At 39.0% G+C, this 109870-nt stretch overlaps 2 protein-coding genes across 2 annotated transcripts; both read left to right on the top strand.

Annotated features, from left to right (window-relative positions):
* The first annotated feature begins 1501 nt into the window (after positions 1 to 1501).
* faf1 (Fas (TNFRSF6) associated factor 1) lies at positions 1502 to 70979 on the top strand. Its single transcript, XM_008407878.3, has 19 exons — positions 1502 to 1817; positions 4724 to 4792; positions 7714 to 7760; positions 9793 to 10088; positions 10558 to 10649; positions 10904 to 10995; positions 18789 to 18894; positions 26468 to 26554; positions 37800 to 37895; positions 37989 to 38112; positions 38204 to 38267; positions 38365 to 38446; positions 44779 to 44933; positions 50330 to 50466; positions 50544 to 50632; positions 54415 to 54495; positions 55599 to 55676; positions 60011 to 60226; positions 70389 to 70979. Exons 1-19 carry the CDS (start codon positions 1758 to 1760, stop codon positions 70470 to 70472), a joined length of 2055 nt encoding a protein of 684 aa, XP_008406100.2. The 5' UTR covers positions 1502 to 1757; the 3' UTR covers positions 70473 to 70979.
* Positions 70980 to 80902: 9923 nt separating this feature from the next.
* On the top strand, positions 80903 to 88701 carry dmrta2 (DMRT-like family A2). Its single transcript, XM_008407876.3, has 2 exons — positions 80903 to 86406; positions 87206 to 88701. Exons 1-2 carry the CDS (start codon positions 85935 to 85937, stop codon positions 88093 to 88095), a joined length of 1362 nt encoding a protein of 453 aa, XP_008406098.2. The 5' UTR covers positions 80903 to 85934; the 3' UTR covers positions 88096 to 88701.
* The last annotated feature ends 21169 nt before the right edge of the window (positions 88702 to 109870 follow it).

The following is a 109870-nucleotide window of genomic DNA, read 5'->3' on the forward strand; positions in this document are numbered from 1 at the left end:
TTTATGTGTATTCTTCTGTGACTTCTCTGTGGAAACTTACATCTGCTTTTTGTTCTACGGTATGGTATGGGTTGGTTTAGGTAAATCTAATCCAACAAATTCAACCTTCTACTGAAAACGGATTTTTATTATGTTTTGCTGATATTAAAATGTGCTTTTTGATTTGAAACAAGTGAGACAAAGCAAAAAGAAAAGAAAAGCAGGTGGAATGTGTTTGTCTCTGACTTGTGCATACTGTTGATACTTTTCCAAACTGAAGTATACACTCTGACTTATGAGAATGTCACAAAGAGTAGGAAATTAAACTGGTCTAAAATTGACTTGAACTGTTTCACTTCCCTTTGTATGAGGCTTTGCAGATAAGGAAAGAAAAGGGAAGGATGATGAAGTAATATGAAGCAACTTACTGTTTAATCAGTTCAGAAAAAACAAGCACATGTAAACTTTATGTGTTAAAAGTTGTTAAAACTTATTGCTTATCCTGCTTTCACATGCAAGTTGAAATTGTATATTTTCATGCCATACAAGATTATGTTAACTTACACAGTTCAGCGCATATTTTCTGTACATATTCAGCCCTTTTTGTGGTCTCATTTCAAATGTGTTTAAATTCAGGATTGTCCAATCAGGATTAGACAATCCTGAATGCCCAATCAGCAGTTTTGTCCTGTATATTGCTCCTCATCATACTTTTAAAGAATTAAGGCTATTAAATGCAGCTTGTTTTCTTATACTAGAACTGCCTTGAGCTTTTACGATTTGTACAGCTCATACCGCAATAAAACAGACACCAATTATGGTTGATTTAATTGAGGGGGAAAGGACATGTTGAAGAAAAAGTCTATTCATACCATTTGTCCTGCATTTCTTTGAACCTACAGGCAGCAGGGTCATCATTTTAGGGGTATTTCAAGATTTTTTATAGGCGTTGGCTTTCATAAATATTTAGTGAGTCATAGACATATTAATCTAATTAATGGTGGTCATGATTTAGTAAGGCAGGACAGAAGGCTATAACAGCCAGCTTTTTGCTTTAGGGTGAAATATAAAGGACTCTTCTTTATCGTGTGAAAAATACAATATTCACTGTAAGCATTAGTTTCATAGGTTTTATATGGTAAAAATAAATTGAAATGTGTTATTTTTTAAATTATGTTATCTATTTGTATCAACTTTTGGTCATTTGTATTGCCCATAAATTATACTTTTTTCACTCTTGAGTAATTTCTTTTACTTGAGTGAAACATGTTTAAGTTCCTCTATTCATCCCAGGTTGGTGTGATGAACAACCAGGACCATATCATCAGTCGTATTAGTATTTTATATGCACACGTATACTTATGTTTACATATGAAGATTATTTAAGGAATGGTATTGAATAAACAGTAGTTTGGGAGGCGAAAAATCCGTGTATGGTTTATCTTTGGTTTGAGCAACATAATTCGAATCATGGAAAAGACCCGAAATTCCCATGATTTATTTCAAGCAGTCGCTCGAACGTTTTACGACAGTCGACATCACTTTACGCCAGCGGTAAAGCAATGGGCTAGCTGACAATAATGATTTGAGATAACCGGGCACAGTAACGTAACTTTACTGAACTTTGTCTGTTTTGAGGCTGTTAACTCCACGTTCACTTTAATATCTACAAATAACTAACATCACCCTGACAGCCGCCTCTAAGTATCTATTTTTATCTGTACTCAGCGTCTGTCTGTGAGCCAGTGGAGAGGTATTGCTTTTAGCCAGTCATTGCTATGGCCTCCGACAGCGGCGAAAGCAACATGGATCGAGAAATGATCCTGGCCGACTTTCAGGTGGGTCCCTGTTTGTTTGTTTGTGGCATTGTTTACAGCTGGAAGCGTTTTGTCTTCCGTGTGCTAAAATACATTAAATGTCTGGCATGAGAAACAGCAACCCTGCTCGTCGGAAGCAGCAAGGATCTCCGAGTTAGCACACAGAGCTAACTTACTGACAGCTCGGAAACGGACTCTGAACACACTTGCTAACCAAAAACTCGGTGTTTACATTGCAGTCTACCGAAACTGTCGGGCCAAGAATGGGACAATACTGGTATTCAGCACCAGTTTAGCTGAAAATGGAGCTGCTGCACCCAATAAAACTATCAACTTGTTTACATATCGTCCCCTGTTGTTTCTGCAGTTTAACACTTGACGCTAAATGTCGACACATTCAGGATTTCAATCTCCAATCAACTCCAATCTGGATTCCTATTGTCTTCTTTTGAGTCAACTAGTCTTCTCAGCAACTCTAATCTGTGATCTTCTACCTATAAGTGCTAGCTAGACAAAGGATTAATGTCTCCTCTACTGTCTGTATTCTGTCATGCAAACATATTTGGTTAAAAAATGGTTTAAAAAAAAATTAGGACAGCAACATTTATAACAGTAGTATTCACTTTAGGATTATTGCTTCCTGATAGCATAAAGAGCTACCTCATTTAGTCATAGAAGATCAAAAGCAGAACCACTGTCAATTCTAGGGTTTTAATACAGAAAGGAATTGGTCAGAAATTGTCAACAGTTCTCCCATGATCAGCAAGTCAGCTACCAAAAAAATCATATTTTCTATTCTTTTACTTTTAAAAATGCATCTAAACCAAAAATTCCTGCAATAATTTACAATAAATCCCTCAACTAGCAGATGGTAAATTTAATGCAATCTTTGAGTTTAATAAAATCAGATAGACTTTGATGTGTAAAATTGGAACTCTTGTGGCGAATTTACATCCACTTTAGCAGAGAATATCTCTTCTCTTTTTGGTGTTAAAGTCCTTATTAAGCAGTGTGGGGGAAGGTGAAAGTCTGAATCATCACCGAGGACATCAAAGAAAGCCATAAATCAGAATCTGCGTGGAGAAAACCCCAGAGTCTCCCAGTAATCTGTAGTTTTAGGATGAAGTCATAGTCTATTGGTTTGTAGACTTTGAAACACTGTTTATCTTAACCCTTTCTCTTAGTCTATAAACACAAAGAAAAGTAAGACTCAAAATTTGGATAGCCAGTCCACAATACTGACTCCATTATTACAGGTTCCTCTCAATAAATCAGAATATTTTTTGAAAAGTTAATTTATAAGTGAAACACTTTATAAAGACAAATTACTCTGAGATTGATTTTTTCAAGGCTTTGTTTCTGTTATGATGATTTACCCATTTTATTTTTACACAAGATTAGAATATTACACCAGGCCAGTAAGAAAAAAAATGGTTTAAGGAAAGTATGTTAAAATTACTAGAATCTAATATCAAGATTATTAAAATGCCTACTGAGCAGATGTCACCATGTCATAGACAAAAGTGAGATGAAAGTGGGAATGTTTGAAAAATTAAGCACACCTCAAAACCCTAGACATCAAATACAAAAATATAAGAATGATAAAGTGCATTATTTTATTTTTTTTACAATGTAATGTAACAAAGGATCACTTGGAATAACTACATTCAAAACCAGTGTAACCAGATTATCTACCGATAAGCCACCATTATAATCACATAAACCCCTTAAAAATACACACATTTATACAGCAGTTTGACAACGCCCAATAGTTAGTGTGTTGGCACTGAGGTGAATATACTCAAACTTCTGACATCATCGTCAGAGCAAAGATTGTAATTACCAAACATCAAACATATCGGCACAAGTGATCAATCACACCTGTGATGAGCAATAATAATAAAAAAATGTTGCAATGGAAAGCATGTCACAATATTCAAAAAGACAACATTATGGAACTAGTCATGGAGTGGTTATTGGTTTTGAAGCTTACGATCCTTATAGTTATAATGTCAAAAGATAAAATCAGTTAAGGCACATAAGAGCGAAATTATTTAATATTTTTCAAAGTTGGCGCTAATTTGTCTGTTTATATTTCCTACTATTTCAGGTTAGAGTTAAAAAAAAAACTTATGTGTTTGACTAATATGCTTTCGAAAAGATGAAAAGTAGAAATTTTCAACTTATCAGTGCTTCTTCTTTCGCACACGACATTCTTTAAATGTTGAGTCGGAAATGTTTGACATCAACAGTCAATGCTTAACATGTTCGGCTTTTCTGCATCTGGATCCTTTTTCCACTCATACTTTATAGATTTCAAAACCTCTCTAAGTTGGTTTGAAGTGGATACATAATTGTTTCACGCGAAAATGACCTCAGTATTACAATGTAATATTTTGCATCGACATACTTCTAATGACCTGCGAAACCAGTTCGCAGAGCTGAAACAGGTTTTATTGCCGGCAACCTGATAGTTATGTCTGATTGAATCCGAGAAGGACTTTGCAGTCAAAAGGGTCATTGCAGAAAATGAAACCTGCTGTTGAAGTTACAAGCAAAGGATGTTATGAAAAGATCCTGCTGCAATCAGCGCGTCTTATCCTAATGTGGTAAGGTTTTTAACATTACTTCAGTAAGTATAGGTGTTTAGTCCGAGTTACAAAAATCCAAAATAGATGCTTGATTGAAGGAAAAAAAAAATCAGCAACTGAAAACTGATTCTTGCAAATTCCCACATCTCTGACAGGATCACCAAAGACTAGATTGGACAGATGTTGTGAACTGTTTTTAAATAAACACATCCTCAGGGGTAAAAATAAAAAAAAAAGAGAGCGCTACATTGCAGGGGACCTTCATTTTTCACGTTTCATGTTCCAGCAGCTGAATCTAATGCAACTTGTGTTTTCCATCTTTCTGCCCTCTCGCAGGCTTGCACTGGAATCGACAACATCGCGGAGGCAATCACTCTGTTAGAGCTTAATAACTGGGATTTAGTGGTAAGTTCGTTAGCTTCTGGCTCTGGGCTTCACTCTTGGACATTTAGTCCTTCAGTTCATGTAAAGTGCAAGTTTCCAGAGAGGTATTTATTTATTTTTTATTTTTTTATCATCGAGGGACACACAGTTTGCAACATTCCCCTGTTTAGGGAATGCTTCTCGCAAGCAGCCTTCATCTCAGCAGGAAGGTTGTTGTGAGACAAATGTGTAAGTCCTGTATTGTGTGAAGGAGAGACTGCAGTGGCCAGAAAGATCAGGTCCAGTCGGGTTTAGATCAATTCACGATGAGCCCCTTGCAGTGACGTCCCGTTTGGAAAGGGTCAGTCTATAATTAGATGCATGCTGGCAGCAGCAGCGCAGACAGTGGGGACTGGACTTTCTGCTGCTGTGGATCCGATGACTTGCATTTCCTCTGCAGTGGGTGTTGGTTTATATAAAACAAACACGAGGAAACAATAAATGTAGCAAATTACTGAATTATTTTGTTTCCAATCTTTTAGGTCTTTAGTTGAACCTATGTCAGCTCCATGGTTATTGAACGACGATGTCATCGTCCAAAGTCCTCAGCTGCACCCCAAGACTATGTTATTGTTAGGAATAGTGAATGCCTCACTTTCTGAAACTAGAACAGCTGCTGCCGCATGATAAAGTCTTGTCTGCTTTATCTCTTTTGACATAAAAGTGCACGTGTCCCTGTGAACTTTTACTCTTTAAGACTGAAACTAAAATAAATGTGGCTACTTGTCTTAGTTAGGTTGTAACATAAACTCTGCTGTTTTGCAGCATTGTAAAACCTGCGACAACAACACGTGACATTTTAGTTCTCCTGCTATTAAGTCTGCGTAGTTCTTATTGTTATACACTCAGCTGCTGCTCTCAGTGTCCCAGTAGGTGAGGATTATTGCGCTCAGGTATCAAACGTGCTTAAATAAAGCTTAAACTTAATAAATTGGGTTTATTGCGGGTTATATTTGATAGTTTTTTCTTCATCTATTTACTTTAAAGATAACAGAGCCTGATTAGGCAAACAATAGGTTTAAAAACCTCTTTTACTTCTAAAGTACTAAATATTTTTAGAAAACTGTGTCAGAGCTTAGGATATCTCAGGAGGATGCCTGTTTATTTCTGGACTGTATGATTAATTACTGCTGTTGCACGGAGAAGTTAATAGGCCTACCGCAAGATCATGACTAGCTTGTCAGGAGATTTAAGCAGGCGGTGTTGTGGGTTTCTCTCATGCCTCGCTACACCCAGGAAAAGAGGGCTTCCTGATTTAAAGGTTTTTTTTTTTTTATAGAGTAATAATTTTTGTCTTCCAAAAACACACTGTGGAGTTTTGCCAAAGTCTTCAGCCTTGTTTACACAAGGGAGAGACCTTGAGCTCCAAAGCAAATGCTCTCCTAGTTGGGTTTGTTTAAACCTTAAAATTATTACAAATAACTTTCTCTTGCTCACTATTTGGAAACTGCATCACTAAGCACGTGCTTGTGCAGTCTTATGTGAAAGGGGCATTAACTTGGCCTGAAGAAAAGAGGACAAAACAAATATGAGAGATGGAATTTTGAGACAAATACCTGCAAGTCTAGCTTACAGAAAAATAAACACATTTAAAAAAAAAAAAGTCATGTCAGCACTAGATAAAGACAGCACCAACCCCCCACTTCCCTCAGGAGCAGCTCCTCCTCTCCAGTGTTTGACTTGTGTCACCTTTGCTCATTGTTACATTCTGATGCAATAGAGAGCAGAAAGAGGGGAAAAAACACCTGCATCTGCTGTAGATTTAAAAAAGTTCATCCCAAGCTAACAAAATAAACACAAGATGCTAACAGGGTTTCTATGTAGTTTGGAGAAGTCTGGAATTTTATTTCACTATTTTTAAGGTCTGGGTAAACATGGAGGGGAATAAAGTCCTTTTTTTTTTTGCATTTTCAGACTTTTCTTCCTTGTTCTTCATTCCCTCATTTTGGTCTCCTTTGTTTATCTTTCTTTTCATCCTTCGTTTTTTTCTACCTTCTTCCATTTTGGTCTCCTTTTTTCCTCGTCTCCAGCTTCCTTTGTGTCTTTACTTCTTTACCTGATTTTTTGTCCTCCCATTTTCGTTTCCTTATTCTTTCTTCATTTCCGTCCCACCTGCCTTGTGTTCTTCATTCTCTCCGTCCTTGTTTTGTTTCTCTTTTACTTCCTGCTTGTCCTGTTTGTGTCCTTCTTTTAAAGTTTCCTTGTGTCCTACCTGTCTACATTCCTTCCTTCTTGCATTCTTCCCTTTCCTTTTTCTCTCATGTCCTCCCTTGTTCCCTTCTTGTTCTTCTCTTTATTTTATTACATGTACCCCCTTTTTCTCTTTTCTTCCCTTAAAAAACAGACATTGGACTCTGAAAATGCATGAACATTTTACATGAAAACCATCACCTGTGTTGAACAACACAACAGTGAGAACAGTCATCTTGGCACTGATTAAAAACATCTTTCATTTTAATTTAAAACATTTTTTCGCCTCGCCTGATGCTTTCAAGCAACACAGCTTGCTGCTGACGTTACATAACGTCTCCCTGTTGTTTTGTGTACAACAGTGATGGTTGGAGCGAATCAATTGTCCATTGAAACAAACGTTCACCTGCAAAGCTGACAGAGTTTGTATTTGTCTTTTCAGTGCTTCTTGTTCAGGCCAGCCTCTCTGAATATTCCAGCTCACACATTTTGACACAGTTGACATTTCTGAAAACACTGAGCCAGTGATGTCACAGTGTCCTGACGACACCACTGCCTCTCATCTCTGTGAAATAAGCTCCTTTAATAGTTGCTCTATTGTTTTAGATTACACAGATTGAATGTTGTGTGTTGCATTTGGTGATTTGGACAATACGTAAACACATGGATGCAATTGCATTTTGTTGTAAAATGTAGTTTTGCTTTGTTTACAGGCAGCCATCAATGGAGTGATACCACAGGAGAACGGGATCTTACAAAGGTAACGACTGCTGACTGTTAGAGGAAGTCCTAAGAGTCATTGGTATAAACTAAAATGATCTGCTTCAACAAGGCAATAAGGGAAATATACAATTTAAAAATTCAGAATTAATTTCAAATCAATTGTTAAACTCAGAATCTCAGATATCTCAGATATAATATAGATTCATTAGGTAGTACACTTTCAGCAATTACTGATGTTCATTTTTATGGTTATGTCTCTTGAAAACCTAAATTTATTTATTTATTTTTTCAAGATTATACGAGACCAAGGATTGTCAAAATAGTCAATATTCCAGTACGATCGACACTAGAATCTTTTACAAAGATGCTCACTTGAGTCCAAGTTGATATAAACTAGCCCCTGTCCTCATTTGCCCAAATTGTGGCAATTCTTCCATCAGCAGCACAGCAATAGCAGAGACGGCCCTCCCTCTCCCTGCAGCCGCTCACCTGACCAAAACAAGGAAGAGATTTAGGGTTGGATGAAAAACGCATCATGATATAAAAGTTTCATATCAGTCAATGTTGATAGTTATTGAGAATTTGTTTTATATTATATATGCCTCAGTAGTTACATTGATTTGTATGAACATGAATTTGGCAGGCAAATGGAAAGCGCACAATTAACGTAAGCAAATATTATTAAAATAGTTGTACGATTAAATCAGACATGCACACCTCCATAAAGAACATTAACATTTATGCTTAATTTTGTCTACTAGTTTGCAAAATGGGGAAGTGACACTTTCAAATTCTGCATTTTTCTAAGTGAGGGCTGAATTCCCCCTCACTTAATGGTGTTGCTCTAATGAAGGAAGTTAAAATATTGTCACATTGAATGATTGCATAATGTTTTAGTTGGAAACAGACCTTGTGCTTGCAAATGATACTTTAACCATATCAAGTATCTTTTTAAACATCAAATTTGACATTTTAATATCCTGACAACACAACTAAGACCAACGCATTTCAGTCTAATGCGTTGGAACAAATCTGTGTTTTGTGATGAGCTGATGGCATTTTACAGAAGGTAAACGTAAACCACAGTAGGTTCTTCTTTGGCTCTCTCGGATGCATTGAAGAGATATTAATAAAAAGACATGAAGGGCTTGAGGCCATGAGAATACTGCAGCTCTCTGTCGAGGACACAGATTGCTTTGAACGGAGGCTGGTTGGCAGTGTGACTGGTGGGCTACACGTTTACTAAATGGCTGGCTTTGTTATGAGAAGACCGCCGTTGACCAGTAAACAGCGATGATGTCAACAGAGGCCAGTCAGAAGGTACACCAGCACTAAAATAATTTCCCTTTCTGCTTGTGACCTCTTTTCCAGGCATTAGCAGAATTAGAAAAATGTCCCTGTTTGTACAAAGCACTGAAATAGATGTCTCTTCTGCATAGATGCAGAAGGTTTGGTTTGCTTTGGGATGGTGGCATTTTGAACTGTGAAATTGTACTGGTTACAGATATTTCCATGGCCTCAAGTTTTATTGTGGCAAGTTAGGGTAGAGGTACAGACTGGATACTTTTTTTTTTTCTACGCATCTATAAAGATTCATTTATAGATGTTTGTAGTTTATAGATTTCTTACTGAATCAAATTTCCGCATTAACTCAAAAACATTCAACTAATCTGCAGAATTAAAGCACATAATGCAGCTCATGACAATGAAAAGAAAAGTGTAGGTTAATAAATGTGTAGCTGTGCTATCACGTGGTTGGGTTTCTTTGTTGGCGGGTCTGTAAGTGGTCCTGGTCCACCTCCAGGCAGAAACAGTCACTGAACTAAATAAAATGGAGCCTTTATGTAAAAATCTGTGTGTGCCTTCTTGAACCATTGATCATCTGAGAAAGCAGCACCAACAAATAAACGTATATTATAAAAGAAAATACAGGAAAAAAAAGACGTTTTGCCTTTTTTATCACCTCTTCATAATGTTTTTGAACTGAGACCCTTTTTTTTCTTCGTCTTTCTAGTATTATATAAATTTGACACTATAAATTACATCAGTCAACTGTGATCTCTGTGCAGCGACTTTACCAGCGAGGCGAGCCAGGCCACCATGTTCGGACCCCCCAGCCACTCAGAAGGGGCCGACGCAGAAGCAGCAGCAGCAACAGCAGCAGCAGCAGCAGCAAGAAGCGCGGGTCCGCCCCCTTCCTCATCATCTTCCTCCTCCTCTCCTCCATCGTCCTCCGCTTCAGCGTTTTGTCCCATCAGCCCTTCTACCCGACACATTGTAGAGCGCCAGCCTCGCATGATAAACTTCAGGGTGGAGTACAGGCAAAGATCAGTGGAGCTCGTCCTCGAGGAGAGCCGCACAGTCGGTGAGCACCGGAAGCATAACCTCACACTCTTGAGAGAAAAGATTGTGTTTGATAAAGATATGTCAAATACATAATCAGAGCAAGTTCAATAATTTCCAATTGCATGTTTTATCGTTTTTCTCTTTTCTTTCTCTTTCTACCAAAAACTGGTCTTCAGTCTGGTGCTTTGGTCTCAACCGGCCCGTTTGTGTTACCAGAACTGAAGGATATTTTGGATATTTAAAATGTCTTCCATTTCCAATGTCAATACATGTTCTTTATCATTTAAAGTTTGAAAAGCATTTCAAAACAACATTGAAATAATTTCTGGGACAATTTATCAAGTGCATCTTATTCTATCAAATGCTGTTTTTTTTCTGTTTTTTTTTTGTAGAGGTAATAGTTTTGACTTCAGCAAAAGAAAAACTTACAAGATTGTCCTCATTTTTACATCCCTGACCGTCCCCTTTAATTCTTATTAAATCCACAGGAGAAATTAAAGGGATCCTCCAGACAGAACTCGGCATTCCAGCATCCAAAATGCATCTGAAGGGATGGAAGAGTGGAGACGTGTCAGATACTGTGAGTTCATGATCTGGTTTTTAAAATTTGTTTTACTAGGAATTAAAACGACTCACAGTGGCAAGAATGAACTAAAAATGTAGCTGAAATGCTTCAAATCTGCTCCTCCTGTCTGTCTTTTTTGTGCATAGATTAGATTTTTTTTGTAACATTCATGTTTTTATCAACGTTAATGAAAACACAGTGAGGAAGAAAAAAGGTGTAATTAGTCTACTTCAGTTAAGAGAAGCATTTTTGTCATTGTGTGTACTCAGACGGTGCTGAGAAGTTTACACCTTCCCAAGAACAACAGCCTGTACGTCCTGACCCCAGACATCGCCCCTACTGCCAGCACCAGCAAAAACAGGTAATGTTCACTACCGCTGCTCAACATCTCTGCTTTTTCACGCTCCTTCATTAGAACTCATATTCGTTCCTCCATCCTGCCTCACAAGCAAAATACTTTGATTATAATACATGCAGTACCTGCTAGTGAACACCAGGTGGCAATATTTGCCCACTTATAGAGCAGAATGGAGCCAACAAATATCCTTGTCATTGATTTATCAGGATACGTTTGACCCGGCGTTGCACATTCATTTTCTCCCATCCGCTGTGACATTTTGAAAGGAGCATCAGCTGCCACAGTCCTTGTTATGTAAATAATCATTTCATCCCCTCCTTATGTACTAGTATTTTCTTTCAGAACATTGTTTCTTGTTTCTTGCCTTATATCTTGCGTTTCAGACATTTTGTGCAATGTCCATACAAATCACTCGTTTTTGCAGTTTCTTCTTTAAAGTACTTTGAAGCTATCAGGTAAATTCAATCGTAGAAATGTGTCTCTTTATCTTAGCCTCTTATTGTAAATTGATCAGGATGTGTTTGAAGTGAGAGTGGGCAAATAAAAGTGGACTAGAAGATTACGCAGACCTCACTGACTGGAGGATCATTTTGCTTGTTGTTATGACAGTTTATTTATTTTTTTGCAATTATTACATAGTTTATGGCAATTTTTTTATGCATTGAAATTCTTGTGGTGTTAGTCACGGTTTCTGGATCAGTAGACATATTTGGTGAAATAAGAAAGATGTCAAATAAAAAAGATTAGTTCCCAGGGACGTGGTCAGAACAATAATAATACACTTTCACATCACCATATGATGATTGTAAAAAAAAAAAAGGAAATAATAATCAATTCTGTATATTAAAATATAGTTATTTTTAAAGTGGGTTAAATCACTATATTTACTCAGCTCTTCTTTTCTTTCTTCCTTTGTTTAATAATAAAGTTATTTTTCTGAGTTACTACTTGGATAGGCTGTCGTCTGAAGCCATCCTCTTTTTTTGGCACAATATGTACAGTTGTAAGACAGTGTTCATAGTTTAACAGTGAATAAAAAACAAATGCTCCTTAGTTCTCACCCAAACAAGCATCCTCATGTCAGCAGAACCCTTGTGTAGTAAGTCATTTGGCAGTTTGCCTCTTTGCTCGCTAGTTAGGCTAAGTGGTAGTTATATTGTGTTGTCAGCTAATGGCCCTCATCTCCCCGGTTTTCCCTCCCCTGCGCTCTCCTCATCTTCTCACTCCCCCTCCGACTGCTGCGTCTTTTTTAGCAGCGCCGTTGCCATTCCTCCAAGTGTTATCGATATCATTTTGGGTGACAGGAGCTCATTATTTTGCAGCAGCTATTTCAGCTGCGGACAGTTGGGGCTGAAAGGCCCGGGTGGGCTCTCATTGCGTATGTTCATACGTTTGTGTATGTATATGTGTGTGTGTGTGTGTGTGTGTGTGTCTGATGACCCTGCTGTCAAACAGGGAGAGGATGGGTGACAGATCACAGAAAATGAGGGGAGCGGCCCCCCTGGTGGGAGAGCAAACAAGCTGTTAGCTTGGAATAAAAATAAACTGTTCTCACACCATATACCCACAGTGCGCTGACAATTAGTTTGCAGTGTCTGCAAATTTGTTGCAGTAAATACAGGCAGTCGGCTAAGCTCTCCAGGTAAGCTGGGGCACATTATTAGCATAACAGTATAGAATAGAATAAACATTTTTTGGACTTTGCTAATGGTTTATCCCAGATACTATTACAGCCGTGATTAGTAAGCTCAGTTCAGTGCTAGATGTGGGACAAGAAAGCAGTGAAAATATCTTATTTACACAAAAAGGAGCTAATTTAACTTTCCAGCTGCTTGTAAATCATGTAACACTAATTACTAAAGTTTTAATAATGTTTTAATGACATCAAAATGCAGATATTTTGATGTTTGTGCAAAGACTTAATCTATAGAATGAACACAAGCTAAATAGTTCAGAATGCTGTGACTTTTCTTGTTCTGCTCTTTGTACAGTGTTGCTAGGAGTCTACCAGGCTGGGTTAGCTGTTTAATTAGTCAGGCTATCTGCTCAGGTAGCCAGCCTGCACTCTGTTTGACTGCTGCTTAGGAGTTTCTGAAATGTGTGAGTTTTTCATGTCTGGAAGTATTTCTGTGTTTCTTGTAAGTGCTGGAAAGTAGCTATAGCAGCTGGCTTTCATCCAACTGACTGGCAGTGTGCAGAAACAGGTGTGGGAGGGGCAACTCCGTGTTATTCTGTGGTCTCAGCACTTTCTTTGGTTTCTCATTAAGCTGACTTTACTCTGCGGGAATGTTATGACGGAAAACTTTTACTGGTTTTCAACGTTTTATAACCTCTGTACCTAAAATCCAGTAACTAATTTATTCACTTGTTTCTTAATGTTTTGCTAAACAATATCATTAATGACACCTTTTTTTTTGTTTTTAATAAACGACTTCATGGCGTTCACTCGGCCAAGTAAAAAGCTTGCTCTTTAAAGCTAAAGTTGTAGTAACTGGTTTCTAAGACATCAAAACACCACAGCACAATTTGTAGCAATGTCAGCAATAAGACTGACAGGAACTCTGATTGTTAATGTTTTTTAAATATGTCTGTATCCCTTTGATATCTTATATTAGGCCATTTTTTTATGTATTGTGTGATAGTTTTGCTATTTTAAATAAACTTTCAGCTTAAACCTAAAAAAAAGTGGGAAATAAACGAGGATGTGTTGGCCTCTTGTGAAAAAGTAAAACTGGGCCAATAGCACACTAAAATTTAGCAAAGATGAGTTTAAAACAATCGATGCAGTATCCCTCAAATTAGAATATGGTCACTTGTGGGATTATTTTAGGAAAGGTTGACTTTATTGTATCTCAAACATAATGCCAGTTTTCTTCAAATTTATTATTATTATTGTACAAGATTTATTTTACTCAGTGCATAAATACAAAGCTTTTCATGAAATAACTAGATGGTGTAAAAACTCAGTTTCAGTATGAATTCCTCAGTCATTGTTAATCATATCAAGTGAGCAGGTCCACTTTTTTGAAGTAAAACGGTTACTTCCCAGAGTTGCACATCTGCATTAGTAATATCAATAAAATCACTCAAATTTAGTTTCATGGGTTTCATTTGCTTCAAATTGCAGCCGAGTGACAACGAAAATGTCCCATGATCGGCGTCTCCGGCGATCACTTTGTAGTGCCTGGTTCTCGCCGCACACACCTTCGCCGAACGGAGCTATTGTACGGAGCCGCACTGTCATTACGGTCGCGCTGAGCAAACTTTCCTTGTTCGTCTTGTTTGATTAGAAATAAATCTAGAGGCTTTTGGAGATTTTTCTCTGAGCACCAATCCTCCTCAGGTAGTTATTTAGTTAGCGATGTGATGTGCAGTTAGCAGTGCAGCGAGAAAGCCGGGGGTCTGAGGACGGCCATGTCAATGACTCTCTGTGAATACAAGAGAGTGTTGAGGAGGAGCTAATCTCCTGCATTAATGATGAAGGCCTGATGAATATTTCAATGGAGCCTGTTTCCTTTCTTGTTTATTCTTCGCTCCAGCTCCCGGCAGGCGTGTTTGCCAATGAAAGGTTATTTTAATTTGAACTCTCGACGAAGTTTAAAATCGCAGAAGGACTCATTAGGTTTTATGTGTTTGTGTTTTGTTTTCTTTGTTTCTTTTTTAAAAATTTGTCTTAGCTTCAGGTTCAGTCAGCTCTGTGAGAGCGATCTAGCTGCAGAAGCATAGAGCTGTCGAGGGAGAGCACTTATGAAGCTCGATGGAAAGGATTCGGCAATTAGCATCTTATGTAATTTTCGGACAAAATGGCAGACCAAAACAGAGCAGAGCCTGAGTGGTTTCACATTTTTCTGCTTTGTTGTGGATGTAAAATGTGGCGGAGGTAAGAAAGACATCATGTGTGCTTCTTGGTGCCCTCTGTGAAGGTATGACAGGTTAGCCCGCGTTCTCCTCAGTGTGTTTTTAAGCAATCTGAGAGGTAAAAGCACATGTTGCCAGCATATTTATGAAAATATAAGAGAGGTCATGTATAGTACAATCTCTGAGTGCATAGTGTGTCCTAGTGTTTTTGCAGGCACATGTCACATTGTGTGCATGCATGTGCATCTCTGTGTCTGGCAATACTTCTTTAATAAGGTCTGGAGTCTGCTCTGTGCCAGTGGGAGCCGCAGCTGAGACGACGGGCTTACCTCAGAATGAAACCAATCTGTTTAGCCTGCTCTTCTCCCCTGCACAACGCTGCCTTTTTGCTGTCCATAAAGTTAAATGACATTTCCCTCCCTCACCCTAATGCCCACGTCAAGAGCCTCCAGAGATGTTGCGGGCTGACCTAGATGTCACAGACTGTGTGTGTTGAGTGAGAAAAAGACCTCTGTTGGCGGAGGCAAACACAAAGACATCCGTATTTCAACCCCAGACAGCTTCGGGGGCCTGCTTCGGCGCATCGATGGGAGAAAACTCCCCAAACCGCAGATGCAGCCACCACAATTTATTTGTGCCAGGTTTACGACTTTCGTAGAACGTTAACCTGCTGATGCTGACTGTAGATCATTCTGATTCATTGATTTTTGAGGACATAAGAAGAGCATTCAAAATATTTACTTATAGCGTTTCTGTCGTGAGTGGCTGTCGGTTGCATTGGACAAAAGGAGATGTCACACTGTGTGTGAGAGAGAACAGTCACTGTAAAACAAAACTATTCATTTAAAATATAAAAGGATTAGAGTTGAATTTTTAAACAATCTTTAGGACTTTATATTAGAGGGCAGCTCTACTAACACTGTCCTGGTGTATACTCTAGTGTAGATCATTTGGACCCTTATCTTAACTCTAACATTTCCCAAAGTCCGCCAGTATTTCCAAATCTTGCGTTTTTATTGACAGACTGAGGTTGAAACATTTGAGCAAAAAAATAAAAATAAAAATAAAAATCTAAATCTTTGCTGTAAAATGTTCTGTCATCCTGTTATCTGCCGAGTTTTGCTCTCCACTGCAGCCTGAAAGAATCATAAACCCGTTTTGACATGTCATAAGAAGTGCTGTTCAAGCTAGCTTTAATTTTTTAGCCACCCCTCTAATACTTAAAATAGCAAACTGTCGAATAATCTTCTCTCAGAACAACTTCTGAACTCCTTTGGGTTGAAGTTGTTAAGAGTCAAGTCAGTGAGATCTGGCAGCATTTAAGAATGCTGCGTTTTTAAAACGCTTAAAACTGGACACCGGTCAGGGCTGACCAACGTGGAAATCAGTCGATTGTGGTGAACATCTTAGCCCATCTCTACTTAAAGCACGCTTGTCTGGTTTATATGTATAAATATATTTATTTATGCAGCAGACTTCTTTAAACAGATGGCAAATTATAAAAAAAATGACTCATTATGTATGACAGATTTTTTTTTTTTTTATATTTCCTGCAGAATGCATTTGATGTTTGAAGTGACTATATTTGTTGTATAGAACATTACAAAAAAAGTAAATCTTGAACAGAACTCTACCCACAAATGCACCAAATGTTTTGTCAGCCTGCCACAAATGACTGATAAGATGTTCCTTCTTTGCTTGGAAGGACAGAGTAACACTTCCTCTCAGTTTACCCTCTATCTCTGCCTATTTAGGAGTTTAGCTGCCTGCCAGCAGCAGCTCGGGACCGTGTCCAAACATAATCATGATATTAGCTAGATCCTTATTTATGTGTCCCTACCCCTTCTATTTCTCCTCATTCTCTCTCTCTCTCTCGCTCCCTCTTTTGCAAACACACATACACAGCCGTCCTTCATCCTTCTGCTCAGGCCCATTACATATGCATCCATCCTTCCCACTTCCCACTTTTCCAATCTTCTCCAGTTAGCTACAACAAACATTACATTTACATATTGATTTCGTAGTTTTAGTCAATGTAAATATGCTGTCATTACAGTAAATTTGAGCTTCTGTTAACATAAGCTCGTCCAGATCTGCACAGATTAAGGGTGTGATTGCATAATTAATGTGTGCGCAACATATTAATTCCCTCATCCTTCTCTTTCTCTAAAGTCTTCCTCCTCTCCTTGGTTTCTGAGCCCTGATTAAGTGCCTGTTTCGGCCTTTAAGCCTCCCATTGCTATTCACCCTCACAGACCCAGCGTTTGCTCAAAACGCTACTTAACCTCGCAGCTTATTGTAAATGAAGCCTCCAAAAGTTGAATCCCCTCCATCTTCGCTTTTTTTTTTTTTGCTCCATTTCTCAGACATTGCCGTAAGTTACTTTGCGAGTTATTGGTGCCGGTCCAGAAACGACACGTCACGACAGAGATTACCTGTAAACACTCTCTGCTGGCTATATTCAGTGTTTCTATTGGTCGAAATAAAAGCTGCAATATTTTGCCGTTGCATTTTATTAGTAGAAGATCAAATTTTTTCACTTATTGTAAGCAACTTCAAAATGTTTGATGTTTTGCAGATGTTATTTTGAAGTTTTTTGTATTTTATCTATCAAGTATGTTAAAATTTTTCTACCACAGACTTCAATGCCTTTTGTTGAGATTTTATGTGATAGACCAACACAAAGGAGAGTGTAGATGTCACTTGAAAGGATAAGGAGGTGTTTTTTTTTTTTTTGAGAAAGTTATTTAAAAAAAAATCAATTAAAAAAATAAATTTTTTGCGGTTTTCCACAAAACATTTTGGTGGCACAGGAGAGAAGATGCTCTGGCCAGATGAGGCCAAAATTGAGCTATTTGGACTACGTGCAAAACTAACATTACGCATCACTTTGAACACAACATTTCCACTTTAATTCACATCATGCTTTTCTTCGTTAGGCACACGGTAGCTGCTTGGAGGTGAAGGTAACATAAATGGAGCTAAATAAAGAACAATTATGGACAAAAACCTGTTGTGGTCAAACATACAATCAAAACTACAGTGATCAAATACTACTTTAGATCAAATGTATTTGTGTGTTTAAAAGTCCAGATTCAACTGATTTTCTGTGGAAAAACATGAGAAGAGATGTTCACAGACGCCTTCTGTCCAATATAAGTGAACTTGAGCAGCTTCTATTAGAAGTGTAAAGGTGGTAGAGGCCAATATACCGCTCAGTAAGGATTGAAAACATTATGCCAAAAAATCAAAAGAAGAAAAAAAGAAAAACCACGTATTATTTTCTGTATATTTTACAAGTATTGACTAATTTGTGTTCACTGATCACAAAAAAATTCAATGAGATTTGAGATCGCACGTGAAGATGTTAAAGGGGTGAGAACGCTTTTGTATGGCTGGGTAAGCAGATTTAGCATAGGTAGGAAGAAAGCATCAAATGAGCAATAATGCATACAGTTCAATAATTTTACTTGCCATAATAGTTGTTGGTGCCCCACCTAAGCACATCATTAAAAAGTGGTCAGCTACTGTAGTTTGTGCTACATTCAAGTCTGCTTCAGAGGGATCATGGGGTTTTGGAGATGTACGGCTGAAGGCTCTCCTGGGTTTGTTGGCAGTAATACAGGTTGATGGGCTCCATGCTGTTACTGTGCAGGTGGTCATGTTGCGAGAAGCCTGCTGTGCTGAGCGGCGCTCTGGCCAGACTTGTTAAGACACGACCAGTAAAATGGCCGACGGGCCCCTGGAGGAGGCACCCACTTTGCTGGGGGCCAGCAGGTCACTCTTGCTCGACAAGTTTCAGCTTGCCTAATCTTTGTCTCAGAGATAATGTTTGTTTTTACTTGCATCTGTCTTTTTTTTTTTTTTTTTTGTCATGTGTCATTATTACGTGTTGCCTCCTTTGGTTTAATTAGCTTTTTGTTTTTCTTGTCATTTAGTGCACTTCAAGATTCGCTAAATCAGAACTTCCTGCTGGTCATCAGCCACCGTGAGGCTCAGAGGGACTACAGCCTCAATTTTCCCGGCTCCAAAACTATACAAGAGGTAAGACGCCACAACAGCATGCGAGCACCGACCCTCACAGACTCGTACAGAAGTTCTCTGTAACGCACCCACAGGCTCTCACCTCCATAATATTATTGCACCTGATTCTCATTTCCCCATAACATGGCTTTCCTTCTATTTGCCAAACATTGCTAGTCTATCTCTGCCATCGATTCATTATTCATCACAAATGATCACATTTCGGAGCACATAATTACTCTCACAGCTGTGGTCTGGTACAACCCCCTCTTTCCTCCTGCTCCCAGTACACACTGCGTCTTTTTCCCTTCTTCCTCCAACCCTGCAGACTGGAGAGGCAGTTTAAATGACTGAACATTGTTTGATCAAGGCAAGCGGGAGCGTTCAAAAAGTCCTTTCGTTCTCTTCGTCTGAAACTAAACAGTAGATTTGGCTGCGTATGAAATATTAATCCCGGACCCCGTGTGAAGGCACAGGTTGTTCTATCTGCATTGAAAGCAGTTTAAAGGTTATGAAACATGTGGGTCCATGTGCCTATGCAGATGAGTGTGTGTTTGTGCGTCAGTGTTTGTGAGCTGGAACCGTCTTGTCTGCACGTACATACATCCACTGCCCCGGTCTCACCTCATCTGCAAAAGGGAGACCTGAGTAGACGTTATTCATAATTAATGACACGTACTCTGCCGTCTCGATTTTGGAAATGCACTTCACAAAGTGAAATCAGGTGGAATCATCACTCTGCAACAGTAAATTAAGAAATTCATCTTTTTTTTTCTTCTAAGAGATGCACCAGTCAGAGTTCGAAGATTTTCTGTTATATGGAAAGAGCTGACCTGCTGATGCAGATTTTTACAAAACAAAGTTTAAGTTTCAAAGTGTCTCCAGCGTCTTATACTAGCAAGTTGTATAGCAAGCATTATTAAAGCTTCTGTCTCTGCATGCATACGCTGAAATATGTTGGTGTGTACGATGAGAGGGTGAAACTCAAAAGCCGAACCTTTGCTGCTTTCTGTTTGGTGTTTTTGTTATTTTCTGTATAAAATATTTTCGAATAAATATGTTTGATTATTTTTTGTTTCGGATTAAGTTGATTGATCGACCTGTGAAAAATATCAAGCGGTGTGACTGCTGCTCTAGCATATACCTGATTATTATCCGCTTTTTCTAAAGGATTGACAGCCTGTTACTTTGCTTCCCTCTCGTTGAGATTCTGTCTCTGATGTGAGTCTGCTTCAGCAACAAATCGCACATCGGACATCTCATGTTGCACACTGGGACGTTAAACTCCCCAGATCATTGAAATAACCCCCTTAGAAAATGATGTTTCCTTTAATATGTCTTCTTGCATCTTTTTTGTTTCCGACTCCATTCTGAAAAAACCTAACCTGAATATCGATAACTTCAATCTCTTCTTCACTTAGTTATAACTTCCACTCTGAGGGATGTTGTATGATCACCTCAGAACGGTGAAGCTGGAAATCAGCTAATTCCCATCGCCTGATATTGTTCTCTCTCTGGTTAGTATCAGCTGCTTCTGTGTCTTTAGTAATATCATCAGGAATCCGGTGTTCTCTCTGGTTGTCATGTTTTACATCCAAACTAATTATTAAATCTCAAAGCAAAAGTCGGCCATTCATCTGCATTGGTCTGTGCAGCCACTGTGGTTAATTCATGGACCCTCCGTAGAGCGGAAGAACACATGATTAATAATCAGGCTTCTAGCGGAGCCTGTAATGGTGCTAATTGATTAAATTAGTTTGACTAGCTTCTTAACCGGAGGCCGCCTGCCCTCCCTGGACGTCCTTCGCGCTCTACAATTTTCTCCCCATTTCAACATCTTTTACCTTTTTTTTTTTTTTGTACTTTCACTCTCCTCTAAGGCAGATGGTTTTGATGAGCACCCACTGTGAACCTTAAGTGTTTCTGCTGGGATTACAAACACAGGGGAGGGGCCCCTGTGGTGTGGGAGTGGGAGCCGCGGTCACAGAAAAGAGACCGAGGAGTGTTAGCTTGGTGGGGGGTGCCGTAAGAGGCAAGAGCGGACAGAGAAGGGACAATGTGGGCTTAAACAGGCCTCCATGTCGCGGTCTTTTCCTTACACATGTTTGTCTTTAGACATCTGAAAGTCCCCTGCTGAGAAAATGAGACCTAGAACTTTAACCTGCACACATGAGATGTGCAGGCAGCGAATGCATAGTCTCTAAAAAAAATGGCGCTGTGCGCAAGAAGTGGAAAAATATCCACCTCATGTAGGATCATGTTCAGCAAGGTCGAAGCTGCTTTGTCTGACTTGTTTATGATAAAGGTGATGTATAAGAGAAAGTTCTGACTGAAAAACAATAAAAATAGATACTTGGAGCTATGTTCTAGAGCTGAAGTTATTTCTTTTCGCTTCCATTAAAAAAGATTGTAACGTTTTCAGCCTGTCTGAGTCTGTTTTTCCTTACCTCTGGCTTTGCCAAAGGGCTTTTTTCCATTGCTAGTTTCTTATTTTCTTAGCTTAGGATCTTCAGTCCTGTCTGTGCATATCAGTAAAGAAAGAGTCTTATCTTCTCCTTTTATTTATTTTGGCCATAGAATCCCAACAACCTTCCCTTATCCCTGCGTTTTCTATTTCGTCTTTCTTTACGCCTCCCCCAGCGGCCCTCCTAACCCTTCTTTTTTTTCCCCCTCTTTTCCATCCTTTAAACCAAAGTTTGTGTTGGTTCTTGATTGGCATAACCAGACAAGAGTTTGGGGTGGGGTGGGCTATGTTGCTGGCTAGCTTCTGGGCTAAGCTGCAGAGCAAATGTTTGCCAGGGGAGTACTGGGTAGAATAGGGCTGGCTGCTGGGTCTCAGTTTGTCCGTGACCAGACCAGTTGTACTGGGGATTCTTCCCTCGTCTAGTGCCCCATCCTCCCCCTGAGGCCCCATCCCTCACACTGCAGCTGAGAGACATAGGGGACCAAACGCAGACAGAGGCTGCGAGACTGAGAAAAGCAAGGCTGGATGGGAAGCAAAATGAAAGAAAGGCATCTGGTGCTTAGATGGGATGAAGGGAAAGAACAAGAGAGATTGAGAGAAAGAGCTTGTGACTGTTTAATGGAAACCTTTCCTTCTCTTTGATTTGCTTCCAGCCAGGGATTATAGGCAATTGGCATTTACAATGATTGGATCGTTAATTTTGTCGTTGGGTGTACTGGCCAGGAGCTGAGTCTCCTTTATGTTGGAGAACTCAGAGACGTACATTCGGTTCTGAAATAAATACAGGCCACTGTGCATCTATGCAGACATTTATGACGGCCATTTCATTTCATTACCTGCTGATTTCCTGCAGAATGCTTATTTTACTTGTCAGGGGACTAATTACCTGAAACACTGCATTCTGATGATAGCTGTGAAAGTCAGGAACTGAACTATTTCTAATTGAATTAGTATTTTATGACTTTTAAATTATATCAACGTGATTTTTTTTGTTGTGGATCTGTTGTGGATTTTTTAATCATTCATTCATTTTCTGTTTTCAACAAAAGGAGACAATATTTTAGTTGCCGTTTGGGAGAAAATATAGTCATTTATTGAAACAATATTTTTTTTCACATTTTATTGAAACACCAATTGTGTCCAATTTGCTGTAAGATTGCTTAGTGGTACTTCATAAATCATCACAAGCGTTTCTTTTTTTTGCAGTTAGAAAAATTTTTCTACTTTCTATGACTTTTATTTTCAGCTTTTATTTTCTCTGATTCTCCTCTTTCCTTTTGATTTCATATTCTTACCACGTTTATTTACATGTAAAATGCGTGTATTCTTATTATTTTTTTCATTTTCATGAACCTTATTGAATCTTTGCATGTTGGAAAGTGCTCTAAAAAAGTTGAAATGGAAGAAACAAAAATGTAAAATTTGTCTCATTTATGTATTTCCACAGCATTATAAATCTGCATTTAAAATACCACCATTGACTTTTTAGGCTTTTTAAAAAAATAAAAAATCATAATTTAGCTTTATTATGAAGGTAACTTGATGCTTTTAATCTTCAAGTTATTTATTAGAATAGTTTCTCCATCATAAGTTACCAATTAAACAGTTCTCCTAATTTCATGTAAATTGTGTTTTCTATAGTTTTCTTTCTAGAGATCTAAAATATAAGTAATGTTAAATTAGTTTCAGTTTGACTTGTCGCTCTTGGTAGACAGGGGGCAGCATTAGACAGTATTGCTTCGTTTATGGTGTTTGTAACAAAAAAAAAAAGTAATTTACCTGCAGTATTTCAGAAAAGATTTCTGTCTGCTGTTGAGTTATTTTGTTCCAAATTCCTTTTTCTTAAATAACATTTTGTTGTCATATGGTCTCGCCAAACTCTCATAATTGCACCGTATTTTTGCACGTGTCGGGAGAGGACAGCACATATCCTCGCTGTGTGGTTTCAGGTGGGCAGGCCGGCTGTTTCGCTGTGTTTTCTTTCAGCGCCGGGATTAGATTGTCCTCCGCCAGGTGTCTTTTGCTGTCTGTCTCCGCTCCGCTCCGCCGCCACCTCTCACCTTCGCTCTCTTTGTGGTGGGCGTCAGTTTGTTGTTTCTCTGATGCTGCTTTAACCTCTGACTGCAGCCTCTTCATTACTAGTGTTTATGCCTCTCCTTTTCCTCCCTTCCCACCCCCCACTGCCGTTCATCGGCCGGCCAGCCGGTCAGTCAAATCCCTGTAGTCTGGCTGGTCAAACATAGATATTACACTCTGTAATAACACTGGCCACCCGCTTTGACCCCAGCCTGCTATCTTGGCCAGGATGTCTCTTCATAAGGATGGACTCGGAGCGGAGTGATGTGGGATTTACAAGAGAGAAGCAAAGTGCCACTCATTTATCATTGTTCTTTTAAATTGTCTCTCCTTGTTTGTACTGTAAATTGCTTCACGCTGTCAGGTTCAGCACAAATATAATATATCTTCTCAAAGGGATTGATAACTCGGATAAAATATTTACTCATCTCGACAAAAAGATATTCATATCCAGGTGTGATTACATGGGCATAATTTGTAATAAGAACATTGTTTGTCCCCAAAATTAATACACTGTTTTGCAGATTCTTTCCTTCGTAGCCTAAATTTGCTTTTGTGTGTTTGTAGCAGTCTTTAAACTTCCACCTCCATGAGCTGCAGCTCGAAGTTTATAGAAGGACTTCTCTATCTTCGGTGCACGTTACAAAGACAGGCTTTGCTCCATGCACGGTGGGATCTTTCCTCTACAATAGGTAGTTTTTTCAGCGTCGGCGTCCTACCCCGCGGGGCCCGAATGTCAGGATTCTCCCGAACAAACTCGCCAGCACCCGCCATCATCAGAGCTCAGGCGCTAACTTGGGGCTTTGATCTGCTTTGACTGGCGCACATTCGGGCTGGCGTGAGGGCTTTAAACCAACAACCCACCGGAGGGTTTAACGCGGCTCTTGGTTAGAGAGCCGCTGCTGGCTGCTAACTGTTTAAAACCAAGGAATGTTATTAAGTGATGCTGATACGGGGTCTGCACATGAATGGGAGAAGAGAAATACTGTTCATTTCAGAGTGTGTGGTTGTTGTTGCTGGGAATTAGCTGAGGCATCTGAGGAATGCTGACAACACTGGCTCTATTTTTTTTGTCTTGTCTTATCCTTCTCTGCTCTCTGCCTCCCTTCTAATTTTTCTATTTAACCTTTGAATGGCAGATTAGTAATAACATATGAGCCCTATTTGTTTATTTATCTTCAGGAAACAATTATAGCCGCACTTTCCAGTAAAAAAACGATTCATAGCAACTTATATATATATATATATATATATATATATATATATATATATATATAATTTGTTAAAACAGATAAAATGGCATAGACCCAGAAACTTTACAGGTATGGAAATGTTCAGAAGTAATAACTGAAGTACAGTGTAATATAGTATTTAATCAAAGACCAAAAAAAAATTTTTTTACATGATTTTCTTTTTATATATTTTTATTTTATGATCCTAGAGTTCCGTATTCATTAGCTGAACAGGAAGAATAGCAGAGAGAAAAAGGGAAAACATGCAGCAAATGTCCAGCCGGTCAGTTTATCGAACTGGACTCTGTTTTGGACTTTGGCTTTGGCTTCTGCATACGGTGTATCTGTTTGACCACTGAGTCACTGAAAGCATGATTTATTTGCTACCGCTGCAAAAATAACCCAACATATAGGTTATTCAAATTGTAAAAGTGTGGAGATATATGTATGCTAAAAATAAATTCATATATTTGATCTAAAATATAGAGTGAGCACAGGAATATAATAATACATTGATCTATTTCAACACCTTAATTAAATGATTAGTGATCCAGTTACATCAAGACTAAATGAAAATGTCGATTGAACTGTTTATCTTTAAGATGATTCAGGGTGATTAAACTGCATTTGCACTTAGGAGAAGTGATGGCCTTGGGTAGATTCTGTTCAGATGTTTTGTTTGAGGCACTAAAAATTGGTGAAGGCTGAAATTTTGCTTTAATGTCTATAAAAAGGGACTTAAGTGTTAATTTTTTTTAATGTGAATTCAATAAAGCTCATTATCCGTTTGTTTCTTTGACTGAAAGGTCATCAAGGGGACCTTTAAGTTAACTGATTACAAAAATCCACTTGTTGTTGCTGCATTTGTTTTAAGAGTTGGCTGGCATTTTTTGCCATATCCCAGCATCTCTTTTCATTGGCTGACAACAACATGTGATTGTGATTGGGTTGGTAATTCGTTCACATTACCCAACTCCAACTAGATCCACCTTAAAGACTTGAGCTGTTCTGTGTCTGTTCATCTCTCATGCTGACTTTTGTACCTTGCTGACTGACTGAAACTAGTGCAGACTGATGCAGAAAATTTAAATTAAAAAATCATATAAAGTTTTCCACACAATCATATTAACTCACAACCAGAAATGTATCCAAATGACTAAATTGGTCCATCCTGTAAGTAATGGAAAAGTGTAGGAGCCTTCCCTAGGCCGTCTGATCGGCAGTGTGCAGCAGCAGGGTGGGAATGGGCTTCATGCATCCAGAATCTACTGGCTACCCCCAGGCACGTTCTCTGACATCTCAGCAAATGGAGCAAAAATCTTGACATTGATGATTTTTTATACCTTTGATAATAAAGCTCATTGTTTGAAGTTATTAATAATTTTTAATTTAACTTGTCTAGGGTGCATGATATTAGAAAATATGATTATGATCATATTTGTAAATACTGAGGTGGTGATAACAGTTGCGACATGTGCTTATCATCTTATCTGTGCTTCCATCACCCTTTGACCTTCAGCGTTTTGGGCAACATCATTTGTGTTTGATGTGAACATCTGCAGCTGTAAGACTGCAGATTTAGCCCAATAGGCTAGAGATTACATTAACATGTAAAATGTGCACTTAAAACACTTTGAATAAATTAGCCAACGGTTATTCCACTCCAAGCAGTTCTTTGCAATATGAATATTGCACACACTAATATTGCAGAGACGATATATTCACAACATAACGTGAAGCCCTAAACTTGCCTGAGAGTCATTGACTGTGTGAGTTTTCCACTCTACATATTGTTCTAATTTTATTTTATTTTTCTTTTCAGGTCAAGAGGAACATTTCAGACTTGACCAACATCCCAGTCAGGCATCAGCAGTGGGAGGGATGGCCTGCGTCGGCGTCCGATGATTCTGTAAGAGCCACACATGGAAACAGTAATTAATAAATGAGATTCATCATTTCAGTTCAGTATAATTGCGTCTTTTTAACAAGCAGTTTACAAAGAAATGTGACTGTGTTTCTCCCTGGGATTATTCAACGGATTTGTGTGAAGTATGTTTAAATAAAAAAAGCAACAACTGCAATACTGTGATTTTTACTTTGTGCTTGATGTTCAAAAAGTTTACGCAGTGTGTGTGAGGAGCCTCTGACCGTTGTGAGAGCCCGTCTCTGAAACATATCCTGCACAAAGAGTTCAACGCTCTGCCACCTTTTAATGTAAAGCACACAAAATATTATGAAAGAAAATATTTGGTATTTTGATACATAAATGTAATCAAAAATATAGAGCAAACATCTGCAACTTTGCTGTATAGAGTTCGAGATAACCCGACTTGACCTCTTTCTTATTGCAGCACTTTCTCTGGTCCCTCTCTGAAAGGAGATTTAAAACATAGGAACAATTTCAACCCCTTGAATATTTCAGTAACCATCCCACACCTTGCACTTAAAACCATATTAATAATAAAAACAAGCAATTTTCAGTATAAACATTCTTCTATTTTTTATTAGTCGGATCTAGCAATATGGTTTTAATTGATATTTAAAATCTCGGCTCAGAGTGTTGATTGGTGCGTAGTCGTACGTTGCTATTTCAAGCCTTTTTTAAAGTAAGATGTCGAAGCTAATTAAGATGTCAAAGACGGTTCCCGTCCCGTGTCCCCTATCTGTGGACATTAAAGCTCACATCATTGAGTCCCGCTGACCTCTCCGTCCCACGGTTGCTCTTCCCAGCCATTCACTCTGCGCAGTGTCAAGCTGATCAGAGGTCGGACCCATACAGCATGTTGAGGAACCTCTGACCCCTTTTGTCTCAGCCCCTCTTTGACGGCGTATGTGTTCCCATGCTAATTGTTTGGGATGGTTTATCATGCCACATTGACAAGCTGTTGGGCACACATTCTTGGGTTAACCCCCGGCTAACGTTTTCCCTTTAGATATGCGCGGCTGCTGTTTGGTTTGGAGTATTGTTGTTGACTTTGCCTTCTTTTAAATTCATACTTTGACACATGTGACCTACGCAATAAAAACGGACTGTAATATCAGTTCGCATTGTGATTGGTAAGAACGAGCTGTTTCAGTGTATCCAGTGTTTTTGTTGAATGCAAGCTATTTATACCTGCTACCCATTGTTCATATTTCTAACGCTCAGAGGAGGAGAACAATAACTGCACCTGACTTGTTGTTGAGCTTTGAGCATTAACAGTAAAAGCAAATACCCTTTATGATGCACACATGGGCTGAGAATAGAAGCATATCCACCCTTTTACTTTACAGAAAATTGTTTGCTGCTTTTTTGTCTGTTGCAGCTATGAGAAGCCAATCGTAAAGCCATCAACCACCAAGCAAAATATGCTGAAGGCTGATTAGCAAACAGTCTTCAATTGCAACAGAAATACAATTGTTAATGCTAGTCAAAAAAAATGCATTGTTTTTGACCCAGTCTCTTATAATGCAAGATAAAACAGATTTTTTTTTTTACATTAATGAAGGAATAACGTGACAGAGCACGCACACCCAGGTAACAGAATCTGTAGCAAAATCCTGTCCCAAAATTTTGAAAATATATATTTAATTTGACTATTTGACAGGTAAAAATACCACTGGTGCTATAGTTGGTAGCATCACCTTCATTTCTAATAGAATGAGGCTGCTTCTAAGTTACATTTATACCAACTTAATTAATAATCCATGGCTCTTCTCCGGATGTTAAATAAAATGCCACACACATTCCCTTTCTTTCCTAAACCTTCATCATAATGGCCAAGACAAGAGAACATGCTATTTGATTGGTGAAAATGTGTCAATAGCCATAAATTGGCAAGAAAATTGCTCCTGATCTAAAGTTGCTCTTATCTACTGCGAGAGAGATAATTTAAAAAACACAATGGTTGGTGTACTTAACAAATACACACGTTTTTCTTGCTTTATCTGCACACATTGAAGAGGTTGGCAGAGGGAGGAAATATGCATTTCTAAACTCCCAGTCAGAGAAACTAACTGGTATTTGCTACATCAAGGAAGCTGATTAATTTCAGGGATTTTTACATGTCTTTGCTATGGAAGCCTTCAAATGTAGAGAGTTATGTGCAGTTTCTTTTACTTTCTCTTCAAATTGATAAACCTAAGAAATGTGTTTTGTGCAGCAAAATGAAACCTGTTATTTCAACTTAAAGTTGAAGGTTTAGACCAATGTCATCTGACTATTTTTCTTCCTCTGTAATCTAAAAGAATTTAAGACTTTAGACACAAAACAAAATCATGTATGTTTTCATGCAAAAACATCCCCCGCCCCTTTTATTCCCAATTTCACACTAAGATGTATAGGGGAATCATATATTATTTGACCAATTGCTTTTAGTTTTTGCTGGAGTTTCTTTTGTTATCTGTGGACTTTAGCTCATAGCTGCAGATTTATTGGCCAAAGACCATGAATAAATTTGAGCTCTCTGTGCCAACAAAGGCCTGGTCCTTGGCTAACACATAACTGCAGTGTCTGTTTTTTTTTTCTTGTATGAGAAGATATTAAAAAAAGCACAGAGAAGAGAGAGACAGAAGTGTAATAATGGCCTCTGCACTAGCCATAGCCCTCTTATTGAAACGTCTGAAGGTATTAACAGAGAAAGCCCGGGGCTTGGCTGGCCTAGCGGGTGGATGGAGAGCCAATGTTAGAGTCTAGCTCATTAGCCCAGTCTCATCTCTCGGGGTTTGGGCCAATAAACATGGCAGCTACAGCCCCTAGATTACTTTTAGACCCACACATTCTCCTGATTAAAGTTGATTTGGTTGTCACTTTATGTTGGTTTTCCATCAAGTAGGTAATATTTCTACTGTTTTTATATTACTGTGCCTTACCAAAGCTTTCTGCATATGGGGTATTCCAAATATACCACTGGTTATTGATTCTGGTGGTGAATATTGTACATCAGTCCATCACTGACCCATGTAGGGTCTGCAACAACAGTTGGGATTCAGAGGCAATGTATTTCCAATTAGATGGAGTTCAAGTTGTCAGGACTATCTCGAGTGACTTTGACAAACACTGTTTAACCTAATGTCCATCATGCGTTTCTGTGAGGAATTATTAAATGAAGCAAAGCATTGTTATTGAACCGTTTGTCTGCCCTAGCTAAGAAGAAAATTAGAAACATTATCTTGTTGTTCCAGATGAGAATCGAGATTTCTTCATAACAGGAAAGTTTCTTACAGTAATGAGAGTAAAATTATATTCCTCTAGCAGATTTTGATTTCTTGAAAAAGACGCTAAGGATTTCTTTCTCTTCTCACTCCTCCTCTCCTACTCCTGAATTTATTTCCTAGCTCTCATGGTTAAACTGTTTTGTACATTATTGCGAAACTTTTAGATTCTGTAACTGACTAAAAAACATATAGTGAGTTATATTTGTATGCCTAGATAAATATTCATACAGTGTAATAATCAAGTATTTGTTGTATTAAGTTTTCTTTGTTTAGTAACGACTGCTGGCTGGGTCATTATTTTCATTTGCTGGTTGCGATTGGTCGTTGCTTCAAGCAAATGCAGTATTGCAAGAAATACTCTAAAAGACCATCTATGATTGACTTGTGGTGTGGTTGTTTTACATAAACTGTGTCAAGTACATAGATTTGTTCACAGAGAAATATGCGCTCACATCAGTCTTGCTGCACGCGCAACACAAACAGCACAACTGTAACCCTTTATAATGGCAAGAATTTTTTGTGGTTTTAAGTTTTTTTATTGTTTTTTTTTTAAACTTTTTTTGCATTGTTCTAGTACTTATTCATGGATCCTGAGAAAGTTCTTAAACTGGTGTGGTTTTAGTGTAATGAAGTCACAGATTGTCTGTGAAAGAAAACAGGCTTGTAGAAATTCTCGTCTTTCAGTGAGACTGGTAGTTATGTGTTGCATCATCCCTTCTGACACTGTCCGCTAAATCTGTTTCATTGTTTATTGCGGTTGGAGTTTTTCAGGCCCTGATAAAGGATTGAAACTGGATCAGGATGCATAACGCTCAGTTGGCAGCGAACAAAACATTGGTTTATAGACTTTCCTCCAGTTGTATGGGGTGTTGGACGTGACTGTGTGGCTACGTTCAAGCGATGCTCATTTGGAGCAGATCTGGGAGACGTTGTAGCTTTAATGTGTTCTACTGTTTTCTGCAAAAGATTCAGTTTTCCTACAAATCCATCCCAATTTTATTGAAATATTTAGAGCTCTTTTGCCATTTCTAGGCCTTTGACATGTAGTACACTCAAAGCTTTTGATTTTTAGCTGTGTGACACTTAATGAATTTCTAAAATCTTCCTGTAACTATTTAATTTCCGTTCCAATGCTGTCTGCTCTCTGGATTCGCTAGAAGACAGTTTATAATGTTTTCCAGAGTAGCCAAATAGAGGATCACGAGAAGACGCATGCTGTCTCTGTGTGAATGTTTACTTTAGCATTTGTTTTCATTTTCCTTGGGTTTTACTGCATCACAGCGGTCTTGAATAGTACTGGGAAAAAGTTCCCACTCAGATGCAAGTATTTTGGACTTTGCAATAGTTAAAACTTGATGAAGTTCATTTTACTCCAAGTAGATTAAAACAAATACTCTGGCATTATTTGCAAATACCACAATGTTGCTCTGCCTTCAAATTCCTCTTGATTCTTGAGGCTTTGGCAAAGCTGTGCTGAACAGTGCTGAGGATGACAAGAGGTCTGTGCAGCAGCTGATTTGCGAGGCCAATGGGACGGTAACGTCCTCTGCTGTTGGGAATGATTTGAGCAAGCTTGGTCTGTTTCCAGCCGCGCCTCATCTCATTGGAGCTGCTTTGATTGGCAGCGCTTCCTCCACACCTGTTGCGGTGATTGACAGCCAGTGGGACTTCCTTATTGCATTGCCTCATCCGTCCGTCCCCCCCGCCACCCGCCTGTCCACCACCAACACCCGGCCTGTAATTGCTGACATTTATGCAGTGTTTCATGGTGTTTGCTAATGTATTAATGCCGAGGAGCCTCTGAGGTGCATTGCCTTGTAGGGCAGAGCCTCTCTCCGTTTCCCAGCTGGCATTAAAGGAATCCTTCTCAACCTGATAGGCGTGTGTGGAACCAAGCGTTTATTGAGGAGGGCCTGTTGGTTTCCAGAGCAACAGGGCTCAGCGTTAAGCGCAGGCACTCCACCACCTGCCCTTCTTCAGGTGACATTCAGAGCTGAAGGAGCCCCTCTGACTGAATTTCTTTTTCCTTCTAATGTGGTTTTTGTGTAACTCCTCAGTTGCTTCACTGTATCTTCACTTTAGGAGGTAGGTGTTTGAAACTGGCTGCTTTTATCCATCCTGTTGATCCAACAGATTTTTCTTGTTTTATTCTTTCTGTGCCTAGCACAATATTTCCTAAAATGATGCACAAAAACCTGGAATAAAAATTTTTTCTTGCTCTTCTTATGAAATTATTGTAAAATTTTGATATACTTTTTTGTAAGATAAAGTTTATATCTTGGCTATAATAAACAAAATGCAGAGGTTGCAAATTAGCATGGACCATACAGATGAGGAAAAACGGAGAGTTTTCCCTTCCAAGTTGGAGGTTTGAACTTTTTTAAAGTCTCTAATAAGGCACAGATGAATCAGTGGATGGGCAAGTTCACTATTATCAGAACTTATTTTGGAAAATGCGTGTTTATCTCCCCTTCTCGGCATTGACTCTTTTTCTGAAAAGTAAAAAAAAAAAAACACCTCAAGTAAATGCAAAAAACATGATGCCACCAAAGGAGCTGGCATCATGGATGGTACAGAAAGGACCTCTGGCAGCAGCTCCTTCATCTCACAGCCAAAACGAAGCTGAGTGTGAAATATTGACTCTCCATTTATGTACAATGCAACCATGTTGCACAAAATCGAGAAAATTACAGACAACCCCTAGCGGCCTCATGAAACTCTTATTCTTTGTCTTCAGTCAGAGGCTTCTTCAGAGACAATCTAGCACAGACTGCTGCAGGACATTCTTTCTGCCCACAGCCATCAGCATCTACAACAACTCTGAAGAAAATAAGACGATGAGTTACAACAGTATTGAATTTTCCTTTTGGATTAATATAGTGCAACTGAATTGAATTGAGTTTTAAGGCGGAAAATGTCTGATCTTAGATAGATAAAAATTAACTGGAGTGCTATTTATTTATTTTTTTAACCCCCAATTCATAAGTTATAAATTCTTAACTTTCATGTGCAAATGGCCTGCAGCACAACGGTCGCTCTCTCCATCTTCTTTTTGCTTTGTATCTTCCTGTCAGGGTCTTGGTACAAACAACTGAGATGGGTATTTTTCAGCCTTGTTTTTCTTCTTTTCTTACTCTTTACAAACTCATTTCATCTCCTCCTCGTCTGTCTCTGTTCTCCCCTCGCTCTGTAACTCGCATGCTGGTGTGAGGTGGTTTGGTTTGCAGTGATTGTGGTTGCCTTCAGTGCAGCTGTCAGTGGTAATTATCTCACACTCACAGCCAGACACCTAATCCAAACACTGCCTACTCTAGAAAAGAAGAAAAAAAGAAACAGAGAGGGAATGGGGGGGAGAGAAAAAAGAAAGAGAAGAAGAAGAGCACGGAGGGGAAAAAGGTTGAAGGGAAGAGGCACAGGATAGGTGGGGGTAAGAGAGGGAGAAAATTCTTTCCCTGTATCAGCCCTTGAATACCTAGAGCCTCAATGCAAGTGTTAATTAAAAGAATCCAAAAAAGAGGAGCCAGTTTCTTTTGTGTGGAGATGTGAGAGAGGGTCATTTAAGGGGGGTGTTACCCTCATCTTCCCCCCGACCTAATGCCCTACGGCGCTTCAACCTTGTTTCCACATTTTATCACTGAGCCGCCAAGCTGCACTTATGTACTTCAACATTGGTGAAAGCCATCCGGTCAAAGCAAGAAAGAGGACTGAGAGGCACTCAACTCATTTTTTCCCCGTTTTCAGCTCCCCTCCTGGCATCAATGTCAGCCCCAAACCCCTCAGGCTGTCCTTTTGTGGGGAAGTGATCAACTTAATTTAAACACTTATTAGGTTGTTAGACAAGAGCCTCTCATTGTGAATGGCGGCGTAAAGGGTTTACAGAGATCCTCTCCGTACTCGCTGTCAGGATTCTCACATTTGATTGCCACTCAATTCAAAGAAATGGTCTTGGGGCCACTCGTTGTCTTCCTCCAGGCTTAGACCTCGTATGGCTTTCATTGGCTCTGCACCTACAGCCATCTGCACTAATTCAACTCTAAGGCTTAGCACATATGAGGTCCTAATTGGCCATGGCTTTTCTTCAACCCATTAAGACCTGATGCTACTTGTGAGAATACCTGTTCTCATATCAACATCGAGCTTTAAATATGGGTTCATTGTACGTAGTCCTTTCTTTTATAAATCGGAGTCTGTTGCCCACATACTTTGTTTTACTGTTGAAGAGATTGTACTTTTTTCATTAGCGATGCGTAAATCAGAATATTGCGGTCCATTTTATTGGCTGTTTTTGCAAAGCTATGACTTACCCATGGCCCCTTTCAGTAAGAGCTATAATATAAGTAGTTATGTTTTATTACAAATAATACTTGATCTAGCCTTCCTGTTGTAAGTGGTATTCATAATTTAAAATGGTACAAAATTGCATCATACTAGAGGAATCGCTGCAAAACAGGGTTTTAGTATTAATTTTTTTAGAAGACAATGATTATGGGGTTTACATTTTATCCTAACTTTATAGTCTTACATGAGCGACTATTTGGTTTGCATTAATAACAGTTTGTTCCTTAAACGAAGCAGACTGTTAGCGCAAGTCTTGCCAAATTATTGTTTACAATAAATCGCCATCCCTCCCTCTATATTACAGATTAGTTTGTCCTGTCACATCATACAAGGCAATCAGCTGGGATCACTGACAGCCCTTGACGCTGCGATTGCCGAATCAGAGTCAAGGCTTACAACTTGCAACTCTTGCCTGTGGAGAGATTTCCCCTATGGGAATGATAAACATTTGTAGATCAATGATTGACAGGATTATATGAAATTGGCATCTGAGCTCTCCAAAAGGCCAATACACTTCAAATCCCAGCTCATTACAGATGGTTTGAAAGTTTAAAACCATAAAACAAAGTAACTTTACTTTGTTCAGCCTTCCTGTTAGTTATTAGTCTTGCTCAATCTCACTCTCTTGCAGCCTCTTGTCTTTTCTTCTTTTGACATATTTGTTTGTTTTTTTTAAACATCTTGCTTGACCTGACAATACTTGTATCTGTGGTTTTCAGGAGAGAATAACTGGTTCAGTACAATGGTTCTTTAGTGCTTAATACAGCTGCCTGAGTGAAGGCAGCTGTATTAAGCTGCCTTCACTAGTTGTTGTTCTTCTAACTTAGCCATTCTTGATTTAATTTACAATAGAAAAGGGGAACAGAAACTCTGATGCTACTTTTGGTTAAATTTTGTAAATGACTTGTCAATGTGCTTCATACAACACAGATGAGAACTGCTCACCATAGTGTTATTCTGTCACTGTTGCCATGGGTAATACTAGTTTTCCTGTATATTACGCTTCTTTTTTCATAATGGTCAGTGCACATCAGTCAATATTAGAAGTGGTTTCAGAGTATTGTCAGTCAACTGTCGTAAGACCCCAGAAATTTTGTTACTTGCTTCTCCAGGATCATTGTGATAATGTAAACTTTCTTAGTTTAGCTTGAAAAAGCGACGTGTGAACAACTTGGATGGTTGGAAATTAGTATGCATATGAATTACAAAGTGACTGGTTGCATCTCAGCTTTATGTTTTATTGTTTATATATATATTGTGGGATTTTAAATTTCTGTGGGGGTAAAGGAAGTGATTCAACCTCAGTCAAAATGATAGGATATTATTTAGTCCTTCTGAAAGATGTATGCATTAATGTTCTTGTTTCACCAGGCAGCTGATTCAAACATTTTAAAACATTTCTCTTGCTGCTGACTTGCTGTCCAACTCTCAGGAGATCAACTACTAGTGTGACACACTTGACAGAAAGCAGGGAGCTTGGGCAAATCTGTCTTATTTATCTATGCAATTCAAACAGCGGAACATCTGGGTCCATGTTGCATTCAAGGTCTGTTGGCTACACTGATCTCTCTCCCATTGTAGAAGCTGAGGGCGGCATGGGCAGTCGCTCCAATTCAGAGAAAAGCTCTGTTCAGCCTGTTTGGTCCTTTTCAGATTCAATTGGCGTTGCATGTAATCGTCTCTTGATTCAACCGTGTCCAGCTGGTCTTTGTGTGTCTTTGCACCTGACAATAGAGCAGATCACAGGACCTCTGCAGGGGACGCTCAGCTTCTGTGTCTCCCTTATCACACTCAGCTTGGCTGCCCTACGGCTCCGCTGTTGCTTAGAAGTGCACTCTCCCAGAAAAGTCCTTACATCTGGTCTTTCTGATGGACTCCTAACAAATAGTGCATCAGTGAAAATATATTGTTACTTTGCGGTGCAGTATCTCTGCAATCAGGAACACGTGCATAGACAATGACAAATCCTACTTTGAGGCGTCACTGTTGGTTAAAAACAAATATTTCTTCACTACCAGAAAATCTTGATATGAAGATACTTTCTTTGGTTCTTAAAACAGCAAAGTTTCTTTACTCTTTCTTCCTAAAACCTTCTTGGCTATACTGTTGGCGTCCCTGGAGGCCAGACCAGGAGACACTAGCTGTAATGAGTCCCTGCTGAACGCCAACATTTTCAATGCCGTCTACGAGTCTGGGAGCTAATTAGTCAGTTGCTCCTTTTCTACAGACACAGAACCTCACTGGCGGCTGTTGCAGGTGCACAGAAACCACAGCGTAGTTCCTCCTCGTTACGGTGAAGCGCATGCTTTTGATTTAGTGCCAAGAAAAAAAAGTGATGGCTAGGTCTGAATTTATATGTTGTTTGGAAATTTTCCTACTGCTTGAAGCTTTTCAGATTTTATGTTAAAACCACAAACATCATGTATCCATTTTTTATGCATTTAACTGGAACAGTGTGGTAAAATGACAAAATGTGAAGCTTTTTTTTAACATAAAAACCTTTGATAAAATCTTCTGTACCCAGTTGTCTATGAAGTCATCCATTTAGAAAATGGTCAATTTAATCTCAATATAAATGCAGCTGTTCTGTGAACGCCATCATCATGTTTTTGGTTTGTTTTTCTGTGTGCTCCGGTGGTCAAGCAATGACATTTTCTTGCTAATTTTACAATCGATTATTTGTGTAACGACAATAAAATTAGTCTAAATAGTGTAATCCTTAATCAGCTCATGGGTAGAGTATGAAATGATTCAGTTTTCTGAGGCATTTTCCTAAACTGACAGGACAGGCAAGGGGAGTAATAACCAAACAAAAGAAGTAACTCTGGAGGAGCTGCAGAAATCTACACCTCAGGTAGGAACAGCCATCAGCTGAATTGCCCAGACCTTTACACAAATCGGACATTTTGTGGAGGAAGAGCAAGAAGTCATTATTGAAACAACAACAACAAAAACATTAACAGTTTTATCTAAAGCATGTAGGGGAAGCGACTAACATGGAACATTTTTGGCTTACATTAAAACATTTATCTTTCGCAGCAGACGAACACTGAAAATAATTAATTGGGCATCTTCCTCACTGTAAAATATGGTGTCAGCAACATTGTGCTGTTGGAATGCTTTTCTTTCCAACAAGACACTGGTCAGGTGGTCAGAGCTGATGGAAAGATTGGTTGAATGAAAATGAGCCGAACTTGGAAGAAAACTGTTACAAAAGCCTGAAGTGGGGTAGGTCTCCTTCCAGCAGGACACAGACTCTAAAACGTGTGTCGAGCTTTAGTAATCGAAGACAAGTTTCAGAGGATCCAACACCCTCGGGTTATTATTAGAGATCTCCTAATAAACCATCATAAATGTACAACCAGAGCTACAATGAAACGGTTTAGATGACCCAATTAAATTACAGCCTAAATCTAGGAGATTATCATGGAAAACTTTGAAAATTGATGGTCAAAGACATTAAAGCAACTCCCGCCAGCCTGACTGAATTGGAGTTATCCTTGCCACACTTTTCAGATACTTCTGCAATTTTCATAATTTTGGTTTATTTGTTCAGATTAAGCTGGTTAATTGATCTGTAAAACTAATGGTGCTCTTTTGTCCATGTTCCCTACTTTTAGATGACATTAGCTCTGTCTGGAATCAGCTACCCATGCCATCACCTCAGTGTTTGTCGAAGATCTTCACCAGCCAACGCCCAGGAGCCCACAGAAGAAGTAAGTTGACAGAAAAGAATGAGCCCAGTTCTCGCCTCTCACCACCAGTAGTGCATGCAGGTTAACTAACATTTAAAAACTGAACGTTTACAGTGCACAGATGTTCATATGATCAGCGACAGCGAGGGGGACGATTTTGAAGATGCGTCGGAGTTTGGTGTGGACGATTCGGAAATGTTTGGAATAGGCACAACAGGCTGTCGGAAATCACCTATGAGTACGTATAGAAAAACGGTTTCAAAATACCTACTAGGCTCGTATTACAGCTCGGTTAGGCAGATGAATGAATTTTCGTTTTCATCTTGCAGTGCCAGAAAACAGTGAGAACGAAGCGGATGCCTTACTTCACTTTACTGCCGAATTTTCTTCAAGGTGGGCATCTTGTCAAGCGATGATACAAAGAACCGAGACGTCATTGTTGCAATGTCCAACCCAGCTGATGAACTATTGTTTGTCTTGTGTGTCACAGATATGGAGAGACCCACCCAATGTTCTATATTGGGTCTTTGGAGGCAGCGTCTCAAGAGGCCTTCTACGGCAAAGCCAGAGATGTAAGTGAGCTGCTCTACTGTTCACACCTCTTAGGAACAATTGTAATTTAATGCGATACAGTATTTGGTTATATTAGACATGGGCCGTCCCTCAGCACTGATGTCATTCTTACTTCCTGTGGTCTCGTCCCAAGGTTATTGAGAAGTTATCTTTACTTGAAATAACACAGAGCAGGATATTATTCATTCTACATCCATCAGGGGATGCACAGCTTGACTCATTTCTTTACTTTTGTTACTGAGCTCATGGGAACTTAAAGTTTAACAGTCATTGTTATAACTAATGTCTGGACATAGCTGACTGTGTCTTTTGCAGACCACAGCAGAGCTGTAGTAAATTACTTTATAAATGTTTGCTTATTTGAATGATGTTGAAAGTGTTACTTTGTCAGTAATTTATGACATGATTGCCACTGTTTGTTTCTGACCTTGTGTGACAATAATGTACTAACACTAGTATTTTGCTATAAAAGTGGGGGAAAAAAACAAAAAGACAAAACGCTAAACAAGATTACTTGATAGGTTAAATAAAAACAAAGCAATTTCCTGGTTAGCTATAAATGCTAGAGGATTTGTTACATGTTTAATTGTAACAAATCTTGCCGAAGATTAAAAGTTCCCAAATTCTGTAGAAAAATTTCCTCAGTCTTTCTGCACAGTCTGACTTTAAAATTTAAATTATAAGAACTATAATTTTAAATAAATTTTTTTTGGTTTAGAAGCAAGTTGTTTTTGCTCCCATAACTAAATAGTTTCTCAGAAAAAACAAAAACAATTATAAACTACTACTTTTATGTCTCCTACAAATTTTGGAACAGACGAAAGAATCCAGAATCTATTTTTTAGTCTATTTTTGCATCTCTTCCACATTTTTTGAAACTTGGTGCTTGCATTATATTAAATAAATACAGACAATTAAAACCCTCATGAATTTATAATTTCATAACATTAGTAAATTTATGTAAACCTTTCTTTTTGGAATAGAAGGTTATCTGATAAACTCAATATGACATAATATTTAATACAGATTTTAATAACTAAACATGTTAATATACATAACACACAGACCTCAATAGAAGCCCCATTATTAAACTCGAAGCAGAATATTTGACGGCTGTCCACACTTTTTTTTTTCCACATAATGCAACATTGATTTGATTTTATCAGAAGTCGCATTAACTTTTCAACCTGAAAGTCGAGCCTTTGTTTTTATTGCCTGCTTTCCCATCTTGTTTTTCCGCTTTTTTTTTTTTTCTTTTTAAGGATGCCTGTATCAACTGACAGCTTGTGTGGATTACGGCCTTATTAGACTGAGAGGACACAGGAACATGCTTGGGGAAGAGGGAGGGTTCACATCGTCAGGCACACAAAGAGCGATGGCGATAAAGATGACAGTGATGGCGCATTATTAAGAACATGTGAAATAAGAGAACGAGGCCAAAATGTCAGCTGGAAATGAGTCAGGTGGGGAGGACGTGAGTTTGGGGGATGAAAGATGGAAAGAGAGTGAAATAAACAGAGAAACTAAGAAAACATTTGGCATCCTGCCTTTTTCCCAGCTGATCCCTGCTTCTAAGCCAGCACAATATGGCTGATGTCTCTGGTGTTCGCACCATTGTGCTCTGTGCAGCGGAGGGGCAAGAAGTATTTATTTTCACACTATTTTATGATTTTTATTTAGCCTGCCAACTGTGTTGTGGCTAAAACTGTTTATCGATGGTGTTTATGTGCAAGATAACTCTGCGTTTGTCTTGTTTTGTCAGCCCGGACAACAGGCCAACACATGCTCATTTTAATGTTTTCATTACACCGTCTCGTGTCTCCAAATTACACAATTTCTTTGTCCTATCGATTCGGCTGCGTCGTCGTTTGCTTCCATTTAAAAGGAGATCCAGGGTTTTTTGTAATCATGGGAGAAAAGCCTTCTTCATTAAGAGGATATTAGAAAAGGGCAGATCTGGCTGAAGAGAGACAACTTCTTGCTTTATAAACAGAGGAATCGGTCTCAGTCGCTCATAGCCTGGGAGAGGCTAATCACTAAGCAAAACACTACATTTGATGAAGTGTTTCTGAAGGTGTGTGTTGGGGCACTGTTGAGATAGACTCAATCCATCCTTAATGAAAATGCTTTGGGCTGCAGAGCTGAGCCGAGCTGAGCTGAACTCTCTCGGGGATTGATGGTTAGTCGGCGCGTACAGAGTGATAGGCCACCCATCACTAACGGCGATCCTCGCTAAATCCCCATCAATGCAGTGGTTAATCACTCTAACCCCGCTCTCCTTCGCTCCTCTCTCCTGTCTGCCACACACAAAGACACATAAAAATTCATAGCCATGAAGAAGAGGGAGGTTCGGGGAATTATCTCTGCCAAGTATCCACTTCAAGATCCCAGCGATCACCTTGAGGACTTGAGAGGAAACGGCAGCAGTCAGGCAGAGCAGAAATATGGATCTTACATGTCCTTATGTTCATCAGACAGAGCAGTGTAAAAACCAAACCGCAGCAGTAAGCTGTTGAATCTTTTAAAAAGCAGATTAATGAACTTATAGATATAAACTTGCTTATCTTTCATTATTGCACGTGGAGGGATTTTTATATTCCATAAGAAGCAACATAGGGCTGGAAAATTGCAAATTATATAAATTATATTCCTTTTTAATATCAATAAGTTGCAATAAACCTGCACAATTTTTCCACCTCCTGACTTTTGTCCATCATCACAACGTTGCTGAGCTCTACCATCACTGCCTACATTTCTGTACCAGGTCTGGGCTCAACCCAGCAGGCAAAATGCATGGAACTTGAAATATGATGGCTAAAAATTGCATCCAAACAGCCTTTTGAAATGTGATACTGCACTGAAGAAAGAAATATGTCGTTTAGTTCTAATGCAATTCAACTACCGGTAATTGTTTTATTGCAGCGAAGAGAAATGGTTCTGATTAAGTTCTGCTTGACATTAAGTGCTATTAGTTCATTTCAGGTTCTTATATCTATGTGAATTTTAAACTGACTTTATCAGTCACAGATTTGGTCAACTTTAGAGGTGTTCACATGCATCTCAGAATTAACAAAAAGAGGAGAGATTTCAGCTTAAATACCAAAAATACAACCTCAAAATTATAACATTTAAATGTTATCAATGTTAGAGAGCTGGTAATTGTCATTTTTAAATGATCTACCACTGGACGATATTCTTCAAATATTGGTTGGCTAATATCCTAGCGGACAACAAAACAAAAAAAGCTCCTAGATTAACAGCGACTCTTAAATCAGTCATAACTTTGTGAACAATGAGCTCCAGCCAACAGGTCGACCAACCATAAGTGTCTCCACCAGAAAGCAGCTCTGAGAGATGCCTTTTAATAGCAGGATTTTATTCAGGTTGTTCTACACAGTATATTTTGAAGACCTTTTTTCTTGCACTAAAATTCACAGAAAACAATCCAGTCATCAAACTAAAAGTAGTTGATATAAAAAAGAAGAAAAAAAAAAGCTCCTCCTCGAATCCCCTGTAAATACAGCTCTGAATCACACAAGTGTCAAGGAAAATATAGGGTTCAACACTTTGGTAGCGACTTTGCAGCAGCTATTTTGATAAAAGAACAATATCAGCTGGTATTTTGGTTTCATTAATATCAGCTTTCTCTCTAGTGTGGAGCGCCCCAGCAGCCAAGATTGTGTTGAATAACTCGTGGTATATGGAGGGAGATATTAGTTTGACTGCATTGTGGGATTTATGCTGTTTTTCATGCACAGTGTATTTTCTTGTCTTTTTGAAAAGGGCACTGTGTGGGTATGTATACGTAATAATGAAAGTTAGTACTGTACTCCAGAGGAAATCTAGTCGGGTTTCACAGCAAGTTTTAATGCAGCATGGAAGAAATGTAGTTTCCCTCACCGTTAATCTTCAGAATATCTCAGTGGGATAAGTTTTCATCTGCTTGGGAGTGAGTTTTTTTTTTAATTAAAACTGTTTTCTGTTTGAATTGTTTTTAATTTTACCCTGGGCATCTTTTTCACACCTGACCTTCAGGTGCCTTACTGCCCCCTACTGGACTGGAGTTTGTTCATCTGTTTTACCAGTGAAGTTAGTTTTCAGCCTTCAGTCTTCTTTATTTATTTATTTTTATCACACTAAATATCTGAATTACTCTTTTTTTATTAATATACGTCCTCTGAGGAACATTTTAACTGAACGTCATTGCAATGTTGTTGGAAGTGGAAAAAACGCCCATCTAAATCCATAAACATTTGAATTGTGTGGTAAAGTTGTTTGGATTGATAAAACAGACTTAGAAAGGATCATTTTTAATGAATTTTCTTCTGATTAATTTCTGAAAGGATGAAGTTTAGATTATGCACACAGACCTAAGCGTGATCAGCTCCATACTGTGTGAAACCCTTGGTCACTCGCTCTCACAAAGCGAGCTTGGATTGCGTCGAACAGGTGTGAGGAAGGGCTATGGGGTCGCTATCTCGCTCAGGTTGGACCTAGTAATTTAGCTGAACGGAGGGATTTGCTCCTCCCTGCTAAGACAGGCGACACAAAAGATCTCACTTTGAAAGTGGAGAGGGAACACAGGGGTATGGACAGTTTAACTAAGATGAAGGAGTTCAGTTGGCCAAAATGCCTACTTTGATTAGTCTTTACACTTGGTCTAATTGAGCATGCATGTTTGTGAGCATAAATCCTCCTTTGCCTGTGGGTTCAAACTTAAATTCAGGTTGGGACACCAGTATTCGAGTGTGTATCAGGTTCTTTTTTTTTTCCCCCCCTTCCTCTCTGGTTGTAAAACTCTCGCTATCCTTGGACTCATTCCTCCCTCTAGACTGAATTTGCTTGTCTTCTCAGCATGAGTGTTTAATCTTTTCAGGCTGGTGAATCGGCCCAGTGAATGAGTCCCCAGGTCCTTCTCTCTAGGAGCCCTGGAGATTATTCTAAAGCACTAATCGTTGAGCAAACACAGCAGTGCTCTCCCATTCCCATTCTACACAGGCCACAGTATAGCACAACTTCTTCTTTCTCTTCTCTTCACATCTTACGCCCTGTGTAGATTTCTTTGCTTTCTGGCGCACGTAGCCTAGATTACTGCTCCTGAGAAACAGGCCCCTTAACTCCCACCATCGCAGCCCCGCTTAAAATGAACCAGGCACCAGATTGAGAGTTGTTCTTGTTTGTTCTTTTATACGGCGCAAAGTGACATGTAATTTAAAGAGCATTATTTCCAACATTGTCCCCTCAAACCCTTTACGTTTGTGGGTGTGTTTGTTTTTTAATTAGATTGTCAGAAGGGAAAATCTAGCGGGCTTATATGTTGGTGTCAATATCCTCGGATTTGGAGCTTCGTCAATATTGTCTGGCCTTGCTGCTACTAACCTGAGCAGGCTGCTGGCATTTGGTATAAAATAAATAGAGTGATTTGTCTGTTTTGTTTTTGCTATATCTGCCTCGCATCCAAGAGAAGTTTTATTTACACCGCTTTCCACTTGATTGTGTCTGCTATTTGCTGTTTTTGTCGGCGGTTCCCTTGTTATGAGCTGCTCAAAGCTCTTCACCTAATTGTCTTTGATGTCGATTCATGTTCCTTTGCTGTCTCTTCAATATGGAGGCGCCCATATGTGGTGAAACGATGGCAAAAAATAGATTAACCTAAGTTAGAGATGCACCAGTTGACCATAGATTATGAGGGAGTAATATTTTTTTGATCAGTAATCAGCAGGTCCCATACTGTTCAGCACATTCAAACTAATACATTTCTGCCATTTTCTGTTAATTAATCCGCGATGCACTTTTGGTTGAGTGTAATAGAGGTTATAAAAATGAGGGACATGCACTATATGCATGAATGAGATTAATGTGTTTCTTCATTAATTTTCTCTTGGAGTCAAACCTAGTATGACTGTAAGTATTTATGTGACATCTCTCTTTGAACTGGTCGAAATCAGCTCAATCACTGCATCTCAAGACTGAAAAAAAAAACAAATTTATGGCTCCGTGTCATTCTCTTTTTTTAAAATAAAATATCCAGTTGCTTGCATATTATTATCTAAATGGCAATGATTTTCTCTGTTTTTATGCAAGTTAAACATTGTTACTTCAGAATATTAGTTTAGTTGCTTTTTTAAAAAAAATCTCTGCTGCCCATGGCCACTACACTGTGTATGTTTGCTTATTCTAAAAAATGAGTCTTCCTCCAAATTAGAAAAAGAAAAGGAGTCTCATATCACTTAGGCAAATACCCTGCAGGCTTAAAGGATACACTCGGCTGATATTTTTGTCTTTTTCTGCCTCTAATTTCTCCTTTTTTTTTTCTTTTTCTTTCTTGCAGAGAAAGCTGTTGGCCATCTACCTCCACAATGACGACAGCGTCCTCAGCAACGTCTTTTGTTCCCAAATGATGTGTGCCGACTCCATCGTCTCCTACCTGAGCCAGAACTTCATCACATGGGCCTGGGATGTCACTAAAGAAGCTAACAAAGCCAGGTGCAGCATCAGAATCCTTTTTGTTTCCATGGTTACGGCGTGTCCACTCATTAGAATTAATGCCACATATGCATTTCCTATTTAAAGGGGATATGAGTGATTTTCATTGATTTACTTGATTAATTTAAAAAAATGTTGCATAAAAGATCTTACTTAGTTTAATGAAAGTTTAAAAAGTTCACACAATTTTTGGATAAGCTTCATAGCGCAGATTTCTTTATGATCAAGCGTATCATATATGTCAAGCGATAAGACTGGATAAAAACAGATCCAGTCATTTTTAAAGTTCAGTAAAAGTCACGCCTCCAGCAAACAATCACATAATTTACCAGGCTAGTCCTAAATTGAAGCCCCTTTCCAAAACTTAAAGGGAGCTAAACTTGTGCAAGCTGTGATTAAATAAAATCCTGATTTCGCTCCAGTGATCCTGCCTCCTGTAACAGATGGAAACTCAAGTCTTAGACTTGGACTCTAGATGCACTTAATCAAAAACAAAATTGGAGTCTTGACTTGGACTAATGAACAGACTCTTTCTCTCAACTGATCAGGGGTGAAAGTTACCTTCCATCTTATTGACAGACCATCGCTCTGTTGGGAACACACGTTTTCAAAGGGAGACGATGTTTTTGGTTAATCAAGGATGTTTGAGGATCGTTAGTGGCTTCCAATCATGTGTTCATGTTTTAATTACTGCTTCATAATAATGACCACACTTGTTCTCTTGTTGGACTGAATTGTAAATGTTTGGCTGTATAACTGCTCGGTGCACCAGGACCTTTGGGGAAAATTAAATCATGTACTGTTGATGAAACGTCCGGTGTCACAAAACCTGCATTAGAAATCAGTTAAGATGTCTTCACCAGTTTCACTCTCTCTTCCTTCATTCTGTGTTTTGAAGCTTGGAGGTTGCATGCTAACAAAAGGCGTTGTGTTTGCACGGCGAGGCCCCTGATTGGGCATTTTGACTGAGCTGTCTGAATAGAGGGTCAGTGGGAGATGAAGGACTCCCTTGGAATCCAAATATCTCTATCACTGCATTTGTCATGAAAGTCCAACCTTTTGTGCCCTGTTTTGGTAAAGTGCTGTTTGGCTTTTGTTTCCAAACCTTTTTTTTGCATTAGGCAGTAGATTGTTTTTTTAAATACATTTTTTTTCTATTTCTTTTATTCATTTCTCTGGTCTAACATTCCCCCTCTCTCCCCTAAACTTGCCGAGTTAAGCCTGCCCTCTGGTAGTAGCCACTTAAGAAAGACTCGCACCCTGACCTTTTCCCTCCATTATTTCTTTTAAGGAAACTCCCTCCTCCCTCCATTCCGCTCTCCTTTCTCTCCGATTGGCCTCCTTTGCTTTTTGCCCCAGCTGAGCCTTTTTATCGCACATTAAAAGAGAGGCAACATCTGGAGCTTTTCAAGGCACACAGCTAGTCGCAGCTTTGCCGCTAACGCATGCATGCACTTGTGCAGGCTAACCCACTCACAAATGCACGGCTGGCTCTGCATTCTCACGCTCTCTGGCTGATCCAGACTGACTGGTGATTGGCATTAGTCACACAGGCTGTTAGAAAGGTATCCTAATTGTGTGAGTGATAAACCTGCTGATACTGGAATGTGCTATTCTTCACAGGCTTCCTTGGCAAATGATTAATTATGCATAAAAGCAGGGCTGGTGATTGGATGCCGGAGTTTTTTTCAGAAATGTGGGGAAAGAATTGTACAGTCAGTATTCTGTCTGACGGGGCCTGGCCAACACTATAACACCCCTTTTAAGGTTTTCACAGTTCGTCACGTTACGACCACAAACCCCAAAAGCATTTTTCACAATAGAACTAAACAAAGTAGTTCATAATTGTGAAAGGAAACTAAAACAATAAATGGGTTTCCAGCATTTTTAATAAAAATATGAAGTGTGACATGCGTTTGTGCTCAGCACCCTGCTCCGTTTCCGCTGGACTCACTCAAGCTTAGCCAAAAGGCTTCTTGTTCACATTAGTGAACAAGAGAAACACAGCAGACGGGTTTGGGTGAAAGACGTGAAGACGTTGCGTCAGAATTAGATTTTAAGTAATAATCTAAGTTTTTAGCATTTCTTGGCACACTGAAGGACTGGTAGGGCAGGTAGAGCATTAATCATAGCAGCAGCAAAAGTAACTCTGGAGGAGCTGCAGAGATTCACTGCTTAGGCAGTAGTATCTGTTCCAGGGGAAAGTATTTGACACGGACTCCACAAATGTGTGCTTCATGGAAGACTGGCAGAAAGAAAACAACTGTTGGAAGAAAGTCAAAATAAATCCTTTTCGCAGATCACCACCATCCATTAAGGGGACACGGCACACATGTGGAAGAAGGTGCGGTCAAAGAGTAATTTTTGGGTGTTTTTATTTTTTGTCCCTTCGGTGGAAAAGCCACGGCTAATATATGAAAGGTAGTGATGGCAGTGTGGATGCAAGAGTTCAGCAGTGACATGGAAGGTGGTCACTGTCGCACACTGGACAATCCTGGAAGAAAACCTGAACACATGAGGCTGCATTGAAGGTTCACCTTCTAGGACAACAGCAGCCGGAAATAATGCAGAAATACTGTACTCGTATTGTTACTTAGATAAAAAAATAAAAATACCTCCGTAAAATGCTACTCATAAGTAGAAAAATTCCTCATAAAATTTTACTTTACGTAAAAGATACTTAGTCAGTTTTTCATGGGCAGAAGAAAGTTCTGTATGTGTATTTGACAAAGGAAAAGAGGAGCTATTGAACACAAACTGGTTATAATTAAAATGCAACACAAAATAAAACAGTTACCATATAACTTATATGCTATATAAATTACCATATAAGTTCATGAATATGTGGGAGGTATTATGTGGTATTTTAATGAGGCATACATTTCCAATATCTTCTGTCAGCTGCTGTTTAGGTTTCTCTACAGCTGATCAGCATCTTTCTGTCACTCCAAACCTTCTGCATCCTTTACTGCATCTGTGAAGCTTCTGTGGTTCTCCTCTTCCTCAAACTGGCATTTCTGATCTTCATCCCATTTTTTGTTCATTTTATCCACGCCGTCCCTCCAATCTAAACGTGACTTTTGCCTTTCTCATACGTATAAACGGGTCCTTTAATTACAGCCATGGGTTTTCTTCTTTCTCAGAGATTAACTTTACAAAGTCGAGACTTTGATCTTATTTGACTAAACTTAAATTAATTTGCACTTAAATTAATGGAATAAATATCAGTCTCTAAGTGGGCAAAGCTGGTAAATATACTATGATAAAAAAAAGCTGTAAATGCACCATAAGGTTTTTCTGCAAAGAATATTATTAGGAAGCTTAAAAGCGTTTATTTACTTCACTGTATGTGAAGTAACTTGTTGTTGGTCTAGTGATATAATAAATAAATACAAATTTGCTATTAAAATTATAATCGAAATCTCTAAAAGTTAAAAGCCATGAATACTTTTTCAAGGCACCGTATTTTAAAGGCTCTAACAGCGATATTATGTTCACATTAAAAATATTTTTTTGCTGTTCTTCCTCATATTTAACCCACACAGTCAACTGACAGTGTAATTATTCTGCGGTCCAAAAGTGAAAACTGAAGGCTTCACTTCTCACAGACCAATTTTCACACCTGTTCAGCATGCCTGACTACTCTTTTTGACATACGCCAACCTGAAAACATAACCGGCTTTTGAGGGAGAACAAAATGTCACTTTCAAATCAAAACTTGTCCATGTTAGCTCTGAAACAAAGTGTGTACGACACAGTGAGCTATCGGAGCATCCGGTTCCCAGACTGCTAACCGTACAGGTGGCTTGCAGAAACATTCCCCGCAGTGCTACTGTACTAACCTGATTCATCAGCTGCTCACTGGAGCAAACGTCAGCTGCTCCCTGTCGGTTCATATCTTAATGCGTGAACTGGGCCTGACGAAATGCGAGGCGACAGCGCGGGGAAACATTAACTATTTTTGCTGTAGAGATGAGTACAAAGAAAATAAGACGGGATGGGTGACAAATTAGAAGCTGTCAATCATGTTGTCCGTTGACACGGAGTCTTAAATAAGCTGGCTGCGAGATTTGTCAGGTTTTTTCTTTGATGTTTCGTGGACTTTGTGTGGACTCAATTACCTTCTTCACCATGTTAGATTAATCCTGGATGATGTTAGTGAACTGCTCACCTCACTTCCTGGAGCAACTCTGCTTCCTCTTAGCCTCAGGTGTGGTGTCCGTACTTGTTTTCCACCCGAATGCAAAAGTGTTTTAAGTCCTAGATGCATCTTAAATCACAGTGGAAATGTAGTCGATGTGGTGCCGTGTGTCTTAGTTGTACAGTTTTGATGTTGCCGTTTTGACTGTTTTCATTCGGGAAGACTGACTTCCTTCGATTTTGTGCTGGAAACCAAAGCAGCTTGGCTTGTGCTTGGTTAGAGCTTTAAGATTAGGTTACCCTTCAAGTTGTTGTCCATTGTTCTCTGGCCTTTCATTACAGGTTAGAGTTTCCCTGTGGGCTATTGTTATGGTGCGGCTGGGTCGAGGGCTGAACAGGGACAAATGTCAGATCAAAATGATCCATAAGATTAGAGTGACCCATCTCTTTCATTGCAAGTCAAGGGTGACTCGGAGTTCATTTGGGAAAGTTCTGACTGAATTACAGCCTGAGAGAAGCACTTCTCTTCCCTGCTCTTTTACTATTACATCCCAGTTTTTGGAGATTATTACTATCACATGGAGATTTGGTGCTCAATTTCTTAGCTTGAAAGTTGGTCAAGCAGCTTCTATAGCTTTGACTTCATCTTTAATGAGTTACACCCCTCTCTCAGGCAGCTGCCTTTCTATCTACGTTCTCTCTCTGACCTGCCCCCCCTCCACCCATTCCATTACTTCTCCATTTTACCACTCAGTTATTAAAGTAGATCTTATTAAAAGGCGGGAGAAAAAGCTAATCTATATTTGCATTCAGTCTATAGCAATTCATTAATATTATGACATTTACAGGGAGCTTGGCGGGGCCCCGGCTGCCGGCTACCCTTTTCCCTCTCTGAAATGTTAATTTAAAAAGTTCTGTCTTTGTAATGGAATAAGAAATCCTCTCTTGCCCTATCAATTCTGGGCGCCTGGTGAGGAATACTAATTCATCTACGCCTCCAATTGAGATAGCATGTCACTCTGATGGAATAAGAAAAAGCCGAATTGGTTTTAAAGTCCTTAATACCGTGAATTGTGTGTGTTTTTCATTTCTCAACGCAGCCTAAGAGGAGCGTACCAGTTCCATTTGTTGTGAAAAATACGTGCGCATGCTTATGAATTTCGCATCCCCTTTTCGTACTATTTCAAGTTACAAATTCTGACGAGATTATTGCATTTCTAAGCAAATAAGCTGGAGTGTGTTTCTTTGTTTTTCAGACTTCTGACGATGTGTACGAGGCACTTTGGCAGCGTGGTAACACAGACTATACGGACGTACAAGACAGACCAGTTCCCCCTGCTCCTTATAGTCATGGGCAAACGCACATCCAACGAAGTTCTAAATGTTATTCAAGGTGAATCAAAGAGAAATGTCGTCATTAACGTTTAAAAACCATGCGCTGGAAATTTTATTTTCTGAATTTTTCTCCAGGCAATACAACGGTGGACGAGCTGATGATGAGGTTAATGGGAGCGATGGAGATTTTCACAGCACAACAGCAAGAAGACATCAAAGACGAGGTACGGCTGGAGCTTGTGAATTTGATTGCAACGTCTTCTACCGTTTGATCTCAGACGTTATTTTTAAAAGACTGAAAATTAATTGTATCATGTAAAAAGCAAGGCTAAATTCATGTTTGTTTGCTATGAAGCTTTAATGGAGATGTTTCAATTTGTTATGTTTGACTTTGGAGGAGTTTTAAAGTATGATGAGACGTATTTAAGTCATTAACTGTGGTTCAGTCCTACATACACAACTTTTTTTGTCAGGCTTTCAAACTCATCCATGACAGTTTTTTAACTACAGTATCTACAGATGACAGCTTGTCACTCTGGAATAGTTGGTAAATATTAAAAGAATCAGCCAACCAAACTGATTCACTAACAATGCGGTTGTGAGATTCATAACGTCTTTGTTGCATGAGTTATGATCAGCTAATGGGTCTCTCTCTCTCTTTCTCACACACACACACACACACGCACACACACACACACACACACACACACACACACACACACACACACACACACACACACACACACACACACACACACACACACATATGCACACAGCCTGAGGGTTAAACTTGTTCCAGTCAGTTCCTGGGTACTGAGCTGCAGCTTTTGTCTCTGTGTTGTTAATATTTGAACAATTTACTGGCTTCTTTTGGATTTGTCACTGTTGGTGAAAGACAATCATTAGTGACAGCTTATAGCAAGAGGAATGTACGTGCAGCGTCGCCTACGCCCAGAATGGTTAGCTTGAGTTTTATTATTATTGTTGCCAAAGGGAAAGCAGTTTATTGACATCAAGAGGATACTTTTCTTATTTTCATAGACATGAGCGTGTTTTTCTACAATATCCATCCTCTTTTTGGGTAAAATGCTCTGCAAGCAAAAAGTCTTCAAATGTTAAATATTGTTCAAACACAAGCTGCTGCACCAGAGAAGTGCAGAGAGTAAACACTCTAAAACTGGCATGAAACAAAGACTTAGCATTTCACAGAATGGTTAAGAAGATCTTAGTAGACATTTGGTGCGGGTGGCACTTGGTGGTATGTACACATTTTTGTTTCAACCAAAGAGCTATTGACATGTGACATATTCAGTCTGGCAGATTTTTCAATTCTTTTTTTCTCCAATTAATTTATTTTGTATTTTTCTATTATTATTATTACTTCCTGGGATATGAAAGCAATCAGTTTTTCAATGTTAAATGTAAATCAAAAATATTTTGAGTAAAGCGATTGTTACTGAGAAAAGATCTTCTTTGGACCAGGACGAGAACCTTTCACAAGTTCCAAGTGTTTTGGGGTCTTGTTAACGAATACGATGGGTGAATTAATGGATCTTCTTTGTGTGAGAAATAACTCACAAAATGAAATATTTAAGAGGATAAGTAACAATGACGAAATAGGTTGTTACTTAATATGTTCATTAACCGTATTACTTCAGTTTCCTTGAAATGAAAGGGCCATCTTCCTTTCATCAGTGAATGAACTCATCTTCAACTTTGCTCATTTCGTCCTTCTTGCCAAAGAGCGTATTGGTGAAACTCCTTGTTTTCTTTGATTTCTTTACCCTCTTTCCCAGTGAATACTCAGACTGAGACTCACTCAGCCCAGGCATAACTCCATGACTCTTCCTTCAGTGTCTGTCTGGATCTGTAGCAGCTGCACTTTGACTCCAAGCAGCCTTAGTGAGACAACAGTCATTCCTGGGGTTGTCTGTGTTTTAGCTTAGCGGTTACTAACTGGGTGACTGTTCAGGTTTTGTGGTCTGCTTCTGTCAGCGCTACAAGTGTTTTTTTTAAGGTCGTTCTCAGGTCATGTTGCATAAACATGTTATAAAGTGTGAAAATAGTCTCCACACATGTTTTTATATGCATATGCATGTAAAAACATTCTTTGTTGAAGAATTCTTAAGTAGTCATTTTTTGTGTTTTTATGATTTAAAGCACTTTTAAATGCCTTGTTGCTGAAAGGTGCTATGCAAATAAAATTTGTATAATTAATAAATTACTAATTAGAACTTCTTAGAAATTTGGATTGACTTTTTTTAAAAGCAAAAAAGCAAGCTGATGCTTTGTTTACATTTATTTTGAAGAATTTTTAGGGGGCTTCAACAATTATGCAGCTGGTAACTTTCTAGAACAAGTGACATGTCAAATTAATGGTTAGAATTTAGAGGATCCTACATTTTTCATTGAGATTAGGCTACCTCAGTTGTTTTGGATGAATGAATGGAAATATTTCTTTAAAGGTTTTTTTGACAGCAAACTTGTCTGGATTTGTACGTACGCTAGAGTGCTTTGTTGACTCGACTTGTCATGAGAACAAAGAATTTGGGACCTGAAATTGATCAAAAGTGCCTGCCATCAAATTGATCTTTAATTCTGTTTTATCTTCATTTATCGTAATACGTGAGAAACAATTTTCTAGTCAGTCATATGTGCTTTCCCTTCTATACTTCCCATACTTCCATTGTGAATAATGGTCTACATTTTTTTCTATATAACTTTTATGTTCAGAGCTAAAGAAGCAACCTTAACCAATTAGTGAATATGTCACATAAAAAAAATAAATAACACTGACAAAAGGCCTAATGTTGTTTTCCACAAAGTAAATCAAAATTCTCCAGATCGGTGTGTCATATGTAGACTTTAAATACTATGCAAACTATTGTATTCTTTTTTTTATTTACATTTTCTCCAGCATCCCAACTTTTTCTGGAAGCAGCTTAATCTCTGAGCCGCTTGGTCCCAAAATTGAAAAGCAAATTAAGAAGAGCAGTTTAAATTTCTTATTTTGTTTGCAAACATTGAATGTGTGACAGCTTGATTTTTTTTTCCCCCTCAATACCAAGTGTATCATCAACACTAAAAGATGCCACATGTCGTGCCAACTTGAACAGTAGCCATGATTTAATTGTGGAAAATCTGTTTCTTTTTCTTTTTTTTCTCCAAAGTTAAAGCTCTCAGAATCACAGTCTTTGTGCTGATACATGTTAGAGGAACATTTTGCCTCATGATTCTTCTAATTAATGGCTTAAAAGTTATCGGAAAATATTTTACAAATACTAACGGGAGTATCGTACGTCACACACTCTGACCTGTTTGCGTGACTCGGGGTCAGTGTATTGATGGCAGGCACTTTTGAAGCTTTTGTCCCTCTCTGCCATTCTTTTACAGTTTCCTTTCACTGTTCCTCTATTATGTCAACCCAAAGCACAAATGTATCGTTGCATTCTCCGATTCAATGCGACAATAGACGCTGCCATTTTGCTTAGCCGCCTAGTTGCACAGTAGCCCTCTGATCGTCACAATGAGCGTACTTTGCCATATCCGGGTCGGCACACAGCATGGGCCTTCAGAAAACAGAAAACTAATGGCTGTGCAGCGTTAACAGAATGGGACACTCGTAGTTAGACCGAGTCTTTATGAAACACTTTGTAGCCACAGCAGGTAGAAAGAGAAAGGCCTCCTGTCCCCTTCCCTCTGTACAAACAGGAAGAGAGGGGCAGAATGAATGAAAGAGAAAGGGAGGGTGAAACTCAGAATAGGAAACATAAAAGAGGTTCGGGGTCTGGTAAATGACAGCCCAGTCACAATGAAATCCCTTCTGCTGCTACTCTTTCATACCTGATGTTTGTACGTAACCACACTTGACATGCAGCATTTTCTTTTGCCCCGGTTCTTCCTGGCTTCTATAACCGGCACCTCAGCTTAGATGTTTTGTTCTCGTTGTGTCCTTTTATTATGTTGTTAGTTAAACAGGCCCGACTCTCTTTCTCCCTCCGCCCAGGACGAGCGCGAGGCCAGGGAGATGGTGAAGAGGGAGCAGGATGAAGCCTATCGCTTGTCCTTAGAGGCTGACAGAAAGAAGGTACGTCCAGAACAAAGAGGATTTGTTCTTTTCTGACTTTGAAGTGTTTCCACGTTTACTGTGTATTTGATTTTTTATTTATTTTCCCCCAGCCAAGGCACTTTTTTTTTTTTTTTTATCTTTGAGAGTCTGAATCTGTTGCATGATGATATGCCCCTTATCACGTTTGTTTCTTGACAAAATAACAATTTTTTATGTATTTTATTAGGATTATATGTTACAGGCCAACACAAAATTATTTTTAAAATGTGGAGTTACCCATTTTGTTTTTAAATTTGATGTAGATTTGTATGTAAATCCATATGGAAGTATTTTGGGGTTTTCTTCCAGCTTTTTGCATCTTGAGACAGCAGTTTTTGCATATTTTTTAGATTTAACTTATAAAATATTATTTCACTGCAGTATGCATCAGAATATACCAGACCAGAAATTAAAATGTTTCTTGATTTTGCTGTTGCAACATAAAAAAAAAGAAATATTACTCTTTTTTTTTTTCTTTTTTCTTGTTGAGAAGTTAAACAATATTGCCACCACTTGTCTTTAAGAATGACTTTCAGTGTTGGTTTTCTGAAGCGTGGCACATTTTACATGTGGGCTGAAAAGTACATTCTTCCAAATAATATGATCATTGTATTGTTTGTGGCAAACTGCAAATAAGACTACTTACTGCTTCTTGCCACTCTTCATATTTACTAATATGATCACATCTGAGGTCAGTTGTTTGCACTTAGAGATATCAGAGTAAAGGAAGCTAAAAAAGCACATCTCATGCTTTTTCAATTGGTATTTGTTGAAATTTTGAAAAACCATGTATCATTTTTCCTTCGCACTACTCTGTCACTATCATATCTCAATAAAACACATTCAAATATGTACAAATACTTTTGCAAGGCACTGCATCACTTCATGTGTAATTCGATTTGTGTATTCTGGATTAAGGACCTTGTGCATATCAAAGGGGACCAGGTGGTTTAAATCACTGATAAAACAGGATTAATAATTAAACAAGGCAAAGTGACACAGTCTTGGTAGTCGGCATAGCAGCCATTTGTGTTTTGTTGACCCATTTAATGATTTTTGAAAAAAAAAATGTCCATTGCCAGAGAGAAACCCAGGAAAGAGAAGAAGCGGAACAGGTCCGTCTGCAACAGATGAGAAAAGAGCAGGAGGAGGAGAAAGAGGTGAGAACAGAGACTTTCCACCTTATTTTTATGCGCTTCCGAGCGTTTGCTCTGATCGGTTAATTAGATGGTGGTTTCGGAGAACCCCGCTTGTGTGGTGAGGTTTCACAACCAGATATCTATTTCAAAAGAAGGAAATATCCTAATTATATCCAGTGCTTGTTAATGTCACCTTCCATAAACACTGTCATTGTTCTGTGCAACTGCTTTCTATTGGCGACGCAGACAGCACCATATTCAAACCTAGCGGGACAAAAGACGGCAGCAGGTCGAGGAGACTGGTCGATGCACAAACAAATGCACAACCTAAGCAAACACGCATATTCACTTGAAAACAATTATTGTCTGTAAAATGGGGGCAAATGCACACAGGCAGACACAATGCCACGCACACAGGAAAGTAATAATTGTCAGTAATGAAGGCAGCGATGTTGTTCCGTCCAGATTAATACAGTGTAGTCCTCACTGATTGCTGTTTACTCAACAGCAGAAAAGCCCAAGGCAGGCACAGGTATTGGGTGACCCGGCTCGCTCAGATGATTCGTCACTTGAGTTAAACAAATGACAACAAAGGAGCTCCTGACCGGGGCTTCTTAATTATATCACTGTAGTGCGCCAACAATGCACAGCGAAAACAGTACATAATACCACGAATGGTCCACCTACTGTCCTTCATGTAGTTCTCCTGAAATTAATTTTCTCCTCACAAAACTTCTGTGGTATTTACTGGCGCTGCTCAGGTGACAGACTATTAAATGGCTCTTTACTTTATCTAACCAGTAGACACAGGGTTGTTTCTGATTGTTTTTTCTATATTTATTAATAAATCAACTCTACTTATGAGCTAGACGGCTAAAATCTTTAACCCACTAAGAAGTGTAGCAAGCATTAAGGTTATTTAAAACAAAACATTAAATCACCATTTTAAAGACCTAAAAATATCCACTTAGAATAAAGATGATCTGATCAGAGTTTTGTGATCAATATCTCTCCAGTTTTGTAAACCTGCCAATACCAATTTTAGGCATTCACGGTTTTTCTTTTAGAACAGTGCACTGCAAAACCACAAAATCTTTAGTATTTTTCATCTAGTTTGCAGTGCAAATATCCTAGTACACTTGAAATAGACAAAACTAACTTACAAGTCTGTTTTCAGTGAGATATATATGGAATTATTCTAAGTAAATAATTCCTTAAAATTTATTTTTTAAAAGTACAAATTATAAGTGAAATAATCTGCCAGTGAAACTAGTACTTTTTAAAATCAATAATAAGTAATTATTGGTTTAAAACAAGCCCATATTTCTTGCTGAAAACTTACTTGTAAGTTAGTTTAGTCTTTTTGCACGTGTAGTAAGACGTTTGCACTAGAAACAAGACATAAAAATTCTTGGTAAGATTTTGTGTTTTTAAAGTGTAGTTAACCTCAGTAAAGAAAACTATGCTTAATTTTCTGTTTGTTATGAGTTGTCATTTTTTTGGATCAGGAGCAGAGGCAACGTCACAGTGTGTGAGAGATCAGTCACTGTAAAACAGAACAGGACACTAACGATTAGCATATCTAGCATAATTAACTGTAAACAATAGACTCTATTGTTTCTCTGAGATTTTTGGTTTTCTTTATTTTGGTCAAAAAGACCCCCGACTTTATTAATTTCAACTTATTCCATTATATACAGGTTTAAAACTTTACTGTTAACACATTCAGGTTTCTCTGGTTGGATTTCATTCCATGTTTATAAGCAGCAGCCTGAGTAGGCAATAGATATAGACACAGTTTACTGGTTGTCATACCTTTTGCATATTTTTAAGCATCTCACTCATAGTGAAAGTTGCAAACTTAGGAGTCTTCATTCAGTTACAACTATTATCTTTAATCAATTTAAAGTTGCTTCCCCTATTAGAACAATTAATAGCGGCTACTCTGTTGAAATGTTTTTTTTTTTTCTTAAGCAGTAATTACTTTTGTTCTATGACACAACTGCATTGTGTCGCCTGACTCATGAGAATGAACGAATGAGGAACAGCGTGCTCCACCCTTTTATAATTAGCAATTACTCATTTTGTTAGTTTACAGTTTTCTTTTGAAAACTGTAAACTTTTGAGCACGCTCCGATCTGGCGTGCTGTGGTTTGGAGGAAGTGCAGACGCAACAAAAAGCTCAAGCTGCCACCAGAGAGAAGGCAAATGCTAGAGGGAACGCCGTCCCTGTGATTTTGTGCCTTTGTGCAAAGAAAAGGGAGATGAAAGTAAGAGCCTCTGAATTGGGGGCGGGGTTGTATGTGAGCTGGCATTATTATTTACCTCCTTCATGGGGTCTTAGCATACAGTTGTGTGGCTGTCAGGTGCTCCTCTTTCCCCTGCTCGTCATCTGTTTGCTCTCTGCGGTTAGCCGAGCGGAGCTGCTGATGCAGGTGAATAGACGGAGAGATGCTCCTGATTATTTGTGCCGGCCTTCCTGGGCCCGGCAATTGACCAGACGCGTGTGCGGTGGTTTCTTGTAGGACGCTATCTCCCTTGTGTGGGTGGATGTGCTTCTCTGTGGTGCTCACTGACTGCATTTAAATGTCCAAAATGCACACTTCTGTCTGCTACGCGTGTGTGTGTGTATGTGTGTGTGACTGTGTCCCCGGGGGCCCCTTTAACTCAGTCAGCATCAGCTCGTGTACCTGGGGGAGCTGATGGCGGAGCGGCACGCGCCCTACCCTGCCCACCCAACACCAGAAGCTGCTAATGAGCTACTGTTGTACACTCTTATGAAATATAATTGCATTATGGTGTGTAAATAAAGCCGGGGCTTGTTGTCACAGCATATGCTCCCCGGCTGGCCAAACAGGAACAACAAGCGGGGAGGCGGGTGAGGAGGAGGTGAGGGGTGAGGAGCAGAGACGCTCAGGGGAGCAGCTGAAGCACGTTTTTCTGGAAGCTCTGGAGAATTGATTAGGTTTGCTGTGAAAGATGACAGTTGATGTTTGTCTTTGTGCATTTTGATCCACGCGGAGTCTGATGTGGAACACGTTGCCACATTTATGTGTCTCTTAGAAAAAAATATTTAACTGCATCAAACAAATACACAAAACTGTATTTTATGAAGAGATACTCCGCAGCGTCAGTCTCAGTTTAGTAGAACAAGAAGTCAGAGAATGAAGAAAGTTCACACTTGGTGCTTTTTTTTTTTTTTATCATACTTGTTTGAAACTTGGCAACCTTCAGAGCTACACGATGCTTTAGGGAACAGGGTGAGACACAGGGCAGCTAATTTAATAATAATCTAAGTACAACAGGGTTGATTAATTAATGTCAATCTACAGAGAATCAAACAGACTTTGGGCTTTGTTTTACATGTTTTGATATTTAAAGGGGAAAGGCATTGTGGGCTGAACATCAAAGTGACATAAGATATTCCAAACTTTATTTTTCTTTAAAGTGTCTTCTCCTTTCAGCTCACAGACACCGTTCTGGGTCTGGTTGCCTTAAAGTGTCAGAGGCAGATTTACTTTACAACATGGAGAAAATTAGATATTCCCTGTGTTTCACAGTTGGCTTTATTAAAGTAAAGGCCCAGCAGGCCATGTTGGTTCAGGCAGCACACTGGACAGACCTAGATAATTATCAAGAGACGAGGGAGGGGGCAAGAACGGGAGAGATAAGGGGGAAGCGAGGAAATCCCAACAGCGGTGACAAACAAAATGGTAGAAGTGTTAAAATTTTATACAAATAGTGATAAAAACAAAAAGTTCAACATTATGGGGAAACATTCTGAATATTTATTTAGTTTTTAGCTACAAATAAATCTCAAATTTCATGGAGTTGTGGTACTGTGCTGCTAATTACTACATATTAATTACTGTCAATCAAATTTTGAAACAGAGAGATTTCAGTTTGTATTGTTCACCAGGTACATGATGAACTATACATTATTTCCCGTCCATATTATTGTTTGAACAGGTTTTTTATTCCTTGCTTAATTTTTTTCACATGTAGGTTTTCATATTAAGTGTCTTTTTGCATGTCTAAAATTAGACCAGCCAGTCGTCCCTCACATGTCTGAACTTTGTTTCCTATACAGCTGAAGGTAAGTAAAAAGGTTATCAGTTTGTATAAATTGTTTTAATTTACAAGTCAAGATAATGCAATCTATTCTAAATTTGCTCTTAAGCTGTTAAAATTTACATTTCTCCCAACAAATGTGATTGGCTTGTGAAAATGGGAAGCTGTAGTTGAATCCAACCAGAACCTAAATGCAAACTTGTCTGCTACCCTTGAGCAGCGTCAATAAAATCATGTAAATACAAATTATAATAAAAACTCTGGATTAATTTCTTTGTTTTCAGGCGATTCGTTTATCGTTGGAGCAGGCGTTACCGCCTGAGCCCGATGAGGAGTCAGGAGAGCAAATCAGCAAACTGAGAATCCGCACGCCGAGCGGCGAGTTTCTGGAACGGCGTTTCCTGGGCAGCTGTCGGCTCCAGGTCCTCTTTGACTTTGTGGCCTCCAAAGGATTTCCCTTCGAGGAATTCAAGATCCTCACCACCTTCCCTCGTAGAAATGTGAGCATTCTGCATATTTTCTTACCGATATGAAATAACAGTGGGGAAACTGACACTCTTGTTCATATTTGTTCATTTACAAATTTAATTTGGAGATTATTCGCCACTATTTACTGAATGTTTTTTTTTTTTTTGTTATGCAGAAAATAAAAAAAAGCAGAAAGAAATCCATTACATTTAATCGGGTTCATGTGTCACTGTTTAGTTTTTTTATTAACCAAAACCTCTGCAGGATGACCTTTCTATTCTCATATTGTTTTCAAGTTTCACCTAAATTCACACAGCATTATCATTTGTTCCTAGTGTTATATCTGATTTAACACATTCAGCTGCAGTTTGTCTTAAATAATGTCACATTTTTCTCCTGCTGACGATGCTTTTCTGCAGAACAGTTTGCCGAAGAACTTGGCTAACGTGACTGTATTATGACTTGATGATGATTTAGTTTGGTAGAAGAGTTTAGTGTGATTCCGCTTAATTGTCTTTAGGCAAATCTTTAGAAAACGTTCTCTTGTTTTGCAGACTTTGTGGGGAATGGGAGTCGCATTGTATAACTTTTGTAGATCTAAACTTTATCTACAGCCTTAAATTTAACATGATGAAACGTGTAGAATCTGTGATGGCAGTACAACAGCAAGAGAAATGCAAGTTTATTCAGTGATCCTTTTTTAAACGTTTAAAAATGTCTTTTTCAGGACCCAAACTGGTTCAAAACATCCCTACAGTACATTCATACGGTGAACATGTTTTTACTTGCTGGGAAAGAGCTTCGATCAAATGCCTCAGCTCTTTTGTATCCTGCAACAGAAATAAGGTCTAGATGTTTTGGCTCATCATGAAGCCGCAGAGGGAATTTGGTATTAGCGCTAAGGCTAACTGATGGAGCAGCATGCTAAGCTGTACATCAGACATTACCAATAATACAGAAACTCAAATGGTTTGTTGAATTTGATTGAAAACCGTTTTTACAACGATGTAAGTGCTTTAATCCTCCTTTATGTTGTCGACTAGAACAGAGCGACACAGCAGGTTTTGGCGTATGTTAAGTTATAACGATCATCTCTGCTGGAAAACTCCTCCGCTGTAATTGGCTGTTTCAGCTGGACACGAGATAAACCTCGGGCAAACAGCAGGGATTATGGTAAAGATAATCCGCTGTAATTTTCTAATGATTCAATTTTTCTATTTCTGCTTCCATCTTAGTGCTGCTGTTTTGCGCTGTTGCGGTACTGCTGCCTTCGTTTTCTTGTTTCTGAGCTATTAGTGTTGAATCTGTCTCTGCGTCCTCCTGTGTCCATGTATTGTTTAGTGAATATTAATTATTATCTGTCCGTTGTCCCTGCAGTACAATTTGACAATGTTAGGATACAGTTGTCAGCGCTAACAGTGGTAGTCTCCTTGGCTCTTTTGTTGATGCCTGGCATCAGTCAGCTTGCTGCAACCAGTCATTAGAGGGCTTGGTCGCCACGCTCCGTGGTAGCGAGCTAATGAGCGCCGCTCTAACTACCAGTTTAATTAGCCATGCTGCTAGATTTCCATTAATCAGGACAGGAGTGCATGTTGAAGGGTGGTAGTGGTTGCAAAGAGGTGTGTGAGCGTAGGCTTGCCCGGGCAGAGCGCCGTCGCCGTCTGCAGAGACTGTCGGGGCACAAACACCTAACACACACATTAACGCGCAGCTCACACTCCCGTTTCGTCGGCATCGCACAATTCAACACATGCACAAATATTTTCAGGCAAACACATGCCCCGCTCACAACTTTGTCACTTAAAGGATTCACAGTTGTCTCTTTATAATCAAGAGTAAACATGTGTTTGAGACAGAGATAAAGATGTGCCTGCGTCGCAGATGAAATTCCAGCAAAAACAGGATGGCAGGATTAGAGGAGAGCGGGTGGTGGGGGGGGGGGAGAGGAGTCGGAAGAGGATGGTGATTGCAGAGCTGGTGAGGGAAGAAACAGAGAGGACAAACGCTTGAACAAAGAAAAGATTTAATCAGAGAAACAGTCTGAAAGACAAAAGGATAGAGAAGACAAGTGGCGGCGATATTAAAAAGTAGAAAACGGGAGATAATTCCAGGAAACCGAAAGGCGAGCAGCCGAGTGTTAGTGCCAGTATGAGGCTGCGAACACAGGCCCCCGTCTAATCCGGCAGCTCTGTGTTGTAATTAAATGAGAGGGAGCATAGAAAGCTCCCATCCCGTCCAGACGCTCTCACTGTTGCTCTGCCAGGCTCGGAGGATAGAGGATAGAGCACTATTGCATTTGTAAGACCGCACAACTGTTGAAACCTTCTTTAAGTTTTCCGTCGCTCTTTGTGCTGCTTCACCATTTCCGTCTTTTCAGCTCATTTAGCTTTACAGAATCCAACTTTAGGAAATTATTCGGAGCTGAATTATGATGGTGTTCTCCAGGATTAAAAGCTAACTTTATTTTTGCTCATGTATGTATCTAGTTGCAGATCTTGTTTCAGCTTGAATTTTAATGACTTGAATGTTTAGAAATGTCTTGATTCATGCTTCTGCAACCTCCCTTCTCCCTTAGCCAGTGTCTATTAGTCTCCACATTTTGGACTCAGTGTCTTCGTCAACATTTGGTATCAGAGGCTTATCTCTTCAGCACTACAGCAGGCCTTACACTGGCATCATTTGTACCAGGCTTAGCCGTGCTCAGGGAACTAACCCTTCCTCCATTTCTATGACTGTCAGCGGGTTTGACGAAGAGCGTGGGGGGGGAGAGGGGAGGGTGTTGAGCGGCTCAGTGTTTCAGTTTTCAGCTCTTCATTCAAGAATTTCCCCTCCTTTTCTTTGATACTTAAAGAGGAAAAAAAAGCTCTTCCTTCGGCATGCGGGAAAAGTGTTGAGGCTGCCATTAAAACGGTTTGCAGTAGGCGCTTCCTGTGCGGCCGCTCACACAAACCCAAACAATGTCAAACAAATGTATTGGGTTTTCTCAACATGATACTGTAATGCATGTCACCTCCTCCTCCTAATACCCCGTCCAGCGTTGGACTCCTATGTAAAACGAGAGATGGGGGGAAAGAAAATAAACGGTGACAAAGAAAGACGCTGTTGTCTGCGCTGAAATAGGTTTTACATCTGCTACAAAACCGGGTTTTGTTTTTCTTGTTATCTGAAGGTGTCCTGGGACAACTTGTGGGAGGTTAAGCAGCCTTTACTTTTAATAGTTTGTTGTTTCTTTGGGTTTTTTTTTTTCTAACAGTCTTTCCATCTTATATCAACACCGGCTCTAACGTAATTAAGTGTTTCTTTTTCTGAACATAAAGAAGGATTTTGGTCTTCAAATCGCTTTTCGCTCGACGTTTCGTTTTGTTTATTGTTGCTTTGCTGAAAGATTTTTGGCAGTTTAGCACACTGTTACTGTTATCAGAGGAATCTGCGATAGGAGGAAGTTTATTCTGGATTAGAAGCCAGTAGATGGCGTTGTGTAAAGATTTGTGGATTTTAGGTTTAGAGACGCACCAACCAGGTGGCCAGAGATGGGACAATTTTCCTCAAAAATCTGATTAACTGAAGTTTTTCTTCACCATTTATTAAACACGTCAAACCTTAAGAGCTCCCACTGTTTTTTATTTTCTTCTATAAATGCTTCCATGTCCATGGGAAACGTTTGGGTTCAATAAGTCATCTTAAGGTTAGGGACATATACTTTGATGGAGAAAAGAATATTATCTACGGTACTTATTTATGTAACATTCAAAGTTACCCCCTCTTTTAAAGAAACAGCAACGCATTTTTATGTGATATCATTGTAAACAAAAAAACCCCCCAAAAAAACATCTGAATTGTTCAATATTCCAAATCAGCCGGTCATACCTCATTAAAAAAAAACCCCAGAAGAAACATTGGTAGGATTCTTTACCACTAAATTATAAGTAGTCCATTTTACATCTAACTCAAAGTCAGAGTTGAAAGCACAAACTTCACAGAGATTAAATGTTATGTAGCAGATGGCGTGGCTCGTTTTGCACTCTGTTATGAAGACTGTGACATCTGAATGTGCTTATGCGACATCTCAAATCACTTAATTTTATCGCAATATTTTGTGGTATTTATTGAGTAAATGACAAAAGTTGCAATGAAAAGGAGAAAGGGGATTCTCTGGGAATCTCTTGGTGAACAGCAGCTAAATCAGGTGCATCACAGCTGAAGAGCATCAAAACTAAAACAGCAGAACAGATTCATCCAGTGATTCTCTAAACTCTCTGTATATCATCATATACAGTAAAGAATGCAATGTTGGCCACGTTTCCAACTGAAAAAGACCAGATTTGTGTCAAAGTTTATCTAAAAATGGCTGCCAAATTGTGCCGAGTTATCGGGGCTTGAATGAGTAGAGGACAGTTTTTGCTTTGATTGTTCAGTTACATTTTTGAACAGAAACATTGCAAAGAAAAATCTCTTCTTCAGCGCAGGTTATTTTAAAATATCTTTGGACATTTACAAAGAGAAAATGAAGCACTCAACTCTGGGTTTTTAGCTTTTATTGGGTTTTTTTCCCCCTCATCCCTTTAAACTTTCCCCAAATTGAGCTTCTTAGAAACACTTCTTATTCACCTTTAAGTTGATTATTTAAGAACAAGCTGCCTTCTCCTCACTCCTCTTTCTTTCTCTCCTCCATTTTTTTTTTCTTTAAATCTTCAGTCCTACCCCCAGTCCAGTCTTTTTCCTCCGTCCTTTGAAGTGCCGTACTCTTTTCTGTTCTGCTCTGTTCACGCCCCAGCACTACATGCTGTCAACGCTCCTGGCAGCAGATAATGATCTCCCACTGCTTTTGTAATTGGCCAAATAAACACTTGACAACACTAGTTTAAAACAGACAAGTTATTTGGTTTTAATTAACATAGCAGGGCCTGTAATGGCTTCATTAAAAATGCGTTATTTCAGCTGCACGTCTGATTGCGCTGGAAACGGACATCTTGAGGGCCCCGTGTTTATTTTGCCTTTCTTCTCTTTCACAGCGGAGCGTTGCTCGGTGTCGCCTCCTCTCTTATCGGCCCGCTTTATTCATTTCTTTCCAGTGACGTACAATCGCGCTGTTTATTTTAAAACTCACATTAATAGCTAATTATGCGGTTTTAACTGTGTTGAGACACTTTGTTCCTGTGATGGTAAATACACAGATTTTACTTATTTATTTATTTTTTCTTCTTAAATAAGTGAGGCAAGAGAGAGAAAATTAAAGATTGTGGAAAAGCCCCCATCTGTTTTCTTGTTTGGATCCAATTTTTAAGTGAGGCTTTGTAATGCAAGGTATCACATTTATCTCTCTTATTATCTCTTTAAAATTGATCTCAAGTTTAAAAACAAAAAGTCAATTTAGCTCTTATTCTGCTGATTTGTGGGATTTCTCTCCCCGTTGCTAATTAGCTCCAGATGTTATTCTTCTAATTGTTGGATGAGAAGCTCAAAAGGCAGATGTCATATTTCCAGCCCTCCTCTAATTCCGCTTATTGATTTCACTGTCTGATTTGAAAGTCATATTGACTCGAGGAGGTTAGACGGTTATCTCTGTCCTGTTCTGTATGGCTGCGTGTGTTTATGAATGCACGTGTGGCTGCATAGGCAGGAGAAGAGAGGATATGGCTTAGGCAGAGCAGAGGAAAAACAACAGCTTTGTTTGTTGACAGATGCCTCCATGCTTATGGTCTGTTAATTGGATAACAATGTAAACAATCACCGATGGCGCCCGTCTCCTGTGTCAGTGTGGCATGTTGTTTCCCTGCTTCTCTTTTTCAGAGTCAGATGCTGCTCTCCCTCCCTGGTGCACAAACCCTTTCCACCCAATTTTACTCTCGGAACACACACACACACGCACACACTCGTGCCGATTCCGCACACACACCTGCTCCCACCACAAAGCCTCATTTACTCCTACCTGATGCTGTGGTGTCACAACAGCCTGTCGGGTTCATTAGCATGGCAGCCATTTGTGACGCGCCGCTCCCGAGGTGGGAAAAGGAACGCAGCGGTCCTGTTCGCCTTTTTCTTTTTTTTCCTTCCACCTTTGGCGGCTCACACACACAGGCTTCTCTCCACAGCCCAGAACCCTGCTGGGGAGTCAAGAGTCTAAATGACACATTGAAATGAGGACGAGGAGATGAAAACGTGATCCCAACTTCCACACGGAGTGACATTTTCCAACACCTGTGGGAGATGGAGAGTTTATCTCACGCTGATATGTCCTCCCAACCTTCCTCGACGTCTCTTGCTCTCTTTCTCTTTTCTCACCCTTTTACAGCCTAAAGTGGGTCAGCGCTGTAGGAGAGGAAAGCATAAATGATAGCTGGCGAACTAATATAAAAGTGGACTACATAAAAAAAGAAAAAAAATATCCAGAATGTTAAATAATCAGTTGAACATCTTAGTTAAATACATGCTATTAGATGTGTCTTTAACTTATTTTCTATAATTCATAACGGTGCTTATAAATTAATTCATAATTGTAGAAAAAAGGGTCTTAAGAAGTGTTAAATGTAACTTAATAGTTTGCACTGTACGCACTTTAAAGCTAAAACTAGATTTGTAAGGTGCATAATCTAAATTTTTGGTTAATCCTACATGTCAAAAAACAAACTGCAGTTAATAAATGTTACACAGGTGGCCCAAAATTATCCACACCCCTGGCAGATTTAGGTTTAAAGTGATTTTTTTAATGGGACCAACATGTTTCTTCTCAATGTAAATTAATATATTTTTTTAGTGGTTCAGGTAGAATCCTGACTTGAATCTGATAGAGAATTTGTGGAGAGACCGAAAGATTAGGGTGATGGTACAGAGACCTTCCAGCTTCAAAGATGAACAATCGAAAAATCTCATAAGGTTTCAGTGTTGTCATGCCAAAAAAAATATTCTCATGTTCATCTCAAATCATATAGATAATTTTTGATGCATAATTGTTATAAAAAATATATTAGAGTTCATACTATTCACTATATTTTTGGGTGATGCCGGTCAAAAACAAACAGTAATTTGACAACAATTTTCTATTCCTGCCAGGACTATGAATAATTTTGGGCCTCGCTGTTAAAACATTGTTTTACCTGTTATCAGTACGTTGCTACACACTGCTTGTCAGCTGGCTGAAAGATGGGTATTTTAGGCAAACTTGAAAATAATTTCTATGTTAAAGGTATCTGCTTGTTGTGCTTGTGTTACTTGACAAACATCAGAATGACAAACGAGGAGAATATATTTTTTTACCCATTTTACTAACAGCTGTTCATTCTAAATGTTTAACCCAGTCATTAAATTTGATCTATTTTATAATTTGAAAAGTTATACTCAGTTCTCTGTAATAAATTAGCAGATTTTATAAGTAATATTTCCTCATTTAGTTTTAAATAAAAGCTTGGATCATACTGTTTGAACTCCTTTTAAAATGCTTACAATTATTTTTATTCAAGATTATAATAGAGTAATAACCAACATACCACCCCAAACCTTGTTAGTCACATTTCTTAACCCAGACATTCTCCCTAACTGTGACTGAGCCACAACTCTTAACATTAATAATAAAGATCTGTGTAATTGGCCTGCGTCCGGTGAGAACAAGTAGAGTTGTGGCTCAGTTCACGGTCACTGTGTGACGACTGTCTGTGTGAAGACCGTGACTTTACTTGTTGGGGGTGTGACCTTTACGGCGCTCGGCTTGCCCTCTGACCTTTCTACAGCAGGTACAGGGAGCCGGCTAATTAACCCGCTGCGACGTTAGGAAAGGATTCCTAATCAGACGGGGCTGACGCAGCAGTGATCAGATAAGCCCCGGACACATCTCGGTGTCACACCACCTCGCCCGCTTGGCCCAGGTGTTAGATTGGCCCAATGTAACACTAAACCTCCAGTGATTAGCTCACATAAGCTAAGAGGCCCACAGGGTTGGCTGATGTCAGGGAGAGTCGGGTTGTCCTGTTTGGTAAAAAACAGCTCCGAGCCCCTTTCTGTGAGCTAACCTGATCAGCGGCGCTGTGGGTGGCACAGCGTTATTCCTTTCTACAGAATTGCTTTTATGAGGAGCATTCGGCGCCGCTAAATGATTCTCTCCTTTACACCATTAGCGATGCTTCTCTTTGACCTCTTTCGCTGCTTGAATTAGTCCTTATTAGTCGTTTAAAAACACATTGGTTAATTCTCTCTCGCTTTCTCTCACTCGCCTCTCTTGGCCTGTAATCTTCATCAGTTTGTTCTGGATCGGAGCTCTTTTAAGAAAACAAACCAAAACGTTCTCTCAGGGTAACTGGAGTCACGCAGCTCACATTTCTGCTTAAACGTTTTTTTGGGTTTTTTTTTTTTTTTTTTTGCAAACATTATGTTAGAATAATACACACACACACACACACACACGTAAAACTACAGCTACACTGTTCTCCAGTATAAATCCCAGCGGATCTCTCAGATCTGTCAGTCACAGAAGGATTTTAATAGCAGTGAATTGGCTGAAGAGCAGTTCTGACTTAATAAGGATAACTCTGAAGAGGCGGCTGAAACGTTTCAGATATGGTGGGAAAACAGATTTACAGTCAACATTTAGTTATGTTACGACTTCAATTCCACTGTGTTTTGTTAGGATTTATATGTGGTGTCTATAAAAAACAAGAGTTTTCACTTTTCTTTCCCCCCAGTTAGAAATTATGAACATTTTGGTGTGCATTCATATTTAGCCAAGTCCTCTTCTGGTTGATCACATCTTAAGTCGGGCTGTATAATATAATCTTAGAAAACAGATGGACTCCAATAATTGTTTTGAAGACTTCTGAGATCAAGTGATTGTGCTAGATTGTATTTTGGGCTGTCAGAGTAGAGGAGGCTTGGTAAAAATTTTCACCTCACTTAGTTATTTGGGGTTATTTTTGTAAAACCCTAACATGTCATTGTTGTGAGATAAAATGTGAGAATGTTCAGTGAGTATGAATAACTTTGCAAGCCTTTTGCAGCTTTTCAGGGCAAACTGGTTTGGACTTGTTCTAGTTTAAAAAGTAAACACAGTAAGCAATGAGAGAGAGAGAGTATTAAGTATATTTTGGGCTGTAGTTCATGTTAATCTCACTTAATTTTTTATTTTTTTGGTTTCGTGATGACAACTTACTTTTTTATGTTAAATTAACTCAAAACCTACACATGTTTAACTTAAAGAAACTTACTTTGATTTTATTTGGATAAAAATAAGTTTGTTGCCGTGTTTGTATTTTATATTTGACGTCATGACTCGAGCTTCACTAGGACAGATCCTGTACCAACCAGGTTCTGTGGTGGCGCAGCGTTGGCGCTCAACCCAAATAAAGGACGCCTCAGTCCTTGACACGACCGTCACAGGTTCACTTCCTGGTGTCCGTTGCCCCCTCTCTTTCGTTACCCACTTCCCTGTCTAATTATTCTCAAATAAAGGTCGCCTGAACAAAAAAAAAACCTTTTAAAAAAAAGATCCTTTATTAGTTTACTTGTTTATTTGAAGTAAACTAAATTGACTAAGACTGTCTTAAATTTGTCAAGTTAAACCAACTTAATAAATTATGCTGGATAAACTCAACTGAATTACTTGTTACCAAGTGAAGCAATTCAATTAAGATGGTTGAAATAGTTAATTTTTTCAGTGTAGAGGAGTATATTTATATTTAAAATGCATTGTTAGTGTAATACATTCATTTTATTTATTTAAATTGAACTGTGTTTGGTAACACTTTATTTGAAGGCAAGTGAATAAGACTGATATGACGCTGTCATAAACATGACATAACATCGGTCATGAACATGAAGGAGTCTTTATGAATGTTTTCATGAAGTGTCATTCAGTAAATAATGACACTTTTAATGCAGTTACTTCAAAAGTTGCATTAAAAGTCAATTAAAAGTGCCAATTTTGCATTAAAAGTGTCATTATTTACCACTGACACTTCATGACAACCGTCATAAACATTCATAAAGACTTCTTTGTGTTCATAACCAGTTCATAACCATAATTTATGACAGTGTCATATCAGTCTTATGAACAACCCCTTCAAATAAAAGTTTTACCTTGTGTTTTACTTGTGTTGAAGTAATGTTGCTTATTTTGACCAGTACTGAAATGAGCCACTGGCTTGTTCCAGGACTTTTAATCTGAGACGACCCAATGTTCCAATGTTCCCCACACCCGTTTCTCCTCAGATCACCCAGTTGGATCCCGGGTCGACTCTGCTGGAGGCCAAGTTGTTTCCTCAGGAGACGCTCTTCCTGGAGGCTAAGGAATAGGAGCGGACGCTCTGAATGCTGAGAGAACCCACTCACTGACTGACGAACTGGCCGGACGCGCACTAGTCGCAGAGCGTGGCCCCCTCCTCCTCACCGTCTGGGCTGACCATACAAACACACATATGCCACCATCTCTCAGACTAGCATACACTGGCATGCACATCCAGTGACACACACACACACACGCACGCACACACACACACACACACACTCAAACACACACGTTCAAATAAGCTGTTCTGCCCACGGCCTGTTTTGTGGTACATGAAAGTCTGGTGTTGCACAGAGAAGAAAGGACAATGTCACAAGCACACAGCCAAATTTTCACCTTCCCCGAATCTCTGTCCATCTTCCTCAATTGTTCACACACCTGACAACTTCACGACTCCAAACTGCTGTGTCATGGTTCTCTCTCACAACACGAAGAACAATAACAGTGTTGAGAGACTAAGTAGACAAATCTTTGTCACAGAAAAAAAAAAGAGAATAAATAAAAATTAAGGACTTCTTCCCCTGTTTCCTCATTTGACACACCGAGGCCGCTTTTTTTTTTTTATTATTATTATTTTTTTTAGGTTTTTGTGTTTGAATTACAACTGAAATGTTAAAATTGTAATAAAATGAATATCACAACTAGATGTTGCCCTCTGAAGGTTGGGGTGCCTCATCTCCACCTGTATTTTACCCCATTAGCCTTTGCCTAACTCCACGTTTTGCCCGCTGCGGGGGTCGGGACTCGATGTCTCTCTCTGCTTCCTCTGGTTTTAACATGCACTGCTCCACACGCCAGATTGATTCAGGGTTTTTTTCTTCTTTCTTTTTTCTCCTTAGTTTTCATTTTTTCTGACATTTTTCAGTTTGATGCTGTATTAGTTTTAGTTTGATATACATTATATAAAATATATGAATACAAACATCCGTTTGTCCTGCTCAGAAATCTGTTTAAACTTGTCGGACACACACCCTCCTATCATTTACTTACTTAACTTTTTCAGGAAGACATTCATATATCTGTCCTGATAATTCAAGTGGGAATGAGGGATGTTTTCGTACACCTGTGATGGACATGAATGTCATTAATTTAGTCTTTTCATTATCTTTTGAACCGTTTTGCTTCAAGGATTAAGACGATAATTGGGCTCACAAATAGAATTTATGGTTTATTTTCTTGAATTCACATAAAACACATGCATGTCCTAGTAAACGCATTGCCAGGGCACCAAAACAAAAATAGTCACACACTCTAATATTACCTTTCACTTTGATTATAGCACACATTTGCTGTGGCATAATCCCGGTGTTGTGGTGTTGACTTAAAAGTTTTAAGTAGAAAACAAGCCAATGAAATGAAATACACGAATTCTCACATTTCCACAAAAACCCAGAATGCCATTTGCGAAAAGAGAACCTGAAATTTAACCAAATATTACTGGATGTATGTGAGGCTGAATCTCTGCTTTTACCCATGTGGATTACAGAAAATTAATCGTAAATTCAAACTAGTGAAAAGCTGCTTGCGTCAATTCACCCTGGGGAAAAAAACCAAAACATCTTCAACGCATAAAAAAACATAAACAAACGAGTGACATTCGAGTCGTGGAGGACTTCGATATTCACCTGGAACAGCAGCAAAGTTCAGATTCCCAGGAACGTTTTGGTTTCTACACGATCCTGGATATTTTTCTATGCTGATCTTGTTATTGTTGATGATCATGCCAACTCTTTCTGGAGAGAGTAAACTTGTAATCATAGTCATTCGTATTTATTTATTTTTTTTATTATTAATATTTTTCTGCTTTAGTTTGCACCAAAGTTTGAATATGCAAGACCACAACTACATGCAGACCTTTTGTTTGCCTCTCTTAACAAATGTTTTAATATCCTCACTCTCACGCCACCTGCTAATATCAGCCACTGCGCTTGATGCCTCCAGCGAGCAGAGATCACTGAGGCTTAGCCCTCCATCTGCAGCAGGGCTCCTCTGTCAGCTGAAGGCAAAAGTCGGAGAAAGACGGGTCCAAAACTTCCTTGTAGAAAAATGTTGCTCCTTCATTTAATAAACCCCCACACCTGTAATATACTCACTCTCACTTCTTAAATGAGGTGACGTCATGTCCACTTTATAAATTATACAGCTCATTTTCTTCTCGTGTGCTTGGGAGTGAAAAATTATGCTATACGAGATCGGCGAGATGGACGAGATATAACTTTTTGATTTTACTCTGACACAATCTAGGGATGTTTATGATTTATTTAAAAATAAAAACTCGTCGGTTAGGGTTTTTTTTTTAATACTTTTATGCTGACTGTCAGTTCAAGATGGTTTTCCACCAACTTTCTCACTGTAGTAAACATTTTGGCACTTTCACTAACATCTCCGAGGAAAAGTGTAAGTAGTGTTGAAGATGGGGACAAACTGATGAGACACTTTTTTTTTAATGTAAATCCTGCTCTTGCTATTCCTTAAATTATTTCTTTAAACTTCTAAAAAAAAAAAGAAATCAGAACAATATTTTAATTTAAATATTTGGCAGTTCATACCTCCGTTTCGTACCCATTCAGCTCCATTTCATACCTATAAACAAGTCATTTTATTCTCATTTATTTATTCTTAGCATTTCTTCAAAAATGCAAATTAGCAGTAAATGTTTCTTAAGATTTTATATGACACCCTGTTTCAATCAATTATGTCTGATCATGTTTTTGGGGTCAACTGATAATTACACAAATGACAAATCTAAGCGACCTCCTAGTGATGTATATTTCTGTAGATTATGTATAGATTGTAAAAACTAAACAAAAAACACCTTTAAATCATCAGTTGTCAAAGCAGGTGTGACCAGAGCTTGTTTAGTCTCTGCAGTGGAGACTAAACTGTCCAGTTTTTTGCTTTCTCTTCTAAATATGTTCAGTAGCTTTAATCAGAAAATGGCTGAATTAAATACTGCATCCCATTGTTACCCAATATTTTTACTGTGTAATCTTAATACGCACTCCGAGCTCTACTTTTATTCATCCATCAGTGCATCAATATCAGCCTAACTTCTAAAGAGAGATCTGGTGACTTTTCCCTCACTTCAAGCTGCTGTATTGTAGCTCTAATGGTTTTACCAGAGTTATTTCATATCATTTGTAAGGTTGTTCAGTTATTAGTGCATTAGTCAGTTTCTGTGTGGCTGTCGCTTCTCACGCAAAGAATGAGTCGGTCTAATGCGCTCAGCCAGCATCACTTCCTCCAGGTTCAGTCAGACAACTTGTTGCCTTCAGGCCCAATTAATACACCGGGGTGTAAATTATGTTAATGCACAAGAAAAAAAAAAAGTTTGTTCACCTTTGCGAGAATCCATAGTTAATAAAATGGGAACTGGTTTTCATGAGCCGTAAAAGGTTGCTACTTTTTTCAATTTATACTTAAAGGAAAGTAGTTGTAGTGAATCTCGACTGATTTATCATTTGAACACTCAGGTGATCGAGAATCATTTCTTTTATCAATCATTTCCTACAAATCGATTTCTGTTCTGTTTGATTGTTGGACTTTCTTCCCTTTTCTTCTATCATCACTTTTAAACTTTTTGTTTTGAAGCTGTAACTTTAAGTTTCCACCTTGTGTAATGTTTCTTTACATAATCTAGTTATCTAAATGTTGAGTTGGTAGCAGGTGAAATCTGAGAAACATTTTTGCCAAACCATTGTGATGTGGAAGGACATTTCAACTGCGTTTTACCACAGGAGCATATTTGACTGGTTTTGATCACAAAGATGCATTAGAAAGGGATTAGAAAGGATGGGGGGTGTAATGGTATTTGAGTGATTCAGGGTTTTCCGTAGCGTTGTGCAGTGGCTGCAGAGGCACGCGCGGCTAGGGGCGAAGGCGAGGTCAGAACGGGCTGAGGAGTTCAGTGAGCGTGAAGCTGAATGTGGTTATGAAAGAGGCAGACAGGTGCATGTCTGCGCCTCTGTCAGAGAGGGTAGTCCTCAGGGAGCGGCACGCATACTGCAGCTCCTCTCAACTGTGAGATTACAGTTTCATGCAGCTCTCTGGATGAATGTGCACAAGCATGTTTGCACATTTCGCCGCGAACGATGATGGTGATGCAGTCGGATGTGCCCATGAGACGTAATGATATTCCCTCTCTCATACCTGACAAAACTTGTCATAATATGTTTCTGTACTGCTGGTGGAAGTCATCAGGTTTGTGTTGACGTTTATTCAAAACAAGTCCGTCTATACATTAAGGCAAAAACAGAGATTTGATTCTCCGGGTCTGCTAATGTGGGAAAGATGCTAGAAGATTTAGATCCATTCAGCTGTTGTCTTTTGCTCATCGGTCGTGAATGGAAGGGAGGAGACCCTGGTGCTGCAGACCCACAACTTCCAAAATATTTATAACCCTTTCCCCCTTTTTCTCATTTGTTGAATGAGATCTCAAGGTATTCCCAGGCCAGAAGGAAAAATATTCATAACCCAGCGAGAAACTTCAATGTGTTTATCGAGTTTTTACACGATTGACCAACACAAATCATTGCATAATTGTGGGAAAGAAACTATTCATAATTTCCACAGTTTATTACCAATAAAAAGATGCATTTATATTTAGCCCATTTTGCTCTGACACTCCTTATATCTACTACCTGGCAGGAGCACAGATGGGGCAGGACTTTTGAGTTGCAGTTTTATCTATTCCTTGTAGTCTTGCATTGCAACAAACAGCATGTCATAATTTGAAGTAAAAAAACGGGGGAAGAGACTATTTTGTATCCTGCTACATAAATTGGTCTTCAGTCTGAAGGTTCTAATTTGAAACATTGGTTCAGTGCGCTAGTTTGCGCTACACACAAAATCCCAGTACTTTAAAGCTTGTAGTTGTAGCAAAAGTAGAACTTTAAGGATTATGAATGCTTTTGCTCAGCTCTGTATATTCCCTCTGGTGTCCCGGGAACGCCTCTATGTGAATGAGCTGGTGTGGTTGGGATGTCTGGGCTTCCATGTTGAACATGTTGTGACCAAAAACTTGTTTTCATATAAATCTAAAATCATATTTAAGGAAATAATGTTTCACTTTTAAATCTTCAAGATTCATTGTTCAATTCCAAATTTCACAAATGGTTTGTTCGTCTTTCAAAACCAAAAAAAAACAACAAAAAAACTGCACAGCACCAACTTTAATATTTCAGAGAATTTGAGCGCATTATGTTGACAAACACGAAGTATTTTCTTTTAAATCGTGCTCTCGCTTTAGACGGATGTCTCAATCAGTTGCCTGCCTGAACTGATGGCCGTGGACGAGGGTCAGGGCAAAGCGTGATAATGAGCTCACTCTGCCGGCTTCCCCAGCTGCAGATCCATGATGGCAACATCAGGTTGCTGTCTTGCCCCTGTGACGACAAAAGAGGAAAAGCGTCGATGATGTTTAACCAGCCCCGCCGGGGTCAAGAATGCAGCCCACTGGCGACGAAACAAAATTCCCCCCGAGTGCTCTCCCCTCCTTCCTTTTGAAGTGAGACCCTCTGAAATCTCAGAGGCCGGCCGATCCTTGAATCGACGGATCCTTGCCTGAATCCCAGACCGGCCTAACCTGGAGGGTCAGCCCCAAGTTTACTTTCTCAGAGACGCGGGCCCCGCTCAAAGAAACAGAATCTATGCAGCTTAAACTGTTGTGCAGACACAAAGGGAGGGTCATCTCAACCCCTCCGTCTCCTTCTCTTCACAGCTCTGTTTGTCAGCGACACAATGGACATGAAGAGACTTTGATTTTTATCCTGGAAGGAAAAACAGAGGACATTTTATGCAGCCATGTCACAAATCTGATTAGGTTTGGCTTTTAAATGGCTCTAAATTCTTTAAAAGCTTAAATGTGTGAGACTGGATCTTGTTTTCACATTTGAAGAGAGACGTTTTTGTGCTCCAAGCTGAATTAATATAATTCAGTACATAAAATGAGAAATTATAGCATCCTAATTCAATTGAATACCATCCAGGCAACAAGTAATGATTGCTGAAAGTGGTTTATTTCCTCTGTTGGTTCTTAGATTAGTGACACTTTATGGTGAGATATTAACATAATGTTTTAGTAGCTTCAAATATTGGTCCAGGTTTGTTGATCCATGTCCAACTCTTTATTGGCCCTAATATTTTAAGACTCACTGCCATCATTTATCATATAAATAGTAAAATATAAGTATTATCAAAAGATGTTGGACTTTATAATTACATTTTATAGTTTTTGTTTTAGCTTTAGGTCTCAAAATTACTAGAAGTGGCATTTTGAGTAAACAGTTTGGATGTGGTTTTCATCTCTGTTGGAAAAACTCAGGAACTTCCAACTAAAATAATCCAATAATTATTTCCATTTCAATAAAGATTCAATATGATAATTTCTCACTTTAATGCAATTTGTGCCACAGTTTGTGAGAAGACATTGGTCAAAGTATAATGGATTGGTTATTCCCATACAGACGACAATCTGGAGGCCAGCACTTTTATTTTTTTATTTTTTAGCGGGACAATATGTCACCTTTTTTCATTACGCTTATGTAGAAAAATGAATGTGTTGCAGAAATTCATCTGACATGTTACTGTGCAGTAGAGTTTGGTGATTTCATCGTATTAAATATTAGGGTGATGGCGAGGAGGCCTTCCAACTTCAAAGACAAAACAAATCATATAAATAGCAGTAAAAACGTGACGTTTTTTATTAGTTACTAGGAAGGAATTGCATTATTTTCCATTTGCTTAAAAAAAAAGACATTAAAATTAGTTAAATTACTTTTATCAAAACTTCTTGTACTTTTAAGTTGTTTTATTATTTTTTCAGAAATTTCTATCAGAAACAAATATCTTGGTTGAATAAAATTACCGTGTGATTCAAAATTTGGCTGAGGTATAAAGAATTTGTGTATGCAAATTTAAAATATAATTTAAGTAATACCATAGCAAAATGTAAGATAATCATATAAAACAATAGCCTACAGTTTTTTTTATTATTATTTAAATGAAGATTTAAAGATATTTAAACTTTCGGTTTCTCTCGGCCCTGCAGTCATTTGATTTCATTTCAATGAACTATTAATGCAGTACCAGCTGCAACTAAATGACCACTTTCTGTAATCTTTCTAGCGAATAATAAATCTCCTCTGGGGTCAGCAGCAAGTCTGTTTAATCAAACGGATTGCAAAGATCTGACAACTGGAGTCAAATGTTTAGATGTCTTAGTACTCGTTCTTTAATAGCAAAACCTTTAACTTTTCTAACGATGGGAAGATTTTGTTGTGTGTCATTTTTCACTTTTTATGGTTAATAATGCATCCTGCATCCACCCGCTAATGCATTAGAAAAAAAATAAACTATCGACAAAGACTTGTTTAAGCTTTGATGGAGAATAAAATACGTTTTATGTCAGGCAGAGGATTGCTTAAAAATGTTCCTGTTTGACTTTTTAATTTGATCCTATGTAAAATACAAAATTACACCCAGTTGAGACATCAGTCTTTTTTTTTCTCTGTGTAATTTAATGCGAAAGGTCCAATAATAAACCAATAAGAATTTTTTTACACATTCCGTATTTGATTTGGGGACATTTTCATTTTTTTTTTTTTTGTCGAAGTTGAGTACATTTAATAGCTGTAAGAAACTTAAGTTGATTGTATGAATCCCAGCTATTTTTTAAGTGTTCATGCTCATGTATAATCGAAAGTCATCAAATGTTCTAAACTTTTATAACGCAGTTTAAGGGATTGTTGTGAAACAGAAGGCCATTCCACCGGTTTATTTTCCCTTTCGTTCAGATTTTTCTTCCACACATCTAGCCTTTCTTGAAACCCTTCAACGTTTCACAACAATTTGTCGAAACCTTAACAATTTTTCAGCTATCAGGAAACTTTGAGTCCTATAAATGTGGACACACCATGAAAGTAATGATTGACTGAGAAAACATCTTCAACTAAGCTCGGACTTGGGACCAAATAAAGTATCTCTCGGACCAACTAACAATTAACTAACAAACTAATAATTAAAATTTGAATTACTTTAATATTTAAAAACTAATTTCGGAGGTGTTTAGCCTAATTAACTGCTGCACAACCGGGGGGCGGGGGGAGGGGAGGGGGGCACTGATCTCCTCTCAACTGTTATTAATGCGCTAATGGAGACCGGAATTAATAATTAAGAGTTTAATAATAGCGTCTAACTTATTGTTGCGTCGCCTTTAATCTCTCAGGGCTGCATCCTTTTATTTATATCCATGTTCAGGTCCGTCTCCTTCAGCGCACCGCTGAGGCCCTAGAATAAAAAAAAAAAGGTGGTATTCGGATTATCAGCCGCATGGGATAAAGCAATAAATGGGCCGGTGGGGTCCTGAATGGGTGCAGCGGCGTGAAGGGGAGTAATTACAGCTTCATATTAATTGTGTTTTTTCTCCCCTTCTCTCTCTCTCTCTCCGAACACACACACACACACACACACACATACGCACACACTGGTGACATCTAGGAAAGCCCTGTCTTTGTGTCGAACACTTCAAGTTTCAAAAACAAGGCCAATTGAAGCGGCGCAGCTCAAAGCCGGCACCATTGTCGGAGAACACATTGAGTTTTGATTGGGGACAATGGTGTTTCTCAAATTTCGAGCAAAGAGAAAGCCATACTCCATCTGTGATCTCAATGAGCGCCTATTCATGGGCTTCCTTCTTTTCTGCGCCATTCGGCAGCGGAGAAAAGGAGGCAGATGTGGAGGGATAGAGCAGGGGAGAGTGCATTTTAATTGGCTGCAGTATGTAGCTCTCTCTCTCTCTCTCTCTCTCTCTCTCTCTCTCTCTCTCTCTCTCTCTCTCTCTCTCTCTCTCTCTCTCTCTCTCTATTACACACACACACACACGCACGCACACACGCATACGCACACACTGGAGTTATATGCCACTATAGTCTGTGCAGAATGGGAAGCGAGGGAGCCCAATAATCTCGCCGTGTTGATGAATACTTGTAGCCCATTCATTAAACAAAGATAATCCCTGCCAACCTACCTCGGGGGCAGAAAAACGTATTTTGTATTTGTGTGTGAGTGTGAGCAGAAAGTGGGGGGAGGAGGAGGAGAGGGAGAGGGAGAGAAGGGGGGGCGCCGGAGCGCTGCTGGCCAACAGCTTTGGCAGAGAGAGAGAGAGAGAGACCCTTCAAATCTTTGAAATATTCATACGCCTCTCCGGGGTTATCCCCCGTTTATAAATAAGTGTTATTCTAGCGGCTGAAGAGCGATGCTTGAGGGACCTCTGTCTGCCTCTTCAGCTCAAGTGCCTCCTCGTCTCATGGCCTCACAGCCCAGCCGTCACAAGGACGCAGCTAAAGCCTAAATGAAAGCATACGGTCACTCACTTCACACCGGGGAAAGAGACTACGAGTTAGAATAAATAATATTGCAAGATTTTTATTTATTTTTTTTTTACATTTTAACTGAAGGATTGTGAAAATGAATGTTTAGACCAGGGACGTCAACAGGATTAAGAGACCAAGGTGGCTTAGTCCCAAGGTTGGAAGCCATATGGCCAGAAATATCATCCTATATAGGACTTATTTTGCAAACTATTTACTGCAAAGCAACTGGCAAAACGCAATATAAAATGAGTTTCATTCGATCACAAAGTTTGTGAGACTTTCACTTCTCAGTGTTTAAAAACGTTTTTGTGTTTCAGTTTTAATGAAAGTGAGACATTTAAATTCTCAATAGTTAGTGGAACAAAAATCTTTATTGGCACCACAGGAATCAATCTCTTCTTATAATTTTTGAGAAACTGTTCTACATGTTTCCACTGGTGACATTTTTTTTAATTATTTTTTTAGCTTTGATGCTCCAAATGTTTGAGTTTGGAAGGCCTCCTCACTGTCACCCTAATCGTTTGCTCCCTCCACAGCCGATTCAGCAGAGAACCCTGACTGAGAAGATTTACAGGTGGAAACTATCTTAGTTAATACTGTCAAATGCTCTAATTTGCCTAAGTTAGCTATTTTTGTAATCTGCTGCTTTGGCCTAATCAAACTCCAGACCCCAAACTGATCGAAATGCTGCATTGGGACCTTACCAGATATATTCAGACATAAATATCTGCAAGCTTAACTCAAGACAATAATAATAAACTCAAAAAAGATTAAATGCATAAAATAAACAACTGATAAATATTGCTGCTAAATGATGACCTCAGCTGTTGCACTAATTACTTTATCTTTGTTTCATAAACAATGGCAGCGCCTGAACAGTTTACTTTACTGTGTTCAAAGACTTAAGATGGTTTACTTTCTTTTCCTCATAAATATATGTTTTCATAATATTACATACCCCTATGCTGGTCAAGATTTAGGCAGCATAGGAATACAATACAGCACAGTTAGTCCATATTTTATGATCTTCGCACAATGAATACTGAAATTCACAAATTATGGGGGAGCAGAAAGAGCACAAGAAAGTAAAATAAACTTTTGTGTTCTTAATTTAAATTCATAGTCTTGCTTCCTAATGTAAACTGTATGTCTGCATTAATGAAATTAATATCCATATTATTTGTAGAGTACTAGCAGATCATCTTAGTGGCACTTTACTCTAGGTAAGATACAAACTTTCAGGTGTGCTGAATATGAATGTATCTCCTAACAGCTTCTGGGGGCTGAGCTGCCCCTGTTTGGCTTTGACTGATGCCAGACTGCAAGTAGTAGAAGAACTGCTTTTTAGCTTGTTTTTTTCATCCATCCATCCATCCATTTTCTTACACCCTGGTACCTTAGTGGGGTCAGGAGGTGCTGGCGGGGTCACCCTGGACAGGTCGCCAGTCTGTCGCAGGGCAACACAGAGACACACAGGACAAACAATCATTCACACACACACACACTGCTTGTTTTTCAAATGAAGAACAAATTAATTTATTAATCAATGACTTCCCAAATCCATACATTTTCCTAAGAAGGTGTTCTCTTCAATTCAGCTTATGAGAAAATATGCATAAGACCGTCTACTGTAGATTTACAGTGACACCGCTACACTTATTTTATAGGCGTTTGAATGTTTCAGTCTCTTTTCTAAAACAGAACATGAAATACGTGGTTATTCTTTTTCATTCTAAATAGGGAATAGTTCTTCATGTAATGCAGTGGAGGCACTTTTAGACCGATTTCACGCAACCCGTTTATTATAAAAGATAACTCTTTTATAATAACATTTTGTTTTGCACTGTAGTGTTATATTTAGCTGCTTTAAGGGTAAATCTGTGGCTGAAGCGCTGCCGGCCTGCTCCCCTGGGTCTGCCTTATTTGAAGGAATGCATTTATCCTGATCCATTTCCCCGACTCAGTGGAGCTGGTGTGAAGTGGCAGGTTAACAGCCTCTTGTCTCTGAGCCCGGGGCCTACACTCGGTCTGCCCGTCAAGCGTGTAAATACTTGAGTGAACCCCCCTCTTCTTCTCCTCCTCTTCCTCCTCCTCGCCGCTGCTCCCCTCCTCCTTGTCCGTTTTCTTTTCTCCGCAGGCCCTTGTCTAACTGCTACTCTAACCTCTGCCTCCACGGGACAGAGGCGGCTGCTGCGGCGGGGCGACACGGGAGGGGATCCGGGCCCCGCCGAGCCGCAGGCGGGGCGGCGGCGGTGGAAGAGGCCGCTAAAGAGGAAGGGGGTCGGGGGGAAAGCTCCACCGGGGTGCTTGGGTAGCGGAAACATGCTGCTATATGTTGGGTCAAGCATGGCCTTTGTTGTGATCCGAAAGGGTGTTAAAACTCCACTCATCTGTGTAGCCTTTCTGAAAGAAATGAAAGCATTGCATGTTTTTTTTTTTTTAGATGCATATGGGCCTAATGAAGTGGGTAAAAGAATGTTGGATTTTCTAAATGCCCACAGTCACTTTTAATTGTATAGGGGGCATTTTTAATTGGAGCAGGAGGAATAGGGAGCTTAATCCTCATCATAATGCATATTTCTCAGACATGAAATTTCCGTTGCCGGTCCAACTCTGTCAAACCAAAAGCTGAATTAATATTCACCCATTAACCCTCACTTTTAAACACTGACCCTTTGTTTCTGAGGAGCAGGGCGTTCCAGTTGTTTCTGTGCAGTAAGTGGAGGGTTAAGGGTCATGACTCTTTAGCTCTTTGTTTTTAAAACAAATTTTTAGGGTCACATTTTGTATGTGACATTTTTTTCAGTTAACGTTTTTAACACCAGTATACTCAATCAGCGTTAAAAGTAGCACAAATCAGTTTTCTTAGCATCACAGCAGTGACTGGATGTGATATGGGCTCACTGCCCAGGGCGGTGTAGTCTTGGGAGCAGCCCAGTAAAGTTTTCTACAGCTTATTTTTATGTCCCAATGCATTTGACTTCCTTCTGGCGCAGCAAGAAAATGCTACTATTTACCAGCTGCTGGCTTAAGTTCTCATACATTTTTTTATTTTTTATTTTATTTTATTTTAGTGAGTTGAGACTGTATTTCATCGTCCAAAGTTCAAAATCAGAAGTCTGGAACTCCAGGCCTCAAGTGCAGTTCTGTCCTGCAACTTTTGGAAGCTTCCCTGCTCCAATGGGCCTGAATCAAAATGTTGAATGACCTCTTCGGCACCACGTTTTGCTCATTAACCATTAATTTGATTGAGGTATGTTAAAAAAAATTCTTTATTGATCCCAAAAGGAAAATTAAATTGTTAAATTGTTAATGTGTTGAAGCAGAAACCCAGCTAAAAGTTGCTGTACAGCGGCACTTCAGGACTAAAGTTGCAGACCCTCGTTCTATATCTAAAATGTTAAATCAAATTTGATCTGGGTTCTTTATTGTTGTACAGAGGTTAATAGGAACTCAGTCGGACACACACAAAACATTTTCACTGCTTTTTGGCACAGGACATAACCTCGAAATTGTGTGGGATCCAGAAAAACAAAAGCAACCATTGTGTTGTGCTTTAATGCAAAAAAGTATTTATTAGTTTATAATTTTCAGTTTTTCTTAATCCCGTTTGTGCAAACAGGATGCTAATCAGAGGGTAATTAATGTAGTGAAATAAAATATCTTTAAATACATTCAACTCGGTGTATTTTTAGTTCCATTTGCAGTCAAAAAATATCATGCAACAAACACAAAACCACACGGAATGTGTCGATTTATTGCAGGAATATCCTATTTCACAATATTTTAACCTCTTCGTAGAGGAGGTGTGGAGAAATGGGATTGATCCCATGTCAGAGTTATCACCGGGGGAAAACTGTGTACTGAGAAGACGACACTCTCTTTCTTTCTCTTCTGTCTCAATCTAACACTTAGACCAAGTCGCTTTTTTTTAAAGTTTCTATTCCTGAGTTGAAAACCCACCGTCTTTCCAATAAGCGCCGGGCCTTCTCTGCGTCCTCCATCCGCGCGAGATCAACGCCCATGCAGATAATTACTTTGAATGTCAAAAAGATGTAGTTTTAATATCGTCTCTATTAGCCCGTTGGCAAGGTAATTAAGGTGCAGATGACAGCGGCGAGGGAAACAGATGGCATTTGCTTACAGTGATTCAGAAAGTAAACAATGAGCCTGGGAGGGGAGAGGCAGGGCTGCTACAGAGCGCTCTCACTGCTGCAGCGGCCATTTATCTCGGCTTTTCAATGCGTTGATCACCACGGCTGTTGTTGTCATCCTCAGAGGCATTGACAATTGTTGATTAGAGAAAACACCTAGAAGTTTATTTGGAATTTCAAGTCCAACAGCGGCATGCGCCGTGCAGTGCGCTCCTGGGCGAGCAGGTGAGGGAGCAGGTGTTGCCCTTTGGCGGCTCTGCGCGTCGCGGACTTCTTAAAACCTCTGCGAGCGTCGAGGCATTATCACTCGATAGCTGATAGTGGAGGGATAATCAGAGGCCAGAGCTCCCAGAGCAAAGCCGTGATTTTGTAGACGATAGTGAAAAATGATGATGATGATTATTATTATTATTATTAAAATATAAATAAAAATAAATATGAAAATAAATAATATCACAAACAAAAATAAATAAATAAATCCACAAATATAACGGTAACAACCAACTCTTATGTCTTTAGTTTGAATTATGTGATTAAAAAAAAAAAATCACTAACTTAAGATTGCCTTCATGAACTGCTTAAACAAACATGCTTATTTACTGCAAACTCTGCAAGTTTTCAATTTGATCTTGGCATTAAAAATGCTTAACAAAAAGGCTCGTCGTAATTAAATGTGAATTCCGTTGCATTCTTAAGTTTTACCATTGCACTTTTTCAAATGTTATTTTGTTTAAGAATGACATTTTAAAAAAAGAAAAATGTAACACAAAACAATTTAGCAGCGTGTTTATTTAAATCAACAAGCAGAATTGGACTGATTTCTACTTTCAGCTTCCAGTAGCACAAACATCGTTAATTGTTAATGTGTTAAATTAAGCCGTATAAAATGTTTTTTTTTATATTTAATTTTTTATTACACCTTTCTTATTAATTTGAATGGTTAAAACGATCGCATTAGCTGAGCGAACCCTTGCACAACCATGCAACATCTTCTCCGGACATGCAGTCAATAACTGGGAGAAATTAGTTGTTTTCCCCGTCAGATAGTAAATCTTACCTTTTCTTAAACCAACAAAATAATTTATACTTACCTCAAAGGTGGGATTAAAGAGGGGCTTCAGGTTTAATTTGAATTCTTCTTGTTTTTTTATTTTTTTTATTTTTATTTAATCTCTAATTGTGGAGACATAATAATCGAAATAAAATGAAGTCTTCAAGAAATAGACAAAAAAAAAACGTAATTTAAAGGGATGTTAAATTCCCTTTATTAGATGGTTTAAATTTTATTATTTTGAACTCTTGTGACAGCCATAAGGCTGCATAAATTGAATTGATAACGATCGTGCTGTTTAAAATCTATAAAATTAATTTTTGGAGGCATACTCTGCATCGATTTGAGCTTTCCGGGAACTCCCTTCAGATTCTTAACACTTCATATTTGGAAAAAGAACTCAGGTGGACACAGTTGAAAAAAAAAGAGAGAGAGACAAACCAATCAGATCGCTCCCTCTCCCTTTGGCCAATGACAGACGCCACATTGTTGTCAAATTTGTCTAATGAAAACGTAGGCGCAACAATAGAGAGAGGGGAGAGAGGGATCTGTATCCACTGACGATCTCTGGAGGAAGTTAGTGTCTCAGGCTGCGGCTTCTGGACACTTTTTAACTTCTGATCGAAGAGGACTGATCTCTTCTCCTCTCGGCTCGGAACTAAACTCGTCTGTTTCTCTGCATTTTTTTTTTTGTTTTGTTTTTCTGGATAGCTTCTACCAGAGATAAACATTTTTTTGAAATTCTGTCAGCAGAAGTCGCTGTTTTTACTTGTTGCGCAGAGATGTTGCAGCAGATGTGATAAGCTCAGGGTCAGTTTAACTAAAACAGATCGTTCCTCCAGCGTTGCTCTCTCACTTAGTTTCTATTGCATAATTGACGGCATTGAAGACGGCATGGATCTGAGACCGGAGCTTCCCACAGTGTCCTCCGCCTCCCAGGTTCACCCGGGAGCGGCAGCGGCAGCGGCAGCGGCGGCCGCGGCAGCCTCCATCCCGGTGTCCATGGCAGGCAACCTGCTGCGTGGTCCTCCGCTGCTGCTGCGCGCCGCGGACAAGTACCCGCGGACGCCGAAGTGCGCCCGCTGCAGGAACCACGGCGTGGTCTCCGCTCTGAAGGGCCACAAGCGCTACTGCCGCTGGAAAGACTGCATGTGCGCAAAGTGCACGCTGATTGCCGAGCGGCAGCGGGTGATGGCTGCGCAGGTGGCGCTGCGGCGGCAGCAGGCGCAGGAGGAGAATGAAGCGCGGGAGCTGCAGCTGCTTTACGGCACCGCCGAGGGCCTGGCCCTGGCCGCGGCTAACGGCATCATCCCGCCGCGTCCCAACTATGAGGTGTTCGGCTCTGTCAACAGCGAGAGCAATTCAGGTGAGTGGAGGGAAATGTTTTTAGTTGGAGCAGGTGGATTCACCTGTCAACACCACGTCACTGATTACTTGTATAATTTACTGTTAGATGTATTTTTTACTGACACTTTACAAAGATGCTTATTTTACGTTGAACATCGCATAGTTTTTCGTGTTGCTGGTACGGTCCTAAAAATATTACGTCACATCCTTCGCTGTTCCTTTTTCACTTAAGTGCCTGTAAACAAATAAATTATTACACTGCAAAAATACTTGGTTTTTACTTTTATTATTAACTTTCAGAATAGTTTGCTGTGGTCTGTTGCCTATTTCCATTTATTTTGGATTCTGATGCTGATTTGGGCCATTTGACTCTTATGAGATGCGACTTTGTGTTTCCTGAAACCACACTGACTATGAGCGACCTCCTGATGTTAGGCATAATATTTTATATATAAAGACACACACATAGTTTGAGTAGATTATAGAATTTTTTTTTTAATCATCAAAGCAGACAGATCGTCTGAACCAAAAGAGAACCAAAAGAGACATTGTTGGTGCGAAACAGACGACCAGTGAAGTTCCACTAAATACAAAACGATCAAAATTGCAAAAGCACAAAATGCCACAGTAGCAGATTGACAAGTTCTCCTGAGGTTAAACCTATTCACTAATTTACTCTGATGTGTTATTTCAGATCCTCTTTTCATTTCGCAGCAATTACAGACATCTTCAAAGCCGTTTATTAAAGGTTTTGCGAGCTGAAGAAAATCCGTTCTGGTCTTCATTGATCTAATCACTGATCTTCTTCGTGTCTGCAGAGTCCAGTATCCAGAAGTATGAACTGTTTCCAAAGACCCAGCTGTCCGGGTCAACCACCCCTCAGAAGTCCGTGGGGAAACCAGCGTCCACCGAGAGCGACTCTGCCCCAGGCATGTCTTCCCCGGACGGCCGGCACGGAGGAGGCTCGGGGTCAGAAAACGGAGACAGTGAGTCTTTCATCAACTCGCCGGTGTCAAAGCCTTTGAAGGACGGAGAGGAAACTCCCGGGTCGGTCAGCTCCCTCGGATCGGACTCCGGTTCCGAGACCGACAAAGACGAGCAGGAACCCTCTCCGTCCTCCGCGGCCTCCCGACACATGAACGCCATCGACATCCTGACCCGGGTGTTCCCCAGCCACAAGCGCAGCGTCCTGGAGCTCGTCCTGCAGGGCTGCGGGAAAGACGTGGTGCAGGCCATCGAGCAGATCCTCAACAACAGCGGCGCACAGGCCCCCAACAAGGCCGGGCCGGAGCAGACGTGGACGGCCGAGAGGATGCTCCAAAGCGCGCAACAGCCTCCTGCTGGATCCGCAACAGCAGCCACCCCGACGAGGCCGATGCTCCCCGGAGCCATGACACTGAGTAACCGCTCCGCGTTTTCTCCGCTTCAGCCGAACGCGCCGCACTTCGGAGCAGACCCCGGCACCTACCCGCTGGGAACCCACCTGGGACTGAACCCGCTGCGGCTGGCCTACTCTGCGCACAGCCGGGGACTGGCTTTCATGACGCCCTACTCCACCACAGGGCTCATGCCCACCTTGGGCTTCAGGCCCCCCATGGACTATGCTTTTAGCGACCTGATAAGAGACAGGACAATGCTGCACAAGGAGCAAGGCTATGCCAGCGGCCTGTACGGGCCTTTAGTCAACAACACGCCGGACAAACAGTGAGACTGGTGGACATGAAAAACACATTTCATTGTATTATAATAAATCTGTGATGTGTTTTGGCTGCACTCTGTGTATATTAGAGTTATCAAACTTGTAGACAATTGTTATAAGGCGGAGAAACTAAACTGAATTATGTGTAACTTTGAAGCTTATGTCAAATGTTAAATTACAAAAAATCTGGACATTTTCCCCGCTTACCAGCCTCATAAAATCACAGCGAATGAGTTCCATAGTAAATCAAGCTTGGGAGGAACTTAGACCTTTAACTTCAGGTTTTATGTAATATTATAATGAGATAAATATTTATCCCTGGGTCTGAATTTTTATAGCCTGTCTTATTTCAACGCCGCCTGGTACAACTAAAAATCGGATAATAAATGATGCAAAAATGAATAATGTGTACAGACCTTGTTTTTTCTCTTTTTTTTCCACTATAATTTCAACATTCTCACTTTCTGTCTGTATTATATGAATATAACCTATTGCCTTTGGCAGCATGAAATGCTGTTTGACTTCTCATTTATAAGTTAGTCACACCCCCTTTTCAAATGTTAAAAGATGTGATGTCACATAAATATGCTGAAAATAAATGTTATTTTAAAAATGTGTGTAACTTGACTATTATTAATGTTTCAACGCTGTCCAAATTTGAAAACGTTTTTACATACTAAAACGGCACAAAAAAAAAACAAAACAAAACAAAAAAAACAAAACAAAACAATTGCAACTTCAAACAAGTAAAATTTAGATTAAGTTTTCTAAGAGAAGAGACTAGAATAATTTATCAAGATAAAAATGAAATCCAAACAAATATGCGAAAATCTTCAGGGTCTATTTTTCTTAACAAAACTAAACTAGACACCGCAGGTAGAGCGCGTAGCTTAAACTTAAAATATAGTTTCAGAACACAACATTTCGAAATTAATCTTGTTTAAAGAAATACCACACCAGTATTTTTTTTTTTTTTTACAAATTTTACCATCAGCCTGTTTAAAAACTATCCGGAATCTTCAACAAATGATTTTATCCATTTTTAGGACTAAAAAGTGGCTGAATAAAAGGTTTTCCGTATTTTTGCACTAAAATGGTCTCAAAACCTGAATTGACATAATTCTTCCAGTAGCTATTATTATTATTATTATTATTATTATTATTATTATTATTATTATTATTATTATTATTATTACTAATAATAATGTCGTTGTTGAATGAAAGCCACCATTTTTTTCTGGAACGGATTAGTTTTATTCTAATCGTCTCAAATTCTAGTAGCAAAATAAAATTAAAAGAAAACAAACGCAAGAACAAAATGTTTTTGTTAATTTGTAAAATTGAATAAATTCAAGGATGAAGTGAATGTAAGTTTCTATGGTTAATCGAACAGTAATCACTAAACATAAAAATTAAACATTCGTTGACTATATATATATATATATATATATATATATATATATATATATATATATATATATATATATATATATATATAATTTTTTTTTTCATTCAGCATGCAGTTGTTTTCTTTATTTTTCTTCTTTTTTTTAAAACTAGAACAAAGTCGGGCTTCTCTTTGTGTGATTTTGCCGCATGATGCCGTTGATAAAACGCTGGATTGTGCCACCTGTCAGCTCTTTCTTCACCCGCTCAGGTGGCCTGACAACCATGTCAAAGTGCATTGCGCCCTCTGCCGGTCATTCCTATTCAAGGCAGCTCGATCAGAAAATGTGTCTCCTGGCGTCACCACTCCGATTCTTTACTGATTAAAAAAAATGTCCAATGAAAAATGTTCTCACCTATTTGTTGTTGTTGTTGATGATCATCTGAACAGACTCGTTTGTGTAACACAATATTGGCTTCAGATGGAAAATGAAAGAAACATGTTGAGTTTATATTCTGCTATTAAAATTATGCTTCTGTCCTGCTGTGCTGAAAATGGTGATCAAAAAGAAAAAAAAAAAAAAACTAACGAAAAAACTAAAAGAAATGTGACCAACATGATTTAATTCTAATTACTGAACCCTTATTATTGAACAATTCACGTGTTGAATGTCGACATGCTCACTCAGAGTCCCTGTGTGTGACAGACATTACCACTAGGTGGGAGTCTCATAAAAGGAATGGCATCACTAGGCCAGTGAAAGACAGGCATCAGCATGTCCAAACATGTGCAGGACCTTGCAGAAGTATTTATAAATCGTTTTTACGTTTTGTCACATCATAACTACACAATTTAATACATTCATTTGGATGTAATGTGATTGACCATTGCAAATGTGTCCACAGTTGTGAAGTTGTGTTTTAATTTTTTTAAAGAGTCATGTTTTTTTTTCTGAAAGAGTCATGTGCATTTGTATTCTTTAAACTCCAAATGTGTGCAGTTATATCTCAGTAAAAATACAGCTGTTCTGTGAAGGCATCAGAGATTGAATAGAGAGCATCAGGGAACAAACAGCAACACAAAGACCAAGGAACATAGCAGTCAGGTTAAGGAGAAAGCTGCGGAGAAGTTTAAAGCAAGTACAGAATTGCACAAATTATGATTTGCACAAGGACATGGACATTTACCTAAACTGAGAAGCCACTCAAGGAGACAATTAACCAAAGTTCTATTAAGAAATCCACACCTATGGTTAGAAAATTTAAATTTACATCCCAGCTGGTAGTCAGCTATTCCAGAAATCAGAGTTTTGGGGAAGTGAGGCAAGAATAAGTTTTGCTGAAAAAAGTCATTTGCCACAAGCCTTGTAGGTGGAAAAACGTGTTCCGGTTAGATGACACCAAAACTTAACTTTCTGACTTAAATGCAAAATCATGTGAGTAGAGAAAAGCTAACACTGTGCATCATTTTGAATACGCTGGTGGTGGCAGCATCTTGCTGTGGGGGTATTTTGTTTCAGCAGGGACAGTGAAGTTTATAGGAAATAAGGAGATGGGAGATGAACCATCTCTGAGGACTGAACATCCACCACTGTACTCTAGCAGCAGGTTACAGATACATTTTTATTTTCTGCCTTGTTTCAGTAGAAGGCTGAGTGGTTTTGATGAAGAATCAGAACTGTATTCGATTATCTCTATCTTAGACTGGTCTTCTCTAAACTGGATAAGTCTGCACTACATGCAGGTTCCTGAAAATATAATTTGACATGTATCAGTCTTTTTGCCAAATTTTTGAAAACAAACTCAAAAGTTTGCAGTTTTATTTGCATAAGGACAACCCTACATGTTTATAGCCCAGCCACAGACAAAGATCTCATACGGGAGGTTATGTAACTATATGGAAACGTGTTAGAATAGCACTTTCAAAGCCCAGACTTGAAATCCTAATGAGAATCAGTAGCAGCAGGACATGGACGTTGCTACTCACAGACATCCTCTATCCAATCTGCCTGAGCCTGAAGTAGTTTGTGAAACAAAACAGGGCAACACCTTTAGTCTTTGGGTGGAAAACGTTGGTTGAGGCATAGCCTAAAAAGACATGCAGCTGTGAATGCGCAATTATAAAATGTGACTGAATATACATGCACACCACACTTTTTTCAGATTTCTGTTTGCAACAAAAATTGAAAGCCACATATTATTTTCCTTCCACCTCCCAGATATGCATTACTGCACATCGCTCTGTCTACATAAAATTCTGGATTTTGTCATTAACATGACAAAATTAACAGGACTGTCATTTACATATACAAAACATGAAGCATTATTTTTTATTCTGTCACGTATCCACAATTTCTATAAATAAAACGGCCACTGATTATGTCACAGCAGCTTTTCGCCGGCTCTTAACTGTGAATCTGGTCTTTTCAAGCATAGTAAAGTCTTATAGCGCCCTCTGCTGGTCATCCATGTGCACTGCGTTAAAACTTTCCTCTGCGGCATATTGAACTGCAGATCAGAGAAAGGCTTGCTTATGGTGTGTGCATTTGCAGTAGCAGACAATAACTTCTAAGCACTGTTAGACGTAAGCATGCATTTGTTATCAATTCTGTTACCTCTAATAGAGATGTTGACGTGCAGATCTCAGTGAGTGCAAATCTATCTCCAAGTGTGCCAGTTGGTTCAGAAATATGGAAAGGAAGAGCCAGGAGCACCAGCTTGCAGAGCATTTCTGGTTTGCGCAATCATATATTCAGTGCTCCTTTCTCTGTGTTTACTAATGAATAATTAGACAAAAGCAGATAAATAGCCACAGGCTTCCAGAGTGGTGCAGAAAGACATGGGGGAATCCATTTATGTTATTACTCTATACATAAAATCCATTTTCATTTTCAGAAACGCAGCTCGGCTTACTGCAACAATAACAAATAGATAACGGCTAAACAAACCCGCACCAAGACAACGACAATTGTGCACATTGTGGACTGAATTTAGTGCCTCCAATCTTACAGCTCAGTAAACTTGTAGCAAAGCAGATAAAGCAAGAATTAAAGTTTTGTTTTGCTACAGTATGCACTAAAAGGTTTTATAGCTTGGCTGAATCACCGACAGTGTTTCATCAAGGAGCTGCCAGTGATGAAAATAACTAAAATCCTTGCCTGCAGCTGCACAAATACCAACTGTTCAGCACAATAATAAAACAGCAGATAGATTAGCTGCAGTCTACCAGCTCTTATTCCTTTTACTTCCTGAAGAATAAAGCCAAACGTTCGTGAAAACTGTCAACGAGTTTTTCAGAATGCACATTCTGGCTCACAAAGGAGCTCAAGCATATTTAAATCATAAGTTTAATATTGACTGAAACTCAAAAGAAACAAACGCTTTTGTAACGTTTCTGTTAATGAAAGACGACAGAAAATAAAAAATCTAAAGATCCTATCCGTCCATCCATCTATCCATTCTTACTACCACTTCAAATGTACTTATTTGCAGACTGTTTCTTATATTCTAAAATCATAACAAAACTTAATTATTAACAAAGGTGAAGGTTTGATTCCTTGTCAAATGACGGTTGGACTAAAGAAGTTTTAAATGTTAAAGTTTTTATTTTTACTTTTTAATTTCTTTTTATTTCTCTCTCACTGTTTCTTTTTTTTAAAATCTCTTTCTCACTGTTTATTCAATGTCACATGCTGTTTTTATTTTAATTATGTAAAGCACTTTGAAATGCCTTGCTGCTGAAATGTGCTATACAAATAAAATGTGATTGATTGATTGATTGATTGATTGATTGATTGATTGATTGATTGATTGATTGATCTGTTGTAAAACATTATGGTCAGTCACTGCAAATGCAGCTTCCAGATTTATTAGACGCAGGTCATTATAGAGATTATTTGAAACTTTATGGCTGAATAGTTTAGTCTTGGTCATGGTTGACTCATTTTTGGTCCTCACTTTCATAACACCATCTGCAGCTAAACATCCTCAGATAACGACAGCTTCATACAGGCAGGTCATTTTGGGAATCTGACAGGACATGCAGTCACAGTTTGTTCTTGCTGCCAATTTAACTCTTTTCTCTGTTTCTTATACCACTTAAGTATCATGGGGACACCCGTGTCTTCACAGACTCGTTGACTTACGTTTAAGTGTTTTGAGGGTGACAGTTAAGGAGTTAAAAGAGATTACACAGCTGTTTAAAAAGACAATAAACTGCTGATAGTCACGTGGTCTTTTAATCAAGGATTGAAGGAATCATAAAATGCTCCAAGCTTCTTCTCTTTTACCAAGAAATCACAAAACAATAAAATGCATTTTAATGAAAAAAAAAAAAAAAAAGCAAATTAAGATGATTCTTTTATGACCAAAGAAATGATTACTCTGGTGCATTTCTATGCACATTCATTGGATAGTTTAAAATGCTTTTCTTTGATTACAGCCTCTTTAAGAGACTCCTGCTTGAACAAAGGTGAAGCCGGAGACGATAGAAGGAGACGATGCACGTGTTGTGTGCTGTGCAGATCTCGCTTTGGAGGCCAGAGGGTGTACATGACTTTCCTGACACAGCAGGAACACACTAAATCTCCACACGTGCAGAATTATAGTCAATACTGCTGGGGCGCATAAGGTGTGCAGAAATATGACAGTATTCATCTGTGGGCATGATCTATGTTTGCACGCTGTATATGCACACCATATTTTTTTAATGTGTGTGTACAGCATGGCTGAATAAAATTCTCGAGGAGGTGTGGTGTGTTTTAGTTCTCCCTGTGGGCACTGCATTAACTTGGATTTATTACCCAGATAATTAGCCACATTAGGTGTTCAGGTCATTTCCCTCCTAGTAGTGCCAACTGCCACGTGACTATACTGGAACAGGAAAATGTCCCACACAGCCCTGAACAAAAAAAAAAAAAAACTATCATGGAAAATAAATGAATGAATATTGTGAGATGTGAAAATAAGCAAATGCAAGTTCTCACACATACACAGAATGCGCAAAAAGCTGCAGTGCTTGTGAGTGCGAGTAGAAAGAAAAGCACAGACAGACCACTTGACACGTTTTTCCAATTCCACAAAGATGGCTACATTGTTAGAGGTGCATATTAATTTTTACTCTTTGCGTACTCACACTTATTGATGAGTGGGGAGTGAATGGTCTGCGGTGAGAAAAAGGAGTGTAGCTGTGAAGGATACTCCAAGGTGATATTTTCTTTCTAAACACAGAACTGCAAGGCCTTGCAAAAGCACTGAATCTTCTGAATTTTTGCTCCATTACATCTTCAAATGGGCAACACTCGACTGTAACTGTGGAGAGGAATGAAACATATAAATAATTTTATGTCATTTAAAAAAAAAAATTATAAAAATCTTTTTAGATCATGGTGGGAGAGTCTGTTGCCACAACAAGCATCAGTCATACACTCTACAGAGTCACTCTTAACAAAGTAGATAATTATTGTTGGAAAAAAAGCCATAAGAAGTCCCATTTAAAGTTTTATATCAGGAGCAACGCAAGCATGTAGAAGAAGATGACCAAGTCTGGTGTGAAACAAATGGAGCTTTCTGGGCTATATGCGTTTGGTGGAAAACTAACACTGCACATCACCCCAGTCAAACCTTTCCCACAATGAAACATGGTGGAAACAGCATCAGACTACCAGCATATAAGGACAATCTTGGAAGATAACTTTTTAGTGTATAAAACCAAAAAAAACAACTTGATACTTGCTTTCCCACAAGACTCATACAGTCAGAGCTACACTGTCTAGATAAATACATATTAATTTTTAGCTCAAATACATCTAATTCAGAATGGAGGAAATGATTGACTATGATGTTGAAAGATGCTCTCCATCCAGTCTGACTAAAGCTTGTCTTTGTAACACGAGAAAAATGTGGAAATGTGTGAAGGAGTGTGAATACTTTCTAAGGGACTATGTGTAAAAAAGAAGCACATGTGAACTTGGACTTCTTTGTGTAACAGATGACTGGCTGTTTTTATCAGAGTCCATGTATTTTTGGTTAAGTAGCTTATTCTGTCATAAACATTTTTTAAAAATCTGGAAAAGCTAACATTTCAAAGTCTTTGAGCTGCTGATCTTACAGTTACTAAGAGTAATAAAATCCATACACTCACTAATACCACCCCTGTCTGCACCCCCATAATATACATATAGAGCACCATATGTGATATGCTAATAAATTCTGAACACACATTGAAATGTTGCTAGCCTCTCCCTGAGCCCCCATTCCTCGCTGTTCCTCATCGGTGCTTTCTGCTGAAACGTACAATTTGCAATGTGCAGTTAATGAGTTGTTGAAGGCTGAGAATGAATCCCATTCTAGCAGTAATTGTGTAAGGTTTCCCAAGGGGGGCAAGTCTGTGTGCATGTGTGCATACAAGGAAAGTTCTGCATGTGTAATTCAGCATATATGTGTGTCTGAGTCTGCTGCCTCTGTGTGTGTGCTTGTATTCTCGGGTGTGTCTGTGGGAGTGTGTGTGTGTGTGTGTGTGCTTTCATGTGAAAATACAAGAGTATTTAATCTACATTTGATGACTGTCATCAAGAGCAGGCAAGCAGAAAGTGTAGGAACGAAGGAAGGAAGGACGTGAATCAATGCAAGAAGGAAAATTAATAATAATAAAAAAAACTCTTAATGTGATTATAGCCATCAGGATTTGGAGGCATAAACCTTTTTTTTTTTTTACAGAAACAGTAAAAAAACCCCAACAACTATAAATATATTCTATATACAAATAATACAAACATTAAATTGAAATAATAATAAAAAATATAATTTTTCTATATCTTCTCTTAAGTTATATTAAGCCTTTTTCTTTTAGGTCAGTTCAAGTTGCAAAAATTACTTGAATTTGCTAACTGTTAAAATGATTAGGGAGCATATTTTACAGAATTTCATTACTTTCTTCAAAGTCAGAAGTTTGGCAAAGGCGTAGTAGACGCCTTTTGTACACTTCTGATTGGTTAATTCTCCTCATTTCAAACATACTGACTCCAAGTTTTTTTTTATTTTTAATTTTATTTTATTAGAAACATTCTGTTAATCTTTGGACAGTGGCCTATTTTCTCTTGTTATTATAAACTGTGTGCTCTGGCTTTGGCCTCCTCCTGGACTGTCCAAAATCAGTTCTCAGGGGTCGGTATGCTGCATGTTTTCGTTCTTCCTTGGGTGAAACACCCAGTTGTAGTAGAAACTGGGAAATTCTAACTTCCCAGTCGGAGAAATTAACTCCGACTGGAACGACCTACAAAGTCGGATGTCCCATTGGGAAACTGGGAGCAACCCACTTCCCCCAGTTCTTACTAGTGAGGTGGGCTTTCCGGTTTCAACATGGCCGCTGCTAGCATCAATGGTAGTAAGATGTGGTGGAAACATGTATTTACAAGACACACATACAAAAATGCATCTTAAATGAAGTGCCTGAACAAAAACAACAACAAAAAAGAAATAAAAATGGTGTTTGCTTATGGAAAGTAAAGCTTAAATTATGTTAGTAAGAGCTATTGCAAATAAAGTTTATGGGCGGCCATGTTGAAATTCCGACTTCTAATTATAACGCTGTTACCGCGGGTCTGACGTCAAACCCATCTCTGAGTTCTCACTTCCCAGATAACCGGAACGCACCATTACTACTTCCTCTGCATGTCAATGATCTTGAGAGGCCTTCTAACGAGCCGTCATTTGATGTAGGTGTGTTGAACCAGAAAGACATCTAAAACATTAAGGGTAACAGCCCTTGACGACGGACTTTGGACACCCCGGGCCTAGTCCATCTTATGAAGCCTATCCTCTTGCAGAAGCTGAATATCCAAGGACCTGTTCCAGTGTGGGTCAATCTCAGCACCGAGTTAAGCCCCACTGCGACCGTGCAGCTGCTCGTTGAATCCATCAGGATCACGGGATGCCTGTACTGCTAAGGTCAGTGCTGCTAACTGAAATTGTCCAAACTAAAGCTTGTATTGTCTGACGCCTTTTCTACCAGCTTGCTGATATATTTAGCTCTGCATTTTGCTGAGGGTTGTGGATAGTAGCTTTTTTATTTGACTATATTTTGCTTATTGATTGTGGGAGACTTTGAGACAATTAGTTATTGTAGGGTGAGTACATTTAATATTGTGCTCAATCAGAGGCATTGTGAACAGGTCCACTTGTGTAATTGCTCATGTATATGATGATAGTCATTTACAGCTGTGGTTCAACTCTTGTTTTAGCCCTGGATTCCCTGCAGAAAGCCATTGTTGCTGTCTAGCATTCATTAATTTAGCTGGGGCATGTTCTCAATGCAGACAAAACAAAACTGATGTTTTCCAATTGAATCACAAACGATTTCTTCAGTGATCCCTCTTGATCGTAATAAAATGGACAATATCTGGTCGTCTTGAACAATGACTCACTCTACTTTAATCCACATGTGCAGAAACCGGAGCTAAAATGGTAAGTTTTCATACAAAGAAGCGACTTGTTGCAGCAGTTTTACCTGTGCTGGATTATGGAAATGCATGTATAAATTCTTTCTGCTCATTGTCTTCAAATGGGGTGTATTATGCTTTTGAGGTTCACCACTAAGTGTAAATTTCTGACTCACCACTGTGTGTTATGCTGTTGAGTATAATGTTTAGCTCTGGCCACTCAGAGCATTTGTGTTACTTTATATATAAGGCAATACTTGAGTTGTTATCATTCTATACATGCTCCTTTCTTCCAATGAAAAATGCTGGACATAATTTGAGTCTACAAGACCATTTGTAGTTTTCTGTTCCATTTGCATGTGCTGAACTTGGTAAAAAAAAAATCTTCTGTCCAATTAGCTCTCTTGGCTTGGAACAAGCAGCAGAACGTCTGAAAATTTTAGTTAGTTTTTAGTGAGTGTTTTTAAATCAAAACTAAGACTCCTTGAGGCCAATTCCATAACAGGCAAGTGCTCCATTTAGGTTGCTTGTAATTTTAATCGATTGTTAATATAATTTCTTTCCTTTTTCTTGTGGTTAATTGTGTAATTTTTTTTGTAACTGTGTGGATACTTGCTGCTGAATATCATGGGTTGGTCTCATTTAAAAGTAAAGTTTTTAATCTCAATGAGATCTTTCAGTTAAATAAAATAAATGGTGTATTGATGCTCCATGGACTCTTGTAGAGGCCTTGACAATCATTCTGGAATCCAAAGACTTTCGCAGAGTAGCCAAAAGCAGACTCCTATTAACACCAAGACGCATAAATCAGTAGAGTTAACACTAAATCAATCTTGATGGTTTACTTTTCTAGACGACTTTTTTTTAAATGCAACATACGCTCCAAAATTGACACTTCAAAATTTTTAAAACTTCCAACATTTCAAAAAGTTGACTTTCATTTATTGTTTGCATAATATATTTACATTGTCTTTCTGACAGTTGCATGGTAACAAAATAATTAAGATGTATGAAATTATGTCTTGCTATGACAGCTTATTATCGAGACTCGCACAGGAACTGTTTTGATGAGTCACGCTCTGAGATTAGCACAAAACTTCCCATCAGTTCTATGCTTGAAGGCAGAAGATGTGAGGATTAACAGCCCTGTTCACCCTTTTCCAGGTGAAGGATGGGGAAGCAGCTCAGGGAGAACTAATGAGTGAAAAGTGAATATTTTCCACCTGCAGCACTGACTGTGTCACATCTGAAATCTGTACTGGCATTGAAGGGCGCACTCTGTTTACAGATAATAAATGTTTTAGCTATTTACTGAGCAAAACTTATTTCTGGACGGCACTTGATAATTATTTCTATTAAATTATATGTTGTTTTAGTTTAGAGTGCATGGTTTGAACTACAAAGATTTCTAGCTTCATTTTTTTAATTTTAATTATTATTATACAAAGGTCTCCTTCTTATGCACCTGCAACGGAAGTTACATTTGTGTCTCTTTCTGAGCATACAGACATGCAGGCTCAGATCAACAATAACATGATGGCATTTATGGGGTTTTAGAGACTACTTTTAGCATCTTGTGAGCTTCTTTTAGAGTGAACTTGCTTGTACATATTGGTTAAAATGTTCTCCACCTGAGTGAAATGTCTGACTGAAGAAGCCTGAGATCTCTTGGAATATACCAGACTTACATGTTGCCACATTTTTTTCTGAACGCCTCTGACAAATTTGTTTTTTTCTCACCATGCTGGCGTTCACTCACACTTCAACAGTCAGGAGCACATTGAACTAAATATCTGATGTTTAAATAGGACAAATGTCCTTCAAATCGCAGACTAGCACTGTTTTATAAATGTGCGCTTCAAAGTTTCCCCCAGAAAACTTGCTAAGCCCCCTGGGTTAGGGCACTCAGCAGTCATTCATACAGCGGCGACTCACTGTGTTTTTGAGTTAAAAAATGTTTAAAGTTGACAGGAAATTTGAAAATATCACTTGATAATTATGTGTTATTGGAAGATTGAGAGATTAATATCTGAACACCAACTATAAAGTCTTAAAAAATGCAAACATTAAAAATAAATAAGCAATGCTAAGCCTGGTGTGGGCACAAGTAAAGCCTGGTGACCCGCCAGGCTCATAATACCCTGGGGGAAACCCTGGCGCTTCATGTGAGACGTGTATGTGATTTCAGTTACTTTAAGTGGGAATAAAAGTTAGATTTATTTCCTCACCAGCAGCTGATCTTAAGATGTTTAGTTTTTACTTGAATCTTTTAGTATTGTTAGAATAAATTAACATTCATTTGTTCAACATGTTAAGCTTTCATCACACACAGGCTATCATAGTTTGTCCTTAGTTTTTCACAAGGAAAAACTAAGCTTGCACTTTTAATACTTTGTTAAACTATTAAATAACTTTATGTTGACTAAATCAAGTGTGAATTATAGCGCATGCATCATCATCAGTGGACACATTAACAGTGATACGAACGCAAACAGAAAAACAGACGTTAAAGCCTCACCAGGATAAACAAGAAAAAAGACCCCCGCCCCTTCCTGGCACGCCAACATAAAACCCGAGAGTAAGAGTGATAAATGAAGTTGTTGTGGTCTGTAGATCTCTGTAAATTGAACTATGAGGGGGAAGTGAGGATGGCAGGAAAAGTGAGAAGAAAGCAAATGGAGAGGAGGAGATGAAGAGGAGTGAAACAAGTAAACTGGGTCAGGCAGTAGAGTAGGGAAGAAGGGAGGAGAGGGCGATACCCAAGAAATTTTATTGACGTCCCCTCACCCCCCCTCTTCCCCCCCCTTTGGCTCCCTCTCCCACTGTCTGACCAGCAATTACAACTCTCCAAATTATGATCTATACCAGCAGAGTGAACCTGACCACGGATGGAGATAGATGGAGATAGATTGAACTCTATCTCCTTCTTCCTCCCTGTTTTTTTTTCTTTTAAACCCATCTCTCTGACTTTCTTCTCTTTTTCCCTCCCAATGGTGACAGATGGCGTGGGGGCCCCTGGCCTTGGCCCTAGCAGATTGATTATTGATCAGGGGGACAAAGATGGATAGAGGAGAAGGAGAAGACTCCAAGGAGTGCCAGGGTGAGGGCTGTGGAGCTGCTGCAGAGGTGGGAAAGTGGGAGGATTTCAAGGAATTTATGTTTGAAGAGAGGGACTTAAAGTATGGCAGGTTGGAGAGAGGAGGAGAGCGAGGATGCACAGCAAACATTTTCTTTCTCCTTCAGAGGGAGCTATTGACTAAGCTCCAGATTTATGGCAAAAGTGGTTTTGGATTCTGATCAAGATTTTGAGTTACCACGTTTTTTTTCTTGGTCACTGAAAGTCACACATCGACTCTAAATAGATGTTAATCAATAGGTGCCTACACAAGCCAAGCTCGCAAGAATGAAGGAAAAATACTGTACAGCGAGGCAGCAACATGCAGTTTGAATTCTGATCAGTTTCAGATTTCATTTTGCAGATAAATTTAGCCAAGCTTTCATTTCAGTTAGATAAACAAAAACGGCTCAAAGTCACTCTCAGAATATCTTCTTTTTTACTTATAGTCTGTAAATGCACATTGGATAGATATGAGTACCTGCCCTTGTGCCTGCAGTATGAGTGTTTATGAGCGTGCTGATGTGTTGGAAAGGTAAAAGTGCCTTTCCTTTGCCAGGCAGATGGCTATCAGTGAGGTTTCTGCGAGTGAGTGGTGCTTTACAGTGGAGCCATGAGGTTAAGCTGCAATCTTCACTGTCTCTCTTTCCCCTCTTCCTTTTCTGCTCAGTTCCTGTACCTTTCATCTTCTCAGTGTGCATCCATGTGTGTGTGTGTGCTCATTTACTCCCTTTGCACTGCTATGTGTGAGCAGCGTTGTGTGTGATAAAGGAACAGAAGGAGGCTGTTGGCTGCAGAGCGCGAGTGTGCTAGAGGCAGATACTGGAGGAAATAAATGGCAAGCAGGCCACAGCCCAGCACACAGTTTACGCTGGGCGCCATCGCTGATGGCTAAACCTGACTGTGTGTCCTCCAAAACTCATTAATTAACTTAAAAGGACCAAAATTCACCCCCAGAATGGATGAAAGTGCCTGCAAAGTCCAGAGATGTTTAAGACATAAGAATACCATTTATGCAGTAACTTTGGCTGTTAAAACTTACAGAAATGAATAATTCCTTCAACATGCGGTCCGGCCTGCATGCAGAGAGATAGAAAGATCCCAGTAAGAGGCAGCTTTGTGAGTATTGTTTTCAGCTGGAGGAGTGGATATAGACAGGGCAGTGGTCTCATGGCTGAGTTTGTCTTTTGGGGCTTTATTTGAAATCCTCACAGCCTGAAGGAAAGAAAAAGAATGAAGATATGTTTATTTGTTTTCCTACAACTCGATCTGATTATAAATGTGTTGAACTGGAATCAATTAATAGAAACTGCTAAGCTGAGTCAGGTAGACTACATAGCCAATTTGCTCATCTACTGGCACTTGCGTATGAAGATGAGAGACACCCCATTCTTAATCCATCGGATTAGCATGATGTCAGTCCAACCTCTACTGCTGGAACAGCTTCAACTTTTCTGGAAAGACTTTCCAGGAGGTTTAGAAATTTTTAAGGAAATTTGGATTTGGACCAGAAAGCCTGGGTCACAGTAGCGACTCAAATTCATCTGAAAGGTGTTCTATATTGACCAATTAAGCTCTTCCATATCAGATTTGTGCTCTGGTATGCAGTTGTGTTCAAACTGGATGCTTCCACAAATTGGTAGCATGAAAGTGCCCAAAATGTGTTCATATGCTGAGACTCCGGGCTAAAGCCAAATCCAGAGTTGTGAACTGTATTGCCAGACATTGAGGCATGGTGCATCACTGCAGAGAGCACACCTCCACCTCTTCAGAGTCCGGTGGTGGAGTGTTTTAAACCACTGCACCAGTGATGTAACATTTGGATGCAGCTAACTTTATTCTGAACTTGATGCATATACATCCGGATGGCGGATACATGTACATCCGTACATGTATCCGCCATCCGTTTTTTCAATGTGCTTTGCAGTATGATATGCAGTGATTGTCTGATTTATTACAGCAGTGGATAGAAGCAGACCAACATCTGGCGTGTCTGTATGTTTTACTCACAAATGTTCAACTGCACTACTGGAAACAAACTGACAAAATGGTATTTCGAGGACAATGAAATGCCAAGTTTCAAGTCGGTCTACAATAAAACCTACACATGTTGCCTTACAACATGTTACTATTAACTATGTATTATGATACATCTCATAACATGCTGCTTTGTGTTAAAACTGCATTTAAATCTAATGCAGTTTTAAAGCAAAGGAAGTTAAAATAATGATACAACCATTGTTCCTTTGGCTTGAAATTGAGTAGCTGTTACAGCTCATTATTCTGGGTAAAGAGGCAGGAGGAAGTTTTAGAGAGTAATTTTTAATATGTTTTAATACAGTAACATCTTGACCAATTAACATTTTGTGCTGACAAAAACAACAGCAATGTTATGACTGAGCTCAATTTAAAACTTAAGAAACATTATGCTCACAAACAACACCTGTCATCTCTTTAATGGTCTGGCTTGCAGACCCACTGCTTTAACTATTTATCATCAATGTGTATAAACCTTTTCCTTGGGGTCAACCCTGGATTGTTCCTTACCTTAAAGTCTATAAAAGTTGTTTTATAATCCTGGGGCAACAATTATTTCAAACAGAAAAGCTGGATGAGATAATTTTGAGAAATTTCACCAATTTTTCTTCTCACTGTATTTACTATTTATTAATAACCAGCCAGATATTCAGCTACAAATCCGCTCTGCACAAAAGTGTCTTTAGATGTTTTTAATTTCCATTCATACTTTGAAGATTGTTGGGTTGGGATTATATTTGACTATTAAATTTGGAGGAATAATTGGATTCCCACCAGAACTGATCACACAGTCCCTGGATTGGACCGTTCTTTACCCTTCAAGACCATAAACGGTACCTAACAGTCTATAGATAATTAATAAATGGATTAAAATTGATCAGGATATAGTCAAAGAAAGAGATTTGCATTTCATGATTAAGGTACAAATATTCACATAAAAACAAACATTTATCCAGTTATTCTCTTTTTTTTCTGGTTTTCCGATTTGTACCCTGTTGTTTCCCATCTTCCAACAGTAATGATGGCAAGCAGTTTATTTCTCATTAATTTCTGTATTTAATAATCATTAGCAGCAGGACGAAATTAGATTTGGGGGTTTCTTGAGGTTATTGGCAGTTAAATACCTTCATTAATTTTTACTTTCTTATCTCATATTTATCCTTACTGTAAATGCAGCACCAAGTTTCTCATGAAAGACTGTGAAGCATTAAACAGCTAACGAGACAGATATGTCTCCAAATAAATGGTGACATCATGCCAAAATAAAACATACCACCGTGATTTATTTATAACAGATGGGAGTGCAAAAAAATAAAAAAAATAAAAAAATCTCTGTTTGCACATTATAATTTCACAAAAAGCGAACACAGGTTATTTGTTTTTACAGCTTGTTACTGTTACCCTCGAGGGGCTAAGAAACTATTGTGGCTAATTTGAATGCATTGAAATGACAAGACAGAACTATTACCGGGTTTACTACATTAATTTGTATTGCCTTAAATTTCCCCCTTTGGCACTTAAAGCAAAACTAAAGTGACATATTAGCGCAATTGTAACAAATAAGTGTTTCGCAGACTGTGCGAGCGGGGCGAGTTTATTATTGCTAAAACTACACATCTGCATTCATGTCATATTTATCACATACTTTTAAGATTTATCCACAGCCCATGAAACCCAGTCTTGTAGATGAGTTCTCGACAATTTACTCGAAGTGTGTAATACATCCTGACGTTTAGCGAGTTGGTGTTTACAGCATTAAAAGGGCTGCTTTCAGCCACATTACACAAGCACATCTCTTGAAGTGGATGTGTGGCAGTGGGGTTAATGAATTTTCTCTCTGCTGTGCTGCAGAGGAGAATTATCTAGAGAAGCAGGAGGTGGCCGTCTCTCTGTCTGAATGTCAACAAACATTGGTGGGTTCTTCCACGAATGACAAGAAGCTGTTAAACCTCTGTCTAACCAGTATTTGGTAAAAATGTAATGATCCATCCCTCAAATAATTCACATATTATTCAAAATTCCAATTATTGGGACACATTTTCTGCATCCTTTAGCCATTTCTGCGCCTTTCTGTGTAGATTTAGCATGGGGGTCTGCAACTTGCGGCTCCAGAGCCACACGTGGCTCTTTACATGCACAATTAGAGATGTTTTTAGTTAAAAATGGTGGTTTTAACAGGTTTTTTTGTATGTTTTTACACAATATCAGCAAAGAATTCCTGCAACAGAACGGCACCAATGGCACAACGCTTTTAAAAGCGATTTAATGTTTCTCAACTTCAAACTATGTGCTTTATATTTCGGATGCAAATTAATGTTAGCTAGTCGGGTTGGATCAGGTTCAGATGCAATATTTATGGGCCAGGTTGGGTTTTTTAGGCCTGATCAAAACTCCACAACTATTGCAACCAAAACATTTCAAGTTCTCTTCCAAAAATAATTGATAAAAAATAGTTTATCAACCCTTTATGTCACAGATTACATCTTTTATCAATTCTACAGAACAAAAAACACTGAAACATATGCAGTCCCTCAGCGAGCTCCATGGTGCTTCACTTTCCTCAGAGGGTTTTTAGTGTCTAAAAGCATCATGAGTCGTAGCTTTACATCAAAACATGTTAGAGTGAAGTAGTAAACAAACAGATGTCTGTATTTCTGGTAGTTTAATCCCTTTATAAGATCATGTCTTTCATCTTTTTTTACACATCATTAGTCTAACTATGTGTCTCCAGGGCCTGTGGTAAAGTGCAGGTAAATCCCCATAATTTGGAAATTAAGGTAAAGCAAAATTGTAACTGTTGGGTGGTGCAATTCTTAGCACTTGCCTTCCAGCAAGAATCCAGAGCTTTTCTGTGTGGATTTTCTTTAATCTGTGTGCCTTACCTGCCTTCAGGTACTCCGACTCCAAATTATTGACACTATGCTGTCTCAGTCGTAAACATTTGCAGTGTCTCCTCAAGCAGGACTGACATGTTGTCATCTTTATAGGTCATTTAGTGGAAGGAGGAGTTAAAACAGTCAGGATCTCTTTAGAGAGTTTCACACTGAAGAGAGGTGAACACTTGCATAATTTCTTTCAATAAACTATGCAATAAGAGAATGTTGGAGACATTCATGTTTTATTTGGCAGGTGAACTTTTTGGAGATCATATCACTTGACTTTTTTTTTGTCTCAGAAAGTTTAAGTGACTATTTTACTGAATCCAGCATCACAGGGAAGGTACCTTGATTGTGCCAAAGACAGTAAGCCTTTCCCCCTCCCCCATCAGGGTTGTCATAGCAATACTGACTGATGTATCTACAGTGTTTTACTTTTTAAGGATAGTGGTCTTAAACTTAAGACACCTTCCCTGTCTTAAACTTAAAATGGATGTAAAAAGGAGATGAAACCTAACACTTACCTACATTTTTTAAATTACATAAAGTAGATGACAATGGCTGAAGCTAGTTTGCTTTTGCTGCAGTTTCTTGCATTTTGAAGCTCCTCTTGAAATTTCTTCCCCATTCTTTAGCTTTAGTTCAGGACTTTTACAGTTACAGATAAATGCCTAGTATCCTAGATAATAAGTTAGTTTAATAAATGTATTAGTTTTAGAGGCTTAAACGTTGTTGGAAAACATTTATGCAAATGGAAAAAAATCTCTTGGATTTTGGTGAATCTAAAATAATTAAGGACAGTATGCAGAATCTTCAACTCCAAAAATATTTTAAATAATTTGATTCAACCTAAGACAGTTTAATCAAATATATAGTTGAGCAGAAAAAAACAACAAATCCTACAACATGTTTGTGTGTTCATGAGTACCTGACCCTCTGAGAGGGACAAATTATTTTTTACACAAAAAAATAGTAAGAAAAAAAGGCTCAGGAAAGTGTGAAATCTACTAATACATTCTGGATGAATACAGACTATGCAAAACTCAATGCATCCGTTTTTGGAGAAAAGAAAAGTAAATCTCCAGCTTTCCATTCAATGCATTTAACAATAAAGATGATCCATTCTATAAAAAGGAGTTTGTTTTGGCAAACCAAGGACTCGGGTTAATGTTCCTGAATGGACCATCATTTGTAACTGTCGGCAGTAAACGGTACACATGGCTGGATGTACACAGGATGGCTGCAGCACTTAAACCAGAACAAAACAACACTGACTGATGCTGCTGCCGCTGCTCATCTTCTCCATGACACACCCACAGTGACGGCGGGTAATGCTCCCATCACTTTATGCATCGCACGCTTACTGTTGCTTGCTTTGGTAAACAATAACTTGACTGTAAACTCAAATCTTTCTGTAGCCTTTGTTGTCGCATTTTTCCTCGCCTTTTTCTTTGAAAATGTGATTACGACAAAATTAAATAGTGAAATCTATGCATGCAGTGCTGGCCTTGCATAACAGGCAACATAACTGGTATTTTTCCATTTCCGTGCGGCATCTCTTCTTTTTTAAGATGTTTTATTTATTTTCCCTCCATTTTACTTCCAGTAAAAAGGATATGTAAATAAAGAGGTGCAGGTGTCCCTTAAAATAAACATTTAGGAGGAGTTTCTCGATGTTGTCTGTTTGGCTGATGGAGAGCAGGGAAAGGAAACCCTGGTGGGCTAATTACAGGTGTGAGCAGAACAGAAGAAAGGGAGTAAAAATAAATTGTGAATAATGTTTATTGCCGGACTCCTAATGCCTAGCTGTTTAATACCGACCTAAATCCCTCAACTTCTCGTAAAAACTTCAACAATTTCGCAGCCGAGTAATCTTCCGATTTAATAACCTTAAGCTTCCCGAGCTCCATAAATCTGACGTTCTTACGCCTTTCCTCCCCAACCTCGTCCCTCCCCTCCTCCACCTTCCTCCGTCCTCCCTCATTCCGAGCCTCTGTGCATTTTATCTCCATAATAGCACAAAGCGGAGCGAGCTGCCTCGAAAGAAGAGATAAGGGAAATTCCTGCCCGTATTTTAATAGCTTCGCTCAGCTATCTCTTCCTACCAACTCCTCAGGAGCTGCCAGCCAGCACACTCACCTTGGACGCAGCACGCAGAGGAGAATCCTACAGAAAAGCATGGCTGCTGAATGCCTGCTCTCCCCCCCCTCCCTCTCGCTCACTCTCTCTCTCTCTGTGTGTGTTACAAAAAGTGTTTGTAACATTTCTGTACATGTCTGTGGGTTAAAGTATGCCTGAATGTTTGTATGGATGCCCATTTGTGTCAAAAAATGCATTTGAACCTGTGCCTACTTTGTATAGAATAATGACTCTGAATGCAAGCTGCAGCAGCTGAAGAAATCAGTCACAGGGAACAACAATGGGCCAAATAACAGATTTATAAGAGGAAAAATCTGTGTGTGCAGCTAAAGTGGATAAACAACTCTTACTGCAGCTAAACACAAAATAACACAGCTAACTAATATCTCCATCAGCTCTATAATGAACAGCTTTTCAGATATTTTCTCTAAAAAACCGTTAACAAAAACAATGCTGAAATATTTTTCACTTTTTAAATGTTAAAATCAGTGGTGATTAAAAAAGGTTTTACAATAAAATAATTGCAATCTATTGAATATTTATCACTCACCAATATGCCAAACTTTAGCCAAAGTCATAAAACAATTTGCATTATGAGGATACAGTAATATCTGCCATTAGTTAGTGGAAACTGGGATGATGCTGTCTGGCTTTCATGCTGGTTAATCCAACCTTACAGATCCAGAAGAGGCTGCATTCAAAATGTCTTTACGTCACACTGCCTGGTCCTCTTCCACATGACAATATTTGGTTCTGGTTGTATTTTATTCATCGTGGCAAGGAAGGAACCGTTAATATTTTATGATCTTTTTATTTTACTTTTTGTAGTTTTTGTTTCTCCCCTTCTCCATCAGCGGATCCTGAGGAAATGCACACATAACGTAGTTATAGCAAACTTTTATAAAAAATGTTTTTTTTAATATTTGTTAAAGCTGTCACTATGTCTTGACAGTATGGTATGAGACAAATAATCTGTGAAAAAATAGAGCTCCTCTGCCTTCTCCCTGTACTAATCACAGAAACGTACAGCTCAGTCGGAAACAACCAACTAGAGCCGATAGGAGGGTCTTGGTGCTTTCAATCACTCTCATGTATGTGTTGCTCACAGCCTTCTCCTTGCTCTCTGCTAAGCTACAACTTGTCCCAATCAGCAGAGCCTGCCATTAATTCTCAGGGTATAGTTAGCATGGTTTCTCCACCCACGATGGTGGAGAAACAGTTTTCCTGGAACAGTAAGTTGTTTCTCCACCATTAGCATGGATGATTGACAGCGCTAGGACTTTCCTACTTTTCTCATTTAAGCTAGTTAGTGCAAATTAAATGCATGATTGTTTCCATTTCAGTGCTTTGTGCGTAATTGAAACACGCCCTAGTAAAATAATGCCCCCATCCAAACTATGGACATTCAATGACATTTGTATTAAATGGCTATTTAAGGATGCTATGACATTTTTTCAGCCCAGACTAACCGGTTGAAAACTTATTTTTAACCTGTCTCCACTGTCCAAATTTCCCCTGAACAAAAATGTTAATTCAGGGCTTTGATGAATCATAACCATGTTCAGACATCTCTACTGTGGCTCCGAAAAGCCTGGTGAAATGTCAGGTTTCATGATGCTAAATAAATGAAACTTAGATGAATAAAACAAAACCAAAATGTGTGTGTATTCACTAAGACTTTTCTGAAACACTTTTTGACTTTAATTCTAACATTCAGCCTTAATAGGTACACACCTAACATCAGTTATAATCAGTGAGAATGCATTCCATGCATTCTCACTTATAGTGTTTCT

This window comes from Poecilia reticulata, chromosome 4, assembly GCF_904066995.2.
Source record: "Poecilia reticulata chromosome 4, P_reticulata-male-v2, whole genome shotgun sequence".
NCBI lineage: Eukaryota > Metazoa > Chordata > Actinopteri > Cyprinodontiformes > Poeciliidae > Poecilia > Poecilia reticulata.

Coding starts and splice junctions, on each gene's coding strand:
- faf1 (XM_008407878.3), top strand. CDS start 1,758: ATGGCCTCCGACAGCGGCGAAAGCAACATGGATCGAGAAATGATCCTG. Junction 18,895..26,467: donor GCTCCAAAACTATACAAGAG/GTAAGACGCCAC, acceptor TTTTCTTTTCAG/GTCAAGAGGAACATTTCAGA. Junction 50,633..54,414: donor AAGAAGACATCAAAGACGAG/GTACGGCTGGAG, acceptor CCCTCCGCCCAG/GACGAGCGCGAGGCCAGGGA.
- dmrta2 (XM_008407876.3), top strand. CDS start 85,935: ATGGATCTGAGACCGGAGCTTCCCACAGTGTCCTCCGCCTCCCAGGTT. Junction 86,407..87,205: donor CAACAGCGAGAGCAATTCAG/GTGAGTGGAGGG, acceptor TCGTGTCTGCAG/AGTCCAGTATCCAGAAGTAT.